Genomic DNA, 144179 nt, shown 5'->3' on the forward strand with positions numbered 1-144179 from the left:
AAAATCGGATCGGAACCCGAGTCAGCAGCGCTGATCACTGTTTTCTGTTTTGATCGTCATTTTTCTTGTCATTTGGTCTGGGTGGACGTCACAGGACACCCCTTCAAGTTCTTCGTTGAACACTTTACTCACTCTTTTTTTTTTTTTTTATAGAGTGAGGAGCCAGCCCTCTGACCGAATGCACCGAGGTACAGTGTCTGATTGCCAGTCACCTACCGAGGCTGACATCGCTTCGTTGACACTATCCTTAAAGATGTAATCGGTTTGGGTGGCTGCGGACATTAACCACCCATTATATAAACAGGTACTACGACATCCTGCTTTTTAGTGTAGGACTTGTCTTCCATTTATCCGTCTAAGTCGTTGCCCTTATATCTCAGTCGCAGAAACATTTATTTGACTTTTATTCCTGCGTAATGAATCGTTTATATACAGGGTGATTACAGTTAAACTTTCAAAACGCTGTAGAAATAACACCGCTGGTCAGAATGATGTCAAATTGTTACGGGATATTTTCGGAAAAGGGAGAAAACGTGTGGCAGAAGAAAAAAAAATAGTGTGAAAGTTGATCAATAGATGGCGCTTTGTGTGTCAGATTACGTAAATGATAACACCTGTCATGCGCACGACCCATTGAAGTTGGTATAAACACGCCGGGTACACGGCTTTTCCTCCTTCCGCGTCTGCGACGTTCGCCATGACTGTCTCAATGCAGGATCGCGCTCTGCTTGTAAAGCCGTATTACAAGAATGATGACTGTGCACACGTCGCTCTGCAGAAGTTCCGGATACTGAAGGGTTTGAAAAAAGGCTTTGATCCAAACGTGTAGTGCACCGAAAATTGTCCGAACATTGGACATACCCGTGAGCGCGGTGCGTAAAATCCTACGAAACATCCTTCTTTGCTACCCATTCAAAATTACCCATGTGCACGAGTTGCTTCCTGTTGACCTGTCAGTAAGAGAGACCTTTGCCTTAGAATTTCTTGCTCGCATGGAAGTGGACAATGATTGGCCGTGGAAGATTTTGAGGACAGACGAAGCCCACTTCCATCTAACAGGATACGTCAGTACACAAAATTGTCGAATACGGGCAATGGAAAATCAACAAGGAAATCAACCAGTACCACTTCATTCTGAAAAGCGGTGCGCAAGTAGCAGCATTACTGCATTTACTAGGCAATCTTGTATTTTAATAACCGTTTAAATTTTATGGATTTGTTTGCGCTCTCTGTAGATTAGTTCAGACGTTCTTTGCAAAACAGTTTTCAGCATGGATAGGGACTGCAACTGCTGTGTTCGGATGCAGGCTGAGTTGGCATCCCTTCGCTCCCAGCTTCAGGCAGTGTTGGCTTCGGTCACACAGCTTGAGGCTGTTGCCAATGGGCATCACTGTGGGGGTCCGGATGGGGGTTTGTCGGGGACGGCCAGCTCGTCCCACGCATCCCCTGATCGGACTACGACTGTGGTTGCCCGGGATACTGCCCGCATTGAGGCTGATCCCTCACCTGTGGTAGAGTGGGAGGTCGTTTCAAAGTGTGGCAGGGGGCGAAAGACATTCCGGAGGGCTGAACGGAAAGCCTCTCCAGTTTGTCTGACGAACCGGTTTCAGGCTCTGTCTCAGGCTGACACTGATCTTCGGCCTGACATGGCTGCTTGTCCTGTTCCAGAGGTTGCCCCTCAGTCTGCAAGATCCGGGCAGTTGCAGAGGGTGGGCTTACTGGTAGTTGGGAGCTCCAACGTCAGGCGCGTAATGGGGCCCCTTAGGGAAATGGCAGCAAGAGAGGGGAAGAAAACCAATGTGCACTCCGTGTTCATACCGGGGGGAGTCATTCCAGATGTGGAAAGGGTCCTTCCGGATGCCATGAAGGGTACAGGGTGCACCCATCTGCAGGTGGTCGCTCATGTCGGCACCAATGATGTGTGTCGCTATGGATCAGAGGAAATCCTCTCTGGCTTCCGGCGGCTATCTGATTTGGTGAAGACTGCCAGTCTCACTAGCGGGATGAAAGCAGAGCTCACCATCTGCAGCATCGTCGACAGGACTGACTGCGGACCTTTGGTACAGAGCCGAGTGGAGGGTCTGAATCAGAGGCTGAGACGGTTCTGCGACCGTGTGGGCTGCAGATTCCTCGACTTGCGCCATAGGGTGGTGGGGTTTCGGGTTCCGCTGGATAGTTCAGGAGTCCACTACACGCAACATGCGGCTACACGGGTAGCAGGGGTTGTGTGGCGTGGGCTGGGCGGTTTTTTAGGTTAGATGGCCTTGGGCAAGTACAGAAAGGGCAACAGCCTCAACGGGTGCGGGGCAAAGTCAGGACATGCGGGGACCAAGCAGCAATCGGTATTGTAATTGTCAACTGTTGAAGCTGCATTGGTAAAGTACCGGAACTTCAAGCGCTGATAGAAAGCACCGAAGCTGAAATCGTTATAGGTACAGAAAGCTGGCTTAAGCCAGAGATAAATTCTGCCGAAATTTTTACAAAGGTACAGACGGTGTTTAGAAAGGATAGATTGCATGCAACCGGTGGTGGAGTGTTCGTCGCTGTTAGTAGTAGTTTATCCTGTAGTGAAGTAGAAGTGGATAGTTCCTGTGAATTATTATGGGTGGAGGTTACACTAAACAACCGAACTAGGTTAATAATTGGCTCCTTTTACCGACCTCCCGACTCAGCAGCATTAGTGGCAGAACAACTGAGAGAAAATTTGGAATACATTTCACATAAATTTTCTCAGCATGTTATAGTCTTAGGTGGAGATTTCAATTTACCAGATATAGACTGGGACACTCAGATGTTTAGGACGGGTGGTAGGGACAGAGCATCGAGTGACATTATACTGAGTGCACTATCCGAAAATTACCTCGAGCAATTAAACAGAGAACCGACTCGTGGAGATAACATCTTGGACCTACTGATAACAAACAGACCCGAACTTTTCGACTCTGTATGTACAGAACAGGGAATCAGTGATCATAAGGCCGTTGCAGCATCCCTGAATATGGAAGTTAATAGGAATATAAAAAAAGGGAGGAAGGTTTATCTGTTTAGCAAGAGTAATAGAAGGCAGATTTCAAACTACCTAACAGATCAAAACGAAAATTTCTGTTCCGACACTGACAATGTTGAGTGTTTATGGAAAAAGTTCAAGGCAATCGTAAAATGCGTTTTAGACAGGTACGTGCCGAGTAAAACTGTGAGGGACGCGAAAAACCCACCGTGGTACAACAACAAAGTTAGGAAACTACTGCGAAAGCAAAGAGAGCTTCACTCTAAGTTTAAACGCAGCCAAAACCTCTCAGACAAACAGAAGCTAAACGATGTCAAAGTTAGCGTAAGGAGGGCTATGCGTGAAGCGTTCAGTGAATTCGAAAGTAAAATTCTATGTACCGACTTGACAGAAAATCCTAGGAAGTTCTGGTCTTACGTTAAATCAGTAAGTGGCTCGAAACAGCATATCCAGACACTACGGGATGATGATGGCATTGAAACAGAGGATGACACGCGTAAAGCTGAAATACTAAACACCTTTTTCCAAAGCTGTTTCACAGAGGAAGACCGCACTGCAGTTCCTTCTCTAAATCCTCGCACAAACGAAAAAATGGCTGACATCGAAATAAGTGTCCAAGGAACAGAAAAGCAACTGGAATCACTCAATAGAGGAAAGTCCACTGGACCTGACGGGATACCAATTCGATTCTACACAGAGTACGCGAAAGAACTTGCCCCCCTTCTAACAGCCATGTGCCGCAAGTCTCTAGAGGAACGGAGGGTTCCAAATGATTGGAAAAGAGCACAGATAGTCCCAGTCTTCAAGAAGGGTCGTCGAGCAGATGCGCAAAACTATAGACCTATATCTCTTACGTCGATCTCTTGTAGAATTTTAGAACATGTTTTTTGCTCGCGTATCATGTCATTTCTGGAAACCCAGAATCTACTTTGTAGGAATCAACATGGATTCCGGAAACAGCGATCGTGTGAGACCCAACTCGCCTTATTTGTTCATGAGGCCTAGAAAATATTAGATACAGGCTCCCAGGTAGATGCTATTTTTCTTGACTTCCGGAAGGCGTTCGATACAGTTCCGCACTGTCACCTGATAAACAAAGTAAGAGCCTACGGAATATCAGACCAGCTGTGTGGCTGGATTGAAGAGTTTTTAGCAAACAGAACACAGCATGTTGTCACCAATGGAGAGACGTCTACAGACGTTAAAGTAACCTCTGGCGTGCCACAGGGGAGTGTTATGGGACCATTGCTTTTCACAATATATATAAATGACTTAGTAGATAGTGTCGGAAGTTCCATGCGGCTTTTCGCGGATGATGCTGTAGTATACAGAGAAGTTGCAGCATTAGAAAATTGTAGCGAAATGCAGGAAGATCTGCAGCAGATAGGCACTTGGTGCAGGGAGTGGCAACTGACCCTTAACATAGACAAATGTAATGTATTGCGAATACATAGAAAGAAGGATCCTTTATTGTATGATTATATGATAGCGGAACAAACACTGGTAGCAGTTACTTCTGTAAAATATCTGGGAGTATGCGTGCGGAACGATTTGAAGTGGAATGATCATATAAAATTAATTGTTGGTAAGGCGGGTACCAGGTTGAGATTCATTGGGAGAGTGCTTAGAAAATGTAGTCCATCAACAAAGGAGGTGGCTTACAAAACACTCGTTCGACCTATACTTGAGTATTGCTCATCAGTGTGGGATCCATACCAGATCGGTCTGACGGAGGAGATAGAGAAGATCCAAAGAAGAGCGGCGCGTTTCGTCACAGGGTTATTTGGTAACCGTGATAGCGTTACGGAGATGTTTAATAAACTCAAGTGGCAGACTCTGCAAGAGAGGCGCTCTGCATCGCGGTGTAGCTTGCTCGCCAGGTTTCGAGAGGGTGCGTTTCTGGATGAGGTATCGAATATATTGCTTCCCCCTACTTATACCTCCCGAGGAGATCACGAATGTAAAATTAGAGAGATTAGAGCGCGCACGGAGGCTTTCAGACAGTCGTTCTTCCCGCGAACCATACGCGACTGGAACAGGAAAGGGAGGTAATGACAGTGGCACGTAAAATGCCCTCCGCCACACACCGTTGGGTGGCTTGCGGAGTATCAATGTAGATGTAGATGTAGAAAAGGTCACCGTATTGTGTGGATTTACGGCATAATTTATCAAAGGGCCATATTTTTTCGAAGAGATAGGTGCTTCCTGTCCTGTTACCTGTACCGTCACTGGTAAGCGCTATGAGTGTCTTTTGTGCAACCACGTCATTCCAGCTCTCCAACAGCATGGGTGTGTGGATGGGATCATATTTATGCAAGATGGCGCACCTCTGCACATTAGTTAAGCAGCTGGTGAAGCGCCATTTCGGAAATGCTAGAATTATCAGCCGCCATTTCCCTACAGCCTGGCCGTCCCGATCATCTGATCTTAATCCGTGTGACTTCTGGCTGTGGTACTTTCTGAAAGACGTTGTGTTCAGTGTTCCGATTGCAAACTTAGCTGCGCTGAAGGCGCGCATTGCGCAACACATTCTGAACATGACCCCAGAAACACTTCGATCAGTTGCGGAACATGCTGTTTCTCGATTTCAACTTGTCGCAGAAAGCCCTTTGGAAAGACACGAATCCCACGCTAATTGTTGCCTACATTTCGGTGCTTATATTCCCGCCTCAGAGCTGCTCTACCTTGCATATAGCTCCTGATAAAACAGACCTCTCTACTCGTTGGAGTGAAGAATTAAAAGTGAAAAAAAGAAAAAAACTACACACAACTTCCTTCCCATTTATTCTAGGATGGAATCCTCACTGTATCATTACAATCTCGTCTGGTGCTTGCCTGGAGCGTACCAGGACCCTGTAAAGGACCAGATGTCCAAAAGCCCGCTCTAGCCCTTGCCGTAGAAAATAATTTAAGAAACCGTATTTACGAAACCAAACGTAACTGGAGGTAGTTTAGGACCTACATCGAGCATTCCATTGTGAAATAATTGAAACTCAGGCCGCCTACTCGGCATAGTTCCTCTCAAAGTGGCTAGTCCAATGGCACTGAAAACAAAATCCATCCATTCGTACGTCTGCAGGGGATTATACTTGGAATTTCACATATATATATATATATATATATATATATATATATATATATATATATATATATATATGCTGGGCACAGTTAGTTTTTAAGGTCAGTGTTAAGCATTTGTAACAAATGAAGACATGCATAATTCATCAAAATGCCTGTATATATATATATATATATATAAAATACTGAAGACAGGCATTTTGATGAATTATGCATGTCTTCATTTGTTACAAATGCTTAACACTGACCTTAAAAACTAACTGTGCCCAGCATATAACAAAGCTTCCAATCAAATGATTCCATGGGTACATAGAAAACGAAAGTGGGGTCCTGTCCAAATGGCTCGGAGCTCAAATGGCTCTGAGCACTATGGGACGTAACTTCTGAGGTCATCAGTCCCCTAGAATTTAGGACTGCTTAAACCTAACTAACCTAAGGACATCAGACACATCCATGACCGAGGCAGGATTCGAACCTGCGTCCGTAGCGGTCGCGCGGTTCCAGACTGAAGCGCCTAGAACCGCTCGGCCACCTGTCCAAATGATTATCGTTTTATATTAATTTTGTGATCTGATACGAGTATTTAACGTTATAGTAAATCATAATCAAATTTAATAATCTATGACTCTTAACGCAAAATATCGTCTCAACCCTATTCCTCTACCTTTGTTTTCTCTATCTCCACACTGACAAAATAATATTTAGAAGAATTTTGCAATACCGCGTTACAAACGCTTCCACTTTCTTCTCTCCTGCATTCTGTTACTCAACGATAACATTATACGCTCAGCGTTCTGGCCCTGGGAAACCAATCGGGGCCGACCGACCGCCCTGTCATCCTCTGCCAATGACTGGGTGTTGTGTGTTCTTCATCATCATTTCATCGTCATTGACGCGCAAAGTCGCCAAAGTTGCCTCAACTACAAAGGACTTGCAATACGGCGACCGAACTTCCCCGCATGGGGCCTCCCGGCCGGCCAACAATGCCATACGATCATTTCGTTTCAGTGACGTCATTGGATGCGGTATGGAGGATCGTGGCTTCAGTACACCGCTCTCCCAGCCGTTGTCGGTTTCTTGATCTAGCAGCCCCTTCTTCTCATTCAAGTACCGCTAGCTCTTCAACTTACGTCACGAGGCTTAGTGCATCTGGTACCAATGCTCACACCAAGGTAAATTCCCTGGTTGTACCGGAAATAGAGCCTGGGTCTTGTACATGGCAGCAAAACCCGCTGACCTCTGAGTTGCGGAGCTATACGACATTATATGAGGCAGTATAATTTCAATGTGGTACTTGCTACATCTGCAATACAAACACGAGTAACATTAGGAAGAGGTTAGAACTACGTGTCGCAACATTGTTGTTCTAAGGTATTTTACATTATGGAAATTACATCACGAAATGGCGATTTTACTTCGCAATTTCATTAACGCGCCACGAAACTACGACATAACGTGGAAAATTGTTCTGCAGCAGGAAATCTTCAGACTTCGTTACGCTTACGTCATAATTATTTTTCTTTTTGTTCAGTACAATTATTATGACTCAGTCTTCCATTTAGCTTGTTATACTAAAAGTACAGTAAACATGAAGATTGCATGTGGATATCTTTTATTTCAGGAACTGTCTTCCAGATAGGATGGATCTCATAAGGAAACTGATCTTGCTGTTGCTGGTATTGTCCATTGCGAGCGCTTATGAAGAGGAAGAAGAAGAGAAGGTAATAATGAAATATACGTTTGCAAAAACCTAGTTACAATGAGTCATGCCTAAGAACGTCTTGACTGCTATTGATTTCATTACATATTCATAGCAAGCTTAAAAAATGTTGTCTTCAGATCTGTAGTATAAAAGTACATAAATGAGCCATGCATCAAACACAAAGTGAAAATCAAGCAATATATTGCAAAACACAATAAAAAACTAACCCAGAAAATCGTGCAAAGCGATTTATAGCTTCTCAACACATTCACCATTAAAATTTATACTCGCCTTGCTTGATATTTTTTTTTTTTCATTGTGCAGTTGGGTCTTTTGGAATGATGTCGCCGAGGTGATCAGAAACATTACACATGCATTTGTCGTTTGGCGCATGGGAACAAAATGGAAGTCGTTAGGCAATAAACCAGATGAATATGAGCGATGTTTTTCTGCGTCAAATCATCAGTTCTTTGAAATTCTGTGTGACAGCTAGCATTGTCATGATGAATAATTATGCGACATGTTCCGTTGCCCTTCCTGAATTCCTTGACGATTTCTCGCAAAGAAATTGCTGTAAACCATTCAGCGAAACTGTTCTTCGAACGTCTAAAGAGGGGTTCCTAAACTTTTTGTCACTACATACCACGTGACATTTTTTTGAAATTTGGGATTATAAATTGTTCACTTTTTAATGAATTCGATGGAGGGGGGGGGAGGGGAAGGGCATCGAGAGGGGGGGGGGAGTGTTTAAAGTTGAACGATACCTGCCGCAGGGTTGAAGAATGCTGTAGGGGGGATAACTTTCTCGCGCGCCGCTGTGGCCGAGCGGTTCTAGGCGCTTCAGCCCGGAACCGCACTGCTGCTACGGTCGCAGGTTCGGGTATGGATGTGTGTGATGTCCTTAGGTTAGTTAGGTTTCGTAGTTCTAAGTCTAGGGGACTGACGACCTCAGATGTTAGGTCCCCTAGTGCTTAGAGTCATTTGAACCATTTTTGATAACTTTCGCTATCGTGCTCACTGTTGACAAGACACATTCAGTTTTTGTGCTGCGTCGATCAGCTGCTATGTGACACAACCAAGTAATCATGTTTCATGGAAGCCTTTTTTACATAGTCGTTCATGTTCGCGTGTACTTATCTGAAGAGAAAAGTAAGTGCAGTCTTCTATATTTGAAGACATGTCTTCAGTTCCCCTTTTTATCGTATTGTTGGATAACGAAACTTTCTGTATTTCTTTCGCCGTTTTACCCGCCAAAACTGCTTACCCTCTATCAGTAGCAGGGTGCAGGAAGATTCACCAGCTGTGTGATGTTTCCCTTTTTTTGCAGTTCCAAAACTATATAGCCAGATTTTATCAAGTTAGTATCAGTGTTAATAAAATTCGCCGCAGATTTGGATTATTTTTTATAAAACCAAGATTCCTTTTGATAAAAGTCAGTAGGTTTACCAACTAACTCAGAATGCTAGAAAATTGTTAACGTTTTATTAAAGAAGGCTTCATGTTTAATTTGAAAGCGTATCTAAGTCTATAACGCATTGGTGAATTGGATTATCACTGGTTTCTGTACCGCCCTTTCCTGCAATGGGAAATTGTAAGTAGCTTTCATCATACTTGTGGTTAGTTGTCGGTTCAGGTTTTTTAACTTCATCCTTGGAGATAGAAAGAGCTTATTGGCTTATAAATCGCTTCATGGGTAACTTAAAAAAACGTACAAACAACACAATCAAATTAAACTTCACGTTGCTGACGTGCCTTTACGAAAATCGTAAAAACATTGTCCAACGAAAACTTTCATGTGATGCATTCATTTCTTTTACAACCTGGTTTCTTTGAACGCTCACTGTAAACGAACTACTCACGGTATTTCTGAGCTGCTATTGTTTTAACAAAAATAAATGAATTTCCTTACACTCAGTACAATAGTAGTATCACATATCAGTATAGCCACGTATGAATAGTTCATTTACGACGTGCTCTGACAGTAAATTTTTGAGAGCATAGTACACTTGTGAATGTTGCAGAGTCGATATCGTTTGCTTACGAGGTAGAGTTTTAAAAGGGCTTTTCCCTGCAATAAAGTGGAAAAAGCTCTTTCATACAAAATCTGCAACGCTGGGTTATCTAAGGCTCAAGTTCACATTCACATTTCGGAATTATTTCTGACGCTGTAAACACGTTTGCACTGTGCAGAGTCCAGTCGTAACGTTGTTTGAATGACGTCGCAGAAGACGACTTACTTATCCGTAGTACCGCAGTTACAAGTCTTGTTAATTTCTGTCCCACAAAGAAAGTGCTTCTTTGAAACTTTATTGCTAGTATTGAATTGCTTGTAAATTAACTTTTTTTGGCATCTATAAATAATGGTTCTGACAAAAGTATGAATTTGTTAAAGATTTGAGAAAAGGATGTACAGTGTAGAATAACTTCCAGAGAAACATTGTAGGCTCATAGCTAAAATATCTATGGGATATAATTTACTACGAAGATGAAAAAGTGTTGTGAAAGAGGGGTCACTAAGTATGTACGACCTTACAACAGTTATTGATCCTCATTATACGTTATCAGAAGCGAGGTATCTATGCTTAGTACAAAATTAATATATCTCTGAAGCTCGACCGTCCTCAAACACGAGATGTGTGACCTTGCATGTCAGTTCAGCACATTTAAACAAACTATAACTGTTGTTAAAACCAGAATTGACATAAGAAAGCAAATAACAAAAAAATTATATTTTGGTTTTTCCCTTTTTGCATACAACTCCAGAAAAGAAGCCGAATTTATAGTTTCCATTTCACTTTCTGCTAATGTTAACGTTTTACAATCAAAACTGAGTGCAATGTAACATATACGGTTTACAACAGCCGAGCCGTAATTCTATCATCGAAAACCCTTTAACACGTCAAATGATTCGTGTCCTGATGTGTTTAAATTCTAAAGGAAGTGACTGTAATTACATCCGCGAGCTTGCCAAGTACTTTCTGATGCTATGCGCCGATTGCAGTTCCTTTCGCAAGTTTCGTTACGGATTTCAGAGTTACTTTAATACATTCAAATCTAAGAATGAATTTTTACGTTCTTTGACATCAGTCAATATTTATTCTTATAAAAGACATTTTGGCTTTGTCCTTAGTTCTACGTCATGCGTTTACCTAACATGTTTATCTGTTATGCTTCTTAGGTATCAAAATGTACATTCCACTTCCAGATTCTCTTCCCAGGCTTTAACATTATTCCTCCAGCACGTTCACATGCAAAGCTTTTCTTCTCACTCATGTGCTTCTCTTAACCTACAGTTAGCACCTGTTTGATCATCTTTAGCACAAAACTCAGTTCCTGTTCACTTTCGGCTATCTCTGCTGCATCATTAATGAATCTCATTGAGCTAATTTTCTGTCCTTGACGAACAACACCAGTCTTTTAATTCCCTCACTCTCCTTTCGATGAAAACATTAACATCAGTGGTGACAGTGAGCTTGCCTTAAATCTTTCTGTTCCGTTATTGCTATTTAATCCCCTGTAGTCCCATGTGGGCTGGTGGTGGGCTGGCAGCGGTACAGTCAACCCGCTCTTGAGCCAGTAGACATTATTCTTTAACTTAAACAGCCAGTAGACATTATTCTCTGACTTAGAGACATACTTATCACAAATTTAAAATTATTTCAAATGGTGATGTTAGTGGGAGAATGTAAGAAATAATGCTGTCTTCATTAGTAGTTTAAAAACAGTTATAAAAATTTGAACAGATAGCGCAGTTATAAACACTAGAAAAACACTTGAGAACACTAAATACTCGGAAAAACACTGTACACGACAGAAGAGGCACTGACCATTAAAAACAGAGCACTATACTTTTACTAAAACTGCAAAAAAGACCTCACTTGGGAAGGTAGATCGTTAATGAAAAGAGATGTTGGTATGGATGGTGATAGGACAGTTGTGATGATGAAGACTAAGGATGATGATAGCTGGTGATGAGACAGTGGCTGTGGGGGACAACTGGAGAAGAATAGCTGGTATTTGGATCTACAAATCCCAAAGGAAAAGGGTGTAGGGGACTACAGAGAAGAAATAAAGGAGGAGGTGTGGAATGGGCAGAGGGAACCCTTGGCGGGGTGGATAGGGTGCAGCGGATTCAGAGCTGGTAGGATGGGTATGTCTCAGGGCGGTGATCGTCGTGAGAGAGAAACAGTAGAAATTTCTTTGGAAAATGACGTGGAGTGTGCGCAGATGAAGGGTTGATGGGATGTGTAGGTAGAGATGCGGCATCACACTAGGATTGGCATTGAGAGGGGACGCGATAGGACTGTTGGAATCGAGTTTGCAGGTGGTGGAGGTTGTTTGGAAGTGTTCAGTGTGAGTGAGGAGAGGTGGGAATTTGATAGGGAAGGTAAGCAGATGCGGAAAGCGAGTGGGGAGGCATGGTGTTCGAGGATCTGGAAGGATATTTGGAACTTTGGGGGGGGGGGGGGTTGGATATCCATCCAACATTTGCATAGCAAAGGATGGGGCTGATCAGGGATTTGTATGTGTGAACAACAGTGGAGCAACCTAGTTCCCATGTTCAGTCAGTTGGTAGTTCTAGCAGTTTTATTCTATTATTGGCTTTCTGTTGGATAGTTAATAGATGACGTTTCCATGTTAGCCGCTGGTCGAAGCTTAGTCCAAAGTATTTTAGTGTGTTAATTAGCTGGATGGGACAGTCGTAAATGGCGAGGTAGAAGTCATGGGGCGGAAGGTGTGGGTGGTGTGTCCCATAATTCTTGCCTGGGTTTAGGAGGGGTTAATCTTAAGGAGCCTTTGGTTACACCAGGAGGTAAGCTGATTGAGGTAGATTTGGAGAGATCGTTGGGATTTCTTGAGCGCAGGAGAGATGGTGCAGGAAGTGATGTAATCAGCATACTGAAGGAGGACAGGAGGAGGTGGTTTGGGCTTATCATCAGCGTATATGACGTAACGGAGAGGGGAGAGAATGGAACCTTGGGGCAATACTACACAATAGTAGGAGGTACAGGAATTGGTGTTGTTAAGAATGACATAGGATGGGCGACTAGAGAGGAAGAATGCAATAAGGCGGACACAGTTGACTGGAAGTGCATTAAGTCTGGAGTTTGAAAATTAGATCAGAATGCCATATGCTGTTGCATGCTTTCTCTAGGTCAAGGGGGACAAAGGATTTTTGGTTGTCGAGCTGTTGGGTTAGGAGAACGGGGAGGTTCAGGAGTTGATCATCAGCATAGAAGGAGGGTCAGTTCCATGTGGCCCAAACTGTTCATATGTCCCGTCTTATTATCGGGATGGTTGTAACATGTGAAAGTCTCAATAGAATACTTTTCCAGCTTTTGTGTTCTTGACACGGCAACTGGCCGTAGTTGACTCTGCTATCCAGCCAGTAGTTGAGCCACACTTTGTGGGCTTCCCCGTGTGCGCCGACAACCCCTGCTACCCTGGGGAGGAGTGCTTCCCGACCACGATCTGGTGCTTCACCACGCCCTGCTGCCCCGTCGCCTCCTGCAGGAACGTCACAGAGCCGAACCTGAAGCCGGCGGCAGACTGAGTTATTGCAAAACTACTGTGTACCGAATTCATTAAAAGCGGAACGATGAAGCTTTGTTTTATCTCACCCTTCCTGTTTCCTTCACGTTTTCCTCCCGTTTCTCTACAAGTAGAATCAGTTCACTTGCAGACATTATAATCTAGACCAGCTGTCGCCAAACTGCGGCCCTGAGCTCCATGCGGCTCGAATCAAGCATTCGTGCAGCCGTGGCTCTCAGCCGCATTTTATTGTAACAAGCGTCCAGCATCTAACAGCCGAATCCAAAAACATTAACTAACGTTAAGAGCTTCTTAAGTGTCTAGTTTCCCTTATCAGTAACAAACAGAAATCTCCTACAGCAACCTACATCCTTCTGAATCTGCTTAGTGTATTCATCTCCCTCTACGATTTTTACCCTCCACGCTGCCCTCCAATACTAAATTGGTGATCCCTTGATGCCTCAGAACAAGTCCTACCAACCGGTCCCTTCTTCTTGTCAAGATGTGCCACAAACTCCTCCCCAATTCTATTCAATACCTTCTCATTAGTTATGTGATCTACCCATCTAAACTTCAGCATTCTTCTGTAGCACCACATTAACAAAGTATGCAAGCAGTGGGTAGTAATAGAATGAACATTATGCATTCTCACTTACTTGACCTTCATAATCCATTACATATGGAAACATTTCGTTAGTCTTATTGCAATCACAGAGCCAGATTTGAACCTGGTGGTCCAAAGGCGCTGCTGGAATCTTATTTCTAGCGAAGCAGTATTCAAATCCCCACCCACTTAAGAAGATTTATATCACTTAAAGTGAATGCTGCAAAGACTCCTTTGAAAAAGATACAGCTTTTTACTCTCGAAGCCTTCTTCGACCGTAAGTGTCAATCGTAAATATAATTTTAGTACGTACCTAGCTGTACCTGGTCACACTTTGTTGTGGCTCAGTCTGCTTAAATGGTTAAGAAACAAAAGAGAAAGCAAATGTTCGTAATATGTATGTTAACTGGATATGCATTCCAATCTCCTTCTCTCCCATGTCTCTGTCCATCTACCGCTCCCCCTTTCTTCGTGCATCTCTTCCTCCCTCCACCTCTCTCTGTCCATCACCTCCTCCCCCTCTCGATGTCCATCTTCCCCTCCCCCTCTTGATGTCCATCTTCCCCTCCCCCTCTCTATCTCCTCCTGCCCCCTCTCTCTCCAGCTCCCTCAGTCTATCACCTCCTCCTCCCTTTCTCTGTGCATCTTCTCCTCTCCCCTCTCTCCACCTCCCCGTTTTTTATGTCCATTTCCTTCCATCCCTCTGTCCATCTCGTCTTCTCCCCTCTCCATGACCTTGAGCCTTGTTTATCGTTATTGCAACGTCTGTAATAATAATCAAAAACCAGTATGCCATAAAAACAACTCCTGTTTGTCAATAATATTTCAATATTGTATATTTTATTATACTGTATATACTAATATATTAAAATGTGTAGCTTATAGCCTATGTGTGTCTAAGCGCATATTATACAAAAAACAGAACTGTATTAGAATGCATCGTTGTGTAAAAATTTGAAATAAATCAGAAAGACAAATTTTCAGAATTTTGGTAAATTATGTTTCCCCTTTACAAGTTACATGTATTAAAATATACATACATTAAAGAATTATGTACTTAAAACTCGCCCATATTATAATTCAAAATTGTACCAAAATGTCAAAGCAATCGGCCAAGAACTTTTGGAAATTAACGATTCTGAACAAACTAGCATTTACATTTTTACAACATTCCCCTTTCTATTACATATGTATACATAAATATCATTCGGTATTCCAGTAGGTACATAAAACATATGAGTATTCGAATGCAACGTTTTGTCTAAATTTCAAAGCAATCCATCAAGAACTTCCAAAGATTTGAGATTTTGAAGAAACGAAAGTCTTTCTTTGTTCCTATACAGAAACTGTAGAGATTCATAATCACAAATATCTAAATGTTTTTTTGCCAAATGCTTTGATATTTTGACACAATGTTGCATTGGAATATACATGTGTTTTTATATACATATTCTTTCAATAAATCAGAAATCCACAATGGAATAATCACAATAATATGAGAAGGATAGATTGCTACTAACCATACAGTGGAAATGTTGAGCCACAGACAGCTACAACAAAAAGACTACTAGCCACGTACGCTTTCAACCAGAAGGCCTCCTTCTGGAATAGACAACATACAAACACACACACACACACACACACACACACACACACACACACACACACACACTCAAGCATATGCATACATATGACCAATGTCTCTGGCCGGCCGTTGCATACGGAAGAAGTGTTGAACGGCTTGTGTGACGTAAACATTGCTGCCAAAGCGCCTTCCGCCGAGAGTCTTCTTCAAAGCAGGAAACAGACGGCAGTCACTTGGTGCGAGATCCGGACTGCAAGGCGGATGGTGTGGGCGCTCCCAACCAATTGTTGCAATATGGTTATGCGTTGCCGTCGCCGTGTGTGGTCTCGCATTTTCATCCAACAGTAGAACGCCAGATCTGAGAAGGCCAGGCCCCTTTTTCCGAATCACCTCTTTCAATTTCGACAGAGTGGCACAGTACCGTGCAGCATTGATGGTTGCATCCTCCAGAAAGTCCAGCAGCAAAATTCCTTTGGCGTCCCAGAAAACGGTGAGTAGCACTTTACCTGCAGAGGGCGTGCTTTTGAACTTCTTCCGGACAGGTGGTGACGGATGTTTCCACTCCATGGATGCGGCCTTCGATTCGGGCGTGTAATGGTGGAGCCACGTTTCATCCCTCCTCGCAATTCGAAACAGAAGGTCACTGCCAGATTCGTGGTAACGCGCGAGCTGTTCCAGGCTGAACCCCATGCGTTGTTCCATGTGTGTCGGGGTCAGTTGGCGGGGCACCCACCGTGCTGACACCTTCCTCTATCGAAGAATGTCGTGGCTGATCTTGTGAGCTCGCTCATGTCCAAGTTATGCCGCTACTCCATTGATGGTGATACGCCGGTTCGCTTTAATCATGTCATCCACCTTCCTCGCATTTGCATCTGTAGTGGTCGTGCGCGTCCGTCCAGGTCTCGGTATGTCCTGCACTTGCTGACGTCCATCACTGAATTGCTGGCACCATCTCCGCACCATGTGCCTCGACATCACACCTGACCCACACATCTCAACAATGAATTTCTGTGCCTGATACTCGACGTGCCCATTCATAGCGGATAACAGCTCTCACTTCCGCCTTTGACCACGGCTCCAAAACGCACCTTCTCTTCATAGCTCCGGGAAAAGACTGAGCGGCTGGCCTCCACTTTGCGCAGGCACTGCGACAGCGCCCTCTGCTTGGTCGCGGTCGACCTCCACCCAATGGTGTATCGGTGTCACGTGCGCGTTCACCTACCATGTCGTCTTTCGCCAATATCACACAACTCTGCCCACAGTCGACGGGGCATATTTAACAAACGAGAAAACGTAATTGCTAATGTCGAAAAGGGAAATAATCTCAGTTGCATATTATTATTTTCAGCTCTCAGTTGCTCATTACATTATCGAACAAAATGAACACTACACTACATTGCCAGAAATTCATGTACAACTACGAAAAAAGAAAGAAAGCAAGAAAGAAAACAGAAAAAAACCTCTTATATAGGTCGCAACTAGCGATGTCTTCACACACTTTAGGTGCAACCACATGGAGGAGTATCTCTGGAGAGGCAGGACGAACCTTTGGTTTTTGAAGAGGGACAGCAGCCTTTCAAGTAGTTGCAGGGGCAACTGAATGATTGACTGATTTGGCCTTGTAAGTTTAGCGAACGTGGGCTATCTACGTTAGTACTGCTATCGACTGAAAGCCAGGGAAACTACAGCTGCTTTCTTTACAAAGAGCATGCACCTCTACTGTATGGCTCGGTGATGATAGCATCCTCCTGGCTAAGATATTTCGTAGGTAAAACAGTCCCCCATTCAGATCTCCGAGAGGGGGGAGGGGGGGGCACTGTTCAGGGGGGTGTCATCATCAGGGAAAACAAAACTGGCAATCCACGGATTTGAGTGCAGAATGTTAGATCCCTTAATTGGGTAACTAAGTTAGGAAATTAAAAAAGAGAAATGGACTGTCTGAAATTACATATTGTGGGGTTAGTGAAGTTCGGTGGCAGGATTAGCAGTACTTCTGGTCAGGTGAGAAAGGGATTATAAACAGAAAATAAATTAGAGATAATGCAGCTGTAGATCTAATAATAAATGAGAAAATAGGAATTTGGGCAAGTTACTAGGAACAGCGTAGTGAAAGCATCATCGTAGCCAAGATGGACACAAAGCAACATCCACCACACTCGTACAAGTTACAAAGTTTATATGCCACCTAGCTACGCACATGATGAAGAAATTGAAAGAATGTATGATGAAACAAAAGAAATTATTCAGATAGTTAACGGACAGGAAAATTTAATTGGGTTGGGTGACTAGAATTCGGTAGAAGGAAGAGAAAGAGAAGGAAAAATAGTAACATAAAATGAAAGAGGAAGCTGCTTGGCAGAATTTTGCACAGAGTGTAATTTAATCAACGGGAACACTTGGTTTAAAATGATATATACATGAAAAGACTTGGAGACATCAGAAGGTTCCAGATTGTTTATATAATGGTAAGACAGAGATTTCGGAACCAGATTATAAACTGTAAGACGCTTCTAGGGGCAGATGTGGACTCTGACCATAATTCATTGGATAAGAAGTGTAGATGATGAAATTTGAAGAAATCAGAGGTTCTTGAGAGTTTCAAAGGGATCATTACGCTAGGGCTGACTGTATCGTGGAAAGGAATACAGTAGGAGATGAAGAGATAAAATACTGAAGGCAGCAGAGGATCGAATTGGTAAAAAGAAAAGACCTAGGAGAATTACTCAGACATCACAAAAGACTCTGAATTTAATTGGTTGAAAGAAGTAAACATAAAAATGACGAAAATGAAGCCAGCAAAATGGTACAGAGATGGCTAAACCATGTGAGTGACTAATGTTCAAAATGGCTAAATGTAAGCAGGAGTGGCTAGAGGGCAATTGTAAGACTATAGAAGCATATTTGACCAGGGAGAAGACCGATACCGCCTATAGCAAAATTAAAGAGAGAAGAGAAGCTGCTGTGTGATTCTGAAGTGCTCAGATGGGAAACCCGAACGAAGCAAACAAGGGAAAGTTGAAAGGCGGAAGGAGCCTATAGAGGAGCTATGCAATATAGATGAACTTGAAGGCAATATTACAGAAAAGAAAGAGAAATTAGATGAAGATGAGATGGGAGATACGATACTGCGAGAAGTATATGACAGAGAACTGAAAGACCTAAATCGAAACAAGGCCACAGGAGTACACGACATTCCATCAGAACTACTGATATCATTGAGAGAGCCAACGATGGGCAAATAAAGTTTAAATTTCTTGGCTCTCTCCATATGTAGGTCTAACAACAGACATAAATTTCAAGTATACAGGAAATCAACGTATATAGATGCCGCAATCAATACAACTGCATGTCACCCACATAAGCACGAAGTGGGTTCATACACAGCAATGCTCAACAGAATCCACAAAATCCTATTACAGACAGCTGACGATATTGATCAACTGAACACTATTAAAGCTATTTCGTACAATGATGGATACATTTCAAAATTAATCTATGAGCTAGTTAGTAAGATAAATTTCCACACAACCAACCATTAAGACAAACCATCCCTAAATAACACATCACAGCTAACAGAAAAAATCTTAGTTTCCCAGCTTTAGAAAAACTGTCATATAGAGTAACAAAAATTTTCCGAGAAACAAATGTCAGAATCAGTTTTTTCACAAATAGCAAAACAAAGGACAAATTTATCCTTAGTATAAAAAATAGCTAAACAAAATTCTCAGCTATGCACAGGCCAGCTGCAGCATCCAAACTGCTGTCGGTGTTTTAACGAGGTACTTGTTGAAGATTAGAATATGTACTATACCAAATGAAGACGAGTGAAAGCCCAAAACACGCATTAGCAAAAATAAAAATACACATAAAAATTTGTTGTTGATGTTGTGTTTCTTAAAATAACGTCACCAAACTATTCTACGTGAAACTTGTATGAGACTGGAGAAATACCCTCAGACTTGAAAGAGAATGTAATAACCAGAATTCTAAAGAAATCAAGTCCTGACTGGTGTGAATATTACCGAACCATCAGTTTGGTAAGTCATGGTCTGGCCTCGGGGAACATCAGTTTGGGTTATTGAGAAATGAAAAATGCAGCGTAAGTCTCACTCTACGACTTATCTCAGAGGATAGGTTAAAGAAATGTAGTCTTTCGTTTATAGCATCTCTAAATCTATAGAAAGATTTTGACAAAATTGATGGGCATACACTCTTCGAGATTATGTAGGTAACAGGCGTAAAATACAGGGAGTGAAAGGTTATTTTCAACTTGTACAAACACTAGGTGGCAGTTATCAGAATCGAAGGTGGGAAATGGAATCAGTGGTTGAGATGGGAGTAAGACAGGGTTATAGCCAGTCCCCGACGTTACTTAATCTACGTATATATTGAGCAAGCAGTAAAGGAAACCAAAGAAATGTGGAGCGGGAATTCAAATGGTTCAAATGGCTCTGAGCACTATGGGACTTAACATCTATGGTCATCAGTCCCCTAGAACTTAGAACTACTTAAACCTAACTAACCTAAGGACAGCACACAACACCCAGCCATCACGAGGCAGAGAAAATCCCTGACCCCGCCGGGAATCGAACCCGGGAACCCGGGCGTGGGAAACGAGAACGCTACCGCACGACCACGAGATGCGGGCAGGTAGCGGGAATTAAAGTTCACGGAGAAGAAATAAAGACTTTGATGTTTGCTCACGCCGGCCGCAGTGGCCGAAAGGTTCTAGACGCTTCAGACCGGACCCGCGCGACTGATACGGTCGCAGGTTTGAATACATCCTCGGGCATGGAAGTGTGTAATGTCCTTAGGATATGGCTCTGAGCACTATGGGACTTATCTTCTGAGATGATCAGTCCCCTAGAATTTAGAACTACTTAAACCTAACTAACCTAAGGACATCACACACATCCATGCCCGAGGCATGATTCGAACCTGCGACCGTAGCGGTCGCGCGGTTCCAGACTGTAGCGCATAGAACCGCTCAGCCACTCCGGCCGGCTGTCCTTAGGATAGTTAGGTTTAAGTAGTTCTAAGTTCTAGGGGACTGTTGACCTCAGTCTCAAAGTACTCAAAGCCATTTTTTGTTTGCTGACGACATTGTAAATCTTTCTTCTCTTTGTTTACTAATGTTGCGAAAATACACTGACGGAAAAAATCGCATCACAAAGAAGGAGTTATGCGACATAAAGTAAAGTTGGTAGGCGTGCTTTCTACCTCTGGAAGATGATGTTTGTTCATATTTCAGGCCAGTCACAAAAACGTGGCGCTAGTAGCACCACTATGAGCATGGAAGTCAGGTTTTGCTTTAAATACACGCTGTAATGGTCGTGAGCATTAGTTGCCTTTGAGATTGTACGTGGTGAGTTGAGGTTAGTGAAGAATGACTTTAAGGTGACAAAGAAGACGTAATCAGCACGTCACTGAGTTTGACGAGGTCGTTTGATAGGGTTACGAGAAGCTGGATGTTCCATCTGCGACACTGCAGAAAAAAATTGGCAAAAATGTAGCCTTTGTACGTGACTGCTGGCAGCGTTGAACATAAGAATGTACTGTCAGAAGGAGGTCGTGCTCCGGATAGCCACGTGGCATTACCGAGAGGGAAGACCATCGTGTTCGGCGTGTGACTGTGGCGTATCGAACTGGATCTGCAACAGCAATATGAGCAACATTTTGGACCACAGTAATACAACGAACTGTTAAAATTCGGTTACTTCTAGGACAGCTCCGAACTAGACGCGCTGTAGCACGCATTCCACTGAACCCAAACCACCGCCATCTGCGACTTGAGTGGTGTCAAGCGAGAGTTCATTGGGGGGGGCAGGATGGAGGTCTGTTGTTTTTCATGAAAGATGGTTTTGCCTCGCTGCCAGTAATGGCCAGTTGAGGACCCACAGTCAACCTGTCTGCATGCTAGGTGCACTACACCTACGCTTGGAGTTAAGGTCTGGGATGTGACTTCATATGACAGCAGGAGCACTCTCGTGGGTATCCCACGCATCCTGACTACAAATTTGCTCTACCTGTTGTGCCGCCATTCATTAATAGCATTCCAGGGGGACTTTTCCAACAGGATAACGGTCGCCCACCTACGGCTGTTGTAGCCCGACATTGTCTACAGTGTTTCGACATGCCGATTTGGCCCGCTCGATCACAAGACCTGTCTCCAGTCGGGCATACATCGGACATCATCTGACGGTACTTCAGCGACATCCACTACAAGCATTAGACGTCTTTGTATTGAGCGACCAAGTACTACAGGCACGGAACTCTATCCCATAAACCGACATCAGGTACAACATAATGCATGCACGTTTGCACGCTTGCTTTCAGCATTATGACGGCTACACCCGTTGTTAATGAACCAGCGTTTCACATTTCCAATGGCTACCTCGCACTTACATTAACCTGTGATCTTGCAGTGTTATCACTTAAGTATGTTACCTAGACAAATGTATTCGCGAAATTTCATTGCTCTGTGCTGATTATTTTTTGATGCTGTCGTTTCTTCCGTTAGTATAGTCACGTCGCCGAATTTTTATCGTCGAGGACTGCAGTCCGAAAAAAATAGTTTTAACTTATAAGAGGAAGACGAAAACCCTTTCCCTTTCTTTAATGACGTTGCGAAAAATATATGGGTCGCTCTTTTCAGTCTTTTTGGCTATTGATCAACATGAAAAGAAATGCTCCAAAAGTTTATCGTGGACTACGTTAAGAGATGTGAAGTAGTAAGGTGATGGTGTGCAAATTACTGAAAGAGGGACACGACACTGGGCAGAATGGGATTGAGGTAGCTGCCACAAAGAAGAAGAAGCTACACGCTCGCAATAAATTTTTCGCTGATGATATGAATTAATATGTTCTAGGCAGCAGTTCGCGCAATATTATGAAAAATACACGGGGAACATTAATAAAATCGACAAACTGCAGAGACGGATTCCTGACTGGAAACACAGGAAAAAAGATCCCATGACATGTGTCCGGAAATGGTGTGCAATGACAACAAATCGTCGCGGAACACAGTACAGAGAAGCATCGCACCCACGTCACAACAGACGGTCAAAGTGACCTCCATGGAATTCAATGCGCGCGTTCACTCTTCGTATCATGGATTGCCGCACTCTTTCGCACGTTCCGACGTCTCTCCGAATAGCGTCATAGGTGTCGTGATCACGCTGTTGAAGGGCCTGCACTTCAGGAATCGGTTCAGCATAAACAACACTTTACATTTCAGGTGCCTCCAGAGGTAAAAATTGAGAGGTTTTAGGTTCGGTGACCTAGCAGGCCATGTTACAGGGTCTCCGCGTCCCATCCAAAGTCCGGGAAAGATGTTGTTGAGATCTCAGCTAACTAAAATACGGAATTGGTTTGGTTCTCCGTCACGACATAACTTGTCGTATTGTCAAAGGCACATTCTCAAGCAGTCCAGTCAGACTATTCTGCAGGAAATCTAGTTACGTTCCCCTGTTGAGACGTTGTGGAATAATAACCGGTCCAAAAATGTGGTCGGCAAGAATCCCTGCCTACGCATTGATGCTGAACCGATGCTGACGAGAGGCTTCAACCACTGCCCGACGACTGTCTGTAGCCCACACATGACGATTATGCAGATTGATGATGCCAGTTCTCATAAAGGTTGCTTTGTCAGTAAAGAGGACTGATGACAGAATTCCCATAATTCTCATGTAAAAACCATGGACAAAATCCTTCCCGTAGAGAGAAATCCACTGCTGATCTTCCTTGCACTCATTGCAGGTGATAGGGGTAGTGGCGGTTATTATGCATGATACACTTAATCGTATTCTGGCTTACGCCATGTTGGCGGGGTACTTGCCTGGAGCTTGTACTAGGGTTCGACTCAATGCCCTGTAGAACCCAGTCCTCCAGATCTTGTGTACGCACAATCCGTCAGCTCCTTGCATGTTCATCCGTCTGAAAGGACCCGTGATTACACAAATGCCCAAAAAGGGCTTGAAATACTGAGTAATGTGCTTGATATTTATGTGGGTACTTGTTTTGGTATAGCCGTCTGCCTCTCGACTGTTTCCATCTGCTTGGCCTTACGCAAACACCATCTCGGCTGCGCCACGGAACGTGCTCAAAGGAACTTTCATTCGTTAGTGCCATCTACGTGGCAATGATTCATTTCCGGACACATGTTCATAGGAACTTTTTTCCTCCATTTCCTGCCTGAAATACATCAGTGCAGTTCGTCGGTTTTATTAATGTTCACACTGAATAGGGCGATACCATCTCTCCACAGAACTGGACTTCCAGATTAGCAAAGAAACTCTGAGAACTCCACTTTCATAAGAGGAAACGAGTCACCATTTGCTAGTGAAAGCACATATTAGGTGGTGGTGGTGGTTAGTGTTTAACGTCCCGTCGACAACGAGGTCATTAGAGACAGAGCACAAGCTCGGGTTAGGGAAGGATTGGGAAGGAAATCGGCCGTGCCCTTTCAAAGGAACCATCCCGGTATTTGCCTGAAACGATTAAGAGAAATCACGGAAAACCTAAATCAGGATGGCCGGAGACGGGATGAACCGTCGTCCTCCCGAATGCGAGTCCAGTGTGCTAACCACTGCGCCACCTCGCTCGGTCACATATTAGGAAAAAGGGCTTAGTAAATCAGGTTTTTAAGAAAAAATGAAACATCAAAATTAAACCGATCAGATGTTTGTTGAGACGAACTGGGGATTCGTACACATTACGCTGTGAACACTTGTCGGCAAAGTGATATTATGTGAGTAATATTGTCAAACACAGGTGCAGGTCAACGTCTCATTATTGTGCATGCTGACTGTGACATGACTTTCATTTCGCCTTTATTTTTGCTATGACTGAGTACAACAGCAAAACTTAGGACTATCATACAAAAATGGACAGAACTCTTTTAACTACGTAGAGACGAGGAAATCCAGTATTTTATCATTTAACTAGGAAGTACGATCCATCTTCTCCGTCATGTTAGCTTCTCCTAAAACCTATAGAACTGCTCTGAGATATTGAAAAGAGTAATATCTTTAGTTGTAACGCGTCAAGCATCGCTCTCTCGAAGCTGGAAAAAATGCCGGCTGAAGCTTTTGCTGCTAATATATAAATTTCATGTCTGAGCCCAACTTCGTGCTAGTCTTTTCATGTGACGACACTCCGGCGATTTGCAGATCATTTTCACAGAGTTCATCGTTGTGTCATTAGCTTTTGCTGCCGTAACACTAGAAAAGCTGTACGTCAACTCAAAAAAGAGGAGTGATACTTTCGTAAACGAGGAAACTGAGCAGATATGAATGGAATCTGTCAGCATGGATTCGAACAAAGAAGTGTCGGCAGCATCGCCTACGACTGCAACAGCAGAGACAACGTACAGACAGAATCAGATGAAGAACACACAGAGTAGAAATATCTCTGAAGTGAACATTCAGATGCCCGAAATTGATGTCGTGTTACAAATACACGCTGCCACCGTGGTCAGTTGATCTCTGGACGGTATAGTTTAGTCCATGCGCCCCAGAAATTTTGAATTTCATTATATCACTAGTACAGACAGATTCCCTTCGCACGTGCTGTGGATTTGATATAGTCGTTTTGTAGAAACCATAACAATTTGCATTTGAAGCCTGAACTAAACTGGCCTCTTAGCTTTGAAGAGCAATGTGAGCGGGCATCGCATCACGGCACCGTCACGTCAACGGGTATTTACACTGTGCGTCACGTCACGTCAATTCGCTTAGCCCAGTATCGAATGAAGAAAGTTAGTTTATGAGTCACCACCGCTGATAGAAAAGTCATAGTATCTGAACTGAGGAACTAACAACAACAAAGTTTATTAATAGCCAAAGCGAACTTAGGAACGTACGTTCTTGATCAGTTTTGTTTGGTAATGTGCCGAGGAGTGGAACAACATTTCAAAACATCGACGTTTATATGCTAGAGAAAACGTATACACACAAACACATCAAAGAATAGTTATAAATAGATAAATGCAGCCTGTTTACCTTATCAGTTACGTCGGTTTTTTTCTCCTTGCGTAACTATTAACGTCACAAACAACTCTAATTTTCGTCTTCACTAAAATTGACCTTTTCATTTAAAATTTTGTTCTTGTTGTTGTGGCCTTCAGTCCGAAGACGTTTCATGCAGCTCTCCATGCTACTCTATCCTGTTCGAGCCTCTTCATCTCCCAGTACCTACTGCAGCCTACATCCTTCTGAATCTGCTTACTGCATTCATCTCTTGGTCTCCCTCTACGATTTGTACACCCCCCCCCCCCCCCCGCCCCACCCACACCCACACAAACACTTCCCTCCAGTACGAAATTAGCTATCTCTTCATGTCTCAGAATGTGTCCTGTCAAACTATCCTTTTTCTGGTCAAGTTGTGCCACAAATTTCTTGAAACTTCCGGACCGAGACTCGAAGTCGGGAACTTTGCCTTTCGCCGGCAAGTGCTCTACCATCTGAGCTACCCAAGAACGACTCAGGCCGCGTCCTCACAGCTTTACTTCCGCCAGTACTTCGTCTCCTACCTTCCAAACTTCACAGAAGCTCTCCTGCGAACCTTGCAGAACTAGCACCCCTGCAATAAAGGATATCGCGGAAACATGGCTTTGCCACAGCTTGGGAGATGTTTCCAGATTGAAAATTTCATTTTGGCACAAATTTCTTGTCTCCCCGCACCTGTTCAGTACCTCCTCGTTAGTTACATGATCTACCCATTCAATGTTCAACATTCTTCTGTAGAACCACATTTCGAAAGCTTCTATTCTCTTTTTGTCTAAACTGTTTACCGCTCATGTTTCACTTCCATATGTGGCTGCAATACAGATATAAACTTCCAGAAAAGACTTCGTAGCATGTAAAACTATATGCGGTGTTAACGAATTTCTCTTCTTCAGAAACGCTTCTCTTGCGATTGCCAGTCTACACTTTACATCCTCACTATCTCGGCCATCATCAGTTATTTTACTGCCCAAATAGCAAAACTCTCTTCTCCTTTAAGTGTCTCGTTTCCTAATCTAATTCTCCCTCAGCATTGCCTCATTTGATTTGACTATGTTCTATTATCCTTGTTTTGCTTTTGCTGATATTCATCTTATGTCCGTCTTTCAAGACAATGTCCATTACGTTCAACTGCTCTTCCAAGTCCTTTGCTGTCTAACAGAATTACAATGCCATCGGCAAATTTCAAATTTTTTATTTCTCTACTCTGAACTTTAATTCCTACCCCAAATTTTTCCTTGGTTTCCTTTACTGCTTGCTGAATAACATCGGGGGTAGACTACATACAACCCTGTCTCACTCCCTTCCCAACCACTGTCTCCCTTTCACATCCCCTGACTCATAACTGCTGTCTGGTTTCTGCCAAGTTGTAAATAGCCTTTCGCTCTCTGTATTTTACCCCTGCTACTTTCAGAATTTCAAAGCGAGTATTCCAGTCAACCTTGTCAAAACTTTCTCTAAGTCTGCAAATGCTATAAACGTAGGTTTGCCTTTCCTTAATCCATCTTTTATGAGAAGTCGTAGGGTCAGTATTGCCTCATGTGTTCCTACATTTCTCAGGAATCCAAAGTGATCCTTCCCGAGGTCTGCTGGTAGCAGTTTTTCCATTCTTCTGTACAGAATGGACGTTAACATTCTGCAACCCTGACTTATTAAATTGATAGTTCCGTAACTTTTATACCTGTCAGCAATTGCTTTCTTTGGAACTGGAATTATTACAGTGTTCCTAAAGCCTGAAGGTATTTCGCTTGTCTCATACATGTTGTAGACCAGATGGAATAGTTTTGTTATGGCTGGCTCTCCCAAGGGTAACAGTAGTTCTGACGGAATATCGACTGCTTCCGGGGCGTTGTTTCGACTTAGATCCTTCAGAGCTCTGTCAAATTCTTCTCGATCATATCTCCCATCTCATCTTCATCTACGTCCGTTTCCTTTTCTATAATATTGACTTCAAGTTTATCTCCCTTGTATAGACCTATTTACTACTTTCACTTTTCCACTTTCCCTTCTTTTGTCAGTACTGGTTTACCATCTGAGCTCTTCATTTTCGTACAGCTGTTTCCCTTTTCCCCAAAGGCCTCTTTAACCTTCCTGTAGCCGGTATCTATGTTTTCCCTACTGCTTGTAAATCCTTATATTTTTCCTCTAGCGATTCCTGCTTAGCCTTTTTGCACTTCCTGTCAGTCTCATTTTTTACGCGTTTGTATTCCCTTGGTGGATTGGATTGGATTGGTTGGGGGAAGAGACCAAACAGCGAGGTCATCGGTCTCATCGGATTAGGGAAGGACGGGGAAGGAAGTCGGCCGTGCCCTTTCAAAGGAACCATCCCGGCATTTGCCTGGAGCGATTGAAGGAAATCACGGAAAACCTAAATCAGGATGGCCGGACGCGGGATTGAACCGTCGTCCTCTCGAATGCGAGTCCAGTGTGTTAACGACTGGGCCACCTCGCTCGGTCTCCCTTGGTGGCTGCACCTATGGTACGGCTATCTATATGGCTATGTAAGGGAAATTGCTTCGTCAGATCTGTTATGTTATTGTAAAACCTAAATAATTTTTCGCTTTCAGACATTACCCTCGCTTATGTAAGAATACTCAGCGGAAAAAAACATCCATGTCGACACGGAACATTTGCAGTTTACCACCAAAATAAAGCATAATAATAAAATAAACATTTCGAAGAAACAGAAGCACGAAAACGCTACTATAAAACGAGTAAGTGCAGCCAAAATAGGATAAGTTATAATGTTAGAAGACGGCGATAACATTAAAACATTCTGTTGAAAAAACTTGACGTGCCGTGACATGACTTCATGGTCCGTTTTACAACCTGTGCGAATGAGCCATTTCAAATGCGCTGTGGTATGTTTTGATGTGACGTGCTGTGTTGGCGAATGAGAACTGGCCTTAAGCAAACAGCGTCGTCTCTAGATCACGTGACAGTTTCAGTTTAATGTTGACAACATGCACAGAACATAATGTTCGCTCCAGAGATACTTCTGCTCTGTGGAAAAAGATAACGAGATCATAGAAGAAGATAATTTTACGCACACTACTAGCGAAGCGTCGTGAGTAGGTAAGGTAAGATATAGTGTAAGTGCTGTTTATGTTACTGTTCTAAGTTAAATGAGTAGTTTATTCAGTGGCGCGTAAACACCAGCTGTCTATCTCAGCGCTCGTAACAATACTTTCACTTCTCTCCTCTCCCCTTCCTGCTTCTCAAGTGTAAATAAGATCGTGCTGCCACATTGTCCTTCAGAGCATTGCAGGTTGCCGGTTAATATCTCAGTGTGCAAATATCTCGTCAAAAACTCCTCCCTGAGATTGTCTGCTGACGTTGCTGCTGCGGACAGAGAAGCAGCGTCGTTGAGTAACCTCAGCGAAAGGTTTTTCACCGTTGGCCCGCGGCCCGTCGTCACTCACAAGACGAAAGAGATAAGGAAGCAGTAACGTAAACACCTTCTAGGAGCTCGTGTTTCAGTTGGTTCTTCTGGAGTGCAGCCCTATATCTTAACGACCTCCAACCATTTGGACAACAAGCTGTTCCTCGAAGCATAGAGGTTATCGTGCGGCCGTGAATGCGGTAGTTCCCCTGCAGCTGGAAGCGAGCCAGGAGGTCAGCTGTGTGCCTATAAGAAGTCGGCAGGTTCCTCCGAAACGGAGACTGGAACTAGCGCAGCTGCTCACATCTCTGCCTGAGTAAGTTGAGCTACACGCTATTAATTTTATAGCCGTTGTGCTAAATATCTTTAAGCCTAACACGGGACTCTCAGCACTGCTGTTTCGCTTGTCATAGTGACACTGAGCTATACGTGCGTTATCTGCTTTTCTATCAGCGTCTGGAATGCGAACTGTTTGCTCTCTTGAGTCTAGTATCTTCCTGCGTATGCACAGGAGACTTTTTCTATCACTTTACTTCAGTTTTCCCCGTATCTTATTTTTTTTCTGTAGTTAAAAAACTGAAGGATTGTTGAACACATTGAGCTTGCCCATTTTTCCACGTATTTCGTTTTCACTTCCTGTTTCTTGCTGATTTTTTCAACATGCGTAACTGTTTATTTTTTAATTTCTTTTGTGTTTGTTCGTTTTCCTCTGTGGTGTTGAGTGAGTGAGATCGACAACGATTTAAATTCTCATCTGGCCCTGCAGATTTAGTTTATTCCTGGTTTCCCTAAATCGCGTAAGGCAAATTCCGGGATTGCCTCTTCCAAAAAGACCTACATATCTTTTATTCCCCTTTTTCCGCAATCAGAGTTTGTGTTCCATCTCTAATGACCTCGTCTTCAGTCAGACAAAAAGTAATCTCCCTTTTCTTCTTCTGCGCATTTCTGAGATGCTACTCAAATTTTGTTACTATTTGTAACTTGCACATGGTAGTGCCCTTTCCCGTCCTTGACAGTAAGCATTTGAACATTCAAAGAAACAGTATTTCCGTTATCACACCTGAACATTTCGACCAGTTTCGCCGTTGTCGAGATACTCGTTCAAGGGCTCTGAGTAGTAGTAACCTGCCCTTCGTCAGAGTCGCTTATCTCGATGGGTTTCCCCATTTGCAGCCCATGTCTTCGGTAGGGTGGTCCGCCACCGCCACCGCCTGCTCCGCTTACATACTTCTGTTACCGCGTCATGTGCGTCCACATATAGTCACCCACACCGTTTACACTGCTCAGAATATCCATTTAGAGGCATGAAGCATCTGTAAACAGTTATGATCACGTCCTGTCGGATTTCCATAAATTGCGTCCACTTAAAGATAGTTTAAGAGACCTTCTATTCACCTTCTATGAAGAGCTGAACGAAGCGGTGCTGCTCAATTGAAAAACTATTTTTGTTTGTTTACGAGTATTGGAAAACTTGTGCAACAATTAACCAAATGAACTGAAAAGCAGGGTGACTCTGATGAAGATTTATTTCACTGCAAATTTTGTACTGTTGTAAAAAAATAATGTGCATATCGTGTTTGGCTTACCCTCGCAGTTGCTCATTTTCTCATATAAAGCACTAACTTTACCTTCACTCAGACGCTCTTAGGCAGGTAGCATTAAAGTAACAAATATGTATTTTCTTTTACAGCGGACATTTACTGCACATCATGGCAGTCCTTATGAAAATCTTCTTCATTTCTCTGGTGCTATCAATTGTTGCTACAGCTGAACTAGAAAAGGTAATAAAATACTTGTAGTAAGATGTATTTGCTGTACGGAACGTATGTACCGATCTGAGAGAAACTCCCTGTGGGACCGACACCGCTAATCATCAATCGATCCGATTTTTATGAGATTTCGTATTACTAACCTTGTTAGTTAAACGAAAACATGTCTACTGTTGATAACTGCCCCGAAGGTCAACTGTAACTTAATGATGTCGTAATTGTTGCTAGTTTAAAAGGACCTGGACGTCATGGCCTTTAGTTTTTACTAGCATTTTTAAATTTAATCACTCAAACACTATAATAGATATTGGAATGAAACTTTAACCAAAAATTAGTATAATGTGACCTCTTTGTGACAAAATATAGAAACAGTCGAATACGTGTCGTGAATATCGAGTTTTTTCTTACGTACTGAATTATGTGTAATTTTTATTTTAGTACACTGAACTTCCACATTTGAACTTCCACATTATTCAGAATGAATGGTCAAAACTAATTTTATTCTTCTAATTATTAAGTTGTTGAAACAGTAAACCAGGAATTTTTACCAATTTGTTGTTTTGTGTATTTTTTCTCGTAATAATTTAAGAACATGTGACATGCTCCACCTTAAAATATTTAATACATTATTGATTAGAGTGGTTCACTGTATGTGCACTAAATTACTATTCATGCAAAATTTTGTTTTCGTAACTTTGATAATGGATGAGATAATTATACTTAACCATGCAATAACGTTGATTACAAGAAACTGAAACTAAGGATTTCTATCAATTTAATGGAATAAACCTCGGGTCCTTGGTGAAACAATGTAAATTTACTAAACAAACGCTGTTTTTTGTCTTGTTTCATAAATTTTGTTACGGTAACTGCACAGCTTAGTGGTTATAACCCGAAACCCTGGTTGTGCAGTAGGTTATAATAATATTTGTGGAACAAGACAAAGAACAGTGTTTGTTTAGTTAAAGCTTTGTATGTCATTTTCTTCTCAATGATAACATTACAGATCCATAATCTTGTTGATTCTGAGTGTCCTTTTCATCTTCTTTACCTTTCTTTCTTTTCTTTGGTATTCTGGCCTCATTTTTATGCTTTCAGCACCTTTTTTCAGCTTCAGCAACATATTGTCAGTCCACTCGTTGCAGCCCACTTTTCATGTTGTCCTCAGTTTTGATGCCTAGCCTGCGCATGGTTTTTAATCTGCTCGTTACTCCATCATTAAAACATGTTATGGCGTCCATCACAACAGTCTAAAAAGTTGACATGCCAACAAAAACAGTTTTAGGCAAATGCTCCCAAATGTAACTACTGAAACTTTCATTCGGATTTTGTATTTTTCCATGTACACATATTTCCAGGAGTTGAGTATCTGAAAGATCTCTATAAATTGTCTTTACTTCTACGATAACAGTTTGTGACATGGAGTGTGCATTTGTATCTTTTTGTACATTTGCTTCACACCTGTTATACTTGCACCATGAAGTGTTTCCTTCTGGGCAGAGGCCATGCTATGGATGCTCATCAGTGGATATTATATGAAACCGATTTTCCCAGATTGCTTTCCTCATCTCACAGACTTTTTCACCGTCTCTCGTGATAGCTAGACCGTAATATTATGTGAAGTTTTGTACTTCTGATTTGGAGAGTTTGCTTTGTCACGCAATGGCTTTGTCGTCAGAGAGTTTTTTTACTGTCATGTCCTTGCAGAGTTTCTTACGTCTTGCCCCCATTCTCTTCTGCACACGTTACGCACATTCCATTTTTTTTAAATTTAAGTTTTAACCATATGGTTTAGAAGCCACAGCACTATTGAAGCGTTTAGAGTCATCATCACAAAGGTAGTGAGTAAATCGCACATCAGGTCCAGCAATTGATGTACTAAAAATAGAGACTGCCCTCTTGCTTTACACACCAATACTGAAACCTTCAAAGCTTTTTTCATTTGCCTCACACTAACACAGCACTGGCAGTGTTTTGTCAGGAATCGACAGTCCGGTAGCTTGCCTGTGTCTATAGAGGTAACTGTGACAATTATATTGAGCGATGTATGGCCTCTCTTCTGCCAGGAAGTGTCCAACGCAGTGTATTGATAAACATCTGCAGTTTCTTTCGCTGATCACTGCACAGATACTTCTTTCACTTCTGTTAGGGCATTACGCATTCGTTTATAATATCTCTCAAACTTGACAGGTGACAGTGGGAGATCCGTCATAGCAGAGTATATCTGGGCTGCTTTCCTTCCCTTCCCAGTACACCTCATGGCATAAGCACATTTTGTGTATGTTACAGGGACACGTCATTGTACAAATGGTTCAAATGGCTCTGAACACTATGGGACTTAACTTCTGAGGTCATCAGTCCCCTAGAACTTAGAACTAGTTAAACCTAACTAACCTAAGGAATCACACACATCCATACCCGAGGCAGGATTCGAACCTGCGACCGTAGTGGTCGAGCGGTTCCAGACTGTAGCGCCTAGAACCGCTCGGCCACCCCGGCCGGCTGTCATTGTACATTTCTTTACTTTACATACTTGATATTACAATAAAATTTTGATGGGTAGGACTCTTTTATGTCCTCACTAAACATAAGGGATTTTTCACTGTTACAGTATTTACACTTAGCAACGGACAAAAGCTGCTCTGAAAGCTTGCACTTCCAAATTCAAATATAACCTTTATTTACAACACAAACATCTTGTTCTTTTTTGGTAAAATGTTTCAATTTGCGCTTTTGTCAATCATTTGCGGGCCACTATCGTCCGATTCTTATTTTGACGTTGGCTCACCAATGATTTGAGCTTATTTCGCTTCTGAAGATGACAGTATAAACTGTCGAAACTAGTAAAATGAACCAAATAAAGGTTCTCTTGTATAGCTGACGACTAACTTTTTAACTTCGTTGAAATACAGGGTGATTCAAAAAGAATACCACAACTTTAGGAATTTAAAACTCTGCAACGACAAAAGGCAGAGCTAAGCACTATCTGTCGGCAAATTAAGGGAGCTATAAAGTTTCATTTAGTTGTACATTTGTTCGCTTGAGGCGCTGTTGACTAGGCGTCAGCGTCAGTTGATGCTAAGATGGCGACCGCTCAACAGAAAGCTTTTTGTGTTATTGAGTACGGCAGAAGTGAATCGACGACAGTTGTTCAGCGTGCATTTCGAACGAAGTATGGTGTTAAACCTCCTGATAGGTGGTGTATTAAACGTTGGTATAAACAGTTTACAGAGAATGGGTGTTTGTGCAAAGGGAAAAGTTCTGGACGGCCGAGAACGACTGATGAAAATGTAGCACGCATCCAGCAAGCATTTGTTCGCAGCCCAGGAAAATCGACTGGCAGAGCTAGCAGAGAGCTGCAAATTCCACAATTTCAGCAGGATGGAGCGCCACCACATTGGCACTTATCTGTCCGTAACTACCTGAACGTCAACTACCCGAGGCGATGGATCGGCCGCCAGGCAGCCCGTGACAGAGCACTTCATCACTGGCCTCTAAGAAGCCCTGATCTTACCCCCTGCGATTTTTTCTTATGGGGGGTATGTTAAGGATATGGTGTTTCGGCCACCTCTCCCAGCCACCATTGATGATTTGAAACGAGAAATAACAGCAGCTATCCTAACTGTTACGCCTGATATGCTACAGAGAGTGTGGAACGAGTTGGAGTATTGGGTTGATATTGCTCGTGTGTCTGGAGGGGGCCATATTGAACATCTCTGAACTTGTTTTTGAGTGAAAAAAAACCTTTTTAAATACTCTTTGTAATGATGTATAACAGAAGGTTATATTATGTTTCTTTCATTAAATACACATTTTTAAAGTTGTGGTATTCTTTTTGAATCACCCTGTATTCTACAGCTGCTGAACTATATCTATGAAGAAAATCCTATCTTCAAGATGATTCATTTCCTTTCTCTTGCTGACAGTGTGTAATTATCTGCAGGCTGTCTGAACATTGAAGCAAGCCCGTAATCAGCTGTGCATTAAAAAAAACACCTTATTTAAGTGCTTGGCAGAGGGTTCATCGAACCACATTCATACTATCTCCGTACCATTCCACTCCCGAACAGCGCGCGGGAAAAACGAACACCTAAACCTTTCTATTCGAGCTCTGATTTCTCTTATTTTATTTTGATATTCATTCCTACCTATGTAGGTTGGGCTCAACAAAATATTTTCGCATTCCATGAAGCAACAGTCATAGTGTTTGACTGCGTCCGTTATGGATGAAATTCACTTATTTTCTTTCTACTCTCACAAGGGTCATCCCTTGATTCGTGCCGGCCGTTGTGGTGGAGCGGTTCAGTCCGGGACCGAGCGACCGCTACGGTCGCAGGTTCGAATCTTGCCTCGGGCACGGATGTGTGTGATGTCCATAAGTTAGCTGGGATTAAGTCTTGGGGACTGATGACCTCAAATGTCAAGTCGCATAGTGGCCAGAGCCATTTGAACCTAGACTCGTGCCCCCCTTTCAGTCTCGTCCTCAGGTACGCAGCAGGTGGCTGTCAGCGCTACTGAGGCTCACGGCTCTGTGTGTGAGTGTGTGTGTGTGGTGTTGCAGTGTGGGGACCCGTGCGTCAGCCACCAGTGCGGGCCGGGACAGCGGTGCGTGCCGCGGCGGGTGCAGTGCGTGAGGGCGCCCTGCTGTAGCCTGCCGCATTGCGCCGACGCAGGCAGCAGTGAAGGCTGACGCTGGCCGCGTATCGCCTACGCACGCCTGCACGCAATAAACAGTCATTTTACAAAGTGTGAAGACGTTTACTTTTCTCTACAACCCTCTGCCTGGCTAAATGTACACCTACATACATACTCTGCAGGCTACCACACTGAGCGTGGTCGATGGTACCTGGTTCCATTGCTAATCATTCCCTTTTCATGTTCCACTCGCAGATGGAGCTTCCGCATGAGGCATAGTTCCTCCTATCCTGTCTTTGGGGTCCCTACGTGGTAAGTATGTTCATCACAGTAGCATCGTTCCATCAGTCTGCAACCTGTCGCAAATGCTGGTTTTCTAAGCATTCCCAATAGTGATGCAAGCTGAAGAAATGTATTTAAATTTAAGCTGTGGCTGGGACATGAATCTGGGTATCCTGGCTTCCAAGGGAGATGTGTTAGCCACTACACCAGCACAGCATTACAAGTCGCAACTCGCCACAGACTATCCTAGTCCAACGCCCTCCCTAACAGAAACTTCAGTCGTGTTAGGGAGGGCATTGGACTGGGATAGTCTGTGCAGGCCTGTTAGCTATGCTCCTGTGTTGTTGGTGCAGTGGTTACCATGCCCGCCCACTAAACATGGAGACATTGGTTCACGTCCCAGCCCCACCACACGTTTTGATTCATTTCTTCACCTTCGATCATGATCGTAGATAAAGATGAAACTAAAATATCTTGAGGAAAATTTAATTATATCAGTTCTGAATAGCATTTCGCGAAAAGAACATTCGAGGATTATCATGTAAGTTCCCGTAGTATGTGTATAATACTCGCATGTTGATCGAACCTACCGATAGCAAATCTAGCAGCGCGTGTCTGAATTGCTTCACTGTCTTCATTTAAACCCACGTCCGACCCCGGTAGCTGAGTGGTCAGCGCGACGGAATGTCATTCCTTAGGGCCCGTGTTCGATTCCCAGCTGGGTCGGAGATTTTCTCCGCTCAGGGACTGGGTGTTGTGTTGTCCTAATCATCATCATCATTTCATCCCCATCGACGCGCAAGTCGCCGAAGTGGCGTCAAATCGAAATATTTGCACCTGGCGAACGGTCTACTCGACTTGAGGCCCTAGTCACACGACATTTATATTTAAACCGACCTGGTGGGGATCTGAAACACTCGAACAGTACTCAGGAATGGGTCGAACAAGTGTTCTGCATGCTGCCTTCCTCATTGGATGAGCTAACTGTGGTCGACCACGTGCCATCCCTCGAACCGACGTTACGTGCTCACTACATTTCGTAGCACTATAAACGCTATGCCTGGATATTTAACTGATGAGACAGTGTCTAGCTTCAAACCACTACCACTCTATTCGAACATTATAGGATAATTTTTCCTTCTCATCTGCATTAATTTTTATTTATCCACATTTAGAAAAACCTGCTGTTTATCACACAAAATAGAAATTCTGCCCAAGCCATCCTGTATCCTCCTAAATGTCAGACTTCCCTGAACACGACAGCGTAATCAACAAAGAGCCACATATTGCTGCTCGTGGTGTCCTTCAGTTCATTAGTGTATATAGAGAACAAGATTGGTCCTATCACACTTCCCTACGACACTGCTGATGATACCCTTGTATCCGATGAACACTCGCCATCCACTACGACGTACAGTCTTTTCAACATAGTATCCTGAAAAATTGCGTGAAACGCCTTTTATGTACTAGCCTATTTAAAGGGTGGTCAGAAGCAGTCTGAAAAGCTTGTAAGGGTTTTGCAGGGTAGGTTGCGCTGAGAAATAATGGTTAAGAAAAAACCTGCTACCTTGCACCGTTTCTAAGTTATTTAGAATTGAAGTTAGCCAATCAGGCCATGGCGCGCACAAATTCAACCAGCCCACCAGAGACGGTGTAGCCGAAAGTGTTCTTCGTTTGGTTACCTAAAACCGGACAAGGGAGCGATGTAAAAATTGGCCATATTAAGGACTGACCTCGACTCAAAGGCCGAGCAGTCTCGTGCGCCGTCGTCTACGCTGTGAGAAACACTACCTGCATGTGGCAGGCGGCTTGAATTTTCGCACGATGCGACCTGATTGGCTAACTTCAAAGCTAAATAACAATGAAACGGCGTAACGTATCGAATTTTTTTCTTGACAGTTACTTCTCAGCATAACCTCCCCAGCAATGCCCTTACAAGCATTTCAGATCGTTTCAGACCACCCTGTGTAGCGTCTTACTGATCAAAGCCTTATCTCGGGCAGATAACTATTGCATAAGTAGGAGCATATTTCGCTGCTTTAATGGACATCCATCCATGCGACAATGGATAAAATCCGGTTTTTTTCCCCCTCAATTCCCTCTTTGATATGCTCGTAGGGAAACTGCGGTTCGGGTATTTCACCGGGCGGAGTGATGCAGTGATTAGCACTCTGGACTCGCATTCGGGAGGACGGCGGTTCAAACCCGCGTCCAGCCAACCAGATTTATGTCTTCCGTGATTTCCCTAAATCGCTAGAGGCAAATGCCGAGATGGTTCCTTTGAAAAGGCACGGCCGATTTTCTTCCCCATCCTTGACACAATCCGAGCTTGTGCTCTGTCTCTAATGACAATTATGTCGACGGGGCGTTAAAGCCAAACTCCCTTCTTCCCTTCGGAAATCTCCTTAGATATTAGAACAGTTTTGAACCATACTACTCAAAACCAAGTTTTCACGATCCTAAAATGCAGCAGTCTGAAGACAGGATCAGAAAGTCGCCACTTAAAGCGTAGAGGTCATGGGAGACATGCCACGTGGTGATGGCAGTTAGTTCCCACTGGAAACAATAGAAACCCTGTCCAGTGGGCGCGATGGTAGTTAGTTCAGAAAGCAAATACCCTGCCCAGTAGGTGGGGTGGCAGTCACCTCTCTACTGGAAACAAAAACCCTACCTAGTGGATGGAATGGTAGTCACCTCCTTATAGGAAACCATCACCCCGTCCAGCATATGGGTCGGTACTATTCTCAGTCGCATCGTCTGCTGTCGGCAGGGGCTTGGGATCACTCAACAAGGTGAACTGTAGACTCGGCCTTTGTGGGTGCTAACTTAATGTGGCTAGGTACACGCTCATTCCAGATCGAAGAAGTGTGCGTTGTTACCTCGCTGTGCGAGCACAGAAAGCAACTGAAGAATATGGCCTCGTTGGCAACAGCAGCGGATTGCTGTTAATGTAATTCAAATTGCTGACGATGCGAAGGAGTGACAATGCTAGCAGAAAATTTGACCGAAGAGGCAAAGGAAATGTTGATGTCGGAGAAGCTGATGGTGTGCCAGAGAACCATCATCCTGAGCAGAGTAGGTTTCAAGTATGTGTCCCAAAGAAATACTCGTAGATATAAAGGGCATACAACAAATCATCGATTTTACTATGTGGGCACCTGGACTGCAAACGTACAACCGCTGCATTTGTGTCGATTCTGTCTCGAAGTTTAAGGATAATTAATCCCTGAAGACTGCCTATTATTATGTTTGAGCAGTTACGCTAGCCGCTATATAGTTATGGCCTTTGGCACTTTCCCTAGAGAAGTGGTAGTCAAACTAGTCCCTACCGTCCATTAGTGGAACATCCAGCTTTAACAGTGGGTGATGGGTGGTAGGGGTTTTGAAAACATTTTCATCAGGTTTTCTTAAAATTCCCCATGACAATTTAAATTTCAGTAAAAAGGTACTGTTTGCATAATCCGCGTATAAGTTTACCTCACGCTACCTAAGCGAAACTAAATTTCGATTTAGTGTAGCTACAAACAATAGCTTGTACAATTTCCCCACACCACCCAGCTGTATGACATAAGCAAAGCTAGTAGCTGGCACAGATCCTCCCCACAAAATCCAATCCACAATGAACAAGAGGCACGTGCAGACGACGATATACAGACAGGTTCTTTTATTTGGAGTTGCACTGGTCAGTACAAAATTAGATCTCTGAGAGTGAGTACATGACTACAGAGTGAAACAAAAAAAAAACAAAAAAATGTGCAATAGCCCATGTCTCCAGAAAAGAAATGTGTTGATGGCTGTTTGGCAGCGTACCTGAAGAAGGATTTCATAGGATCTGTTGTAAATAAACAACATCCAGTGTGTTTATTTTGTCATACAACATTATCCAATGGGGCAATGAAGCCAAGTCGATGGCGGTAACATCTTTCTACAAAGCATCCAAATGGTAATGACAAGTCTATGGAACATTTTCAGGAAATGTGTAGAAAATTTCATAATCATTCAAGAATCATTGCATTATTTATGAAATAACTTGCAGAAAACGAAGATGTATTAATTACAGATTGCTGCATTCTACAATTAATTGTAGAAAGTGGTAAAAACTAAAATAAAATGGGGAAACTGTAATAATACCCTCGATAAAATAATTCATCTCATCAATAACGCATGAGGATACACCTGGAATTTTAAAAACGTTGCTCCTAACCGACAGCACAGTAAAGCGATGAAGTGAAGCATGGCAGTTCATGTTGAAAACAACCTGAGTGTTCTTCAAAACTCTTCATTTTCCATGGGTCTGCAGATAATAATGCTATATTGATGGCGTGTGTACATCATTTTGGTGAAAACGGTACATTACAAGAAGAAACGCAATTCCTTACAGATGCAACAGAAATACCTACGTTTAATATTGTGAAATCATAGTTTACAAAGAATAATATTTCTTTGAATAATATTGTTGAGTACCCTGATGGAGCAGCATCAGTGGTATGTCATTGTCATGGAATTTTTTTCTTATTTGAAGGAAGAAGTGACAAATGTCTTATGTATTCATTATGTTATGCACAGTTTTCTTGCGGGAAAGTATCTAAGTTTCTCTGTTCACCATTAACTATAACATATTCCATGCGGTTCTGCTCACTCGCCTTGCATAGGGTGCCTAAGAGATGGTGCGTTCTCGGAATGCTATACAACAGTTCAAGCAAATAACATTAGTAGTTTTTAGTACAAATAAGAAGACTGACAATACTCAACTTGGAATTTACAATGGAGTCGCAAGCGATGGGCGACATGCAACTTAAATCCGAGTCCTTTTCTATATACGAGGTGCATTCAAGTTCTAAGGCCTCCGATTTTTTTTCTCCGGACTGGAAAGAGATAGAAACATGCGCATTGTTTTAAAATGAGGCTGCGTTCATTGTCAATACGTCCCAGAGATGGCAGCACCGTACGGCAGATGGAATTTTACCGCCAGCAGCGAGAATGAGAACTGTTTTAAATACTTAAAATGGCGACGTTTTCCTTACTTGAACAGCGTGCAATCATTCGTTTTCTGAATTTTCGTGGTGTGAAACCAATTGAAATTCATCGACAGTTGAAGGAGACATGTGGTGATGGAATTATGGCTGTGTCGAAAGTGCGTTCGTGGGTGCGACAGTTTAATGAAGGCAGAACATCATGTGACAACAAACCAAAACAACCTCGGGCTCGCACAAGTCGGTCTGACGACATGATCGAGAAAGTGGAGAGAATTGTTTTGGGGGATCGCCGAATGACTGTTGAACAGATCGCCTCCAGAGTTGGCATTTCTGTGGGTTCCGTGCACACAATCCTGCATGACGACCTGAAAATGCGAAAAGTGTCATCCAGGTGGGTGCCACGAATGCTGACGGACGACCACATGGCTGCCCGTGTGGCATGTTGCCAAGCAATGTTGACGCATAATGACAGCATGAATGGGACTTTGTTTTCGTCTGTTGTGACAATGGATGAGACGTGGATGCCATTTTTCAATCCAGAAATAAAGCGCCAGTCAGCTCAATGGAAGCACACAGATTCACCGCCACCAAAAAAATTTCGGGTAACCGCGTGTGCTGAAAAAATGATGGTGTCCATGTTCTGGGACAGCGAGGGCGGAATCCTTACCCATTGCGTTCCAAAGGGCACTACGGTAACAGGTGCATCCTACGAAAATGTTTTGAAGAATAGATTCCTTCCTGCACTGCAACAATAACGTCGGGGAAGGGCTCGCGTGTGCTGTTTCACCAAGACAACGCACCCGCACATCGAGCTAACGTTACGCAACAGTTTCTTCGTGATAACAACTTTGAAGTGATTCCTCATGCTCCCTACTCACCTGACCTGGCTCCTAGTGACTTTTGGCTTTTTCCAACAATGAAAGACACTTTCCGTGGCCGCACATTCACCAGCCATGCTGCTATTGCCTCAGCGATTTTCCAGTGGTCAAAACAGACTCCTAAAGAAGCCTTCGCCGTTGCCATGGAATCATGACGTCAGCGTTGTGAAAAATGTGTACGCCTGCAGGGCGATTACGTCGAGAAGTAACGCCAGTTTCATCGATTTCGGGTGAGCAGTTAATTAGAAAAAAAATCGGAGGCCTTAGAACTTGAATTCACCTGGTACAATGTTTGCTTAACCGCTTGCAAGCCCGATATCTTTTTCTTTTCCCAACTTGTGCAATGATTTTTCTGGGCTCTGCTGCATGGTCTCAAATATCCAAAATCTCCTGTTGGTTTAGTTTAAGCGGTCTTCCAATTCGCTCGGCATCTAACACTGATCCTGTCTCTCGAAATTTCTCAATAAGTCGACAAACCACATTAGGCTGAGGTGGAGCTCTTTCCGCTAAATTTTGAGCAAATGCCTCCTATACTTATTCCGCATATTTATCGCCTTGTCGAAGCACATGTTCAACAAGAAAAGCACGTTTTTGAGTTGAAAGAACCATAATTAAAAAGCAACATGTAAAAATGGTTCAAATGGCTCTGAGCACTATGCGACTTAACTTCTGAGGTTATCAGTCCCCTAGAACTTAGAACTACTTAAACCTAACTAACCTAAGGACATCACACACATCCATGCCCGAGGCAGGATTCGAACCTGCGACCGTAGCGGTCGCTCGATTCCAGACTGTAGCGCCTAGAACCGCACGGCCACTCCGGCCGGCCTTCAACATGTAAACACTACACATCGCATTCAATATCTTGCATATACTGAACCAAACTGTTAACGGTTACGCAACAGCAGAACGAAGTAAAAAACAATCGCGTGTTTATGCAAAAACAGTTCCGCAAACTTCGTTTCTAACTTCCAACATAATCTACGCCCGTAAACCAGTGCACAGCGATTTTCCGAACGCACTGTACCTCTTCAAGCTATTTGTCTAGTATTAATTTCATTTTATCTTGACTCGAGTGTAATTGTTCGCTAACAATGTAATTTTCCCTTCCACCTCATCTTTGCGCACACATCGCGCGCATGGACACATACAGACATGCACAAACACAGACACACATACACACGCAGAGACACACACACACGCACACACACACACACACACACACACACACACAGTTTTAGGCCGGCCGGAGTGGCCAAGCGGTTAAAGGCGCTACAGTCTGGAACCGCACGACCGGTACGGTCGCAGGTTCGAATCCTGCCTCGGGCATGGATGTGTGTGATGTCCTTAGGTTAGTTAGGTTTAAGTAGTTCTAAGTTCTAGGGGACTGATGACCTTAGAAGTTAAGTCCCATAGCGCTCAGAGCCATTTTTGAACACAGTTTTAGACGTTCAGTTTCAATGTTTTTTCTGGTTTCTCCCCTTTATATTTATTTGCGATTCAACTTGAACATTTTCAATCATGTTCTCATTGCACTGTCAAAAATGACATTTGCTTCGTCTTTGTACGTCACTCTTGAAGTGTAATACTTTTTCAGTGTTGTTCACTAATACTATATCATCTCTGACGACAATGGGCATTTAAGGTCTGATGGTGACGCTGTTAGCCAAACACCGTTTAACGAAATAAATTAATACTGTGAAATATCTACAATACTGTGCTTTCCATTCATAGGTAGAAGGAAATATTTCGTTGCAGATCAGTTGAGTGTGGCCTGTCCTTTGTTAACCATTGCGCCAGCTCGTTCACTCACTGTTGAATGAGGTCATGCGCAGTCGACGGTGGCAGTGAGAATATGAAAGGAACATAATTTTGACATTAGTAGCCGTTCAATACGCCATTTCTGGCCCACTACCTAATTAACAAAGACTGGATTAATGAAGGTCTGACGGCAGAGGTCACTGGCTTTCCTCAGTGGTAGTTGCAGGAGTACTAAAGCACCAAGCTGCCTGATACCGGAGGACAGTGAGCTGCTAAGCCCTCGTGGCACACACGTCATCCAACTGACGGTCCACCTCTACACACAAACCAGTATGGCGCTATGGATCACGACCTACGCCGGTTGCTGCTGTAGGTGGAATTTGGGTCCAGTACGAACAAGCATGCTTGCAGCTCGGTTTTCAAACGGTCCAATAGTTTTACCCTTTTCCAGATAGTCGATGCGGATTATCCCTTGCGAATCCCAAAAGACAGTCGCCATAACCTTTCCGGATGAAGGAATGGTCTTTGCCTCTTTTGGTGAAGATTCTCCCTTGGTAACCCATTCTTTAGATTGTTGTTTGGTCTCAGGAGTATAGTAATGTATCCATGTTTCATCCACAGTGACGAAACGACGCTTAAAGTCCTGAATAGCTGCAAACCATCCTTGCAACACTTCACACGAGTCCGTTTTTGATCAAGAGTAAGCAATCGTGGAACCCATCTTGCGCATAGCTTTCTCATGTCCAAATGTTTATGCAAAATATTATGTACCCATTCATTCGAGATGCCCACAGCACTAGCAATCTCACGCATTTTAACTCTTCTGTCATCCATCACCATATCATGGATTTTATCAATGACTCCTGGAGTCGTAACCTCCACAGGGCGTCCACAACGTTGATCATCACTTGTGCCCATATGGCCACTCCCAAAATTTTGAAACCACTTATAAACTGTTCTAATCGAAGGTACAGAGTCACCGTAATGTTTATCAAGCTTCTCTTTAGTCTCCTGAGGCGTTTTGCCCTTCATAAAGTAATGTTTAATCCCCACACGAAATTCTTTTTCGTCCATTTTTTGACAATCACTCGACTTCCTTGATTCACACAAATGCCAAACACAAAGGAATAGACCAATATGGCTGAAACTTGGTGTGCGTTCTTGCCAAAGATGCTCGTAACTAAACATGACCGCGATACGCGCCGGTGTTGCTATCTCTCGGAATTTGCACGGACTTTTCATACGCCCTTTGCTGAGAGGTCCCATCTGGGGAAGTTCGGCCACCAAGAGCAAATCTTATTTCAATCGACACCACAATGGGTGACTTTGCGCGCCGGTGATGACCATGAAATGACACCTAGTCCCCAATTGGAGAAAATCTCCAACCCAGACGGGAATCGAACCTGGGCCCGCTTGCCTGAGAGGCGAGTGCTTTACCACCCAGCTAAGCAGGCGGAGGTGAGAGCATGTGACACTGTCGATTGTAATCTCTCCACTGGATGGGGATGTAAGCTTGGCAGCCGCCTTGGTGCTATTCGAAAGGAGTGGGCTTTGTGCTGGCAGCGGATTTCACTGTCTCCCCTTCCTGCATCCATAACAGCGCACAAAACCCACAGCGCACTGCACAAGCACTCTTTACAGTGATCCACATGGCACAGATACACACTTGACATTTCATAACAGCCCGAAGAAAAGCAACGGCAAACCACCTCCACTAGGACCTTGCCCACGACAAAGGTGCGCTATTTCCGCATCTGCTCCCCTACACTCATTCTGAGAATCCGGAACACTATGTTATATATGTTATACAAAGGAAACCCGAACTACAACGAACAATGTTTTGTAGGTTGTTTAGCGATTTTTTCTGAGAATTTTTGTACAAGGGACCTGTGGTTTCCGAGAGCTTGTTACTGAGTACTTACATTTCGTTTGATTTCTTGCAGTGACTTTCATCTTCATATCTTTTAGGGTGGTGCGTAATTTCGTAGCGTTTTTGTTACGCAAGTTGGTATTCCTAGTGCTATGGGTGTATTCATCGATTGTCAGTTTTTATTTGTAGTTCACTGTTGATATTTGAGTTTACATATTGTCGTTTGGGGATAGTGAGTGGAGCTATAGACGCCGCTACAAAATATAGGCCCAAGTGAGATAATCTGAACATATCCAACATCTTCTTCTCTTTCAAATCAATAAAGGAGTGACAGCAGTGGAGGCAGAATTATTTCCGCCGTATGTGGGGATACTAGATGAAGAGATAGAGAAAGTGTATGAGGATATTGAAAGGGTAATTCAGTATGTCAAGGGAGATGAAAATCTAATAGTCATGGGGAAAGGGAATGCAGTTGTAGCGGAAGGAGTAGAAGAAATGGTTTGCAGTGGGGCGCGGTCGGCCGTCTGTGTTTTGTTAACTCTATCGTTCAGTCCACCTTCCTCGATAGGACCCTTGCCGATGCCCATTCACTTTGTGGTAGCAGATACGTCCTAGGCAGTGTGAAGCAGCGTTGATGAAACCACTGCCTAGTACCTACCACACACAGGCCGCGTAACTCTAGTTGAAAGTCAGTTCCTGAAAGTTAATGATTAAAAAATCGGGCGTTTCGGATATTCAATCTACTTGCAGAAAATCGTTTCAAATTAGATTAACTCTGATTTTATTTATATTGAAATACATGAAATGGCTATCAAGTCCGTATTTAATATGATGAAACGTTATCACTGAAAGTTCACTGTCTGTATAACAAATATTCTCTCGAAAAGCAGCCATAATTTTAGCAAGCCTGAGTCGACTTATTTTCATGTTCTACCAGTCACTATTCGCGAGTTAAACATTCGGTCGTTTCAGTGGTCTCATTGGTAAGAAGTGCTCGCCAAAATATTCCGTACAGAGAACAAAACACGCCACGCGGAGTTGTTACTACGACCAGAAATTTCACACGCTCATATCTCTCAAACTATTTAACTTAGAAACACCAAACTTTGATTAAAATCTTCGTAACTCCAGTCGCTTCAGTCACGATATGTTCGAACCGAAATTAGCTCACTATCTCCTCATCTTACAGAGTGTTTTTAAGGAGAGAAATGACATAGTGTTATCCGTAGGCTGGCTAGCAAGCGACTCCCTCCTCTGCACGCTCCTCTATTCGTGCGGGAACGGCTTAATTCTGGTTGGCTGCTGATTTAAACGACCAATCAGAACGTTCCCTCCTGATCATTCCCGCGGCAAATCTTGCCTTATCCAGTCACTAATTTGATAGTAATTAATGTCAGCAAAACTTCAGTTCCTTGTATTATGTTTAATCAAAATAAGCAAAGAGCGAAATATTCTTCAAATTAATAAATAAACTTATTCCGCCTCTAATTTCCATTTTGGCTGCTTTTATACAAAAACATGTTCACACAGACATACGTCACCTGAATCGTGGTTGCAACATAAATTTCCCACGGTTCGTCTGTACGAGGTTTTAAATAAAATGACATATTAAATTTTAACGTATGTCCTACATACCCTCTCTCAATCATTCTCACGCAGTCACACAACAAAATATAATCAAATAATAATTTTGACCGATTTTTGTATTACGTGGTGCAAAGTGACTAAATTTTTAAAAAGAAAATTGTAATTAATTGATTTTTATGCACTGACAACTTTTCAATGGCTTCAAATGATAATGAAAGTCAATCTGTTATTGTTCCTAACTTGGTTTTAAAAAACAAGCGTAGGTTTTAAGATTTTTTACGTAATTCTCTTTACCTCTGGAACTACAATAAATAAAAATCTGAAATTTTGACTGCATCATTCCATTAATAACAAAAAGCTGTGTACCAAATTTGAACGAAATCGGATAATAACTAATATGGATTATTTAGATAGGTAGAAGGTATGAGTCTTTGTATCGAGTGAATGTTACGCCATGCAGTTCTCGCAGTAGGTAGCGTCAGCTGTGCTGTGAGCAGAGCGAAAAAAAAAAAAAGCATAGCCACCCTGCTGCCACCTTATTAAACGGTACAGAAGAAATACTTCAGTTGATTGGTGAAAGGAGGAAGTACAAAAATGTTCCGGGAAACTCAAGAATACAGAAATACAAGTCGCTGATGGATGAAATAAATAGGAAGTCCAGGGAAGCTAAGACGAAATGGTTGCAGGAAAAATGTGAAGACATCGAAAAAGAAATGATCGTCGGAAGGACAGGCTCGGCATACAGGAAAATCAGAACAACCTTCTGTGACATTAAAAGCAAGGGTGGTAACATAAAGAGTGCAACGGGAATTCCACTGTTAAATGCAAAGGAGAGAGCGGATAGGCGGGAAGAATACATTGAAAGCCTCTATGAGGGGGAAGCTTTGTCTGATGTGATAGAAGGAGAAACAGGAGTCGATTTAGAAAATACGGGGGATCCAGTATTGGAATCAGAATTTAAAACAGCTTTGGAGGACTTACGGTCAAATAAGGCAGAAGGGATAGATAACATTCCATCAGAATTTCTAAAATCATTGGGGGAAGTGGCAACAAAACGACTATTCACGTTGGTGTGTAGAATATATGAGTCTGGCGATATACCATCTGACTTTCGGAAAAGCATCATCCACACAATTCCGAAGACGGCAAGAGCTAACAATTGCGAGAATTATAGCACAATCAGCTTAACAGCTAATGCATCGAAGCTGCTTACAAAAATAATATACAGAAGAATGGAAAAGAAAATTGATAATGCGCTAGGTGACGATCAGTTTGGCTTTAGGAAAAGTAAAGGGACGAGAGAGGCGATTCTGACGATACGGCTAATAATGGAAGCAAGGCTAAAGAAAAATCAAGACACTTTCATAGGATTTGTCGACCTGGAAAAAGCGTTCGACAATATAAAATGGTGCAAGCTGTTCGAGATTCTGAAAAAAGTAGGGGTAAGCTATAGGGAGAGACGGGTCATACACAATATGTACAACAACCAAGAGGGAATAATAAGAGTGGACGATCAAGAACGAAGTGCTCGTATTAAGAAGGGTGTAAGACAAAGCTGTAGCCTTTCGCCCCTACTCTTCAATCTGTACATCGAGGCAGCAATGATGGAAATAAAAGAAAGCTTCAGGAGTGGAATTAAAATACAGGGTGAAAGGATATCAATGATACAATTCGCTGATGACATTGCTATCCTCAGTGAAAGTGAAGAAGAATTAAATGACCTGCTGAACGGAATGAACAGTCTAATGAGTACACAGTATGGTTTGAGAGTAAATCGGAGAAAGACGAAGGTAATGAGAAGTAGTAGAAATGAGAACAGCGAGAAACTTGACATCAGGATTGATGGTCACGAAGTCAATGAAGTTAAGGAATTCTGCTACCTAGGCAGTAAAATTACCAATGACGGACGGAGCAAGGAGGACATCAAAAGCAGACTCGCTATGGCAAAAAGGGCATTCCTGGCCAAGAGAAGTCTACTAATATCAAATATCGGCCTTAATTTGAGGAAGAAATTTTTGAGAATGTACGTCTAGAGTACAGCATTGTATGGTGGTGAACCGAAACAGAAGAGAATCGGAGCATTTGAGACGAATGTTGAAAATTAGGTGGACTGATAAAGTAAGGAATAAGGAGGTTCTACGCAAAATCGGAGAGGAAAGGAATATATGTAAAACACTAATAAGGAGAAGGGACAGGATGATAGGACATCTGCTAAGACATGAGGGAATGACTTCCATGGTACTAGAGGGCACGGTTGAGGGCGAAAACTGTATAGGAAGACAGAGATTGGAATACATCCAGCAAATAATTGAGTACGTAGGTTGCAAGTGCTACTCTGAGATGAAGCGGTTAGCGCAGGAGAGGAGTTCGTGGCGGGCCGCATCAAACCAGTCAGAAGTCGACGACAAAAAAAAAAGTGTGGATAATGCCACTGGACAGAGCACGGCAAGAATATTGTTTTCTTGTATTAAGTAGGGACGTTTTGACATTAGTGACTCTTCACGTCCAGGAAGACCCTCGGGGGTCGATGAAGATTGGTTGAAAGCATTAATCCACAATCCACATCAGTTTGCTCGAGAACTCGGAAACGTAATGAACTGTAATCATTTCACCACCGTGTGACATTTGCAATCAGTGGGGAAAGTTCACAAAATTCGGGTGTATGGGTACCGCATGCTCGAAGCCAAAATCACAAAAAGCAGGGGGTGGCCATACGTGCATGTCTGCTTGCTCGTCATCACCTGTTTTTCTTTTTTTTTTTCCCTCCGGGATGCCACTAGATAGGCTACGTGCAACAGGTATTGGGGTTCTGGGATACCCACTACAGGATGGTTACAATTAAATTTTCGTTACCGAGTGGGCACCCGACTTTATAGGAATGAGGTTCAGACTATGCGCTGCAGGATTTGCGTTGTTAGAAGTTTTATTGTCATCGGTTTCAGTTAGATGTCGATACTGGAAGGGTGGCGCAGTCTTGAAACGCAAGCATCAGTTGGCATTACAGTTCTAGAAAGTCAACACGGGTCTGGACAACTCGAACAGGGCTTTACTCGTAAAGCTGTTATGTCTTAACAACAGCAACAGAGTAGCTACTCTTCCCCAATATCGACGAATTAAAGGAGTACGGAGAGCTTCTCTCTCCGCACCAGTGTTGAAGTACATGATTGGGGAAGGCGATTTGGGAACTACTCCTGGGAGAGGTCGACCGCCAATTGTGCCACAAATTGTTGAAAAACTTACTTTCTCCAGGGCTGAGAATGCTGGACGCAATGTACGATCTTCAAACAGTGCAAGAGTTGTGTCACGACAGCTGAACATTCCACGGTCCACCGCTCGATAAGTGCTGCGAACAATTGTGCAATGGTAGCCTTACAAACTTTCTGGTTGTCGTGGATGCAGGTGATCGTCACGGTGAGCAAAATTCATGACTTGGAACGCCAATGTGGTACGCACCTGACAAATGTTACCCTCTCATGCGGAAATTAAAATGTCTTTCTTTCGATGGTTTATTCGTTATTTCTCTTCCGCATGTCCATACGAGTTTTTGCACAAAATTTCATTATTCTACGATCACACATCTCAATTATCGAAAGTTTAATTATAATCACGGTGTAGATAACGGGGCTACAAAGTGCAGTCCCCTCGTCAGGAGAAAAGGACTTACAGAAATCTGCCCTACTGTACCAGACGCAAACAAACACGTAACTCAGACAGGCTTCGTATGATTAGCAGCACGCTTGAAGTCGTTCAGTCTGTTTCTGCTGTTGTAGCGATCACATAACTTGCTCGTAGAACTACTCAGACTCACACAACGTTAACAGTCGAAAACGTGGTTATCGCATATGATGAATGTTACTAACTATCAGAACAGCTGTGACGTTTCCAGAATGAGATTTTCACTCTGCAGCGGAGTGTGCGCTGATATGAAACTTCCTGGCAGATTAAAACTGTGTGCCCGACCGAGACTCGAACTCGGGACCTTTGCCTTTCGCGGGCAAGTGCTCTACCATCTGAGCTACTTGCCCGCGAAAGGCAAAGGTCCCGAGTTCGAGTCTCGGTCGGGCACACAGTTTTAATCTGCCAGGAAGTTTCATATCAGCGCACACTCCGCTGCAGAGTGAAAATCTCATTCTGGAAACGTCCCTCAGGCTGTGGCTAAGCCATGTCTCCGCAATATCCTTTCTTTCACGAGTGCTAGTTCTGCAAGGTTCGCAGGAGAGCTTCTGTAAAGTTTGGAAGGTAGGAGACGAGGTACTGGCAGAAGTAAAGCTGTGAGTACCGGCCCTGAGTCGTGCTTCGGTAGCTCAGATGGTAGAGCACTTGCCCGCGAAAGGCAAAGGTCCCGAGTTCGAGTCTCGGTCGGGCACACAGTTTTAATCTGCCAGGAAGTTTCAGCTGTGACGTTGTTTGCTGGAAGGTACGCTAATTGCGCAGTATCATCTCTGTTTCTATTTGCAAAGTTTATTTTCAAAATTCAAGCAAGCGGGCGTGTAATGAATAATCATCTGATTAGAGAAATGTAACTAGCATTTTAGCAGTGGGGACAAAAAATCGACATATCAATATGAGCGGCAGCATATATGCCAAGGATTTCAGCCAATGGATTGGTGTCTACAAGAAATGCTACCTGTTGGGAATTATATTACAGCTTTTAGATGCATTATGGACGCAGTTAATTTGCGAAAGAAATCTAAGATGTGGCAACACGCCAGAAAAACCAATCCGCCGCTTTAACAGCCGAGAGCAATGGGTGAAACCAAGACATCAACGCACCATACTGGACAGTAAAAGCAGCTACGTACGTACCACAATAACTTGAAGAGCACATCATTCACAGCGTATAGCGAAACGGGTTCCCACATACAGCGATCCTCTTTACATCTTTGTCCACTGCTGTGCTTTATCGAAGGATCTAAGGAGGCGGGTTCAGAACAGACTACAGCGACAACATAAACATTGTTGAGCAACCAGCAGTCTGAGTACGTGTTGTCAGCTGTAGCAAGCACCTGTGTATCAAGCTGTTCCGCAAAACAGACAAGTGGAACGTGGACGTCGTCTCGCCGAATAGGCGCTATCAGCCGAGCGCCTGGCTTTAAGACCTCAAGCGCATCCTACACAATGTGTGTTTTCCTGCTCCAACTACAGGTGATAGCCTCGTCACACGCTTTGGGTGAGTAGCAGACCTCCCATGTACTCCAGTGCTCAAACGGGCAAATCTTTTATTGAGAAGTTCGACACAAGAGGTCCTGCCAAAAAGTCATGTCTCTGGACTTTTTACCTGAAAAGTGTTAAAGTTTCTAAACAAAGCGAACGTTGTTAACATTCTACAACTTTATTCTTCACGTACACATATTTGTTGCTCTCTGGCGCTAGACGGCTGCGAATTGTAGCGAGCAAGACGGCGGTGTGTGACGTAACTACGTCGCTGCGTGAGAAACGGGGTGCTGTAATCGAGTTTCGCGCGACCGCTACGGTCGCAGGTTGGAATCCTGCCTCGGGCATGGATGTGTGTGATGTCCTTAGGTTAGTTAGGTTTAAGTAGTTCTAAGTTCTAGGGGACTGATGACCTCAGAAGTGGAGTCTCATAGTGCTAAGAGGCATTTGTAATCGAGTTTCGAAGTCGAAGGGTTCGTCCACACATGGAGCACCGCGTCCTTCAGTATGACAATACCAGACCCCACACAAGTGCTGCGACATCTGCGACAAACCGACGCCTTGGGTTCACTGTCATCCGTCATCCTCCATACAGTCCCAACTTGGCCCTATTCGATTTTCATTTGTTTCGAAAAAACACATTCGAGGACTCCACTTTGAGAGTAATAATGCGGTGCAAGCAGACTGGAGTTTGTGGCTCCGCCAACGGAGTCAAACATTCTACAGCGACGGTATCAACAAACTGGTCTCTCACTGGGAGAAATGTGTTTGTTGCTAGGGTGACTATTGTGGTGTCACCGCCAGACACCACACTTGCTAGGTGGTAGCTTAAATCGGCCGCGGTCCATTTAGTACATGTCGGACCCGCGTGTCGCCGCTGTGTGATCGCAGACCGAGCGCCACCACGGGGCGGGTCTCGAGATACGGAAGAGCACTCGCCCAGTTGTACGACGACTTTGCTAGCGACTACACTGACGAAGCCTTTCTCTCATTTGCCGAGAGACAGTTAGAATAGCCTTCAGCTAAGTCCATGGCTACGACCTAGCAAGGCGCCATTAGCCTTACATAGTTTGATAGTTATCGTATGAAATGTCTCAACAAGAAGAACGATGTATACAACAAAGAATAAAAGTTAAGTATTCGAGGAGCTGCATACTTTTCTTATTAGCATTTACTACTTATCCTGTTCCAGAATTCACGCCCGTCTGCGTTAGATAGCGTGCATTTCGGCCTCCTATATCTACAAGGTGTTGGCACATTTACCAACACATCAACTATGTTGAGAAATAAATACATAGACATGAACAATAAAGATATAGAATATTAATAACGTTTATTTTGTTTAAAAAACTTAAGGAGTTTTCACATAAAAGATTCGGAGGCGTTACGTTTCAGCACGCCCTCTCGAATTGATACTGAAGTAATCCGGACAGGAGTTCGAGGAAATAACACTAATGCTGTAGTATGTATATGTCATTTCTGGATTCCTGCTTTGACTTATCTGTAAACTACTGAAGTTGTCCTTTGCTTTCCCTTTTGTACTACATTGTACCAGAAAATATTTTGATCCACCATAATGTCCTTGATCTTTGTGGTATTGTGCAGATCTACGATAATGTCAATCCTTAGGGACTTTCAGCTAAGGCAAATGGCAGGTTCCAGCTTAGTTGTTATGTCCCAACAGCAGTAGCAAATGCGTTAGGGATGGCCGTACCTCCTGTACAGCTGCACACTGAGTTCATGGAAACACAACGTCTGCTAACCATCGCTAGAACTTCTCTTAATACAGGAGTAGGAAGACCAAACCCATTATGGTGTATGCTGATGGTTCAAAAGGCTCTAAGCAATATGAGACTTAACATCTGAGGTCAACAGTCCCCTAGACTTAGAAGTACTTGAACCTAACTAACCTAAGGACATCACATACATCCATGATGCGTGACCGAGGCAGGATTCGAACCTGCGACCGTAGCAGCAGCCCGGTTCCGGACTGAAGCGCCTAGAACCGTTCGGTCACATCGGCCGGCTGGTGTATGCTGAGTTCGATATGAGTGTAATTAGAATTATTTTTTTCGTTCTTTCGACTTTAGCAGGTGTTAGTTATTTACTCACTTGTAACGTTTGTGTAAACCCGCCTCCTTACCCGGGGTCGCTAATGCACGCGTGTGCCGTGCCGCTCGATTCAGAGGTAAGTCGGTTCGAACCCCGGTCGTAGAGAACTTTTACTGCCAGTATTTGGCCGGCAAGAGGAGGAGAGGTGAGGGCGTAGAGTTCCTTACCATGAATCTCAGCTTCAAAGCCCTGGATTAAATTCCAAACCTCTCCGCAGTGTCTCACGAAGTGTTTACGTGTGTCGCTGCTGATGGTGAACCATCCGTCGGATGGGGACGTCAGGTTGGGGGCCCCCTTGGTGCTGCTCCAGAGGAAGAGGCCATGTTCCCTCATCGTGTTTCACCTCTGCCTTCTGTTTATCCATAACTACACAAACGCAACACTAAGCTGAACAAGCACTCAGCGTCGTCATCCACTTGACACTTCCTGACGGGTCGAAGGAAGGCAACGAAACCACCTCCACTATGACCTTGGCATGAGCGGCAGTGCAGAATTCCTGCATCTGCTCATCTGCGCTCATTCCCTGAGTACGGGACCACTTTGACTTTTCAGTGTGCGTGAATTGACTGAGAGAATATGGAGAACACAAGGATTTAAAGAAATAACAAAAGTGTCATATCGCCAGCTTTATATAGGTAAAGTGTTTTTCATGCTTTGAAAAGAGTAAATTAAATGACACAGTATAAAAACTACAAAATTACTAACATTTCCTCAAATACAGTACCACCATGATAAATTTACTGTAGGGTAATTTGGTGAGGTGTTTATTTTAAATTGAGACAACCAAATATCTGGAAAGCCACGCATCGTACGAAAAAATGTTCTAGATTAAAAAGTTAATGTTAGTAAAATGGTTCAAATGGCTCTGAGCACTATGGGACTCAACTGCTGAGGTTATTAGTCCCCTAGAACTTAGAACTAGTTAAACCTAACTAACCTAAGGACATCACACACATCCATGCCCGAGGCAGGATTCGAACCTGCGACCGTAGCGGTCTCGCGGTTCCAGACTGCAGCGCCAGAACCGCGCGGCCACTTCGGCCGGCAATGTTAGTAAAGAAGACGTCTGTTTGTGCTACAACTTGTCGCCTCCGAACCACCCGTTCTCCCTAGACGGAGTCAGATTCGTATTCTGAAATGGTAATCCCCCGTTTTTATTGCGTAATCGTATTCTACTCCAAAAAATTTAAATCTTTCTGTTCGAACGGTTGATATTTGTGTTAGAAATTTACTTTAGTGTTGCAAATGTACTTGTACAATACAAATAATGTGGTTAGACATTGACATCAGTGGCAAATAAGCTACATTTATGGTAACTTAGTTTTCTGTTCCATACCGTTAGATTGCGGTTAGTCCCCAGACCTTCGGAATGCTTGATTTCGTTGGCCGCCCTCGAACCTTGCCATCAGGGTGACTGATTTCGGTGTCTGTCTCCATCCAACCGCCGGAACTCTCGCTGTGGCCGCTACGCGGCTACCGGCGGTATCCAAACAACAGCCATAGTAATAACGTAAAATGTCCATTAAGGGATAGTGATAGGCGGAGCTACCGTGGATACTCACCGAAATAAGCACCCCAATGGTGACAGACATGGGGATTCACCGATATCAAACGCATTGATGGGAACAGAAATCTATTACACTCGTCTCGTTCTTCCTGGATCACGCGAAATTTCGTTTCTAACCAGATTTGGAAACGGCTGACCATATAGTACGGTACAATCAAATTTGCTACACTAAAATAAATTTCGAACATAAACATCAACAGTTAGCACACAAAGGTTTCTATTTACACCGTAAACGATATGTAGAATCAGATGCGACGGTTCTTAGTTGCAAAAACAGGTACACCTGATATTTGTCGACTACAGAGTCATCTACCACAAATGTAAAATGGTGGTTCGAGTAAAGTGTACGGATTTTTGGGGGAAAACCCGATGTCCAATAAAACAGGGGGTTCCCATTTGAAAATGCAATGTTGGCCGCGCCTATGCAGCAGGGGTGGTTAGGTGGTTGCCAGTCGCCTTTACTAATATTAACTTTTCACCCAGAACATATTTTTCGTGCAATGCGGGGTTTTTGAGATATTTAGTTGTCTCAAGTTAAAACAAACACGCTGTAGGTTGCAGTACTGCTGCAGAGATGAAGAGGATTGTACAGGATAGAATAGCGTGGACAGCTGTTTGGGATTAGCTTTAAGACGGAAGACCACAACAACAACAACAACAACCCTGGCGTGCCTACACCAAGGGTCACAAAAAATGTTGTTCAAATGTGTGTGAAATCGTATGGGACTTAAATGCTAAGGTCATCAGTCCCTAAGCTCACACACTACTTAACCTAAATTAATACTAAGGACGAACACACACACCCATGCCCGAGGGAGGACTCGAAACTCCGCCGGGACCAGACCAAGGGTCTGCTTTAACTGAAGAATTCGCTTTATTGCATTAAACCAACTGGTCAGTTTTAGAAGCTATTTCAAAAGCCGGCCGTAGTGGCCGAGCGATTCTAGCGTTTCAATCCGGCACCACGTGACTGCTACGGTTGCAGGTTCGAATCCTGCCTCGGGCATGGCTGCGTGTGATGTCCTTAAGTTAGTTAGGTTTAAGTAATTCTAACTTCTATGGGACTGATGACCTCAGATGTTAAGTCCCACAGTGCTCAGAACCATTTGAACAATTTGAACCATTTCAAAGCTTTGAGTTTGTAGACTCGCACGATCGTGAATATCCAGCGCGCTTATTAACCTGTTACTACCACGTCTGCCGACAGTTACTACGCGTGCGTGCTATGTCAGCCTCACTATATCCACTCACCGCTTTGACTTACGAGAGCAAAAATTTGGTAAGTATTTTGACCATCATATTCAGAAATATTACTGTTAGCACTTGAACCATGAACGATGAACCATGAACCATGAACCACGGATCTTGCCGTCGGTGAGGTGGCTTGCGTGCCTCAGCGATACAGATAGCCGTGCAGTACGTATATCCACAGCGGAGGGGTATCTATTGAGAGTCCAGACGAACGTGTGGTTCTGAATAGGAGCAGGAGCCTTTTCTGTAGTTATAGGGCAGGGGAACGGTCTGAGTGATTGACTGAACTGGCCTTGTAACATCAACCAAAACGGCCTTGCTGTGCAGGAACGGCGAAGGGCTAAAAGCAAGAGAAAACTACAGCCGTAATTTTTGCCGAGGACATGTAGCTCTACTGTAGGGTTAAATGATGATACCATCCTCTCGGGTAAAATATTCCGGAGGTATAGTAGTCTCCCATTCGGATCTCCGGGCGGCGACTACTCCGCAGGATGTCGTCATCAGGAGAAAAAAAATGACATTCTACGGAGCGGAGCATGGAATATTAGATCCCATTACCAGATACGTAGGTTAGAAAATTTAAAAAGGGAAATGGATAAGTTGTAGCTAGATACAGTGAAAATTAGTGAAGTTTGGTGGCAGGAGGAACAGGATTTCTGGTCAGGTGAAAACAGTGTTATAAATTCAAAGTCAAGTAGGCATAATGCAGGAGTGGCTTTAATAATTAATAAGAAAATAGAAATGCGGGTAACCTACTAAGAATAGCATAGTGAACGCATTATCGTAGCCAAGATAGACCCGAAGCCTACGCCTACCACAGTAGTACAAGTGGTGGTGGTGGTTAGTGTTTAACGTCCCGTCGACAACGAGGTCATTAGAGACGGAGCGCAAGTTCGGGTTAGGGAAGGATTGGGAAGGAAATCGGCCGTGCTCTTTCAAAGGAACCATCCCGGCATTTGCCTGAAACGATTTAAGGAAATCACGGAAAACCTAAATCAGGATGGTCGGAGACGGAATTGAACCGTCGTCCTCCCGAATGCGAGTCCAGTGTGCTAACTACTGCGCCACCTCGCTCGGTAGTAGTACAAGTTTGTACACCAACTAGCTCCGCCGCTGATGAACAGATTGAAGAAATGTATGATGAGGTAGAATAAATTATTCATATACTTAAAGGAGGCAAAAATTTAATTGTCGTGGGAGACTGGAATTCGATAGTATGAAAACATAGAGAAGGAAAAATAATAGGTGAAGGTGGGGGAAAGGTATGAAAGAGGAGGCCGCCTGGTAGAATTTTGCAAGGAACGTAATATAATCATGGCTAACGCACAGTTTAAGAATCATAAAGGAAGGTTGTATACGTGGAAGAGACTTGGAGAAACCGGAAGGTTTCAGATTCATTATATAATGGTGAGACAGGAATTTAGGAAACAGATTTAAAATTGTAAGACGTTGCATGGGGGCTTAATTATTTATTTATGAAATGCAAATACTTTTAAAAGTTTTTGTAGCTGTATGTCCGATTACGAAGTCTCGTAAACGGTTGGCCCTGACTAGTTTTAGTACGCAATCTGACTGCATAGAACAACAACAAAGAATGAAATGAAAATTTCCGTTAATACAATCAATTAATTAAGTCCCCAGCAACTATAAAACCTACGAACCCAACAAAGCACAAGTATAACTGTTCTGTGTGTGGAAGTGTGATTCAACGTACGCATCTGGCACGGTTCTTCTTCAATAAGACAAGAAATTTTAAATATCATTTATACTGAAGTAATTAAAAAATAGAAATACTATAATTGCGCAAGAAAACCAGAATTACACTCTAATACAAGAACACAAGCCAGATGCTTTGTTGACTGAACCTGTAATGACACATTATTCAAGACATTGAAATAATGAGAAAAAAAAACGAGTTTTGTTACCTTTATATATATTGACGAAAAGCACTCTAATCATTACAACTTCTCCATTAGAACAACATCTGCTATCTAGCCCATCAAATAACTGCATAAAACATGGAACAAGCACTCACTACTACGACATCTCGACAAGAACTTTTCACTACCACATCTCAGCAAGCACTGCCTACTACGAGTTCACGACAAGCACTGCCCTCCGCTACTTCTCAATAATCACTGCCAGTGGAGGCGGCCGAACAAAACTCTCTGGCGCGATCTCTGGCGCTGTGGCTCAGTGTAGCCACCTTTCATATGCCCTTCCTCCACGGGCTAGTATTTGATGGTATTTTTGCCAGCATTGGTGGTGAAAATACCACCAAATTCGTCCACAAAAATACAGACAAAAATAAAAGATAATATTAATACGTAAATACCACATAATTAGATAAAATTTTGGCTTTGCACTGACCTTTCAATAACCTAATATTTAAAATACAGTAAGCAATACAAATTCATTCATACATGTGACTTTACATAATAGTTTACTCAATACACAAAAAATCAGTTTATACAAATGTTCACATAACATGCTTTCCATGATTCAAAAAAAACAAGTAATTGATAGTTCCAGCAGTGGCACCCAGCAATGGTCAACAGGTGCAGACACCAACAAGTGACATCATTCAGCAAAAGCAGTTCCATTAGTGGCACCCAGCAATGCTGAACAGGTGCAGGCACCAACCAGTGACATCATTTCAGTAGAAGCAGTCCATCAGTGGCACCCAGCAATGTTGAACAGGTGCAGACACCAACAACTGACATTAATTCAGTAGAAGCAGTCCATCAGTGGCTCCCAGCATTGTTGAGCAGGTGCAGACACCAACAAGTGACATTATTTCAGTAGAATCAGTTCCATCAGTGGCACCCAGTAATGTTGAGTAGGTGCAGACAGCAACAAGTGACCTCATTTCAGTATAAGCAGTTCATCAGTGGCACCCAGCAATGTTGAGCAGATGCAGACAGCAACAAGTGACATCATTTCAGTAGAATCAGTCCATTAGTGGCACCCAGCAATGTTGAACAGGTACACACAGCAACAAGTCACATTTCTCAGCAGAAGCAGTTCCATTAGTGACACCCAGCATTGTTGAACAGGTGCAGACACCAACAAGTGACATCATTTCAATAAAAACAGTTCCATCAGTGGCACCCAGCAATGTTGAGCAGGTCCAGAGAGCAGTCCATAATATTCACTATCACTAATCACACTGTTCATCAGAGTTTATAAGCAGAAATTAAACATGTCCTAGTGGCACCAATCATGTAGAAAAAGTGCAAGTAACAGTCCATAATATTCACTATTACTAATCACACAGTTCGTCAGCAGAAATTAAACATTTCTAAGTGGCACCCATTATGTTGAACAAGTGCAGGTAACAGTCCATAATATTCACCATCACTAATCAGACAGTTCAGGCATGAACAATAGTTTGAATGCACACACAATTGCTTTTACAAAATTATTATCAATGCTCTTACACTAAACATACAAATCATAATAAACACACAAATGATATCAGATAATTGTCATATTAACTATTACAAATACACAAATATCAGTAAACCTATAATATTTATGGGTGTCAGTGCAAGCCACAACAAACAAGCAAAATAATATTTAGGAGATAAGTCGGTACCACTTCGGATTGAGAAAGGAAAACGCACAAAACACACTCACTCATCTTTCATCCACATTAAGTACTACTGTGTAATTGAATAGTGTTAACTGTGTAAATGTAACTCTGTCCAAGATTTGATGTTCGACATGTGTATCAAGTAGTAGTGGCAAAAATGTATAACAGTCAATAATAGTTAGTCAACGTCATAGTCATCATGTCAAGGCCAATGTTTGCCAAGCCAGATCAAAATGTACAGTTGCTGAACAACTGTCAGTGAGCCAAGATATGCAATTACTTCCTCTCTCCAAAAAAAAGTATGTACCGCTTATTGATTTAACAAAGTGTGTGTGTAGACAATCTTCCTTCTACTTGAGTGTTCTAGTCTGCCATCTTCATCCTCCTTGTTCCGTATAAACCAACAAAAAAAAAATATGCTCCTCACTCACTTTACCTCTTATCCACCAAAACTCCAATAATCATTAGCATCACATAATCTTAATACTTCAATAATACCTCTTACGTCGTTACATATAGACCTTATCATCAATATCATTTACCTTACCTCTTGTCCACCAAAACTCCAATAATTATCAACTTCACACAATCTCAATACCTCAATAATACCTCTTCAATACGTCGATACATATAAACCTTAGCACCAATATCATTTCGCTTCCATAACAACTCTTTCCTCTAGTCAATCTCCTCGAACAAGTACAGATAAAATCCTAAGCAAACCTCATCATCCCATACAATCCGAAGACACACTGTCAACACAACCTCTGTGTAATCCATCTGACCCAAATCTTCTACTCATTATAAATTATAAGATACATTTTGGTTACGTTGTCCATCATTAAATAAAAGAGATGCCTACATGACCTCTAACAGCCTTTAGTTTGAATAACTTTCAGTAAGTAAGTACGAGTACGGAGTGTAAATGATCATAATATTTCACAGTGTGTACACCACTTCAAGAAACATGGCAAAACAGAAGCAAACATGTGGAGTATTTTTTGTGTCAAGTGTCACTTCCTATTTCAATTGCTCACGAAAAATGCAGTGTAATGACTGTCAATGGTCTAAACCTAGTGTTGGTATGTCATGTCGTTAGCTTCCTTCCTATTAGCATACATTTATACAGCTTTCATAAAACCTCCAGCTCATGTGGCTTCTATGAAGTTTCTTGTACTAATGTCGCTCGTCGAATTATAGCAGTTCATTTTCCTATCTTAAAAATATAAGGCACTGAGCGTAAGCAAAACATGCAATAGCGAGTAAATATACCAGTAGAGAACAGAATGTCAACACGTGGATGCAGCACAATTCCTACAACGAGGCTCTGCCAAGCGAACAATCTATAATCAATACCATAATGTGACCTAAACTCTATGTTCATACACAGTATATCAGCAATTCTATATACCAAATTAAAGAGTAGCTGTGACGACAAAACAGAAATGTGTAAATATACAATCCATAAGCAAGGCAGCGAATATGTTATCTTACATAATAAACAGGTCATTAGCATCATATCAGCATAAGCAAATAAATGTTCATATGTAATCTTAATAAGTAAACATGAAGGCGCAAGCAGATAAATCACAAAGTATAACTTACATACATAATTATATCAGCACAATTAATCATGTGACAATTATAATTTAAATAAATAAGCACAGCTGGCACATAATAGAAAAATATGACATTAGTGAAAAAGCAGTGCAGCCAAGCGATGCATAATATACACAAGTTACAACCCTGTTCATTAATAATCATTGTCAAAATCAGTTAACGCACGCAAGCACGTCGCTTCACAAGTAATTTCATAGAACATGAAATTTAGCACAAAGTATGAATCACGTAATCGCGAGCAGCAAATTACGTGTAAAGTACGTACCTAAGTGGAAATATGTTACCTGAAAAATAAACTCAATTAATAGTTACCTTTTTAGTTTATTAGTTTCTTCTTCGAAATTACATTCATCCTGAAATTTTCTCGATAGCAAGTCGTCTTAACGTCGGACACACACAGAATTTACCTGAAGCTCTTAAATATTTTATACAACCGTATCCTGAAAAATACTGAACGTTAATAACATAATTCATCAAGTCACTCTAGCTTTATACTGAATTTAATCGGAGAAATTAGATTGTGTATTTGTTTACGGCTGTCAGTGCATTCGCACTGAGCACTCGATCAGCTGTAGGCGCGTGACGTAGGAAGTAATTGTTTGCGGTCAACGACTGCCTTGTGCGGCGCGCAGACTTGACTATTGCTTTGAGTATGTGCGGCCGCCAAAACACAGCGCGGTATCCTTGTACTCTCTGCGTGTTTACATGTAGCTGTTAGTTTCTCACAAGTATGTCATTCCACAAAAATTTTAACGTTCGATATATGATGTATTCCCTTGGAGCGTCGAGATTTAAGAGTTTCTACTTCAACAGTGTTATCATGAATAATTTTGCGAACTCTATATGGACCGTTATAAAGCAGAAAAAATTTGCGACACAAGCCTTTTCCTTTGTGAGACAAACGATGAGACTTAATTAACACCTTTTGACCAACTGACAAGATTTTTAAACGACCAGGACGCTTCGCTCATTTCTCTCTTCTAGCAGCCGCAGATGCAATATTTTGCAGAGCCAGGTTCACAACTTCAGAATGCCGCAGTTTCCGTGTAGGCGGAAAAGGAACGATTTCAGAAATGCGATTTGTCGGTGCTTAGTTTTTTAATATCAGTATAGGCAGTAAAGAAGTTGAGTCATTAGGAAGTTCATTCAGAATGTTTTGAAAAATATGAAGATACTGATCCCAAGTTCTGTTATTCTGATGACAATAAAGACGACACAATTTATTGACTTCCTTCATCCATCTCTCTGAAGCGTTAGATTGAGGGTGAAAAAGTGAAATGAAGATTGGTTTAATCTTACGACGCCGTAGAGTACGAAGCCAAATTTTAGAGCGAAACTGTGATCCATTATCTGATATAACCTTATCAACATGACCTACTTCTTTAAGAAAATGTTTGATGAAAGCATTAGATACTGAACGAGCTGTTGCTTTGCGTAAAGGTGTAAAACACACATATTTTGATGTCAATTCCACTGCTACTAAAATGTACGCAAAACCATTAGTAGAACGAACCACTGCACCGAACAAATCGACTGCAGCCATGTCCCTTAATTTCGCTAGAATGATAGGAAACAACGGTGCTCTGTGAGAAATAGTTGGCGGCTTAGCTTTTTGACATAATTTGCATTTGGCAAGAACAGTTCGAATACATTTTTCCATATTACTGAAGTAGCAATTTTCTCGTAATTTATGAAAGCATTTTCTGGGACCAAAGTGTGCATAACTGAAATGTGTGTACCAAATCAATTTATTGACCCACTCATCAGGAATACAAACTAACCAAACAGAGTTGTCGCCCGATTTTCATTTAAAAAGAACTTTCCAGATAGTTCGCAAAAACGAGGTGTGGCCAAATTGTCCAATCTAACAAAGCGTCTAAGAAAATTACAGACACCAAGGAAACTACGAACATCACGTTTTGTGGTAGGAACAGCATAATTACGAATAGCGTCTAGTTTCTCTGGATCAGGAAGAATACCTTCTGTAGAAATAATGTGACCGAGAAATTTCACCTGAGAACGACCAAATTCAGATTTTTCTAAGTTCACTGTAATGCCAACTCTTGCAAAGATACGTAATAACGAATCCAAAATTTTGTTATGCTCCCTCCAAGAACGTTTAGCAATAAGAATATCGTCAACATATGAACTAATATTGTCACGAAGATAAACAGGTAAAATTTCGTTTAAACTACGAATGAATGCTGATGAAGATACAGTAAGTCCAAATGGTAATTTCCAAAGTCACTTTTGGGTAAAATAGTCATATCCGGTTATTCTTTAACGACTCTATAGATAGATTGATAGTCGAATAGTTGTTTTGACAGACGCAAAGAATAGTAAAAGAGTAGGCAGCGGTGCAGAAAACTAAAAGGGAAATAGCACCACTACAGCTCGGGGCCCTATGCACGCTACGGCACATATTCACTTAGAGTAGTGAATCCCCTGAGGACATTAATAGCCGCACATAATTTCCAGTTTGCGACTTAGTGGCCAGTTTGGTGGAAGTGCGTACATAAATTGCTCTAGCCATGAACATGGATGTATGTCATTCTTAGAATTGCGAAAGATCTTAAATTTCCGAACAGTTAAGAAGTGTTTATAGTCAAAGTTTTCTCCTCGTGGCGACAAAGACCTACCGCGTCTGTCCCAGTCCGAATGTCGATTATTGTCAAGTTCGCGCGCCTGGCGCTCTCTTGTTGCATCCCGTAAATGAAACTGATTATTTTCTTCAAACCCTTCTGCTAAACTAACACTTGTCAATTTGTCTGAGATCTCCTCAACTCTTTCCGATGAGTCACTTAATTGTTCTTTCTGTTTATTTACGTCTTCCGTAAGTGTCGCGACTCGGGTTTCAGTATTGACACATTTGGTAGTTAATTGTTCATATTGCTGTGTTAGGTTATTTAATCTGTCATTTGGTACGGATTCCTCGATTCTTTCAAGTATGCCTTCCTTATCGTGTGCACGTTGTAAATTTAACTCTGAAATTTTTTGTAATATCACGCGATCTTTCTCTTCCTGTTCTCTGTCCTGTTCCTCTTGTCTAGTGTCTGTTGAAATTAAACTATTATTGTGAGCATTCAGAATCGGTTGTACTTCTTCTCTAATTTCTTTCTTTGATTCATCTTTCATATTTTTGAAACACGTCCCTGTTCGTGAGCCTAACTGTGTTTCCATTGTTTCCATCTCGGTTTTACGTGTTCCTATTTGTGAGCATAACCGTGTTGCCATTGCTTTCATCTCAGTTCTAATTGTTCCTAACTCTGTTTTAATTTCAGATTACAAAGTTCCCATCTGTGTTTTTAATTCAGATCCCAAATTTAATATAGCACCCATCAACTGCTCCATTTCTTCTGTCGTTAACCACGTAATCTGTGAATTTTCTAATTGAGAAAAATTTTGAAATGGTTCCGGACTATTTTCCCGACTTATTAAATTGTTTTCCACTTCATTATTCATCATACTGTTCTCCTGTGTTGGCGAGTTCGCCATGTCAACAATTTCGTTATTCTGACTATTCATCATTTTTGCCTGTTTCATTGACCGCGTAATCATTTACAAAACATAAAAAATTCGTCACTGTACGAAAATTACACGCAATGACTCCTCATCTTCAACAATACCATTCACACGAAATGTTTCCCTCAAACACGATTAACGAACAATTGAAATAATTGCACTAAATTGTCAAACCCGTAGACAAGGCAACAAAAATTAAATTTTGAAAAATACCATTAGAAGAATGCCAATTACCAAATCTACACATGCAATATAGACTACAATTACTAAACTACAAATTACTACAACAATACTACTGTCTACTATTTTTACAATCAGAAGATTCCAAGGGACGATCCGAAGCAGCGGTCGCCACGTGCATGGGGGCTTAATTATTTATTTATGAAATGCAAATACTTTTAAAAATTTTTGTAGCTGTATGTCCGATTACGAAGTCTCGTAAACGGTTGGCCCTGACTAGTTTTAGTGCGCAGTCTGACTGCATAGAACAACAACAAAGAATGAAATGAAAATTTCCGTTAATACAATCAATTAATTAAGTCCCCAGCAACTATAAAACCTACGAACCCAACAAAGCACAAGTATAACTGTTCTGTGTGTGGAAGTGTGATTCAACGTACGCATCTGGCACGGTTCTTCTTCAATAAGACAAGAAATTTTAAGTATCATTTATACTGAAGTAATTAAAAAATAGAAATACTATAATTGCGCAAGAAAACCAGAATTACACTCTAATACAAGAACACAAGCCAGATGCTTTGTTGACTGAACCTGTAATGACACATTATTCAAGACATTGAAATAATGAGAAAAAAAACGAGTTTTGTTACCTTCATATATATTGACGAAAAGCACTCTAATCATTACAACATCTCCATTAGAACAACATCTGCTATCTAGCCCATCAAATAACTGCATAAAACATGGAACAAGCACTCACTACTACGACATCTCGACAAGAACTTTTCACTACCACATCTCAGCAAGCACTGCCTACTACGAGTTCACGACAAGCACTGCCCTCCGCTACTTCTCAATAATCACTGCCAGTGGAGGCGGCCGAACCAAACTCTCTGGCGCGATCTCTGGCGCTGTGGCTCAGTGTAGCCACCTTTCAACGTTTCCAGGGGCAGACGTGGACTCCGACCACAATTTATTTGTAATGAATTGTAGATTAAAACGGAACAGGTAAAAAGTAGGAAATTAAGGAGATGGGACCTACATAACTTGAAAGAACCAGTGGTTTTTGATAGCTTCAGAGGAAGCATTAGTTAACGATTAACTATAACAGGAGAAAGGAACACAGTAGAAGACGAATGGGTAGCTTTAAGAGATGAAATAGTGAAGGCAGCAGAGGATCAAATAGATACGCCTAGTACAAAAACTTCGATAAGACAAGAGACATTGAATTTAACTGACGAAAGGCGAAAATATTAAAAATGCAGCATATGAAGCAGGTGAAAGAGAATACAAACGTTTAAAAAATGAGATTGACAGGAAGCACAAAATTGCTAAGCTGGAATGGGTAGAGGAGAAATGTAAAGATTTAGAAGAATATTTCTCTAGGGGAAATAGAGATGCTGCCTGCAGGAATATTAAGGAGGCCTTTGGGGTAAAAAGCAGTAGATGTATGAATATCAAGAACTCAGCTGATAAACCAGTTTTAAGCAAAGAATGGAAAGCTGAAAAGCAAAAGGAGTATATAGAGGGTCCACACAAGGGATATGAACTTGAAAGCAATATTATGTAAAGGGAAGTGGACGTAGATGTAGGTGAGATGGGGATACGGCATTGCGAGAGGAATTTGAAAAGTCTCTGAAAGATCTAAGTCTAAAAAAGGCTCCGGGAGTGGATGACATTCTATCTGAACTACTAATAGCCTTGGGTGAGCCAGCCATGACCAACCTGTTCCGTCTGGTGTGCAGGATGTGTGAGGCAGGCGAAATATCCTCAGACTTCAAGAAGAATGTAATAATTCCAATTCAAAAGAAAGCAGTTACTGACAGCTATGAAAATTACAGAACTATCAGTTTAATAAGTCATGGTTGCAAAATACTAACACGAATTCTTTGCAGAAGAATGGAAAAACTGGTTGAAGCAGACCTCGGGGAAGATCAATTTGGATTCCGGAGAAGTGTAGGGTCACACGAGGCAATAATAACCCTACGAATTATCTCAGAAGGTAGGTTAAGGAAAGGCACTCCTAAATTTATAGCATTTGTAGACTCAGAGAAAGCTTTGAAATTGCTGTCTGGAATACTGTCTTTGAAATTCTGAAGGTAGCAGCGGTAAATTACAAGGAACAAAGGGCTATTTACTTGCACAGGAACCAGATGGCAATTATATGAGTCGAGGGGCATGAAAAGGAAGCACTGGTTTAAAAGGGAGGAGATGTTGTTCAATATGTACACTGAACAACCAGTAAAGGGAGGCAAAGAAACATCTGGAGAAGAAATTATTCAGGGAGTAGAAGTAAAAACTTTGAGGTTTGCCGATGACATTGTAATTCTGTCAGAGACTTGGAAGAGCAGTTGAAAGAAATGGGAAGTGTCTTGAAAGTAGGTTATAAGATGAATTTCAAAAAATGTAAAACAGGAATAAATGAATGTAGTTGAATTAAATTAGCTGATGCTAAGGAAATCAGATTAGGAAACAAGACACTTACAGTAGTAGATTATTTTTGCTATTTGGGCAGCAAAATAACTGATGATGGATGAAGTAGAGAGGGTATAAAATGTAGACCAGCTATGGCAAGGAAAGCATTTCTGAAGAAGAGAAATTTGTTAAAATCGAATATAGATTTAAGTGTTAGGAAGTCTTTTCTGAAGGTATTTTTCTGGAGTGTAGGGATGTATGAAAGTGAAACATGGACGATAAACAGTTTAGAGAAAAAGAGGATAGCAGCTTTCGAAATGTGGTTGTACAGAAAAATGCTGAAGACTAGATAGGTCGATCACGTAGCTAACGAGGAAGTACTGAATAGAATTCTGGAGGCAAGAAATATGTGGTACAACTTGACCAAAAGAAGGAATCGGTTGCTAGGCCCCATTCCGAGACAACAAGGGATCACAATAATAATAATAATGGCGTGTGACGAGGGCCTCCCGTCGGGTAGACCGCTCGCCTGGTGCAAGTCTTTCGATTTGACGCCACTTCGGCGAATTGCGCGTCGATGGGGATGAAATGATGATGATTAGGACAACACAACACCCAGTCCCTGAGCGGAGAAAATCTCCGACCCAGCCGGGAATCGAACCCGGACCCTTAAGATTGGTAGTCTGTCTCGCTGACCACTATTTTTTTTTTTTTTTTTTTTTTTTTTTTTTTTTTTTTTTTTTTTTTTTGCAATCTCATTTTGTTCGTTTCAATTGTTCGTGGCGGACGTCACCCGACGCCCGTTGAAGTTCGTTATTGATCCAGTCACTCAGTTTTTTTTATTACAGGGGCAGCTAACCCTCTGACGGAACACGCTGAGCTACCGTGCCGGCGTCCACTCAGCTACTGGGGCGTGATCACAAATCTAGTATTGAAGGGAACTGTTGGAGGGTAAAAATCGTAGAGGGGGGCCACGAGATGAATATACTAAGCAGATTCAGAAATATGTAGGTTGCGGTTGTTATCTTGAGATGAAGAGGCTCGGACAGGATAGAGTAGCATGGAGAACTGCATCAAAACGGTCTTCGAACTGGCGAACACAACAACATCAATAAACAACTTGACAATTGCCTGCTAGGCCTAGACGAGCCAATCGTGTTGAGGAAATAAGCAGAATTTTGATACTACAACAGCCTTGGAGAAAACAAAACAGCCAACTTTCAAACAAAATTACAAAATGAATGGCCAGTTGGCAACCTACAGGTATACAGGGTGTTTCAGGTAAAGTGTGTACCTCAGCAACTTACAAAAACAACAGGGATCAGGTATATTTATGGAGATAGGTCTACATAAGAAAAGTTACACTTTCTGCAGGAATATGAAAGTAGTTTATTTAGTTATTTTCCAGGGAGTTACAGCAACAAGATACAGTGTTTTAAATAGAACTTTAGTTTTTTCCTGTCATGTAGCTGATTGATTTTAACCAACTGTGTGCGTTATTTAAATCACACTCCTACCACATTTAGTTTGGGAGCTAGACACCTATAGAGCGTTAGGAGTGGATGCAACGTGCTGTAAATAACGCTTGGCTGTATGCAGTTGGATGTTCTGTTGGCGGATTGTTGATGAGAGGTGCTCAGATGTCAGCCCATGTTCCTGAATGCACAACGCAATGCGCCTCCTAAATAACTTGCGGACGGGATGTAATAGCGGTGCCTCGGAGCGAAACGCTTCCTCGATGAGATGTTAGATGCCTTGTTCCGTTGGATCTCCAACTGTCGCCTTATACCACCGTACACACGGCAGGGAGGACCACCGAAGAAGCGGAATTCATTGCTGACGCTCGGAGATTGCTGATACGATTTCAATAAAGAAACCACGGGATATGCCATGAAGTATCCTGGACGAAGAGCTCCGGCAGCCATTACGCGTCCTTGCTGTATTTTATCATATCTTAGCCTATGCTGAGTGTACGTAGCAAGAATCGAAGAACTGTAACTCATTTGTAAGTTCTGCAATGCACTACATTAACGAAATACGGAATCCTTCCAAACTATGCCAGCAGTTTGTCAGACGTCAATGAGATGGTGTGAGGAAGGGCTCAGGGAGGAGGAAGGGGGATTGGTGGTAATATTGTATTGATCTGCACATACACTGCGCGAATGTCTGTGAAGTCCTGGGCGGAGCGCTTTTTTCATTGTATTTTACGAGACTTATCGAAGTCCCTGCCCGCTTTACACAGGAGTGTAGCACCAGAGAATGTATCCATTCTGTTACTGCGAACAAGAATGACTGTCGTTTTCAAGCAAAAAAGTTGTTGCCTTCTGAGATAGTGGTGTTTCACATGGACAGTCTGTCACCATCTTACCAGGGAAGTACTTGGGCTCGAACAAACAGATCTGTATGAACGTTTGGTTGCAGGACCATTATGTACCTCTGAATGTGCTGTTGGGTGTCGTTTTTCTGCAAAACTCTGCAGTCATGCACTAGATATCACTGTAGATGTAATTGTAGACGCCATACGCAATGCAGCAATCTTAACTATAAATGTAAATGCGCAATGTCAATAAAATGCTCCGAGCAATACGAATGACTGCAAAACGCACAGTGAACAAATGCAAGTTGATCGCATGGCGTATTTGGACATTCTATAATATCAGTGTTGAACGCCACGTCAATGACACTTTTGAAGTTGTTCACTGGTTCACCAATATCGTTCTGCCACGCGTAACGAAGCATTGGTCTGTATACTCCCGCAGATAACTCATTGAAATGACAGAATGCATATTCATGATAAAGAATCTTTCATGGATAGTGTTCTGTCACAAGAAAGTTCATAGTTGAACTGACTCTGATCACAGTGCCATACTGAACTAATATCGATGTTTTCTCTCGTGATATGCTCATTGACGTCAGCAACAAACGTTTAAGCTCTTTCAATCAGCTCTTCTTCGTCATCCTTATCTTTTCGTGCTTGGGGCATAGTGATATGGCGTGATGTTATCCTTAACTCCTTTTTTAAATTAGTAATAAATCGTAGTGAAGCTGTAAAGTTTGTACACCCGAGATTTCTGGCTACGTCCAATGCCCAATGTTGTAAATGCCAATAATGAACGGCGGAACCGCATTCTCGCCCTTCATCGAATTTCGCCATTACACGCTCCTTGATAGTCTTGAACAGTGCTGAATAACGACTGCGGGAAACAATTAGTTTAAAAATAATAACAGACGAAGACCAGCAAAAAGTGGAGAGATGGAGGTGTCTGTTTCAGTTGCAGTACACCACTATCCTCATGCCAGCTTACGAGAGGTTGGTGCAGCCACTGGTGTCAACCTTACATCTGTGCGGCGTATGGTACGGATCACAGGTTTCACCCGCACCCCCTGTCGTTGACACAGGGGCTGCATTGGAACGATTACAATCATCGAGTTACTCTCTGCGAATGGGTAGAGCGTAATTTCACTCTGGATGATTCTCCGACGAATCCATGTTCACAAATGATAGTGCAGTGAACCGCCACAATTTCATTACTGGACCACAGGAGATCCTAGCTGGGTTCGTCCTGTCGATCATCTATGGAGGTGTTCCATTAATGTGTGGTGTGAAATGCTTAGCGATAAAATCCTACTCCTCATTACTTCGCAGGTACTCCGACAGGTGATTTTTTATCATAGATAATTTGGGTGGTCTCCTTGAAAATGACCATGTGGACATTAGAGGCCACATGTGGATGCAGCACGGCGGTCACCCAGACCATTTTGATCGTGATGTTGTGCAAGATCTGAGCAACAGATTCTCTGGAAGATCGGTGGGGGGCCGTGGTCTTCAAGATTGGCCCTCACGGTCGCCCCATTTAACACCAGTATATTTCTTTTTTCAGGCTATCTAAAGAATCGTCTTCATGTCACTGAACCCACATGACGTCAACATGAGGAAGCTTGTCGCTCCGTGACATCGGCGACGTTACATGTCGTCCGCCGGTCGTTTAGAAAGCGCACAGCATTGTGCATGGGCAAACATTTCAACGCCTCACATACACTGTGTGAACAAAAGTATCTGGACACCTGGCTGAAAATGACTTACAAGTTCGTGGCGCCCTCGATCGATAATGCTGGAATTCAGTATGGTGTTGGCGCACCCTTAGCCTTGATGACAGCTTCCACTCTCGCAGGCATACGTTCAGTCAGGTGCTGGAAGGTTTCATCGGTAATGGCAGCCCATTCTTCACGGAGTGCTGCACTGAGGAGAGGTATCAACGTCGGTCGGTGACGCCTGGTACGAAGTTAGCGTTCCAGAACAACCCAAGGTGTTATATAGGATTCAAGTCAGGACTGTGTGCAGGGCAGTCCGTTACAGACATGTTATTATCGTGTAACCACTCCACCACAGGCCGTGCATTATGAACAGGCGCTCGATCGCGTTCAAAGATGCAATCGCCATCCCCGAATTGCTCTTCAACACTGGGGAGCAAGAAGGTGCTTAAAACATCAGTGCAGGCCTGTGCTGTGATAGTGACATGCAAAATAACAAAGGGTGCAAGTCCCCTCCATGAAAAACACGACCACACCATAATACCACCACCTCTGAATTTTACTGTTGGCACTACACACGCTGCCAGATGACGTTCACCGGGCATTCGCCATACCGACACCCTACCATCGGATCGCCACATTGTGTACCGTGATTCGTCACTCCACGCAACGTTTTTCCACTGTTCAATCGTCCAATATTTACGCTCCTTACACCAAGCGAGGCGTCGTTTGGCATTTACAGGCTTGGTGCGTGGCTTATGAGCAGCCGCTCGACCATGAAATCCAAGTTTTCTCACCTCCCGCCTAACTGTCACAGTACTTGCAGTGGATCATGATGCAGTTTGGAATTCCTATGTGATGGTCTGGATAGATGTCTGCCTATTACACATTACGACCCTCTGTCTGTCAACCGACGAGGTCGGCCGGTACGCTTTTGTGCTGTACCTGTCCCTTCACATTTCCACTTCATTATCACATCGGAAACAGTAGACCTAGGGATGTTTAGAAGTGTGGAAATCTCACGTACAGACGTATGGCAGAAGTGACACCCCATCACCTGACCACGTGCGGAGTCCGTGAGTTCCGTGGAGCGTTCCATCCTGCTCTCTCACGATGTCTAACGACTACTGAGGTCGTTGATATGGAGTACCTGGCAGTAGGTGGCAGCACAGAGAACCTAATATGAAAAACGTATGTTTTTGGAGGTGTCCGGATACTTTTGATCACATAGTGTACATCAACATTTCAATATCAGAACATCCATCTCCACATTGCCAAGTATTATGTGCAACATGTTACATCCACCCCCAACGCCCTGAAGGTTTCCAACTCCCAAACTAAAAGTGACAAAAACGGTATTTAAATCACGCACATAGCTGGTTTAAATACGTCAGCTGCACGATATAAAAAACTAATGTTCTATTTAAAAAATTGCACCTCTTGCTGTAACTCTCTGGAACGTAACACAATAAACAATGTTCATAAACCTGCAGAAAGTGTAACTCTTCTTATGTGGACCTATCGCAACATTATTTTATAAGTTACAGAGGCATACAAAAAGTTACTGACATTATATGTAAAATTTAGAAGTACACGTAGCTGTAGTGAAGTAAATGTCTTACTCTAGCTAAGGTACGTTCACAACCTAATCACGCATGTGTGTTACACATCTGCTGTTATAGATCCCACTGCTGCGATATAGCTACAGAAATACCTCGGTAGCTTTAAATAATTTGAAAAAAGCGTTTATTAACAGGGGGAGTCGTCAGAAATAACAGAATGCTAACAAGAGAACTCTATTTATGGGTGACATGGCAGTTGCAAAAACGTGATGGATGACGGCTGCTGTGAAGGCGGTGTAGTCGCGGTACAGCGTTGGAGAGATTGCCCAGAAAATCTACCGGGAATATTCCAAAATCAAATATCCATATGTCATAAAGAAACCCTGAAATATGTTAACAAAATGATTATTATCTCATTGCAGATAATCTAATGCCCCTAGTAGGGAACACACCTCTGCAGAATGTAATGGGACCAAAAATGGTGTGCATGTTTTAAATTTAAACGCAAAATAGCTGATGGACTTTTTAGTATCAGTGACTTGACGATTACCAATACATACTTTACTCGCAGAGATGTATAAATGCTTATATAGAGTCACCATAGTTCTAGACCTCTCACTGACTGAACAGTAACAAAAACAAAATTAGTCAAACTAGCACATGTTACAAGAGTGTGCATTGGAAATATTTGTAAGAGGTCCGAGCAGATGTAATTTTATGTAAGAGGTCCGAGCAGATGTAATGCAGATGTAATTTTATGTAAGGGGTCCGAGCAGATGCAATTTCGATGTATTGCTCATGCGCTGCCTGCGATATGCAAGGTATAAGAGAATCGTTGACCAGAGAGCAGTGTTGACTGTAGGAACTGTGTAGCTGTAGCAGTAACTTGTGGCTAGTCTGCGCTTGTCTGCGCTAGTCTGGTCTGGAGTCTGCTCTGGTCTGGTATAGTGTTGGCTGGTCCGGTCGCGGTGCAGCGATGCCGAAGCCTGAGCATTATTGTATAAGGTAAAAAGCAGCCTCGCGCATATCTAGTAATGTTATGTGAACTCCCATGTAAATCTTTTAAAAATGTCCCTATAATAATTTTTGTCGTATAAAGTAGTTTCCAACAAGCATTCATTTCAATTTAAAGAATTTACTAATTTCTCCAATCCATGATCATTCCGATTGTTGCAAAAGAAAAATCAGTTGCTTCCTTTCATAAATGACAAATCTATCGGCCAGCATTGCACAGAGCTGTGCCGGAAAAAGTTATTGTAAGAGCAGATAGTTGGCGACTTTATTGAGGTAAGAATTTTTGCTTTTTTATTCAGAATGATTCTACAGGGCCATGACGCAGCACTGCTGTCGTCCAAAATGTACCAGGTTACTAAATTTATTTTTTATTACGAGGTTTAGGAATTTTTCTGTTTCGAGCTTACATTAAATGAGAAAAGAATTTTGTGGGTACATTAAATGGGAAACAAATTTTGTGTGGAAGTTAAATGTGAATGAATTTCTGTAGGGAGGTTATAAATGGGAACCAATTTTGTTCTGAGGTTACACTAAAAATAGAATCACATTATTATTATCATTATTATTATTATTATTATTATTATTATTATTATTATTTATTAAATTTTGTGGGGAGGTTACACTATTATTATTTAATACAATTTTGTGGGGTTACATATTTACACAGACTACTTTCCACTAATTATGAAAATAGTAAGGCATGGGAAACTAAGAAATCTAGTAATGGTGAAGAATAGGTTAAAGAGACCACTGAGGGAGAATCAGCGTCCAGAGAACTGGAATACGAAAATACTAAGGAATGAAGAGATACGCTTGAAGTTCTCTTAGGCTATAGATACTGTGATAACGAAGAGCTCAGTAGCCAGTTCAGCTGAAGAGGAATAGACGCATATAAAAAGAGCGATCACAAAAGAAAAACGTAGGTAGAAGGTAGGCAACTGCAAGGAAGCCATGGGTAACGGAAGAAATACTTCAGTCGATCGTCGAAAGAAGGAATAACAAAAATGTTTCGAGAAATTCAGGAATAAAGAAATACAAGTCACCCAGGAATGTAATAAATAGGAGGTGGAGGGAAGCTGAGGTGAAATAGCTGCGTGAAAAATGTGAAGAAAGTGAAAAAGAAATGATTGTTGGAATGACTGGCGCTCAGCATGTAGAACAGTCAAAACAACCTTCAGTGAAATTCAAATCAGGCAAGGTAGCATTAAAAGTGCAGTGAGAATTCCACTGTTATTGCAGAGGAGAAAACAGATACGTGGAAGAAGTACACTGAAGATCTCTATGAGGAAGAGGTCTTGTCTCATGACGTGATAGAAGAAGAAACAGGAGTCGATTTGGAAGAGATAGAGAACCCAGTATTAGCATCAGAATTTAAAAGAGCTTTGCAAGAGGTAAGATCAAATAAGGCAGAAGGGATAGATAACATTCCTTCGGAATTTCTAATATCACTGGACAAAGTGGGAACAAAATGGCTGTTCGCGTTGGTGTGCAGAGTGTATGAGACTGGCGATATACCATGAGACTTTCGGGAAAACGTCATCCACACAATTCCGAAGATTGCAAGAGCCGACAATTCGAGAATTATTTCACTATCAGCTTAACAGCACATGTGCCTAAGTTGCAGACAAGAATAATATACAAAAGAATGTAAAGGAAAATTAAGGATGTGTTCGATGTCGATCGCTTTGGTTTTAGAAAAGGTAAAGACACCAGAGAGGCATTGTGACGTTGCGACTGATAATGATAAGATTGAAAAAAAAATTAAAAACACGTTCATAGGATCTGTCGACATGAGAAAAGCATTCGACGACGTAAAATGGTGCAAGATGTTCGAAATTCTACACGGTAAGCTATACGAGTAAGCTATAGGGGAAAACTGATGGCGTAGGATATGTACAAGAACCAAGATGGAACAATAATAACAGTAGAACACCAATAATGAAGTGCTCGGATTACAGAGGGTGTAAGGTAGGAATGTAGTCTTTCGCCCCTGCAGTTGATTCTATGTATCGAAGACGCAATGACGAAAATAAAAGGAAGTTTCAGGAGTGAGATTAAAATTCGAAGTCAAAGGACATCAATGTTAAGATTCGCTGACGAGATTGCTATCCTCAGTGGAAGTGAAGAGAAATTGCAGGATCTGCTGAATGGAATGACAAGTCTAATAAGTACCGAAACTGGATTGATATAAAAATCGAAGAAAGACGAAAGTAATGAGAAGCAGTAGAAATGAGAACAGCGAGAAAGTTAACATCAAAATTCGTGTTCACGAAGTAGATGAAGTTAAGGAATACTGCTACCTAGGCACCAAAATAATCTATAACAGACGGAGCAAGCAAGACATAAAAAGCAGAGTAGCACTGGCAAAAGGGGCGTTCCTGTCGCCAAATGTTCATTTGGAGCACAGCATTACACGGTAGTGCGACATGGTCTGTGGGAGAAGCAGAACAGAAGAGCATTGAAGCATTCAAGATGTGCTGCAGAAGAATGTTAAAATTAGGTTGACTGATAAGGTAAGGAATGAGAAAGTTCTTCGCACAATCGACGAGGAAAGCAATATGTGGAAAATACTGACAAGAAGAAGGGATAGGATGATAGGATATCTGCTAAGATATCAGGGAACGACTTCCATAGTACTGGAGGGAGTTGTAGAGGGTGAAAACTACAGAGGAAGACAGAGACTGAAATACGTCCAGAAAATAATTGAAGTCATAGGTTACAAGTGCTACTCCGAAACGAAAAGGTTGGCACAGGAGATGAATAAAACACGCATTAAAAGTAAATTTGTTGAAGGAGTATATTACGGTAAACCAGATCAGCACTGCACTCACAGTGAATTAGAAACTTTCTCAACAGATGACAAAATTAATGAGGCTTGGCAAAATAATAAAAACAGTATATCAAGTGTAACTATAGAAAAAATGAAGATAGTAATCAACAAAAAGTAGGTGGCTCGGGACTGTGACTGGACTAAGAGCTTACTGCAGTTAAAGTGCAGCATTTCTATTCACCACAGCACCAGGAGGGAGTGGGATGGTGGACACCTCACTTCGGCCGCCCTTTACCCAATAGAAATAACCCTGGTAGTCATTTTGACAGCAGACTGAGTGGACCTTGGGCCCATCTAGAGGGACTGAAAGAGAGAGAAACCCAACCCCAATCTAAGAATGAACCCGCGACCGTCAAACGAGAAGTTCAGTGTTCTATCCGCTATTTTTTCTTGATAACGTTAGCAGTCGCCCGAAATGCGGTTTAATGATATACGTAATAGAGGGGACTCCAACTCGAGGCTTTGTATCTACATTGCGCGACGCTTATCACCTTACTTTTTTTTCTTCTTTACCCGGGTCCTCCGGATGGCAATCAGACACGCAGACCCCCTCCACCCCCCACCCCCCCGCCACCCAACCCCCTCCCAATCTTTTTTATACAACAGCATTATGCAAGTACAGAATCTAATCAAATGTTGAATCCATACGCGAGAGAAAGAAAATTCTTTTGCCCCTCGATTTACGAGGAGGACGAACGATAAAGGTAAAAAAGCGCTGTCAGCGAGACTCGATCCAGGGAACCTGCGCCCACGAAACCAGGCGCTTAATCGCATTTTTAAAAATTTATATATTCAAACAAGACCAAAAGGGCCACAGCTATGAAATAAACTGTCTAAACGTTCACCTGATAAGGGACTATGACGAGAATACCAAAGGACTGCTTAACTCAACCGATACCTTGACAAACGATACCTTGGCGAGAAAGTCGCGATACCGTGGCAGGCGCACTCACAGTACACAGTGGCCATACATTGGCTGAAGGAGAGTTGGCCCGTATCGCCCCCTCTATCTACAATTCAACGAACATAGTGGGCCAGAAGTCATGCAATTGTATTTGACTTTGGCCTCGGAAAGTAGGAGTCTGGACGCAATAGGATATCAGCGAAAAAGGCAGTCTGAGCTGATCGAGTAAGGAACGCTAGTTGTCTTTTAATCGAGTTGCAGTTCGCATCGTGGCCATGACAGGTAAGTCTATGTTGCAACGGATGTAGAACGGGTCAGCGAAGGCACTGATTCGTAACATTTTCAATACGAAACAGGCACTCACTGATGGATAGCAGGTTCTGTACCAATTATTACCACGAGGACGCCACCGCCGTTGGTAAACAACTAGACCGCCACGGCCATCGACGCACAAAAAGAATACGTGAAACATGCAATAACAATATTACAGATATTATCAAAGAAAATAAGTCTGTAAAAACTATTAGAAAATCCGAAATATGTACTCGTCTATAAATAACAAAGATCGATAGCAAGAAGAAAAGTTAAGAAAATAAAGAGAAAACGCTAGTATAATTGATAGAAATTACCTAGACCATGATTTTCATTTCAAACAGGAAAAAAAGGTCATGTATTAAGAGACATGAATGAGGCGAAAATTCCTACAGCATTTCAAACACCGCACACGAGTGAAGATCTAATAAAAATAGGTACAACAGCAGACATGTATAGTTTTGTGCATCGAATAAGAGCTAAGAAACAAATGATCGTCAGGTTGTAATTACATATTCTGAGCGGTTTCAGTTTGCTTCTGAAAATTCAAAAGTTTTTTTTTAAACATATGCCAAGATAAACACAGTAATATTAGGCGTGACAGGAGAAGCATCCCTAAATTTCACTCAGAATGACTTCCCACACATAGATGGTGAATGGACAGCCAAAAGAAGAATTCAGAGACTAATAATTACTAACTCACATTGTTTTTAGTGATTACGAAGAGCCGGCCGCGGTAGTCTAGCGGTTCTAGGCGCGCAGTCCGGAACCGCGCGACTGCTACGGTCACAGGTTCGAATCCTGCCTCGGGCATGGATGTGTGTGATATCCTTAGGTTAGTTAGGTTTAAGTAGTTCTAAGTTCTAGGGGACTGATGACCACAGATGTTAAGTCCCATAGTGCTCAGAGCCATTTTGATTACGAAGAAGTTCTAGACACAATAATCAGGGTAAAACTATTCCAAGTCTTATTGAATGAGTAATTTAGTACCGAAAAAAGTTGCGCAGTGGTACGGCAACGCACTCGCATTCGTATGGATGACGATTCAAATGCCTGTCCTGTCATCCAGGTCGTGGTGGTATAAGGAAAACACCAGGGTAGTTAGCTTGCAAAGACATCGCCAAGTTTCCCCAATCTGAGCTAGTTTTCCGTTCCTATTAACGTCGTTGTTAACGAGACATTAAAACGCGAAACTCTCTTCCTCTTGTTTCTAACATTTAGTGTGTGAAGGTGATTAAAATACAATGACGAGCCAAAACATTATGATCGCCTGCTTAATAACTTATTGGTCCATCTTTTGAACACAATACGTCACCGATTCTGCGTATCATGGATTCGACAGTTTATTGGTAGGTGTGTGGAGGTATGTCGCACCAGATCTCCACAGACGAGGTGTCTCTGAGCACTATGGGACTTAACATCTGAGGTCGTCAGTCCCCTAGAACTTAGAACTAGTTAAACCTAGCTAACCTAAGGACATCACACACATCCATACCCGAGGCAGGATTCGAACCTGCGACTGTAGCAGTCGCGTGCTTCCAGACTGAAGCGCCTAGAACCGCTCGGTCACCGCTGTCGGCTCCACACACAAGTCTTAGGAATAGAGATCAACTTACTTTCATTTATTCCACTTCTGTCAAGAAATAAAAATATTATAATAATTTCCTTAGATAGGGGGGGGGGGGGGGGGGGCACTGATCTGTGTACGCCGTGATGGCGCCTGGTAGCGATTCACATAAAGACATCTAGCGAGTCTCATGGCCAAGACATTAACTCGAGTACACTGTCACGTTCCTGAAACCAATGCAGCTCGGTTCTGGCTTTGAGACACGGACAATTATCCTGCTGGAAGATGACATCCCCGGGAAAGACATCAAGCATGAAGGGTTGCAGGTGATCCGTGCAGTCGGAGAGTCCTCGTTTACTACCACAGGTCCCGTGAGAGGGCAGCAGAATGTCTCCCGCAGCATAATACTGCTGCCACCAGCCTGCGTCCTTGACACGGTGCACATTTCCAAGCGCTGTTCGCGTGGATGACGGCGTTTGTCGAGACGACCATCGACCTGGTGTAGCGAAAACGTGGTTTATTCCACGAGGCAATACTTTTCCATTGATCCACGGTCCAATCGCGACGATCTCGTGGCCACTGTAGTCCCAGTTGCCGCTGTCGGGCCGACATGTGAACACGTCTGCTGCGGAGATCCATGTTCAGCAATGTACGAGAAACAGTGTGCTCCGAAACACTTGTGGGTGCACCAGCGTTGTGGTCTTTCGGCAGAGACACCACAGAGCAGGCACGTTCTGTGAAGAGTCGTGGAAATCCGACCACTTGTCGCCCATTGGTAGTTTCACTGTCGTTCTGATACTCTCCATAATTGGTCACTACAGTAGCACGTCAACGTTCGACCTGCTACACCGTTTTAGAGATTCTGGTTCACAGGCTTTGAGTAATCGTAAAATCATCTTTGTCAAAGTCACTGATGTCAGTGGATTTCCCCATTTGCGGCCCATATCGTCTACAATGATTCTCCATCCGCCTTTGATCCACACATACATACTTTCCTTACCGTGTCACGTTCCCGCAGCGCTGCCATGCGACATCAAGCCTCGCGGTGGGCAATGATCATAATGAAACTTCCTGGAAGATTAAAACTGTGTGCCCGACCGAGACTCGAACTCGGGACCTTTGCCTTTCACGGGCAAGTGCTCTACCAACTGAACTACCGAAGCACGACTCACGACCAGTACTCACAGCTTTACTTCTGCCAGTACCTCGTCTCCTACCTTCCAAACTTTACAGAAGCTCTCCTGCGAACCTTGCAGAACTAGCACTCCTGAAAGAAAGGATACTGCGGAGAAACGGCTTAACCACAGCCTGGGGGATGTTTCCAGAATGAGATTTTCACTCTGCAGCAGAGTGTGCTTTAATATGAAACTTCCTGGAAGATTAAAACTGTGTGCCCGACCGAGACTCGAACTCGGGACCTTTGTCTTTCACGGGCAAGTGCTCTACCAACTGAGCTACCGAAGCACGACTCACGGCCGGTACTCACAGCTTTACTTCTGCTAGTACCTCGTCTCCTACCTTCCTAACTTTGCACAAGCTCTCCTGCGAACCTTGCAGAACTAGCACTCCTGAAAGAAAGGATACTGCGGAGACACAGCTTAGCCACAGCCTGGGGGATGTTTCCAGAATGAGATTTTCACTCTGCAGCGGAGTGTGCGCTGATATGAAACTTCCTGGCAGGAGAGCTTCTGTAAAGTTTGGAAGGTAGGAGACGAGGTACTGGCAGAAGTAAAGCTGTGAGTACTGGGCGTGAGTCGTGTTTCGGTAGCTCAGTTGGTAGAGCACTTGCCCGTGAAAGGCAAAGGTCCCGAGTTCGAGTCTCGGTCGGCCACACAGTTTTAATCTGCCAGGAAGTTTCATATCAGCGCACACTCCGCTGCAGAGTGAAAATCTCATTCTGGAATGATCATAATGTTTCGGATTATCAGTGTGAATGTTATTTAAATATATCTGCAACAAATTCCACCCTGGTGGTATTCGAAGGAACTGATTCTATCTGGGCCAAGATGATTCTTAACAACAAAACAAGAGAACACGTTCTTATATCTAGGTTATGACATTATCTATGAATCGCATTGTAATGTCGTTATAAAGCAGCAACAATTTCTGTGTCTGTGGGGCACGATCAAGATGAACTTTTGAAACAGCAAACGGCAGACACTTCGAAAAATCTACAAAGTAATGAGAGTAACAAAATGCTTTATAGAAGTAAATGTTTGAACCTAAAGAAAAAATTGACCAGAAGAGCTCCGGCCTATACCTTTCTGGAGAAAAAGAGAAGTGAATAAGTCAGACGACAACTAAAGATACTCTTGCTTAACGAAGAAGAACTTTTCCTACCGTGTATTGCAGCCGTGTTGACGATGCGCTCGTTATTTTCGTAAAATCTGTCGTGTCCTGACATAGGCTAGAGAAATCGTATGACGACTTAATGGGTTCAAATCAGCGTGCAATTTCCGGTCAGAAAGAAATGCAGAAAGACAAACTTCCGGTGACGGCATGTGTCTCCTCGGATCGGCGCCAAACACTGTCACAGAGCACCTACAAGAGTAGCAGATTTTAGGAATCGTTAAGCATACTTGTAGGGGCTCAGGGAACGCAAAATGTCTGAACAGCACTTTTTTATTATGTTCAAATTACTACACTAAAGGCTATTTCTAGACTTTAGAAAAAGCAAAGGTTAGACTATCGATACAGCAAAAGTCAGTATCTGAATCCAGAGAGCCATCATAAGTAGCAATCAATAGCAGCATCTTACAATGCAAATATTTGAGAGGAGCACTCCAAAGTGAGAAAACAGACTTAAGTCGGAGGTTACCTGAGGCCCTCCAGCCCTACAAGTACTTTAGTCAACGGCCAGCCTGACGTGAGTCTTGGCGCCACCACACTGTGTCTCCGGCCAACTACATTTGGGTGTTTCCCTTTCTCCTACTCTGTCGGTGGGGTGTTTCGATCCTACACACTAACAAACTCCTTCTTCATCAGCAACAGTTCAGATGTAAGCTAATCATCACTGCCCTTCTTTGTAAGGCTAGCAAAAATATTGCTTAACATGATTCTGCTTCTCCCTGAGGATGGAAACTTCCTTCTCGGGGATAGGATCGCTGCCTTAGCAGTTTTGCCCATTTCCCACCTCACTCTAGCCCTTGTCAAGCCACTGATGTTGGGGTTGTCATTAATAAAATCGGTGTCGCTGCATATGTTGAGATATGCTTCCATGCTGCCACTATCTACTGTGGCACCTTACAACAGTTTCCAGAGGCCTATGAAGGTACCAGCAAATTCTCTTAACTGAAATATCAGCTCTGAGATAGCTGCGGGGAGCATCTGCAGTTTACAAGCTTCTTCCGTTATTGTTTTCCTTCTGCAACCCAAATTCCACCAACTGCGCCTGCCAGTTGCCTTATATCTCTGGTAACCTATCTTTGGAGTGCTCTCGCTGGTTTCCAACAGCCTCAAGATAAAAAGGAATTGCTCAGTAAGTCGTCAATGCATGACAAGCCGACGGGACGGGTTCCCGAGACTGATGTAATACTTTCACATTGAAAAAAGTGTGTGTGTGTGTGTGTGTGTGTGTGTGTGTGTGTGTGTGTGTGCGTGTGTGTGTGTGTGGTTAGGATAGATGAGTTTATGCTTTCTGTATTTGGAGGAGGAGAGGCGGAAGATACCTACCATAAGTTTCAATTATAGCCATATTTTTTTACATGAAGGACATGTGACAAGTATGTACTTCTTGCTATGCGATACGATTTTCACGAATATCTTCACATACATAAAATTAATATCATCTGGAATATCTTTACCTTAGGGTGTCCTGCTATGACGATATCTTATTTTTATATAGTGTTAATATTCTTCATATTAAATGCTAACTATTCGACATAAACAAAGAAAACTATATCATCTTTTGCAGTTCCGGCCTTCCTTCCAACATGAACATCTTCGGGAAATTTACTCTCTTTTTGCTGGTGGTTTGCATTGTCACGTCAGATGATTCATATGAATCATCATCATCATCATCAAAGGAGAAGATAGTAGCACAGCAGAAGGGAACAGTGCGGGATGTAACACAGCAAAAGGTAATAGAAACTGAGGCAGAATATTATTTAATATGTACTCTAGTTATAACGTTTGATAACGTTTGTGAAAACTGCATGACCAAAAAAGATTCGTGTGACTAAAAGTAATTTTATAATTCAGACGAGATGCATGTCAATAAAAAGGTCCCTAGGATTAAAGAACAGTACATAATATCACACTTAACTCCATGCTGTCTGAATTGAGAGTGTTTGAACGCAATGGCATAGCTTCAAACATAACTTGTACTTATGCTGCCAACGATTCTTCAAAGAAAGCTTGCGTATTCCTCGTCACAAGAAACTGTGCATTGCCCTGTTCACATTTGGCACCAGGAGAAGCCTGGAGGAAAGGCAGAAGTTTGAGCAGTAAAGCCACTCTGATGTGGTGATTGCTGGCCAGATGTCCCTCGACCTGTAGGAGTTGAGACTCCATGTGAACTGTTCAAAGAACGTTTCTCAATGCCTGTATACGAGGGGGACCCAAAAATAACCGGAATTTCTTTCTAGAAAGCATATACTTTATTGTTTTCAAATACAACCTTAATCTCCTTCGAAGTACTCTCCATTAGCATTAATACACTTGTCCGAACGTTCATTCCAGTGTTAGAAGCACCTTTTAAATTCGTCCTCTTTGATACCTGCTAGCACTTTCATGACATTGCGTTTTACGTCTTCCACGTGCGCAAAACGCTTCCCTCTCAAGTCTCTTTTCATCCTCGGGAATAGGAAGAAGTCGGAGGGCGCGTGGGTCAAGGTAGTCGTCTTCGTTGGGGCCAAACACTGGCGAACGCTTGCGCGGGAGCGTTGTCGTGATGCAGCAACCACACGCCACAATCCCACAAAGCCAGACGTTTTCGCGACAAACTTCTGCGAAGCCGTTTCATAACCTCCAAATAGAACTGTTGGTTTACTGTCTGGTTTTGAGGGACAAATTCAGAGTGTACGATCCCTTTGATGTCAAAAAAAGAAAAAAAAAGATCAACATCGTTTCCACATTCGATTTCACTTGTCGAGCTTTTATTTGGTCGAGGTGAGGCGATGACTGTTGTTTACTTTCTGGATCGTACCCATAGCACCATGACTCATCACCTGTAATGATTTTGTTGAAAAAATGTGGATCATCTTTGAACGTGTCCTTCATTTCGAGACAGGCTTGAACGCGACGATCCCTTTGATCTCCGGTAAGGAGCTTCGGCACGAATTTTGCTGCCACTCTTCGCAATCTCAAATCGATGGTCAAGATGCGCTGAATTGAGCTCCAGGACAACCCGGACAAGTTCTCGAGTTGGTCGATTGTCCTGTGTCGATCTTCACTGATGAGATCACGGATTTTGTCGATGTTGTCTTCGCTTCGAGCAGTTGAAGGTCGACCGGAATGGGGTGGTCTTCAATCACCATTTCTCCCTTTTTAAACCGAGAAAACCATTCGTACACTTGCGTTTTACTAACAGCATGGTCTTTGTAGGCTGTCTGAATCATCGCAACAGTTTCTGCTGCGTTCTTGCCGAGCAAGAAACAAAACTTCGCTGCCGCACGTTGTTCGTAATAACTAACCATTTCCTCGTGTCACGTCTGCACTGTACGCACACTCAAAGAACTGCCTATGAAACCACACTCCTCACTGTTGGGTGACGCTGCGTGGTGGCAGAATGACTCAGCGGACCTCCCACTACAACCCTCTTGCGGCTCATCCTGCTACTACAAGTACACGATGTGCAGCATTACGATTCCGGTTTCTTTTGGGTCCCCCCTCGTATCTAAGAACCCGTGTGGGTTTAGGGGCTAGGGCAGTAGTTAATAACGAGTAATCCCTATTACTTTAAATAACAGAAACGTGAAATAAAAATAAAACGATAACCGAAATACAGGCAGTCTGTTATGAAATGCAAACCTATAAAATCAAAATCTGCCACTGGTTAACAATCGATACCATGCTGCCGCACAGAATTCATCATGTACATGGTGTCGGTTCTCCTATTTAATGGCCTGAACGATTAGATTTAACTTATGGGTGGCTCACTTCCTATACACTATCAGTCCTGTTTTATGAATCGGGTGGACCGTCCAAAGAAAGGGGCCTAACGAAAAAATCCTAAATTATGCTGCAACAGATCCAGGACTGAAAGTCTTACTGGGGTCCTAATTTTGCATCTCATTGCCTAAACACCTGTAATTCTCACAATATACAAAATTCTTCTGCTCCGAGCGATTAACAATTCCAAGGCGTAAACCACCACAAGTAAGTAACAATTAACAATTACCCCTCCTTACACACAAATATTCATTAAATGAAAGGTAAACTGGACTGTATTGTAACAAATGGATAATAGGTCAACACACAGTTACTCGAATACTCTCATCATGCAAAAATGAAACAGAGAATTGTTGAACAAATAACTGTTGAGTACATTCTGAAAAATACATTTACATTCACCGCACGTCGAGATACCTAACTACCCTTCACGTAGATGAAACAATGTTTATTTTCCATTATTGTGGTCTGGTGCACCAAAAAGTATTATGTCAATTAGGCATCAACACGATGCCAAAACTAGCTCTTACACATTCATACTTTGTTCATTCTCAAGAAAACATCGGCGGGCGGGTTGTCTAGCGTTTACTGTTCCTTGATGATTCTTCCTCTCCCACACTACCTCCATGTTGGTCAGTCAGGTGCTACAGTCCCCAGCACGTCGTGCTCTGCGGCGTCTTGCACGCTTTACGATGATGACACAAATAAATTTTTATAAATAATGATGAAAGGTTTTTTTCCCACTTACCAGCCCTCTTCCATCACTCAGCAAACGTTTTCAGACTTGAAAGGGGGAAATAAAAAGCGTATTTGCGGCTGATGTAGGTGAACCATTGCAATGTCCATTACTCTTGTTTGGCAAGCTGCCCACGACAGGTGCTGCTGCTGAAGCCCATTCCAGTCTTTATAGTGGCCCTCCTGGGCACTTCCATTGGTTCCTATGATGGCTAGTTCCACGCATACCTTAGTTGAGCTCGTGTCAGCAAATAATATAGTTCGTTCAGCTTGCGTTATTCCCGCCTTCTGATGGAAGGTTTTCAATAGATAGGTCTTGTGTGGTGCTGCAAAATCATTTTGAACGATTAACTCGTGACCAACATGTAGGCTATGTGACTGGACAGTCTGTTGGTACATCTTGTTCAGATACTACATGGCCTTCAAACAGCAATGAAAGCCGATCCTCACCTTTACGTGATGTTGTTGTTGTTGTGGTCTTCAGTCCTGAGACTGGTTTGATGCAGCACTCCATGCTACTCTATCCTGTGCAAGCTTCTTCATCTCCCAGTACCTACTGCAACCTACATCCTTCTGAATCTGCTTAGTGTATTCATTTCTTGGTCTCCCTCTACGATTTTTACCCTCTACGCTGCCCTCCAATGCTAAATTTGTGATCCCTTGATGCCTCAAAACATGTCCTACCAACCGATCCCTTCTTCTAGTCAAGTTGTGCCACAAACTTCTCTTCTCCCCAATCCTATTCAATACCTCCTCATTAGTTACGTGATCTACCCACCTTATCTTCAGCATTCTTCTGTAGCACCACATTTCGAAAGCTTCTATTCTCTTCTTGTACAAACTATTCATCGTCCATGTTTCACTTCCATACATGGCTACACTCCATACAAATACTTTCAGAAACAACTTCCTGACGCTTAAATCTATACTCGATGTTAACAAATTTTTCTTCTTCAGAAACGCTTTCCTTGCCATTGCCAGTCTACATTTTATATCCTCTCTACTTCGACCATCATCAGTTATTTTACTCCCTAAATAGCAAAACTCCTTTACTGCTTTAAGTGTCTCATTTCCTAATCTAATCCCCTCAGCATCACCCGATTTAATTTGACTACATTCCATTATCCTCGTTTTGCTTTTGTTGATGTTCATCTTATATCCTCCTTTCAAGACACTTTACATGATACCAGTCCAAAATATGGCTGACCCAACTACACACTGAATGGTCACCACAGTTCATTAGTGTTGTTCGTTTTTAGTGTTATTATCAGGCCCAGTAGGTCATACAAGAAGTGTAAATAGTGACAGATTTAATCACTGTGAAGGATACAAGAATGCCACATATTGATGTGATATTGATAGAGCTAGGAGGGGGTTGCATTCCGGGTCTCCATTTGGCTGGCTATTGGAATCATGCAACATCTAAATGTGTGGGGAATTCAGATGTGACAGTGAACCAATGATGGAATGCATGGGAATATGAGGGTAGGCCCTTTGTCATCAAGGTTGCAGTAAAGCACAGCTGATCTCCAAATAGGAGTATCACCATATTGTGCACCAAACACATTATACCCCTTCACACCTGTGCCTACCATCGGAGAACAAGTAAAAGATACCATGCAATATTCTGTATCATAAGGCACCACTGGTCAGAGTTTACCAGTAGTTGTATTAGGGAATTACTGTCCCTTGTGTACATAGGCTGTCATTAACATCGCATCACAAATGGCTGTGTTAGGGTTTGTGCCACGAGTGTGAATAATGAGCTGCTAATGATTGGTGTGTCATTGCATTGAGTGATGAATCACAGTTCTTCTTTACCCTATATGATTGTCATCAGCGAGTATGGCGGAGACGTGGGGACCGGTCCCATTCTTCCAGTGTTTCAGAGAGGCCTAGAGCCGTCATTACTGGCGTCATGGTGTGGGTAGTCATTAGGTATGACTTTATGGCTGGTAGTGCTTTAGGGAACCATGATGGCTCAATACTATGTCATGGACATCCTGCGCCATCATGTGTTACCTCTCATGTGGCAGTATTGCGGTACCATTTTTCATCAGGACAGTGACCATCTACACATGGTATGCATCTCTATGAACTGTCTGGGTATGTTGAGGTTCTCCCGTGGCCAGCGGTATCATCAGACTTGTCCACCATAGAACATACGTGGGACTAGCTTGTGACACCATCCCAATGGCAGTATCCGTTATATCAAAGACTAGATACAACTGTTGTGCGCCAGCTTACCTCAGGAGAGGATAAAACAGCTTTATGACCCCCTCCCCGACCAAATCATTGCGGGAATCCAGGCCAGAGGTGGTAGAACGTCACATAGTAAGTGGACTCATAAGCTAGTTTCTTTGTCAATTTGATTAAGTTTTGTAATCACTACAATAACATACCCTCACAATTCGTGAAGTTTTATTTCAGTTCTTCCTCCCTTATTTTTGCATGTAGGACAGAAGCTCTTTGCTTGTGATCGGAGGTCTATGACTACAGTTGCGAGTTACGGTGAGCACGTTTCCACCCCATGGGAAATTCTCTACATGTATTACAAGCTGATAAGCAGTGTTATTGTGCTGAAATAGTCCCACTAACACATGCCACTTGTCTGATAATTTTATAAGTCCCCAACGTTTCGACAGTAAAATCTTTGTTAGAATGCCTAATGGGTTTTGTCGCAGAATACTATAACCTTTGTAAATTACAGCTGTGTCGCTGTATGTTGCCTGGAAACTGTATGGCAATGATAAAGGCATGATTTTTCTTAAAATATACATCAGTGTAGGCCCAAAATGGTGGAAGGTCAAATAGTTACCAAGATGTCAGTGTCAGCGTCATATAAGTCCTCACCTATGATGTTACAGCGGACACCAAGTAACAAAGACTGCGTATTGCATTATCTATTTATTTAGGAACTTTTGATTCCCTCCACGTGAAAAAAGCACACTACATCTCACACGAGGCATCACAGGTGCTCTGCTAAGTAGAAAAGGACATGAGATTAAAAACATGCAAGTTAGTTTGCTTGCTTAAAGAATTATTTTCAATGCGTTTTACGTAATTTTTGTCAGCTGTATTTTGCAAGGTAAGTGCCGCTGTAAGTCGCTTTAATGTAACGTTTTGCATATCAAGCTCTAGCCCTAGATTTGGCCTTTCATTTAATTGTAGCAGAGTTCTGCTTAGTTTAGTCACCGAACTCACTTTTGGGTATCGGCATGTGGCTGTTCAAGTACGTGGTATTTCCTCTTGATAATAAAAGTTGTAGGTTATGTTTTCAATTCCAACGAGTTCTTTTACTTCAGATGACTAAAGATTATAAAAGAAAAATCCAGGAAGCAAAATGGATCCAAGAGGAAGGAATAAAGCTTTTAATGCCGTAAAATCAAGAAGAAAAATATGAGAAGCATCCAGAACTTTTTGAGTTCATGAAGCTACTCTGTATACCAGAATGAGAGAGAAAAGTATCGAGAGTCCAAAACTTCGAAGAAAACCCACATTTAGATTGAACAGGAAAGTAAGATTAGGGATCATTACGATGACCAAGCTGTTCTGTGGCATTAGGTGCATCCAGCTGCGAAAGATTGCGTTTGATTAAGAGAGGCTAACAAGAACACTAACAATTTTGATAAGTCATCTAGGTTAGCTAGAAAGGACTATCTAGTTCCATTTTTAGAATGTTGCCCGAGTAATAGCCTGAGAAAACCTGAAGCAACTAAGATTAATAAAGCAGAGGCACTTAATGACGAGCAGGTTAAAGTATATTTTCAAAATGTTGAGTTTGTCTTTGAAAAATATAAATTTAGAGAGGGACAAGCGTTCATTATCGATGTGAAAGACATAATTACCGTGCAAAAGCCTGAGAGATTTTGGCTGCTAAAGATGTTAAACAAGTAGAGGGAGGTGAGTCTACCTCCTGGGAAAGGGGATAAAACGATACAGTGATATGTTCTTAAAGCGCTGCTTTATTCATCTTCCCCTGGAAAAGAATGTCAAATCACTTAAGTAAAGATGGAACATTTGGAGAGATATATGGTTGTTCCATGAGTGGCTGGTACAATGAGGCATTATTTTTCGAAATGGTCCAGCATTTCCAAAGAATGTAAAATTCATTGTTGATGATCCGGTGTTGCTGATTTTAGATAATTACAGCAGATACATTTCACATACTATTTTTGAATTTTGTAAAAATACTCTCTTATCATAATAACCATACACTACTGGCCATTAAAATTGCTACACCAAGAACAAATGCAAATGACAAACGGGTATTCATTGGACACATACATTATACTAGAACTGACATGTGATTACATTTTCACGCAATTTGGGTGCATAGATCCTGAGAAATCAGTACCCAGAACAACCACCTCTGGCCGTAATAACGGCCTTTATACACCTGGGCATTGAGTCAAACAGAGCTTGGAAGGCGTGTACAGGTACAGTTGCCCATGCAGCTTCAACACGATACCACAGTTCATCAAGAGTGGTGACTGGCGTATTGTGACGAGCCATTTGCGCGGTCACCATCGACCAGACGTTTTCAGTTGGTGAGAGATGTGGAGAATGTGCTGGCCAGGGCAGCAGTCGAACATTTTATGTATCCAGAAAGGCCCGTACAGGACTTGCAACATGCGGTCGTGCATTATCCAGCTGAAATGTAGGGTTTCGCAGGGATCGAATGAAGGGTAGAGCCACGGGTCGTAACACATCTGAAATGTAACGTCCACTGTTCAAAGTGCCGTCAATGCGAACAAGAGGCGACCGAGACGTGTAACCAATGGCACCCCATACCATCACGCCGGGTGATACGCCAGTATGGCGATGACGAATACACGCTTCCAATGTGCGTTCACCGCGATGTCTCCAAACACGGATGCGACCATCATGATGCTGTAAACAGAACCTGATTTCATCCGAAAAAATGACGTTTTGCCATTCGTGCACCCAGGTCCATCGTTGAGTACACTGTCTGTGATACAGCGTCAAGTGTAACCACAGCCATGGTCTCCGAGCTGGTAGTCCATTCTGCTGCAAACGTCGTCGAACTGTTCGTGCAGATGATTGTTGTCTTGCAAACATCCCCATCTGTTGACTCAGGGATCGAGACGTGGCTCCACGATCCGTTACAGCCATGCGGATAAGATGCCTGTCATCTCGACTGCTAGTGATACGACGCCGTTGGGATCCAGCACGGTTTTCCGTATTACCCTCCTGAACCCACCGGTTCCATATTCTGCTAACAGGCATTGGATCTCGACCAACGCGAGGAGCAATGTCGCGATACGATAAACCGCAATCGCGATAGGCTACAATCCGACCTATATCAAAGTCGGAAACGTGATGGTAGGCATTTCTCCTCCTTACACGAGGCATCACAACAACGTTTCACAAGGCAACGCCGGTCAACTGCTGTATGTGTGTGAGAAATCGGTTGGAAACTTTCCTCATGTCAGCAAGTTGTAGGTGTCACTACCGGCGCCACCCTTGTGTGAATGCTCTGAAAAGCTAATCATTTGCATATCACAGCATCTTCTTCCTGTCGTTTAAATTTCGCGTCTGTAGCACGTCATCTTCGTAGTGTAGCAATTTTAATGGCCAGTAGTGTACTTCCACACAGTTCTCACAAGCTTCAACTGCTTGACTTCATATTCTTCCCCTCTTTAAAATCAGCCTTCAGTCGAGAGTATGATCTGTACATGAAGTCAAGGGTGCGTGAAAAAATTACATCTTATGAGTTAGCTGTACTTTTTATAATACACATATTAAGGTTGCTACTATGGACAAAGGACAGTCGGGGTTTAAGGTACGAGGCATTTGTCCTTTCAATCCAGACGAATTTCAGCATATTGGCTTACAACAATGTGACACCTTCAGAAACGCTGTACTTGAAGATGAAGAGCTCCCGAATGCAAAAAATGGGAATGAGGTGGTTGTTTCCACAAAGGAACCAGATACCCCCGAAAAATTCAAGAATACTTTCCTAGAACATCGCGAGAAGATGTTACACCTTTGGTAGAAGAGGTCTCAAAGATTCAATTAAAAGTTCAGCTGTCAACCATTTTAGTGTATGTGAGATATCTTCTATTCCAAAACAAAAAAAGTTCTTCCTAAGACAAAACAAGCTTAATGGAAGTCTAAGGAAAAGTCAGTCATCCTTACAACAACCCCAGAACAGGAACTACTACAAACGGAGTTATCAATAAAGAAAGAAAAAGAAGCTATGAAAAAGACATCTGAAGAAAACATACAAAGAAAACTTAAAGATAAAGATGATACTAGGCGTCTGAGAAAAGTAATGACACTGAAAACAGTGCGAGCTGTCTGGCAGTGGTGTGTTGTCCTGCCTGTGTGGAGCAGTGTGTTCATCCCTTCCTGATGTTCAGTCTGACTTGTAGCTCCGTACAGCCACCACGTGATTTTTGAGAGAACCATCAGTGAAGTTTTCTTTTTGTTATGTGTTACGAAAATGGAACAGAGCAATTTAGAGCAACGTTGTGGAACCACGTTTTGTGTTAAACTTGGGGAATCTGAGAGTGCGGCCTTTAAAAAGTTGAAACGGGCCTATGGGGAACATACTTTATCTAGAGCACAAGTTTTTCGCTGGCATAAATGATTTCTGGAAGGCCGAGAACATATTGAAAATGAACCTCGCTCAGGGATACCTTCAACTTCAAAAACCGACGAAAGTGTCGAATCTGTGAGTGCTCTTGTGAGACCAGACGGACGTTTAACAGTAAGGATGCTCCCATTAAACTTAAAGACTTTCACCATACATCAAATTTTGACTGAAGGTTTGCACATGCGAAAAGTTTGTGCTAAAGTGGTGCCGAATAACCTTGAAACTGAGAAGGATGCCTGTGCTTTGGTCTTATTGAGAGGACTAATACAGATGATGAGTCCTGGATTTTTAGTACGATCCTAAAACAAAACGGCAATGTGAGGAGTGACACACTGATACATCTCCTCGACCGAGAAAAAGAAGATCAAAACAATGCTGATCTGTTTTTTTTTTTCACACTAGAGATATCGTGCATAAAGAATTCGTTCTTCCAGGACGAACTGTCAACCAAGTGTTTTACAAATATGTCCTTGAAAGGCTCAGGGAAGAAGTGAATCGACTGAGACCACACGTTGTAGACACCTGGATGGTGCCAGAATGAGATTTTCACTCTGGAGCGGAGTGTGCGCTGATATGAAACTTCCTGGCAGATTAAAACTGTGTGCCGGACCGAGACTCGAACTCGGGACCTTTGACTTTCGCGGGCAAGTGCTCTACCAACTCAGCTACCCAAGCACGACTCCCGCCCCCTCTTCACAGCCTTACTTCTGCCAGTATGTCTCCTACTTTCCACACTTTACAGAAGCTCTCCTGAAAAGGCAATCCCATCGTTCCACACTTGAAAAGTATCTTAAAAGGACGTCTTTTTGGGACTCTGGAGAACATACAGAAGAAAGTGACGGGCATGTTAGAGGCTCTACCAGTTGAAGCCTTTCAGCGCTGCCACCAAGACTGGAAACAACGACTCCTCCGACCCACAGCTGCCGTAGGGAACTAATATGAATGGGACAGTGTTGTTGCTCGAGAAAACAAACTTTCGTAGATAAAAAATCAGCCTCATTAATTCTCTCACACACTTCGTAAGTGCACACTTCTATGACTTATAAAAGGCTCATATAACAAGAAACACGAACTAGAAAGTTAAAGCAGCAGCGATGTCCTAAATCTCGACTTAAAGGACATTTGTGATGACGATCAAATGGATGAAATTGATCCTTTGGCTTTCTCAGAAAATGTCTGTTTAGTTTGTGAAAAGTCTGGGAAAGATGGAGAATTATTGTACCGATGTGTCTCGTGTAGTAGGTGTAGTCTCACAGAACGTAACAGCTCCAAAAGATTACACCTATGGTGTTTGCTATCCAAGAAGATGAACTCATTTAGCACCTATTAAAAAAAAATATATATATATATAAGAAATGTTTACAGAACTTCATTATTTTGTTCACTGATGTACAGTTTTGCCGGCCGTTGTGACCGAGCGGTTCTAGGCGCTTCAGTCTGGAGCCGCGCGACCGCTACGGTCGCAGGTTCGAATCCTGCCTCGGGCATGGATGTGGGTGATGTCCTTAGGTTAGTTAGGTTTAAGTAGTTCTAAGTTCTAGGGACCGATGACCTCAGATGTTAAGTCCCATAGTGCTCAGAGCCATTTGAACTATGTTTTTTAAGTACAGTTTAGTTCATGTAATTAATAAACTAAACTAATGAAAATAAAAATAATATATTGTTCATTTGCATGCACTGTTTGTTTAGCGTGTTATAACCCCATACCCTGCGTGTCATTACCCTGAGAGGTGAGGAATACCATGCATTCGCATTTTTCCTTATTTTAGTATTAAAAATTAAGGTCACGTTTATACCTACTTTCAATCAACTGGAATATTTCGAGAAATGTCAATAGTATGGTATGCACTCGTTCTATTAGGTGTTTAATAACATAATGAATAGCTCACATCGATTTTTCCTTAGGTCGTGAATTTCCCCTCCCCTCCCCTCTCCTACTTTATATTAATTAACTTATTTTTTGTTGTGTCTAGACAAGACAGCCTAGACACAATGAGAGGAAGCCGAAAGGCACGCGCTACTAAAGCAGGATGGCTTGAGATCTGAAACAGGATACGTAATGAATGCTATAAAGAAAAGTACGTAGCGGCTGGAATACTTAACTTTAATCCACAATTGGTGAACATTGGTCTTGTTACTGTACATGCTTCATTAGATACATAGCAAAGGATAAATGGCGCCTTGCTAGGTCGTAGCAATTGACTTAGCTGAAGGCTATGCTAACTATCGTCTCGGCAAATGAGAGCGTAATTCTCAGTGAACCTTTCCTAGCAAAGTCGTCCGTACAACTGGGGCGAGTGCTAGTCCGTATCTCGAGACCTGCCTTGTGGTGGCGCTCGGTCTGCGATCACACAGTGGCGACACGCGGGTCCGACATGTACTAATGGACCGCGGCCAATTTAAAACTACCACCTAGCAAGTGTGGTGTCTGGCGGTGACACCACATTTTTCTTCTCAGAACAATTGTTGTAATGTAACATGTAGTTCATTATTTAATGTGCCACATATTTTATCTAAACTAAATAGCGTTACATTACATTTTACTGAAATCTCCATCTCCTTTTAGTCCTAAATCGCACATTAAGAATTACCTTCCGTGGAAACAAGATGAGATGCACTGCAGACGCACTAGCTTAAAATCTTTGTTTCCACAAAAATTTTGGTAAGACGTTCTGCTTGACGATGGTGCAACAGCGGAAAAATGGTTTGTAAAACAATAAATACTGTACGATATTACAGCAGTGTCGCGTTTTCTTCTTTTTTCATTCATACTGAAGTCTAGAATACTGAAAATAGGTTGTGTATATCACGTATATAGAGATGAAAACTGTAGCATGGCGAAACTGAGCGCAGCGACAGAGCCATTCGAGCAACTGAAGATGTAAAAAAAAAAAATGTATTTATGCTAATTTAAAGGAATTATATCCACAAAAACCACAGTGATATGTTGACATACTTCTGTCAGTAAACTTTTATATATGCTTTTTATCTGTTTCAGTGCAAGGACCCATGTGCAAGCAATCCTTGCAGGCACGATCAGACGTGCTCTCCTTCAGACCCGGTGCAATGTTTTGCGCCACCATGCTGCCCCATAGCTAAATGCAAGCCAGCGTCTTGTGGTTATACGTGATAGCTTATCTTTGTGTAATGAATGCACTGATAAATTATTCATTAAAACGCAACGGTCTACAACCGCTTTATTTTTTTCTATTCTTTCCTCACTTCCATTAACAGAAATTTGTCATCAATACAAGACAACAATATGTGCACCCATGTTACTGGCATTATTGGGGGATTGTCTCAGATAGTAACGCAACTAATTTCAATGAAATGTCCTAAATGTATTTGAATATTTCTTTTGTCTTTCATGTCACAACAATCTGGACTGGTAATGCAGTTACTGTTGTGGACTGGCAAGACAGCCAATCCACAATGGACGGGGGACCGAAAGGCAGGCGTTTAAGCTCACGCAAGATGGCGTGAGGTCTGGAACAGGACAAGTAATGGATACTAGCAAATAAAGTACGCAGCTTCTGGAATACTTAACTTGAATCAATAATTGGTGAACATCAGTCTGATGGTACATGCATCACAAGATAAATAGCAAATGATAATGGCGCCTTGCTAGGTCGTAGCAAATGACGTAGCTGAAGGCTATGCTAACTATCGTCTCGGCAAATGAGAGCGTAATTTGTCAGTGAACCACCGCTAGCAAAGTCGGCTGTACAACTGGGGCGAGTGCTAGGAAGTCTCTCTAGACCTGCCGTGTGGCGGCGCTCGGTCTGCAATCACAGACAGTGGCGACACGCGGGTCCGACGTATACTACCGGACCGCGGCCGATTTAAAGGCTACCACCTAGCAAGTGTGGTGTCTGGCTGTGACACCACAGTTACCGTATCGACCAGAAAATAAGCAGCACTTTTTATTCAGATTTCACTCTCGAAAATTTAGGGTGCAGCTAATATCCACTAACTTGACTTTTTACTTACCCCTGCTGCAAAAAAATTATTCTCATTTGCAACCGTCGATAATAATACTCTGCTATGCTATTCTATTCCGCGTGCAGTATTACCTTTGATCTGATACACTGGCCAAACCGAGAGCAGTTTTAAGATCACTTCCTGCATCCGTCTGATGAAATGTGAGGCTGGTTTCTCACCTAGTCTGGAGCAAAACAAGCAAGCGGTTTGACGACAAAGTCATGAAGAAAAACGTTTATCCTGTTTACGCCCCGCCCGACGCTGTAAATATTTCTGCAGCTCTTTGGTGACAAGTCGGATGGCATCTCAGTAGCTTCATAATATTTCTTGATGATGGGGTCCCATACTCTGGGGAGCGCAGGGGACGATGCGGGAGACCCGCACCACCGTATTAGGCAAGGTGGTTTGCCATTGCCTTCCGTAATGGGGCTGAATGATGATGATGAAGAAGACGACACAACAACACCCAGTCATTTCGAGGCAGAAAAATCCCTGCCCCCGACTGGAATCGAACCCTGGGTCCCGCTCGAGAAGCGAGAACGCTACCGCAAGACCACAAGCTGCAGACTACTATGTCTTACTTCTAGGTGAATATACCGACTGGAAGTTCCAAAGCATGAAGGATAGCTTCTATGAAATTTGGAAAATAGGAAATGAAACAATCTATCACCGTGATACGCCAACTTTTTTTTGTTGTTTCAATGTGTTACTCGTCTTATAGCAAATTATCATCAGCACAAATTAAGTTTCGAGTTTGGTTTTACTAATCAGGTCACGAATTAATAATCGCTGGTGAAACCAAGTTTTGCCTTTTAATAGTGAACTCACAGTTTTTCGTGTACTTAGGAACTTCCTGCTGTGACTTACAGAACTTATAACCAGGTTGATTCAGCTAAGCAGTACACATCACAAATGTCCTGGAAAGCTTTAGGCATCTTACTTCTGTTTTCACCAAAATGAATTGTGAAAAACTGCCCACTAAATGACGTGCAGCATCTTTCGTGGCCACATTAATTACAGATTATTCCGGTATCAACTGTGCTTTGTAATTGAGCCACGCCTGACGAAAATGAACCTGAATGTTGCTGCACAGTCATACATCCAGTTTGTGCCCTGAAATATACCCAAGATACTGAACACGTGCCATTAATAACGCAATCTGTGTTATCAAACTTCGGAAATGACAGAACTTAAGCAAAGCACAATGAAAGGGGAGTTACTTGAAAGTAACGTTTTCGTGAGACCACTGACAGCCAACTTCATACTACTCTGCTTCAAAGTGTAACAAATTGCATCTTATAGGCTCTGTTTGTGGAACACAAATGTGTTTTCCATTTGAGAACAACGCTGCCTAACAATCTGACAAACTAAGAGCCTGTGTGGTGGAAGCAATAATTTTCGATGACGCCTTCTCTGCCCCCGTGTGCTTTGTTTTTTCTTTATTGTAATTTTAATCACCTCATACAAGGCGGGCTGTCAGCAGCATATTACGCTGCTCTTCAGCCTTGAGTGGTACAATAATATGACATATAGGTGGCACAGATGATACAATAAAAACGGCGGGCAAAAAATGTAGATACGAAAAACAATAAACATGAAGCCGTTCACGGTGGACGAGAAAAAACACTTAACACTTGTTGACACGGCGCACATAACACGGATGACTGCGACGACACACGTGAACAGTGGTGGCGTGACGGCGAAAGAACACTAAACACACACGAGACACTGAGGGCGATGATCTCCGGCCCGCGAAAGTCCACTGAGCGTGTACGAGTCCGGTGACCTGCCAAGAGAGGAGGAGGGGGGGGGGGAGAGGGAGAGGGGAGAGCAGAGATGCCACGGGCAGGGGAGATAGGGGGAAGGGAGGAAGGGGGAGGGGAAGCCTGGGGGAAGAGGGGTGGAGGAAGGGGGATGGTGGGAAAAGGAGAGAGAAGGGAGGAAGGGTGCCAAAAGGAAAGGACACAGGAAGTGGGGGGTGAGGATCAATGTTGATAGGAGGGGTAGATGGAGGGGAGGAGGACATCATCAGGGAGGCGGAGCTGGCGGAAGCCACCTTGGGAGAGGGTAAGGAGGGTGGAGAGATGGAGACCGAGTGAGACGTGGGAATATAGGCGCAGCAGCGGGCGGGGGATGGAAGAGGATGGGCAATACAAGCAGGTGAGGAGGATCGAGTTTGCGGGAGGTGTACAGGATCCATATCCATTCAAGGAAAAAGAGGAGGTGGGGGAACGGAATGAGATCGTACAGGATACACATGGGGGACAGGGGAGACAGATGCAATAGGCGAAGCGGAGAGCATGGCGTTCAAGGATTTGAAGGGATTTATAAAAGGTAGGAGGGGTGGAGATCCAAGCCGGATGGGCGTAACAAAGGATAGGGCGGATGAGTGATTTATAGGTGTGGAGGATGGTGGAGGGGTCCAGACCCCACGTACGGCCGGAAAGGAGCTTGAGGAGACGGAGATGGGGGGGCCAGGAGAGGCGACGGTAGAGGGTGACACCAAGGTACTTAAGGGTGGGGGTGATGGTGATAGAACGGCCATAGACGGTGAGATAGAAATCAAAGAGGCGGAAGGAAGGGGTGGTTTTGCCTACAATGATCGCCTGGGTTTTGGAGGGATTGACCTTGAGCAGCCACTGGTTGCACCAGGCAGTGAACCAGTCAAGATGGGGTTGGAGAAGGTTTTGGGAGCGCTGCAGGGTGGGGGCAAGGGCAAGGAAGGCGGTGTCATCGGCTAACTGGAGAAGGTGGACGGGTGGTGACGGCGGCAGCGTGTCCGCCGTATACAAAAGGTACAGAAGGGAGGAGAGGACGGAGCCTTGGGGCACACCGGCGGAGGAAAAAAAGGTGTAGGAATCCGTGTTATGGATGGTGACTTAGGAAGGACGGTGGGAGAGAAAGGAGCCGATGGACATAGTTAATGGGAAGGGCGAAGGTTTGGAGCTTGAAGAGGAGACTGGAATGCCATACGCAGTCATAAGCACGTTCGAGGTCCAGGGAAAAGAAGATTGCGGAGGGATGGGAATTAAGCTGGTCGGAAAGGAGATGAGTGAGGTGAAGGAGAAGGTCGTCGGAAGAGAAGGACGGCCAAAAGCCACACTGGGTAACGGGAAGGAGGCGGTACTGGCGGAGATGCTGGTGGATGCGTCAGGTAAGGATAGATTCCAGGACCTTGCTGAAGACCGAGGTAAGGTTGATGGGATGGTAGGAGGAGACAGTGAACAGCGGTTTGCCAGGTTTAAAGAACATCAGGATACGGGAGGTTTTCCACAGGTCAGGATAGTAACCGGTGGACAGGACTACATTGTAGAGCCTGGCCAGGATGGAGAGGAAAGAGACAGGAGCTTCACAAAGGTGACGGTAGGTGACACGATCGTGACCAGGAGCGGTGTTGTGTTTTGTGTGGAGTGTAGTAATGAGATCCTGTGTAGTGATAGGGGCATTGAGTTCCGTGTGTCCAAGTACTGGAAACCAGGTGCGAGGGGAGGGACAGAGGTGTCAGTTCGATCGCGGACATCTGGGAAGAGGGAGTAATCGAACTGGGGATCATCGGGGATGGAAAAGACATCGGAGAGGTAGGAGGCAAAGTGATAGGCCTTACTAAGGGTGTCAGGGAAGGGGTGATCATCATGGAGAAGAGGATAGTAGGGGGATGGTTTAATTCCGATAAGGCGACTGAAGACTGAAGGCTGACCAGAACTTGGACGAGTTTACAGGTAGGGTAGCATTTAAATGGATGCATGTCTGTTGCCAGTCCCGGCGTTTCTTAGCCATGAGCAAATTACGAATGTGTCGCTGGAGTTGCCGGTGGTGTCATAGTGTGTCCGGGTCACGCATGTGGAGAAAGGCACTGTAGAGGCGATGGGATTCTCAGAGGAGGAGGACAGCCTGTGGGGGTAAGGTAGGATGGTGGGGCTGGATGGCGACAGTAGGGACGTGGGCCTCGACGGCCTCAGACAGGGTCTGCTGGAGAAAGGAGGCGGCATGGGTTACATCGTCAGGGTGGTGACGACCTGGGTGGAGAGGGTATCCCAGTAGGCATTCCAGTTGGCACGGGAATAGACATGGACGTACTTTGGAGGAGGGTCATTACGAGGGTCGGGGCGGGGGCGACGACCGTTTGAAACGGTGAGGAGGACAGGGAGATGGTCGCTACCAATAGGCTCCAGAACATCCACCGTTACGCAGCCAAGGAGGTTAGGTGAGGAAAGGATAACATCGGGAGTGGAGTTGGATTCAGGACAGGTGTGCTGGGGGATGGGGATGAGTTCACCTTGAAGGGAGGAGAGGAACCGATGCCACCGCCGTAACTGAGCGGCGGAACGACTATGGATGCTGAGGTCGGCGGCGATCACGTAGGAGGAGAAGGTACGGTCAATGTGAGAGAGGAAGTCGAAGGGAATAGGGGCGTTAGGGCGGACATAGATGGGGGCGCAGGTGACGGTAAGGCCGGGGAAGAAGAGACTAAAGATCAGGTGTTCGGTGGGGTCAGGAAGGAGAGGTTGGAGCCAAACTGGGATCTGGCGGTGGTGACCACTGGCAACTCCGCCACGCGCAATCGGGAGGGGATTATCGGAGCGGTGAAGGAGGTAGGGCAAAGTGTGTACAGTGTGGTTTGGTTGGAGAAAGTTTCATTGAGGAGGAAGGCATCCATGAGGTGGGTGGCAAGGGTGTGCAGGAAGAGGTTCTTCTTGGCGGGAAGGGAGCGGATGTTGCTGAAAAGGATATGGTGCTGTCATGCCATGACAGGGATTTAGACAAGGGTGTGAAGACGGGAGAAGGTGAAATGGGCCTGGTTGTTGGAGTAGGTGGCGTACATTTTTAGGTGGAAAATGGAATGGGCGGCGAGGGATATCTGTTGGAGGGTGTGGGGGCGCTGAAAAGGATGAACATTCTGAAGGACGATGGTGAGGAATCTGATGATGTCCTCAGCGGTAGAGGGTGGGCGAAGGGAATTGCCGGGAGGGGTGGGGGCGTCCAGAGGGCAGACAGGAACGATGAGTTCAGGAGTGGTAGGAGGGGGTCAGGCCTTACATTTCTGGGAGTAAGTAGGATGAGGGAGTTTACAGGTATTACAGGAGGGGGGGGGGGAGACTGGAGATTGGGGCACTGCTGTAAGAAGTGAGCTTGTCTACAGTGCAGGCAGGTGGGGGCCTTACAGCACTCAGATGTTGTGTGTGCATTATACCGCAAGCACCTCTGACAGCGGAGGAATTGAGGAGGGGAACGAGAAGGGTCAACTTGGTAGTGTTGGTGAAAAAGAAGGGCATCCTCGTTCAGGAGACCTTCTATGGAGGGGGCATGTTCAAAAAAGACCCGCATAAGGCGGGTAGGGCCGGCTGAGTTGTGGATGTGGCAAACCGCACACACCTCCATATGGGGCTGCGCCTTGAGCTCCGCCAACACCTCCTCCTCTGTGATTGTCGGACAAAGCCAAGTGATCACGGTGGTGAGGGTCGGCAGGCGACGCACAGGTTGGGGTTGGCGGGAGGGAGGTGGGGAAGGGGCAGGGGTGAGGGAGGCATGAGAGCCAAAGCGGGTGACAGGCATGCGGGAAAGGAGATCTGTGTGAAAGGTAGGGCTGGTGGAGGAGATGAGGACCGAATCACGGCGAGGAGTGAGGAGGGAGATGGGGGCACCGGGAAAATGCTGGCGAAGGAACAGGGTGAGGTTCCAGGCCTCAAGTAAGGAAGGATCAGGATGGGAGAGGATGTAGTGGTAGGAGGAGGGGGACGAGGAGCAGGAGGAGGGGGCATGGACAGGCGGCGAGACAACCATGGCATCCTGGACAGGGGAAGGGGGATGAGGTGGAGCCTTTTTTGATGCAGAAGAGGCAGGGGTGGCTCAGAAGTGTTTGGTGGCGGCGGAGGAGGTGTGGGGGATGGAAGCAACTGGAAGGTGGCATGGAGGGGCAGGTCCCGGTGCTGGAGTCGGCGCCCGAGATGGTGAGGGCGATGGTGACGGTGACGATGAAGATGATGAAGGGGGCGAAGGGGAAAGTTAAGCATGGGCTGTGGCCCTCCGGGCCACCACCCTAGCGGGGGCCGCGAACACGGAGGAACAGAGAGGGGGAGTCGAGGGAAGGGATCATAGGAGGCGAGGCAGGGAGGAGCCGGGGATGGAGCAACAAAAGTGAGGGAGATGGGAGAGTGAGGAGTGGGGGGATGGATTGAGGGGGGGGGGGATTGGGCACAACACGTGATGGTGGTGGCGGCGGCGAATGGAGATGTGTATACTATGGCAGTGGTGGTGGCTGTACTGATTGTGGTGGGGGTTGACATGGTGACAAGGGGAAGAACACAGGACAGGACAAAGAAGCGAACGAGGGACGGACAAGGTGACGAGAGACACAGAGTACGAGGGATGGAGAAATGATGAAGGAGACTGGGGCCGAAGCCCCACTCTGCTGCTGCTGGCGGGGGAGGCAAGCTGGCTAGCCGGCAGTAGGGACGCTGCTGCTGCTGTTGCTGATGCTGCTGCTGCTGCTGCTGGAGGCTGGCTGGGACCACTGCTGGCAGGGACCGACGCTGGCTGGGACCGCTGCTGGACGCTGGCTGCTGGCTGCTGGCCGCTGGCAGGAACCACTGCTGGCTGCAGGCTGGGACCGCCGCTGGTTGGGACCGCTGCTGGACGCTGGCTGCTGGCCACTGGCAGGAACCGCTGCTGGCTGCAGGCCGGGACCGCCACTGGCTGGGACCGCTGCTGGACGCTGGTTGATGGCTGCTGGCCACTGGCAGGTACCACTGCTGGCTGCAGGCTGGGACCGCCACTGGCTGGGACCGCTGCTGGACACTGGCTGCTGGCTGATGGCCACTGTCAGGAACCGCTGCTGGCTGCTGGCTGGACCGCTTCAGGGTGGCTGGCACCTGCAATATACCTAGCGCTTCCATTAAAACCAAAAGGCCAATTGAAGGGCGGGTATCCTTCCGGATTACCGCCGGAGAACGCCGCCGTGTGCCTCGAAGTATTGCATTTATGTCGCCTTACCTGAATTGCTGTAAAGTTCTGATGAAACATAACTGCAGGTATTGCTCATTTATATATCTAAACTCCTGAACAGATGTTAGTATAAGTGAATGGAGCACTTTTTATGAAGCAAATATATTTACAGGGTGGTCCATTGATAGTGACCCGGCCAAATATCTCACGAAATAAGCATCAATCGGAATATCTTCAAAGAACGAAACTCGTCTAGCTTGAAGGGGAAACCAGATGGCGCTACGGTTGGATCGCTAGATGGCGCTGCCATAGGTCAAACGGATATCAACTGCGTTTTTTTTAGTAGGATCCCCCATTTTATATCACATATTCGTGTAGTACGTACAGTAATATGAATCGTTTAGTTGGACCACTTTTTTCGCTTTCTGATAGTTGGCGCTGTAATAGTCACAAACGTGTAAGTAACGTGGTATCACGTAACATTCCGCCAGTGCGGACGGTATTTGCCTCGTGATACATTACCCGGGCTAAAATGGACCCGTTTACCGATTGCGGAAAAAGGTCAATACCGTGTTGATGTATGGTTGCTGTGATCAAAATGCCCATCGGACGTGCGCTACGTATGCTGCTCGGCATCCTGGACGACATCATCCAAGTGTCAGGACAGTTCGCCGGGTAGTTACTTTATTTAAGGAAACAGGAAGTGTTCAGCCACATTTGACACGTCAACCACGACCTGCAACAAATTATGATGCCCAAGTGGGTGTTTTAGCTGCTGTAGCTGCTAATCCGCACATCAGTAGTACACAAATTGCGCGAGAATCGGGAATATCAAAAACGTCGATGTTGAGAATGCCACATAAACATCGATTGCACCCGTACCATATTTCTATGCACCAGGAATTACATGGCGACGACTTTGAACGTCCTGTACAGTTCTGCCACTCGACACAAGATAAATTACGGAACGATGACAGATTTTTTGCACGCGTTCTAATTAGCGACGAAGCGTCATTCACCAATAGCCGTAACGTAAACCGGCATAATATGCACTATTGGGCAACGGAAAATCCACGATGGCTGCTACAAATGGAACATCAGCGACCTTGGCGGGTTAATGTATGGTGCGGCATTATGGGAGGAAGGTTAATTGGCCCCAATTTTATCGATGGTAATATGAATGGTGCAATGTATGCTGATTTCCTACATAATGTTCTACCTATGTTACTACAAGATGTTTCACTGCATGACAGAATGGTGATGTACTTCCAACATGATGGATGTTGGGCACATAGCTCGCGTGCGGTTGAAGCGGTATTGAATAGCATATTTCATAACAGGTGGATTGGTCGTCGAAGCACCATACTATGGCCCGCAAGTTCACCGGATCTGACGTCCCCCGATTTATTTCTGTTGGGTATTTGCTATCGTGATCCACCGACAACGCCTGACAACATGCGTCAGCGCATTGTCAATGGATGTGCGAACATTACGGAAGGCGAACTACTCGCCGTTGAGAGGAATGTCGTTACACGTATTGCCAAATGCATTGAGGTTGACGGACATCATTTTGAGCATTTATTGCATCAATGTGCTATTTACAGGTAATCACGTTGTAACAGCATGCGTTCTCAGAAATGATAAGTTCACAAAGGTACATGTATCACATCGGGACAACCGAAATAACATGTTCAAACGTAGCTACGTTCTGTATTTTAGTTTAAAAAACCTACGTGTTACCAACTGTTCGTCTAAAATTGTGAGTCATATGTTTGTGACTATTACAGCACCATCTATCACAAAGCGAAAAAAGTGATCCAACTAAAACATTCATATTTCTTTACGTACTACACGAATATGTAATAAGAATGGGGGTTTCCATTTTAAAAAAACGCAGTTGATATCCGTTTGATCTATGGCAGCGCCATCTAGCGGACCAGCCATAGCGCCATCTAGTTTCTCCCTTCGAGCTAGACAAGTTTCGTTCTTTGTAGTTTTTTCGTTTGATGCTTATTTCGCGAGATATTTGGCCTGGTCACGATCAATGGACCACACAGACACACACACACACACACACACACACACACACACACACACACACACATATGTGTGTGTGTGTGTGTGTGTGTGTGTGTGTGTGTGTGTGTTAAGTTCCTACGGGACCAAACTGCTGAGATCATCGGTCCCTAGGCTTACACACTACTTAATCTAACTAACTTACGCTAAGAACAACACGCACACACACCCATGCCCGAGGGAGGAGTCGGATCTGCAATGGGGAGAGTCCCATGAACCGTGGCAAGGCGCCCATGACCGTGCGGCTACTTCGCGTGGCACAAATTCATGTATTCACTCATGAATATACGGTACAGGTGGTGGAATTCGTGAACAAAGGAAGAGATGCAACGTGATAATTTCGCGAAGACCAGTGTATCATAAATGCAGTATAATGTTTGAATAAACATTACTCACAAGATTACTAATCATGGATAGACGTATGTATTGGATTAAAACGTCTAACATCTCCTCAGAACATAATGCCGCAAAAATATTCCAAGAAAAAGTTAAACACTTTTGAAATATGATCTTGCGATACAGGGAAGCTGCTTGTAAGTCATCTGAATCTAAGGATGGTTAATTAAGAAACGGATACGGCGTACCATGTATTCTGATGAGAGCTAAAGCGAAAAGAAAGGTATAAAAGTTTTGACAAGTTGGAATGAAAACTGCAACGTGGAAAGTACGCGATTTATACATAACTCAATTGCAGTGTAGTTCCCAACCCGAATGCCTGACACTTGCTGTAATCTCACCATGTTGCTGGAAGTATGTGATCGAATGCACCCATCTCAAATATACAAGTGTCTGAATCATTTCTGCTCGATGTGCTGCCAGGGAAGAGCCAAGAGATTGTTGTGTGTTTAAACTGCCCAGGGCATCCAACTGAAAAATACGCACTCAGCGCTTTGATTGGCCAGCATTTGTCAAGACTTTTGTGTCTCCCTAATAAATACCTTCCCGTTCCTGTTACAAAGGTGCATCACTCCAGCAGAGTCGGAACGCCTTTGAGTTGACAAGTGACTTAGAGGGTGACAGTTATTGAACTATAAGAAAAAAACGTAAATTAGTTACAATCTACGCCGTGCACACACTTTAGTCAACATGTAAACGTCACTACAGATATTCGGATTTAGGTTACGACATGTTGGATATTCCTGACATCCTTGGCGATGATGTGGTGCAAACGAATAGCGAAATTCTGCGTGACCCGCTGAACCGTCGGAACATCGATGCTGTCGATGACCAGAATGGCTGTTTTCAGCTCAGTAATGGTGTCGGTGTTATTGCTGTATATATAACCCCGCAAAAATGAGTCGCATGTGTTCAGATCCGGAGTATATGGCGGTCAGTCGTGGCCTATGCCAGTGGCCTCTGGCTACCCATGAACCAGAATGCGTTCCCAAACTGCTCCTCCAGAACACACTTCTGTTTCGATGGGGTCGAGCTCCGTCTTGCATGAACCACATCTTGTCGAAATCAGGGTACTTTTGATAGTAGGGATTTAATCATCTTCCAAAACCTTCACATACTGTTCGAAAAGAATATAATAATTCCAATCCCAAAGAAAGCAGGTGTTGACGGATGTGAAAATCACCGAACTATCAGTTTAATAAGTCACAGCTGCCAAATACTAACGCGAATTCCTTATAGACGAACGGAAAAACTGATAGAAGCCGACCTCGGGGAAGGTCAGTTTGGATTCCGTAGAAATGTTGGAACACATGAGGCAATACTGCCCCTACGACTTATCTTAGAAGAAAGATTAAGGAAAGGCAAACCTACGTTTCTAGCATTTGTAGACTTAGAGAAAGCTTTTGACAACGTTAACTGGAATACTCTCTTTCAAATTCTGAAGATGGCAGGGGTAAAATACAGGGAGCGAAAGGCTATTTGCAATTTGTACAGAAACCAGATGGCAGTTATAAGAGTCGAGGGGCATGAAAGGGAAGCAGTGGATGGGAAGGGAGTGAGACAGGGTTGTAGCCTCTTCCCGATGCTATTCAATCTGTATATTGAGAAAGCAGTAAAGGAAGTAAAAGAAAAATTCGGAGTAGGTATTAAAATCTATGGAGAAGAAATAAAAACTTTGAGGTTCGCCGATGACATTGTAATTCTGTCAGAGACAGCAAAGGACTTGGAAGAGCAGTTGAACAGGATGGACAGTGTCTTGAAAGGAGGGTATAAGATGAACATCAACAAAAGCAAAACGAGGATAATGGAATGTAGTCGAATTAAGTCAGGTGATGCTGAAGGAATTAGATTAGGAAATGAGACGCTTAAAGTAGTAAAGGAGTTTTGCTATTTGGGGAGCAAAATAACTGATGATGGTCGAAGTAGAGAGGATATAAAATGTAGACTGGTAATGGCAAGAAAAGAGTTTCTGAAGAAGAGAAATTTGTTAACATCAAATATAGATTAAAATGTCAGGAAGTCGTTTCTGAAAGTATTTGTATGGAGTGTAGCCATGTATGGATAAATAGTTTAGACAAGAAGAGAATAGAAGCTTTCGAAATGTGGTGCTAGAGAATAATGCTGAAGATTAGATGGGTAGATCATATAACTAATCAGGAGGTATTGAATAGAATTGGAGAGAAGAGGAGCTTGTGGCACAACTTGACTAGAAGAAGGGATCGGTTGGTAGGACATGTTCTGAGACATCAAGGGATCACCAACTCAGTATTGGAGGGCAGCGTGGAGGGTAAAAATCGTAGAGGGAGACCAAGAGATGAATACACTAAGCAGATTCAGAAGGATGTAGGCTGCAGTAGGTACTGGGAGATGAAGAAGCTTGCACAGGATAGAGTAGCACGGAGAGCTGCATCAAACCAGTCTTAGGACTGAAGACCACAACAATAACAACATGGGAAGAGATGCAGGCCTTCAATAACAATAAGTCGCAGAGTCTCCCAGTAGATTCCAAGCTGTTGTGCAGCTCGTATGATCCGTTTCCTGTCACTGGTTTGAAACACAGCGCTTGTCATCTCGATGTTTTCAGGCGTTTTCACCGTTCTTGGACGACGACATTGCCAACACCCTCATCACTAACACTGCCCGTTCTCTCAAACTTGGGAATCAAATTCTTTATTGTTAACACACTTGGACCGGTTGTCTTCAGCTTTAACTTCCTTTAAGCCGCAGTTGAGCTATTACTGCTCGCATAGCACGCCTTCGCAAGTGCTTCACGCTCAGGAACGCTGTATCGTGACACTTTCTCGTGCAAATGGCCGACAACAACAAGGCGCGTGTGCATGCGCATAGTAATTCCCATCATGCCCAACTGCCAACGGTGCAATTTGAACGCCCTAACGCAAACCGTTCAGAAGTTATGACGATTTTATTTCATATTGTTCAATAATTATCAACCTGCACACGCCTTACAGGAGTGCACGATTATGAAAGACGTTCATGAAACAGTGGAATTCTCCCACTCATTTGTAAGAACTGCACAGAATGTTTTCCGTTGAGTACATGGTGGGAGATATTACTGTAATTGTTTGAAATTCCTACTCCCTAAGCAACATGAGCTAGATTCTTCACACAAAGTGAAACAGTCATAAAAAATGAGTTTTTGTCTACTGAGCAAGACACAAAGTAAAACGACGAAGACATTTCAAAGACCTAAAATAAAATGTCCCTGTGCTTAAAGCACACAGGGTAGTAATATAAATAGACAAGCAAAGAGAAATATACAAAACTGATTAGAACAAAATCGATAATCAAATGTTAAAATCTGTTGACCTAGCGAACTTGTTTCAGGTAATTTGGCAAAATATTTTTAAAATATACAAGTGTTGAACACTAACATGAAAGGACAGTGGAAAGAGAACTTTTAGGTAAAATTATTTTGTTAAATTTCCTTTTAGTCCCTAAGTTTTTGACACGAAAAGAGAAAGAGGAAGAGAAGAAATACGAGAGAAAGAAATTTATGAGCTAAGTTGTTATTAGTCCATGTAGTCCTAAATGATAAAAATTTGGTAAAAAGTTCATCAGAGAAAGAAGAAAAGAATAATCTTTAACTTTCATGGTCCAGTTGCAAAGCGTTGGTACTTGCAGTGGAGGGGGGGGGGGGGGCAGAAGAGGATTCTGCCACGTAGGGTTGTCTCCAAGCTCTAGAACTTGTTAGTACTACAGGGTACCGAAGGACAGTAGGTCGATGCTTCTTCGGCGGTGAAGAATCTGGGTGGCGACATATGCTTGCAGATTCATGATCGCTCATTATGAATGTAAACGGTATGCAGTAGGCAACATTTCAACTTAAGCAGCCGTGGGACTGCACTGAGATTTGCCTTGACTTTAGTTCTCAAATCGCACCTCCTGGTTGGACAACGTGGTCATTGTTCCGAGCCAGTGCAGAACCGTGCAAGTGTCAGCTGATCCTTTTGCAGGCCACCTGCATGTTTATCCTCCAGGAGCATCATGTCAGCTGACTTAATACGGTAGTAGGCCACTTGTTGCCCGGATTAGTTAGTTGTCCTTCCAGCATCCAGCAGACACGGTATCCCTTTCAACCCATGTGACCAATTGTCACACCCTCGCTCATCATGAGTGCAGTCAAGTTGCTGCCTCTCTCATGTTTCGCATAAACTAGTTCCCTCTCACTCTCTTTTTCTTTCTCTTTCCTAAAATGTACAAAAGAAGAAAATATAGGTAAAAAAGAATATTTTTTCTTAATTTGTAATCCTCAGATAATGGTCCATATGTTCGCCAACTTTTCTCCTCTGTCCATTTAGACTCTTATCCACTGACAAGATCAATGAAGGCGATTCACTGATTAATATTCTTCATACAAATGCAAAACCTTACGGAAAAATGTTGAGAAATCAGATAGTCGCCTTTTGTACGCAAATGACACCATAATACAGTACATTTAAATGTACCCACATGCAAAAATTAATAATTATTCATAAGTGGCGCACAATATCCGCGAATTTTACAACTCAAGAACCACGTTAACGTCGCGTTAGAAAAGTTTATTTTAAAAATTTATCACCAGCCTTCAAGCTACTTCACTTCTATCAACAAGTCTACTAATTGTTTGCTACTTCACTCGTTATTACACCATAATGTGAAACTCAAGATAACAATCCCAACTACCCAACTACTATCATGAGCCTGAGAGATACTACGGATGAACTGCTTGATTAACTATCGTGAGCATGGAAGATGTGCACATGTTCATTTAAACGACAAGCTCAAATGTTACCATCACAGAATATGCGCAGAAAACGAAGTACTCCTAATATTTAGTGCCTAACCAATTACGCGTCGATCTGTTGAGGAAAAATATTAGTGACAAAGTATTCAAAGACCATAGTGCTCCCGCAGATACATCATACCAAGTGGCGACTTGTAATAAACCCCTTCATCGATCATAAAAAACATGTCCCATCATAACACTTTGTAGTTCAAAATTTTATTCAGACTGACTGATTGACTCTCTCCTATAAAAGGAAATAAGACTATCATTCATGAGTTGATCTCTTACAACATTCACATTGTCGTTTCCAGTGTGTTTGTCCCAGCGGTGCCTACACAGAAAACACATGCAAAAAAATGTAAATAACATGATATTCAGGATCAAAACTATGCTCAAGCTTCACGATCACAGCACCGCCAGTCATCACGAAAGCACACTCTCAGAGTATCCCTAACGCTACAGTACCCTGGCACCTGTGGCGAAAACGACATGAGACACTCCCTGGAGTAACACGAAGAATATGACTTGAAAGACACAAGAAGAAATAAGGAAAGATATTAACAAGAGAAGTTAATATGAGTGTCGCGATGACAGTACTTGCAGCATCTAATAGCTTACCTTCTAGTGTGGTAGCAAAGCAATAAGTGTCAAAAATTTTGGATTCTGAGTTATTGTAATTTTTATGTTCAGCATTAAATTCTGAACAATTTGTAGAAAAAAAAAGTAGATTTACATCTCTAGGTTAGAGTAAGTTACGACAGATTGAAAATATGTGATGGAAAAGCCGTGTTTTGCGATAAAGTGTAAGTTTCACTTTGTTACCATTGTTCAGTTCCACATATTTAGGAAAGAAATTCTGTGCAAATATTACCCTTAAAATGTAGTTTGCCAAGTGCTAAAGAGATGTTTAAGTTGACACTACATATTATGTGGTTAACCCCTTCAGGCCGATAGCACACTGCAGTGTACATAAATTAAAAACAAAGTAAACTGGCCCCAAATTGAGAGAGATTAGTGAAGCCTTTGCTCTTCTCTACGGCAAAGCGTTGGTATTTTTGTCCTATGTTATGGCCAGCTGCAGACTGGCAACGTCTGTAGGCATTCATAACACTGATATAAAAATGGACCACTTCATGTGTTTGACGTTATTGTAATCAAAAGATGTTCATCTTTTATACAAAATTACTCTTAACTCCTTAAAATGACTCTAAAACTTATGAGTTGCTGTTTTGTGAGGCATTGCATACAAAGATAAGAGATTCTGAAAAGGGGCCTCTTGTCAGGCCTATGTTATTTCCCCATATCGAAAAGAGGTCTGCTTTCAAAGGATTGACATCGATTGCGTTTAGTGATATTATTGACTCTTGTTGGATTCTAGCAACTACTCAATAGATACAGGTATGAACAAAATCAAGTAAATTATTATATTACACAAAAAAACAAAATGGATATTTTAGACAGCAAACGTTTTTGATTGCACTGAAAAATTTACTTCTTCGACAAGAGGTCCATCTACTTTCCGTCTCGCATATTTAAGCTCATTGTTTTGTAGAACTGACATGATTCTCTTTACTCAACCCAGCTTTCATAATGTTGTCATACATAACTCCTTTTGAAACAACACTAGAAAATCCTCTACTCTTGCTCCACTCATCTTCACAAGAAAATCTTGCTTATGTCTACTGACACAAAAAATGAGAAGAATTCTGTTGCATTAGTTTATCTGAAATTAATGTTGCAGACTCATATCATACAATATAACTCTGACCATACGTATCCCATTTTTAAGACTGAAATTTGAAAATTTTGTCCCAATATGTAGCCAGTGAGCGTGTTCACAAAAAGACTTCACATTGGACATGAGGTTTCGATCTCATGACATCCTGTTTCTGAGCATCTCCACTTCCAGAGCATTCAGATGTGGCACACGGTTCATCTGCAACTGACCAACATAAACAGAAAATAATAAACATGTGTGCGAGTGTTGCTTATTCGAAAATCTGTGTGGGCTTACCAGCACGTTCTGTGCTATGGTCGCTATTGTCGTAACCTTGTCACTCTTCTTCCTACTCTGTATTCTGCTGAATATGCGCCAATGCCCAACTTACCACGTCAGTATACTGCAGCTTCGAAGAAGACGGTAAAGGTGCATGTTTCCGAATCTTATCCAAAGGATATTTATTCTTCAGTACAGTTACTGGCGGTAAAGGAGTAGAATAGCTTGTTAAGTCATTAACAATCTGCTGAAAATTGCTGATGTAGATCTCCCACAAATGATGATGAAAATTACAGTTAAAGATATCCAACTTCATAACTTCTTTCATTAAACTGTCTGATGGGTTTGAAGCAGGATTTTAGGTTGAAATAAAAACAGTTTTTATTTTCTTTTACTGATAAGCCTCTTACGGAAGAGCTGGGAGCAAGAAAGTCTCCCAGAAGATTTGAAAATGGCCATCATCTGTCCACTACTGAAAAAGAATGACCCCCCTGGTATCTGACAATTACAGGGGAATATCTCTGCTACATGTCAGCTATGAAGTACTATCTCTATGCCTCCTAAACAGGATATTACCACTTGCTGAAGAAGCTGTAGGAGACTACCAATATGGGTTTAGACGCATCAGATCAACAGTGGACCATCTATTTACCCTTCGTCAAACAAATGAAAAATGCTGGGAATATAATACAGACATGCACATGCTCTTCATTGACTTCAAAAAAGCCTGTGACAGCGTACACAGGGGGACTATAATCAGATTATCAAAGGAATTTCAGATTTCATCTAAAATAATCCGCTTGGTGGCAATGTGTCTAGAACAAACAGTCTGTAAAGTGCAGACAAGTACCGGTCTATAAGAACAGTTCGAAGTTCGAACCGGCCTCAGACAGGGAGACGCCCTCTCCCTGTATTATTCAACCTTGTGCTAGGAAAAATAGAGCTGGAATTTCTGAAAACTGACCCCGTTGGAATACCCCTGGACGACATGTCAATGAGAGAACACGTAAAAACACAACAGAATTCACACAATATGTCAAAAACATACAAGTACCTGATGGAGTCACACTTGCCTCATTTGACATACAAAACCTTTATTCCTCTGTGTCAATAGATTCCACACTACAGATAATCAATGCCAACTTACATAAACACAAAAATATCCCTTCAACTCACATTACTGAACTAATGGACCTGCTTGAATTCACACTTCCACACAACTATCTTAAATTTAACAATAAAACCTACAAACAAACAGATGGTCTGGCAATGGGCTCAAATCTTTCCGGATTGCTAGCAGAAATGCTTATTAGTAACCTAGAAGACAAAATCCTGAATGCCAATCACCACCTCCTCAAAAATATCATCTACTACTACAGATATGTCGATGATACCATCATTTTAATCAAAGGCACTAAAGATGACATCAGTGAGTTGATCCAGTTTTTCAACAACTACGATGAAAACATAAAGTTCACAGTTGAACACCAAAAATTTGGCAGTATAAATTTCCTATATCTTACCATTAGAATAAAGAATAACAGACATCAGTTTGAAATTTATCGGAAGCCTACCACAACACATACCACAATCCACAACTCCTCTTGTCACCCACAGCACACAAAATGGCAGCATTCCGGTACATGATTAATAGAGCTATCCAACTACCACTCTCTGAAGACAAATGTGATCAAGAAATTGAAATAATAAAACTAACAGCTTTTGAAAATGGTTATAACAGCTCCATAGTAGACACCCTAAAACACTCAATAATAGCAAAGCAATCACGACACAAAAAACAAAAAGAGAGTAACATCTTCCATACAGTCCCCTTTCTAGGTAACATTTCATACCAGATTGCCAATGTCTTCAAACGAAAAGGCATAAGCATATCCTTTACAACAGACAACAAGATTGGACAGAAGTTACCCCACAACATCGGCACATGAAACCCACTTCATCACAAAGGTGTGTACAAAATTGAATGTTTGGACTGTGACTGCTTCTACATACGCCAGACAGGCAGATCATTTGAGATTAGATTCAAGGAACACATGGCAGAACTAAAAAACAAAAAATACCACACATCAGCAATAGCTACCCACCTGCATGAAACAAAACACCACGTTAACAACACAAGTATTATCATCCTACACATCCAACCACAAGGCAGAAAACTAGACATCCTCGAAACACTCCAAATATACAAACACCAAACGAAACAACCGGAATCCATCTTAAATGACAAAAATGACAATATTTACAACAGTATCATCTCTGTTTTCAGCAACTGCCTACATTCTTAAACACACACACACACACACACACACACACACACACACACACACACACACACACACACACGTGCACACACCTTGATATTTACCATAAATAGTGACAGCCGCCAAGAGTACAAGAGGTTGACCACACCAATAGCTTGTAACCCTTGTCAGCTTGAAACTGTATGTACATCAATTCCTGGCACAAATTGTATATATATCTGCATATTTTATAGCACTAACCAATGTATTACCCCAACGTTTAGGCAGCTAATATATGTAACATGTAATCTTAAGACCCCTTGCCAAGTAAATGTTAGCTCTCATATAAACACTCGTTCCACCCTCTCTCTCTCTCTCTTTCTCTCTCTCTCTCACTTCCTCTCCTTCTGCCTCCAGCCTCTCACATCTGTCTATTAATCTCAATCAAATAGTGTCATCTACGTATGATTTTATTGCTGTAGCCAATATGATTATTGTACTTCAAGTCTGTAACATTTCACCTGATTGTTATTAACAAGTATGAAGTTTAACACATATTAACATTTTACCTGACTGTATAAACGAGTACGAATGTTAAGCTGTTTTAACTTGTCAAAATTGGATTTGTATGCCGCCCGAAGTACACACTCATACATTCGACACGTCAAAACAAAATATCTCCAAATCCTTTAAACAATTATTCTGTAATAATGTTGTTACGATGTATATTCTTTGCACTTTGCGATTATGTCTTCTCTTCTGCTATACGAACCTTGTACGCAGCAGATTCCAGACGCCATATTTGTTTACAAATGTGACATTATACATGTGATGTGTTACGGCAGCGAAAGGAACCTGTGACCACTGGAGGTACTCTAGTTTACTTATTTTATGTTTACCGTTAGATATCAGTTTAGTTTTCTGTCAGAGGAAATCCAAACCAATGTTCTGAAACAGTGTCCTGTTTCTCCACTAGGCAGTGCCACAAGTTCCTCCAAAAAATCGTAACACAACACACACACACAAATGTCATACTAACTAATGTAAATCCACCGATGATGGAGGTTTAAACCTTTGAAATGCGTCGTGGAAATAAATAAAACGGTGACTGGTAACAGTAAACTTGTTGCTTGGTTTAATGTCAATAACAGTCACGGTAAAGCCTAACCTAAAATGTTCGCATTTAAACATGTCAATGACTCGACTGGCACACGCGGATTATATAATCCTAATCAGCGGTAGTAGAGAAGAGCTCAGAAGAATGGCAGGCTCGTACTGCAAAACTGCCAGTAGGGCAGGCCTGCAACTCAGTGAAGATAAGACAGAATACATGGTCCTGAGCAAGTCAGCGAGAGATGGGGGCCCGCTCACGGTGGGCAGTCTCCGATTCAAAAGGTCAAATACTTTCAAATACCTTGGTAGTCTCTGCAGTGATCAGAACAACTGTGAAATTTAAATAAATGCAAGAATTGTCGGAAGCAACAGAGCATACTTTAGCCTTCAGGATGTGCTGAAGAAATTATCCCTATCAAGAAGTTTTAAGATCAGGCTGTAGCAAAGTATGATTATGCCAGTAGTTATGTACGGTTGTGAAAGCCTCACCTTTAGGAGTACAGATGAAGAGAAACTACTTGTTTTGGAACAAAAAATCCTCCGAAAAATATATGGTCCTGTCATAGATTCACAAACAGGTGACTGCAGAATTCGAAAAACACAAGAATTAAAAGAGCTTTACGCACAGCCTGACATTATAAAAAGAATAAGAAGAAGGTTGACCTGGGCTGGACACGTAGCAAGGATGAATGAGGGAAGGATACCCCATGATGTGTTTCTGGGAGCTGTAGCTGGAAGGAGGTACCGGGGACGACCGCGAACAAGATGGAAGGAAAATATTGACAAGGACACTGAGGACATGGGACTAGGACCGGGCGAATGCTGGCAGGAGGCTCGCAGCCGGGAACGATGGAGGAGGAGTGTGAAGTAGGCATATGCTCACTAAGCCCCAGGCCACGGATAAGAAAGTAAGTAGAGTTATCTCTTAAAATTGTGAGAAAAAAAGGGGGTCACTGTCAGAAGCGGCCTTTTCGACATGACCAACCAACTTAAGAAAATCCTTCACAGAAGCCGGTTACACATACCTGAGACGTGCCAATAACAGATTTCGAGGTAAGTTTCACAAATATGAAAATTTTTGGGATATCCTTGGAAGTTCGTGGCAGATGTCCAAATAGCAGCAAGTTCCTTTATCTTAGAAAAAAATCACAGGAAAAGATGGAACCTGATGAGCTACTAACAGCAGTATAGGCCTTTGACATGGTTTCCACGTAGCTGAAAGCCTACAAATCTTCTTTTCCATGTCAATGAAGTAGCCAGGATCACAAAATTTGTGATTGTACTTCTTTGGTCTAAAGTACCCATATCTGAGATGAGTGTACAAAATCAGTTTGTTGACTACATCACCTGGTATGCACATGATCCTTCGTAAACTATCTGGATTATTACATTTCAGCAAGATACTATTTCACATAATATTACGTAGCTGCAGAGTTAGATTGGACTCTCCATTTCAGTTTGACTTCCTTCAACGACGGATCTTTATCCTGCTCCTTAGCTATATCTAAGCTATGGCTAAGCCATTCGCAAACAGAACACTAAAATTATTCTCATTACACAACCCCAGAGGTGATGGCGAAAGTGCATCCACAATGACATTTTCTTTCCAGGAATGTGAATAGTAGTAAAATTTAATTCTTGCAAACACAATACCTACCTGAAACTTCCTGGCAGATTAAAACTGTGTGCCGGACTGAGACTCGAACTCGGGACCTTTGCCTTTCGTGGGCAAGTGCTCTATCATCTGAGCTACCCAAGCACGACTGACGCCCCGTTCTCACAGCTTCACTTCTGCCAGTATCTCTCCTACCTTCCAAACTTTACAGAAGCTCTCCTGCGAACCTTGCAGAACTAGCACTCCTGAAAGAAAGGATATTGCGGAGACATGGCTTAGCCACAGCCTGGGAGATGTTTCCACAATGAGATATTCACTCTGCAGCGGAGTGTGCGCTGATATGAAACTTCCTGGCAGATTAAAACTGTGTGCTGGACCGAGACTCGAAGTCGGGACCATTGCCTTTCGCGGGCAAGTGCTCATGGAAGGTAGGAGACGAGGTACTGGTTGAAATGAAGCTGTGAGGACGGGCCGTGAGTCGTGCTTGGGTAGCTCAGATGGTAGAGCACTTGTCCGCGAAAGGCAAAGGCCTCGAGTTCGAATACCGGTTCGGCACACAGTTTTAATCTGCCAGGAAGTTTCAGGTCAGCGCACACTCCGCTGCAGAGTGAATATCTCATTCTGGAAACAATACCTACCTGACAAAGCGTCCATGTGTTAGTGGTCATCAAGAATCGCTAAGCACTATCATCTGCATAAACTTAGGCCATCTGAATGGACAGATAACAATGAGGTTTTGTCAATTCCAGCACAGCAGCGAAACCTTCCAACTTAGTAACGGAATAGATACGTTTACATTTCGGGAGCACCTAACTTGCAAAAGTAATCGTTTTACGACACAGAATACCATCTTCCTCAAAATCCTGAAAGAGTTCAGCCTCAAGTCTAATCTCTGAGCGGAAAATTCCATGCAAATTTCTTGTTTATGGCAGGATGTGACAGGGTCGAAGCAGTAAGAAAAGCCTGTTTTACACCTTCAAAATAGGTCTGTGCTTGGTCGTCCCATTCCCACTGAACGTTTTTGCTCATCAGCACGTAGAGAGAGATGTGGCACAGCAATCGTGATGAGATTCACAAAATGTTTATAGAAATTCGAAAGGCCTAAGAATGAATGAACTTGTTTTTTGGTTGAAGGAATAGGAAAACCTCTAATTGCACAAATTTTATCTGAATCGCTTTGGATCCAGAGGCGTATTTAGGCCTAAGCAGACTAGGCAACTGCCTAGGACGATGGATTTTAAGGGGTGGCTGGTTTCAAAAATGCCTTATGAGCTGTTACTGTTTTTTAAACATTTTATTCGCAACTCTGGAAAAGAGACTGACAATGGAATGGATATGAGTGACGTTGGCAGTAACCAGCTCAGATTTCATGAACGGCCTGACCAGATTTTGTTTCAGCAATGACGTTACGCGACGAAAATGTGACCGTTATTCACTTCATTCAGTGTTGGGCCTTCTCATGTGGTATACATCACGGAGGCAAATCACGTTACTCGCAGTTAAGCTTTGAGATGGGAGACACCGCCAACACTCTCATAGGAGCAGCCGGTCTCAACAGTCAAAAATCCGCATTCAGATTTCAGATTCAAAGAAAATGTGATCAGTTATCGTAACAGCCGGCCGCTGGGCTGCTAGTGCAGTTTCATTTCAAACTGCTAAGAGTACCACTGCTTAGTGTTCAGTTTGTGATTCATATTTTAGTACTGATTAAAATGAGTGACAGTCGAAGAAAAATAAGATTTTTTTCGGTGACAGAAACTCACCATAGATGACGCAATGAAGACAGAGGAAATTGTGAGAAATAGTGCCAAAATCTATGTATTAGTTAAGAATCAAACACAGCCAGCTAGTTCCAGTTCGCGCTCGAGTCTGAAAGCATCAGAGTGTAATAATTTGCTGTTTAATAACGTGGTGAACAGTATCGAAAATAGTGCAGCGTGTAGTTTATCTGAGTCAGGCGTTTCAGAAATTGGAAATAATAATAAAGACACGGAAACAATCATTTCAGCTGACCCAGATGACACATATAAGGAAATGATTATAGTGATTCAGCTTTTGACAATCCTGCAAAATGGATAATCAATGAATTCCCTCTCGATTGTATCGCTAAAACAAGGCCATGAGGCACAGAATATGGATTGTGATTTCAGCAATTCATGTAAGCAATATACTGACTTTACGAGGTATTTAAATACACACATAAAAAAAGTATTACATCACCTCGGTGCTGAGAGTTCCGGAACCTGTACAGAAAACTGGAATAGACATCAACATAAACGTCATTTCCGTCCTTTCTATTGGTCATGGAAACCACACATTGCATGTTGTACCACCACACAGCGAGACCTTCAGAGGTGGTGGTCCAGATAGCTGTACACACCTGTACCTCTAACACCCAGTAGCATTTTCTCTTGGATTGATGCATGCCTGTATTGGTCGTGGCATACTATTCACAAGTTCAAGGCACTGTTGGTCCAGTTTGTCCCACACCTCCACGGCGATTCGGCGTAGATCTCTCAGAGTGGTTGGTGGGTCACGTCGTCCATAAACAGACCCTTTCAATCTATCCCAGGCATGTCCGGTAGGGTTCATGTCTGGAGAACATGCTGGCCACTCCAGGCGGGCGATATCGTTATCCTGAAGGGAGTCATTCACAAGATGTGCACGATGGGGGCGCGAATTGTCGTCCGTGAAGACGAATGCCTCACCAACATGCTGCCGATATGGTTGCACTATCGGTCGGAGGATGGCATTCACGTATCGTACAGCCGTACGGCGCCTTCCATGACCACCAGCGGCGTACGTAGGCCCCACATAATGCCACCCCAAAACATCAGGGAACCTCCACCTTGCTGCATTCCCTGGACAGTGTGTCTAAGGCGTTCGGGCTGGCCACATTGACTCGAAACACGTCTCCGACGATTGTCTGGTTCAAGACATATGCGACACCCATCGGTGAAGAGAATGTGATGCCAATCCTGAGCGGTCCATTCGGCATGTTGTTGGGCCCATCTGTAGCGCGCTGCGTGGTGTCGTGGTTGCGAAGGTGGACCTAGCCATGGACGTCGGGAGTGAAGTTGCGCATCATGCAGCCTATTGCGCACAGTTTGAGTCGTAACACGACGTCCTGTGGCTGCACGTAAAGCGCTATTCAACATAGTTTTTCCACCATGTGAAGTTGCGCATCATGCAGCCTATTGCGCACAGTTTGAGTCGTAACACGACGTCCTGTGGTCGCACGTAAAGCGTTATTCAACATAGTGGCGGTGCTGTCAGGTTCCTCCTCCAAGCCATAATCCGTAGGTAGATGTCATCCATTGCAGTAGCAGCCCTTGTGCGGCCTGAGCGAGGCATGCCATCGACAGTTCCTGCCTCTCTGTGTGGACGCGATCGAACGGCGGTACTGACCGTCTAGGCATGGCTGAACTACAGACGACGCGAGGCGTGTGCCTCCTTCCTGGTGGAATGACTGGAACTGATCGGCTGTCGGACCCTATCCGTCTAATAGGTGCTGCTCGTGCATGGTTGTTTACATCTTTGGGCGGATTTAGTGACATCTCTGAACAGTCAAAGTAACTGTGTCTGTGATACAATATCCACAGTCAACGTCTATCTTCAGGAGTTTTGGGTAACAGGGTGATGCAAAACTTTTTTTTGGTGAGTTATTGTTTGTTTTTGGGAACCATGGGGAGTAGTGGGGAACAAAATACTCTCAAAGAAAGGGCAGAGTAATTTGTATCAATGTTTATTGGTTAATGAAACATCATAGTTGGCAAAAAACTAATGAGCGACTGAAAGAATGGGGAAACGGTCAGGCGCGATGAACTACCCATGAAAATTCAGCTTCTCACGGGAAATGTGTGTTACATTTAAAAACTAGAATACCTGCCACACGGAGAATAGATAATAAACCAACATCTCAGCTTGAGACAAAAGTAAAATGTTGAAGGGATGCGTTAAAAAGAGTTTTTTCTGTAGTCAATAATTATTTCCTAGGCCTATGTTTCAGGAATCACAAGTGTAGGTTTGGGGCAACTCAATGGAGAAATTTCGATATGATAATACAGCTAATAGCGGAATTCTATACTTTTGTAGCTGAACATACAGAACTTTATTGGAACAAAAGAAAAGGAGCACATCATATCTTTCTTTTCAAACGTGTGAAGAGTATTTATCTGTTCTAGCTAAAAAGGTGGTGAAGTGCATTGTAGATGAAGTGAAGGAAACTAAATATTTTTCCACCGTGTTAGACTCCACCTCCGATATTACACATGTGGATTATCTGACTGTTGTTATAACCTATTTATGAAACGATGGATTTCCTTTGGAAGATTTAGATGTTTTGTCCCAAATTCAGGGCACAAATCAGAAGAATTAGTTGATTTATCAATAAATTTATTAAGTAAATATGATTTGGACATTCAATTGCGCAGGGGTCTGTCATATGACAGTACAAACGATACAGCTTTTAATTACTCTGGTCTCCAAGCCATAATTAAGCAAATCAATCCTCTTGCTGTGTGTATTCCTTGTGTAGCTCTCTGCATTAACTTAGTAGGATCGTTTGCAGCTGAGTTGTGAGTGTGGGGTGTGTTATTCTGCGCAACAGATTAATTTGAGATGCACCCTTTACTGTGTGCTATGTGTAAAGAATGCGTAGGCTGGCCACTCCCACACAATGTAGCGGAATTTGCTTTTAAGCCGAACACGGGATCGTTCTCCCTTTTCACTCGGGCCCACGCTGTCCACTCCACGGGCGGTCACCGGCCGACATAGCCAGGTTCGTCCTCTGTAGGGACCAGTGTCCCGTTGTGTAGTTTCTCTCCCAAACTAAAAGCTCCTGTGACCGTTGTGTCTGGAATGTATGTGTGTACGCCAGCCTTGAGTATTTCAACCACGTTGCGCTTACTTGTTATTTGCATATCGTTTACATGAATGCAAACAACATTGATTTTATCTTATCGTGTTTGGGTTTGAATGAAGTGTCTTGATGTGCGGAATATGATTTTGAGGGCGGAATATGATTTTGAGGGCGGAATATGTATGCAATGAAGGTCAGGAGACCACAACGTCTTACATACCTCCCTCCTTCTGATAAAATTTTTGTTTGGGGTTTGTCAATGCCGAGGAAAACATTGACAAAATCAGGCAAAACTTGTTCTTTTAGATTTTCCAATAAACTTTTCTCAGCCATTCTTAACACTTTTTTCTAATGATTTCTTTATAGCTATTGTTTCTATTTTTTAATTCTAAATTTATGTTCTGTTGTTAGGCAAATATAGGCTTTACAAAGGTTGTTATTCTTTGTCATTGCCAGTACGTGTCTCTGTTTTTCTTTTTCATTTACAAAAATTGTTTTTACAATATTAATTTTTCTAAACTCGTAAGTGTACAGTGTATTATGTCTTGGTGTGGTTATCTCTTTTCTTCAGTTAGGCTTTGCGTAAATGTTCGGAAAAGCTCTTTTGTGTTACCATTTATTTAAAATTATCTTTTTCTTTGTGTGTCACTTTTTTTTATTTTTTGTTTTTTTTTTGTTGTAAAAATGAAGAAGTGTTTCCTCTTAATTCTATCCTTGGTATTAATATTGTTACCCCAAAAAGGTGTTTTTGAATGTTACTTAAAGAAGAAAAATCCTGCACAAATCCTTTTCTAATTTTACATATAAAAGAAATAGACTTTCCATGAGTTTATGAGATTATATAACTATACTAACTAAGTTTCTTTGCAAAAGGTTTTAAGGTATCTATGAATTACGGACTTTACATACATAATAAAATAATTACTTTTACAAAAAAAGAAAAAAATATTTTTACAAATATCATTTTCTTAACTCTACATTTGTGTTATATCAGTCTTTTCCTTTTTTGCTGCGTCATTTTCTGTGCTCGACGATCCCCTCTGAAATACTGGAAGCTGTCGACTCATTTGTATGGGTGAAACTTCCTAGCAGATTAAAACTGTGTGCCGGACCGAGACTCGAACTCGGGACCTTTGCCTTTCGCGGACAAGTGCTCTACCAACTGAGCTACCCAAGCACGACTCACTGGCAGAAGTAAAGTTGTGAGGACGGGGCGTGAGTCGTTCTTGCGTAGCTCAGTTGGTAGAGCACTTGCCCGCGAAAGGCAAAGGTCCCGAGTTCGAGTTTCGATCCGGCACACAGCTTTAATCTGCCAGGAAGTTTCATATCAGCGCACACTCCGTTGCAGAGTGAATATCTCATTCCATTTGTATGGGTGTCACAAATCATGAGAGAAGCACTCTAGCATGCAATGCCGGGTCTTACTTGTTGACATTGTCATCATGGAGTGGTACTTTTAACTGATGATGGTGACTGTGGTTTACTGCATAAGCAGTGATGTCTTGGTACTCCTTTGCTGTCACACCTGGGATGGTATGGCAGTTCGATGACTGTAGTTGACTACCAATGATCGTCACCCAATATTGTGCTGTGACGTCTTGGTACTTCACTCGTGGTTCAGTATGCCAATTTGATGATGTGCTAGGGAGAATACTGTTCATTTTGCTGAATCTATTTCTAGATAATTTTAGTTGGTACTACTTAATATTCCGTTTGCCGTTCACTTGTATTTGTTTGACAATTCAAGGTTTATTTTTGGAGAGGTGGTTGTAGTAGTTGCCATGCTTCAAAGTTCATGGAATTACGTTTGTAGCAATTTGCTTTGTAGGATAGGAGAGAAAGGTATCTTGCTGTCGTCTGCTCTTCTTCATCTTGCATCTTCTGTTCTTCTCTTCTTTCTTGCATTCTTCTGTTCTTCTTGGGCTAGGGATATGTGAATTTTATTGTAGAAGTGATATAGGATTTGTAGGATCTGGCTGCCTTTCCAACTGTTACTTGATGAGTTTGTAGATCTCAGTAATTTTTTGTACCTTCATTGTCGTCTCGTCATATTATGATTCTCCCCACACTCTTCTGTTGTGTAGCAGTGTCGTGACATTCGAAATGTCTGTGCTGCACGTTGTCCTCCTGAAGTCCAACCTGGTTGCAACCTGCATTTCCAGAGTGGCGTTGGTCTTCATGTTGTTGTTGTTGTTGTTGCCCTAAGTGCTTTCTCAACATGTCTGTACCCTCTCCGTCGCTATCTTGAAGCATGTGGTGTTAAGGGAGCTGGTGATTGGTGTTGGTGGCGATGTCCCACTCATGCATAGAAATATTTAAATTTTTTTGCATATATTTGTTATTTACAAAAAAACTCTGATTTTATATAATGCAAAAATTTTCTGATAGTGACAAAAATTATTGTATATATATTATTTCTTTTCTTTATTCTAATTATGTCCTACCACTTCTTTATTCTTTTAATTGTTTTGTACCATTCATTGTTTATGTGCATATTGTAGTGTACTTGATACTACAAGAGATTGTTAGTGTGTATTGTGCCTCTTTTCCTTTCAATTAATGTGTTTTTGTTGATTCTTAATTTATTTTTTTATTTAGTGGTTAGTACACGATTTGCGAATGCCCCTCTGTCTGTTGCCCTTTCTTCTCTTTCACCATTTCTTTCATTCACTTTCTTTTAGGTGGCTAACATGGTAGATGCCAATACTTTTACCTGTTTTTGGGTTCCTTAGCTCTACGGCATTTTCGTGAGCTATCTTGGAAATTATCATTGGCCCTTTATAGATTGCAAAAAAATTTCTGCATTTATTTTGACTCTTATGTGAAAGGTAATGGGTTTTTACGAATACCTTTTGGCCCAGTGTGAAGGGTTTCTTTGTGGCAGATTTGTCTTGACTGATTTTACGTCTCATTGCTGCTGAGCGAATGTTTTGTAGGGCAGAAGCGACGATTTGTCTATGTTGCTTTCGGGGAATAACTGGAAATTTAATGATTTCTTTTATTTTTTCTGGTGGATCTATATTCTTTAATACTGTAATTGGTGGATAAGTCGTGGTACTATGTGGTGTCTCATTAATTACCTCTTGGAAGTCTCGTAGATATAGGTCCCAAGTACAATGGTTCTTTCTACAAAACAGTCTACAAAGTGTTCCCAAATCTTTCATGGTATGTTCGGCCAGATTTCCACTTGGTTTATATTTGAAAATAAATGTGGGTTTGATTTTTAATTTGTCTAATGTGTTTTTCCAATGCACTGATCTGTATTGAGGCCCATTATCTGAGATGATTCTTTTCACTCTCCCAACTTGTATAAAGTCCTTTTGAAGTGCTTTACTATTTGTAAATCCAGTGGCTTTCTTTAAGGGTGTAAGTGTAGTGTATTTTGATGCTAGTTCAATTACAACAAATATGTGGGTGAAGCCTTTCCTTGTTCGTGGAATTGGACCATAAATATCGGTTGCAGCTATCTGTCTTAATTTATCAGGGATAATTGGAAACATTGGGGGTCTGGTCTGATATGTCACATTTTTTGACTGTATGCATTTTATACAACTTTTAAGAACGCGTCGAATACGTCACTCCATGTTTTGGAAGTGTACTGTTTGTTTCATTTTTAGATAGCATTCTTGGGTCCAAAATGTCCACTGCTAAAGTGAGTGTACCAAATGTATTTATTAATAAGTTCGTCAGGGATCCATGCTAACCATTGTGAAGTATCATTATTACGTTTACGTAGGATATTATCCTTTACTATGTAATTTTTTCTAATTTCTGTGTTGGTTTTATCGGTAAGTTGGTGTTTGATCTTGAGGAGGGTCTGATCTTTGTTTTATTCGTCAGATAAATTTTTTAAAGCATTTGTGATAAAATTTTCGAATGGTACATTTTTTATATAATGGATAGTCCGTTCTTCAACTTCAATGTTGATTTTCTGGTCCTCTGCCATTCTCTGTGGTGAACGAGACAATTCATCGGCCAGAATATTTTCAGGTCCTGGTATGTATGTCATTGAAAAGTCATACTCCTGCAGTATTTGTATCCATCTTGCCAAACTCTGTGGGTTAATTTGGAGGAGATTAAAGTCTCTAATGCTTTATGGTCTGTGTATACTTGTGTTTTTCAGTCAAACAGAAAATGTCGAAATTTTTGAAATGCCCACACTATGGCTAGAGCTTCTAATTTTGTTATAGAATAATTCTTTTCTGCTTTCGATAGTACTCTACTTGCAAAGGCTATTGTTTTATGTATTTTCTTACCGTTTTCCTCAATTTGTTGAAATAGTCCCGCCCCTAGCCCGGTCTTTGCACTATCCCTTACTAGACAGAACTCCTGACTTAAATCTGGGTGTGATAAAATTGGAGCATTATTCAATGCCTCATTCAACTTATGAAATTCTTCATCTGCTTGTTTATACCATATCCAGGGTGTGTTTTTTCCTGTCAGTGCACACAGTCTAGATGCTGCAAGTGTGTCTACCCATATAATTTTTTTGTAAAAATTTATCAACCCCAAGAATCCCCTTAGACTTTTTTTGTTGTAGGGAGTAGGAATATTACTAATAGCGTCTATCTTCTTCTCGTCTGGCATTATACCTTTTGCAGATATGTTATGTCCTAAAAACTTAATTTCTGATTTTACGAAATGCGATTTAGTAATGTTGACGGTGACCCCATGTTTTTTCATAATTTGTAGGAAATTATCCAGTGTATAATTATGTTCTGCCCAAGTTGCCTCCGCCACAAGAACATCGTCCACATAGCAAGTAATTTTCTGAAGTTTGTCGAGATTTAGTATAGAATTCAGACCGCAGATAAAGGCAACTGGCGAAATTTTGAGGCCAAACGGTAAACGTTTGAATTGGTAGCAACGACCAAAGACAGTAAAGGCTGTGTATTTTCGGCATGAAGGCTCGAATTCTATTTGCCAAAAACTTGAACGCAAATCGATGGATGAAAAAATCTCTACTCCATGAAACTTCTGAATCAACTCTTCCAATTTCTCTGGTCTATCTGTTTCCGAAATTATAATTGTATTTATTTGTCTTGAATCGAGTACCAAACGTATGCTCCCATCCTTCTTACTTACATGTAAGGGTGAATTATATGGTGACTTGGCGGGTTCAATTATGTCATCATGCAACATTTTTCTGATTTCAAGAAATACTTGCTCTCGATAACTATATGGTATGGAATAAGGTGGAACACAAAAGGATTTTATGATCTTTGACCTGAAATTTGTATTGAAAATCTTTAACGCTACCTGTCTTTGGTGCAAATACCTCCGCATGTGATCTCAATATGTCTTCTAAATTTTTTTTGTCGTGGAGCGAAATATCATATATTTCCTCTATCTTCTTACTAATTTCTTGGTGAATTTCTTCTGTTATTTAGGGTGGGAGTGGGTCAAGGTTTTCCTCAAACTTATATCTAGGGTGTCTCTCCTCCTCTATTTCATTCCCTTCTTGACTTAAATGTAATTGCTTTACTTTTCCCTGTTCTTTTTCATCGTTCAAAGTTTGAATAAAATATAGCATTACATCATTTACTGTTACGAAGCCTTGTGGTATGCAAATGTGAACCTTGCGCTCATTAATGAAATCTACACCGATTATCATGTCAGCCGTAAGTTTTGGAACGATTATAAAATTGTTTTCAAATTCGTAACCTTGGAAATTGAATGAAAGACGTGTTTCGTATTTCATCTCTGTTGCATTGTTTCCCAAGGCTCCAAAAATTCTTATCCTTTTTGTCCTTAAAATCGGTAATTCTTCTCTCTATTGCACCTTTCAAATAGGCTTTCTGATATAGCCGTCACTTGACTCCCATTATCTATGATTGCTTGTGTCGTGATTTCACCAATGTTTATCTTTAATGTGGGTTGTATAATTGTGGATGTTACGACTTCCTTTTCTTGCATCAAATCCTCTGCTATAGATTCATAGCTTAACCTTTGCATAATTGTACCTTCCCATTGTGTTTGTGCTTGCTTTGGTGTTAACTCCGTGAGCAAAACGTTTGCTACCTATCTACCTCTTTTCGTCTGTTTTCGAGCTCCTGTCTCTCATTTTCCTTCATTTCCAAACATTCCCGAATGTACTCTCTCTCTATCTCCTAATAGCCGCCCATGTTGTATACATATACGTCTTTTGTGTTCGTGGCGTCTATGTTTTGTTTTTATCTAGGATACTCTGCTCTGTTTAATTTACTTGCTTCTCGTCAAATATATTGCTAAGTCCGGCTAACAATTCTTCATCGCTTGATTCTTTAATACACGGAAGTGGTGGCAGTTCACCCTCGCTTTCAGAATTTTCCCATTCTATGCGAGTTTCCCAGGCTATGTAGCGTAATTCAAGTGTATCTGGTGCTGACTCTTTATCGGAAATTTTCATAAGCCCTCGTTTGTCTGAATTTTGGCTATTTTCAGTTTTTTCTAATTTTGATCTAGCTACTTCCATACATGAATGTCCTTTTTTGATTGTCTTAATGAATGGACGTCAGTTTGCCTAATCTCTTCCGGATTTTCTCGTCAATATTTACTTTTTTCAGGATTTGGTGGCCTAATTTCTACCTATTGGTTTCCCTTTGCTGTGTTGTTCTTGTCTTTGTGGACCATAATTTCCTCGGTAGTTATTCGCGCCCTGGTCTCGCTAGTTGCTGTTTCTAACATCGTGACCTCTTTCAAAGTACCTTTGACCGTTGGCATTTTGATTCCTAAATCCGTATCTGCCACTGTATGAGTGTCCATTACCGTTCCTATTTCAGTAGCAATTATTCTGGTTATCGTTTCTGTGCCAATTGTCTCCATTGTGCCACTGTCCTTGTCTGTTAAATTGCCTGAAATTATTGGTATTAGGATTACGATTATTATTAGTGGAATATTCGTTCCTAGTCCTCTCCTTTTGCTGTTCCCTTTCCTTTCTTTTTTTCTTTCACCTCGTCTTCTTTAAGCAAAATTCAAGTTCCCTTAAAACCTCTTTGAATTCTTCAGTATTTTCATTTTTTCCTACTGTCGCCTGTTGATACTTTACCGGTAATTTCATTCTACACAGACGTATCAGCTCCCCGTTACTGTATGGTTTGTCTAGGCATTGATTCTTTTTGTCCATTCTATCAAAGACTTTTACCACGCTTTTCTCTCCTGAGTTTCCATATGGTGTCATCTGAAGTAACTCGTATTTAATTTTGTTTTGCGCCTCCTTGGACCAATATCTTTCGAGAAATGCTGTTCTGAACTGTATGTAAGACGTACAGGTAGGCGCGATCTTTTTCATCACCTCTGCTAATGTCCCTGACAAGTCAAGTTTGTGAGCTACGCTCCAGTGGTTTGGTAAGCCTACTTGAAACTGCTCGATGAATGTGCGTGCATGCAAGCTACCGCCTTCTTCTTTGAAATGTTGAAATTTTCTAACTGTAAGGAAGTGGTCTGTATCATACCTACTCATAAATCCGGTTTGTGGCTGATTCATGGACTCAAATAATCTGCCACTGCTTGTGTCGTCGTGTTTATTCTCTGGTAGTCTACTGCCTGTCCGCCTATTTTCAATTTCCTGACTCATATTGTATCATTGGTGAACAAACGTGTTGTTCGTGTGTTTCTACTCTCGTCGTTCGTGGTATAGTACCTGTGCTGCTATTATGTTGTGTCGTTGGATTTACTGGTCCAGTTGCCTGTCTTTCGATTGGTATCGGCTGAATGTATGTGTTCCGTTTTTCTAGGTACTGTGCCTGGTCCTGTGGCATGTCATGTATTACCTTTCTGTTTCGATTTCTGCCTGAGTGTTACGTCTAGCCTTGGTTCTACTTGAACTTTCTTAGACGGCGCGTCAGTTGTTTCGCTATAGGTGTAATCGGTCTCGATCTTTCCTTCGATAGTTTGTATCAACTCTGTTCGAAGCTTTTCAAACTGATCTTTGATTTTAAGTTGTATTTTATTGATCCGCTGGTCATATTTTTTCAGTGCAATCTTTGCGACCTTGCTTTGAATTGCTTGTTCTTCCGAAATTTGTATTGCTGCTCGATTGGATTTTTTCGTAAAACGTTCCACCTTTTTGTCAACGTTTACAATGTCCAATTGGACCTTGTCCGCGTCAGTGCGTAATTGCTGCTGACCTTGTGTTAGTACCTGAATTCTTTCTCTACATTCTTTCGCGTCTTTGTTTATCTGAGTGATCTCACTCTCAATTCTGGCGATCCCTTCTTCCATCTGGATTTTAACCTGTTGGATCTGTGTCTTAATAGCCTGATTATCCTGTTGGATCTGTGTCTTAATGGCCTGATTATCCTGTTTCAATTCCTGATACTGTTTTGTTATCTGTGTATTCTGTTTCGTCATACTAGCGTTCATTTTTTGTAACATCTCCATAACCACGTCCTGTCCTGTAAAACCTACCTTCTGCTGAACTATGTATTCTCGATCTATTGTTTTCCACTCGGTCAGTTACGTCGTTTACTGGGCTATGCTGTGGCGTTTCTAAGTTTGATAACTGCAATAACCCGTGCTGTCTGTGTTGAGGACTAGTTGCGTTTGTCATTGAATCATTACGTGGCGCAAACAACTCCGCATTCTGCCCTCTCTGTTGTGTATGTCTTGTGTTGGCAGGTACAGTTGCGTCTGTTACGGAACCTTTTCGTGGCGCTCGTAACTCCGCAAAATTCTGTCTCTACTGTTGGGGCATATTTAGAATGTGTACGATAGGTTCGACGTATTCTAAATGTTCCCCCTTTTCCTCACTGTCTACTTCTCTTTGAACGTTAGCTAACTGGCGGTTCATTGACTGTATTGGCGCGTATTCTGTCCCTGAATATGCGGCAATCAAACGCGTTTCCTGTGCTCGTTTCGCTTCTAATCTTCGCCATTTCCTACGTGGGCTGTCTATTTCTGGCTCAGAATGTGCCCTACCTGGAATTTCATATTCTGGAAATTCGATGTTCTCATCCCTTCGATTCCCATCTGTCTGATCTGTCACAATTTTATCCCAGTCTAACTGAGCCTGCTGATTCTGTAGCTCCGCAACTGCCCTATTCTCTGATTCACCGTCTGTCCTATTCTCAAGTTCACCTTCTGTCCTATTCTCAATAAGCTCGTTTACTTGCTGTCTATCTGGTTGATTCTCCCCCATCTTGTCTACTTGCTGTCTCTCACGTAAACGTTTGGCTTGTGCTCTTGTTAACATGGAAATTCTTTCAACACACCACAACCCTATCTACGACCACTTACCAGTTGGTTGAACCAACAACAACAACAACAACGTCGTGACTTCTCGGCTAATGTTCTGTCTGCTCTGCTACAGTCTCCAATCTCTTCGTGTGCGCTTGCAAAGGGAGAAAAATGTTATTTCTTAATTCTGACTTATATGATGCTGCGTCACACTGCGTCTCTGCATCAGTCTGCGTCTGTGTCTATCACCTGAAAATTCTATGCCCTAGCAGCTACACAAAAATAGTAAAAAATGCAAAATTTTCCAACACAATAACACACGCCCTTTTCCCTTCAATTCTGCTTTCTTCACTACCTGTATCTATTCTGATCCCAATCTTTGCAAATAGCTATTTAATACATGAAAGAAAGTTCTTCAAAGTGCTACTGCTGCGACCTGCCGTACCTAACTATCCTGACACTTTCCTATCCCGGTAGCTTACCTATTTTACTTATCCCGGCAGGGTCGCCATTTTCTGTGAGCGTGGGGTTGATCTGAGATTCTGTTATTCTGTGCAACACATTAATCTGAGATGTACCCTTTACCCCGTGGCTCCTGCAAGATGCAATTTCCACCCCCACACTACTACAGAAGTCAGACAGACGCTCCTAACGTTCTAAAGAGAAATGCCTGAAAAACTTTCAGCAATAAATATCTTCTGGAGTCGTCCGCTGTAAGAAAATAACACAAAAATTCACAAAATTTCTTACGTAAGTAGTGGGATACTGGGGCTCTGGAGTAGTGCTAGTTAGTGTAAGAAAAACATGAAACTAACAAAAGTTATTATTTATTTTGCAAAAATTCTGAGAAATCACAATGGCACTTTTAGTTGTGAATTGAACAAGTTATATCCTGGTTGTTTTCGGAATGTGAAGTTACCTCTCAAGGATAGGATTCACTAATGAAATTTCTATACAAAGTTTAAGATGGTTGTTGGCTTGGCAGAATGGCTGAGAGGCGCGCCTACTCAACTTTAATAATTATCCTTTAGAATGTTGCTAGGTACGGTCGAGGCTGTCACATGTGAAATTCAGTGAAGTATACTTTTGTGGAGGAAATATGGGGCTCGCAATAGCTGTAGCACACAATACCATAAGCTACAATGACTGTTGTCTGCACCGCTCGCTGCTGGCAAATAAGAAAACTCTCGTTCTATCTGGATTGAACTTCACCAATCAAACTCTCCCTACACCTTGATGAAGTCAAGGATTCCTATTCGCCCCTAGTCTAACTATTGGCATGGTACACTGGTCAGATAACCAGTCCACCGTGATGCCACTCAAAACTTCGCTCGCAGGCGTTTAACTATAACTTTGTCCGTTCACACTGCACAATAAGTGTGTCGGCCAACACAGTGAACAATGCTTAATCGCAAGGACTCAATATAGAGAGTCGCACCTCAGTTCGCTCTCGACAGAGGTGCTCTCCCAGTGAAGTACTGAGGAGAGACTTGTTCCTAGCTCCAAGAGCAACAACGGAACGGTGCCTCTCCATGCCAGACGTGAAGGGGTATATCTTTCGGTCTCTTCCATTACTCTTTCAGCTCAAGGCATCAGAAATATCGTCTGCCAATCAGCATTGCTCTTCTAAAACTGGAGAATGACGTTTCGTTTAAGGTGACCAATCCGGAAACCTGTAGCATTGGCGTTTGGCGTTTGCTGTCTCCCTGTGAAAATCTCTGAAACTGCGTGCTATGTGTAAAGAATGCGTACGCTGGCCGCTCCCACACAATGTAGCGGAATTTGCTTTTAAGCTGAACATGGGGTTGTTCCCCCTTTTCGCTCGGGCCCATGCTGTCCGCTCCACGGGTGGTCACCGGCCGACATAGGCTGGGTCGTCCTCTGAAGGGACCGGCGTCCTGTTGTGCGGTTTCTCTCCCAAACTAAAAGCTCCTGTGAGCGTTGTGTCTGGAATGTATGTGTGTACCCCAGCCTCGAGTGTTTCAACCACGGTGCGCTTGCTTGTTATTTGCATATCGTTTACATGAATTCATACAACATTGACTTTATCTTATCGTACTTGGGTTCGAATGAAGCGTCTTGATGTGCGGAATATGATTGTGAGGGTGGAATATGTAAACAGTGAAGGTCAGGAGACCACGACATCTTACAGAGTTCTGTCCTTAAACGGCTTTGTTTTCTTCAGTATGTTGCAACAAATTTGACTTTCTTCTCGGCTTCGACGAGCAACTGGAATATTTTGCATACAGAATTAAATAGTTCAGTCTCCATAAAACGACCTTCAGAAACACACTGTTCAGGCGTCACAATGCCTGTCACAGACTCAGTGTTAACTTAGTAAAAATGATACCAGCTTTGGAGATCATTCAGGATGATGAAACTCATAACGCTTCACTAAGATGCGAGACAACTGGAATGCTGAGCAGAGTCTGAAAACTGTAATAATGACAACTTTTTGGTCAACGATAGTGAAGAGATTTAATGCTAAAAATAAAGCGTTGCAAAGTGTTGATACCGATATTGGGCCTGTAATGAAGCTAAGTGATTATTTACTTGAATACATTCTTGAGAATCGTTCTATGTATGACACATATGAAAACGCTGGCGTCGATAGGTGTAAGGCAAATATGCACAAAACAGTCACAAACGAGATAAGTCAAGAAAACTGAAAGCATATGAAATAGCCAAGCTTTATACTACCGTTGAAGAAAAGGAAGATTTTCGGATGAATAAATTTCTGGCTATTGTAGACAGATTGAGATTTGAATTACAGAAAAGAAAAAAAAAAAGTTGTAAAACTTTTATAGGAATTTTGAGTTCGAAGTAATTTTCCTGGATGAGACACCACTAAACAATTGAAAAACGTTTGAAAACTGCAACAGAGTTACAAAGACGAGTTGGAAGAATTTTTGAGTGATGGTGTTATTCATTTTAAAGCATACGTGAAGAGCAACATATAGCAACGTCCTTCCTAAGCACGCTAAGTAGAATGTTGAGCGGAAATCGAAATTCAAGAGCTGTTTCCTAATTTGGAGACTGCACTATGAATATTTTTGTTAACCGCTGCAACCAACTGCTCGGCCGAGGGCTCTTTCTCATTCCTCAGAAGACTCAACAATTTTTTGTGGTATCTGTACAACAGCATTGCCATTTTCTCCCTAAATTCTGGCATAACACAGCACCTAAACTACGAAGATGTGATCGACGAATTTGCTACAAAGAAAGGACGCCGTAAACAGCTTTGCTTAACTTGAGGGCCAATTTTCCAAAGATTTCCCCTTTCAGTTTTGTTCATTCTAAAAGTAGAACTGGTCAAGAACCTACCCCCTACACATCGCTGAAATGCAGACCTATTCAATACAAGCACCTGCCATCCGGTGTCAAGAATGCACGAAAAAACAATATCGTTTACTTTAATTACTGACTTGGTAGCGTCTTTATTTTCCTCAACAATACTTTCCTCATATCTTGAGAATTTGACATATTCACGTGCGCAATTCCTTCCTCTTTCCCTCATGCAGCTACAGAATTGGCTGCCAACAGTACTCATCATTATCGTGGAGGCAGACCGTCAATAAATGGATTGTTCTAGGATCAGCTGATTGGACTTCCCAATTTCGATTATAATCCTCACAATTACCATAATTATGTCCAACCCCCCTTGGGTTCCAACTACCTCTATCCATTCTGAAACAGTCATGACTGCCGTTTCAGTGCTGCCAATTTCCATTTCTGTATGGGTGTATGTGTGGCTCGTGATGCCCTCCGTCATTAATATGACTCTGCTGTGAACTAGAATTTAGATACTTAAATTCATTCGTTTCTCTCTTCCTGTGGGGCTCTTCGCCATTTTTATAACTAATTTCTTGAAACATACTCTATAATGCTCCAGAATCACCGTTGCAGTGCCTGGCTTCAACAATTGCCTCAGACTTGAAGGTAATTTCAATAAATAGTTTTTATCTAATTCAGCTGGGCTTTATAGACTGTATAAGTATTGATTCTTCAATAACATGCCTTCAAAAAGTGTCCACAATTCGTAAAATTAGACCTACGAAAGATCTACATCATAAGTATGCCATGTTTCACCTGATCATATGTTGCATCAGACTAATATCCAGACAAGACGGAAATATTTTGAGCCAATATATCCTTCAGCATCGCAGTTCTGCCTTTAAGTGCCCGCAAACAAACTCATTTTTTTGGACAATTGTTCATTACTTCAAAAGATTTGAAATGTACGCACTGACAGGAAATAGTAGTTATCAAAATCTAGTGTGCCTTCCCGAAATATGGTTCCTCTATTATATTGTTCTCTACTGTGATGAGTCTGTCTCCTAGCTTCGCTATGTTCAGGTTCTGGTTCATCTTCATAACCTGAGCCATACTGTTCTTTAAGAATCTGACTTTTGATGTGACAGTTGTTGCTGAAACGCCTGTCACCCAAACTTTCCTCAATCTTAGATACTATTTTCTGCAATTCTTGGCCTAATTCTCTTTTCCTCTGGCTTATCTCCGCCTACCCTTCTTTAAAACGCAAAATTAACTCAACTTCTTCAGAATCGTTGACTCCTACTCATACAGTTTCCTTCGATCTCTGATCAACGTTTTCAGACAGCTGTGCTACAGCAGCAGTAAATTCATCAACCTTGGAAGCATTTTTGTGAACTTCTTTAGTCCCCAAAGTTTCCTTTTCTGTATTGAACTGTAATATTTCCATCCATTGCTCTAAATTCTTCAGAGCAGTAGCATGGCTAGCTGTTTGTTCCTTAATATGATTAACAACTTTCTGAGTTCTATTTGGAATTTCGACCATGTCCTTAGCCTGTTTCTCTTGTAAGGTACTTAAAGTCTCCTGCGACGATTTATTCTGATTCTGTACTACTTGCCTCCATTGACTTTCGCTCATTTCTACTACAGTAAGCCTATTCTCAGCTGTGGTAACTCCCCCATCATATTCAGATTGCAGCTTTCCACTTTTTTGCCTAGTGAGTTCGTTAAATCTATTTGAAATCCTTCCCAATAAATAAAAACTTCATCATCATCATCAGTGTTCTGCTAAAAGACAGGTTTTCACATGGTAGTTCCCCAGGCTGTCCGGTCTTCTGCCATCCTCTTCAGGTCTGCATAACTTCCTCTTCCCTTTTCGTCGTCTATCATCTTGCATCTCCTTCTTCCTCTCAGTTTTCTCCCACAAACCAATCCTTCCAAAGCATCTGCTAGCAAGCACTCCCTTCTCAATGAAGGTCCCAACCAGTTCTTTTTACTTTCACTTACAAACTTCAGCAGACATCTTCTCTCACCAACCCTTTCCAATACTCTTTCATTACTCACTCTTTCCATCCAGCTTATTATCTCCATTCTCCTCCACATCCACATCTCAAATGCTTCTAGCCTTTTTTCATCCTCTCGTATCCGCGTCCATGTTTCTGCCCCATATAGTGCCGCACTCCAGACAAAACATTTGCCAAACCTTTTCCTTAGACCTTTATCTAATTTGCCACACAAGAGTCTCCTCTTTCTGTTGAATGCCTCCTTCGCTATGGCAATACGAGTTTTCACCTCCCGGTCACATCTCACGTCTTCCGTTATTGTGGTTCCAAGATATTTAAATGAACTTATTTGGCTAATGGTAGATTGTCCTATTTTAACATTTGACGGTCTACGTCTTGTACTGAAGACCAGACTCATTGTTTTTGCTGTGTTTATTTGCATCTCATATTCCACACAAGCTTCATTCAGATCTTTCAGCATGTTATTCACTGTCCGCTCACTTTCTGCCACTAGTACCATGTCATCAGCAAACCTTATACATTCTATTTTCTTTCCACCAATACATATTCCTCTTTTGCCATCTAAGCCTTTCGCAACAATCTCTTCAAGGTATGGGTTAAACAACAGTGGGGAAAGGCAACAACTTTGTCTAACACCTCGTCCAATGCTGCTTCCTTCTGACATTTCATTTCCAATACTTATCCTTACTTTCTGGTGTAAATATAGATTCACTATCAGTCGTCTCTCTTTCCAATCTACTCCTTTCCTCTTCAAAATATCCATCAGCTTGTTCCATTGAACTCTGTTAAAAGCCTTTTCTAAATCTATAAAAACAGCAACGATTTCTCTACCGTTTTCCATATATCTTTCCCTTATAGTTCTTAACAGGCCAATAGCATATCTTGTTCCTTTTCCTCTTCTAAATCCAAACTGTTCCTCTGCAATCCCTCTATCCAGCTTGCCATATAGCCTTCTATTCAGCACTCTCAGAGAGACTTTAGTTGCATGAGAAATTAGAGTGATGGTCCGGTGCTCTTCACGTTTTTTAGTGTTTCTCTTTTTCTCTGTTGGTATCATAACTGTTGCAAGGAAGTCCTCAGGCCATTCCCCTTTACCACATATCTCGTTACAGAGGTAGGCTATTTCTTTTCTTGCCTTGTTTCCCACACTCTTCATCAGTTCTGCTCTACAAAATTCTGGATTTGTGCCTTTAACTCATTTCTAATAGCCCTCTTCTCCTCTTCCATTTTCCTGCAGTTGTTTCCGACAATTACTAATCGTTCCTTTAATTTATCAGTACTATCCGTGTGCTGTTTCTTTAATGCTTTTGCATGAGCCTCAAACTGCTCTCTTCTACTATCCTCCTGTTCTTGTGTGATAATCTCCAACAGTGATTGCTCCCAGAGATCTCATTAAAACATAAAACAAGCCGTGATCAACAGTTCCTTCAGGGGTTGAAAAGCATTTTTCTGTTCAGCTTTAACAGAGAACATAATTACGATCGGATAAAACTTCACAGTTACTAGTGCTGGTAAGCTGAGCAATCAATTCAGCTTCGTTCGAAGCTGGACCAACACTGACACAACTTGTCTCTTCAGATGTGATAACATCACCACTTACAGGGCCACTCTTCATCCCCCAGTGTCCATTACACCAACATGATTATCAGACAAGATGGTTTCTCTATGATTTGAAAATTTCTATACATATTTCAATAAATAATAAGAAGAAATTTCTGTATCGCTGTCGTACTGCGCTCCACAAGGCTTTCTGTATGTCTGCACAAAAGAAGAACATTAAAAATAACTGTACTAAATACGATATCGCAGAATATAGTACTATAATAAAAAATCTTTGATTAACTCAAGCAACGTTCACCACAAATTCGAGAAAAGTCGAGTCATCTCTACTACTCGTCAACTTCATGCTGAAGAGAAAGATTACCCAAGACTTCATCAGTCAAATCCAAGGAAAACCATACGCACTATCAGGCCCATCACGCCACAAAAAGATTTCATAGTGCAATGCAGTCTTCAAAGTCTCCATAAATGAAGCAAAATCACTAAAAGTCATTAATTTCATTGCTTTCAGTACCCATAAAATATGTGATACTGATTATACACTCTACCGCTGTAAAATACCACTCAAGATCGCAAGAAAAATGGCCATGGTGACTCCAGTACACTTTGTCTACATTTGTGTAATCACGTGTGACAGTGAGTGCCCTATCCGTCACGCTACAGGCCACTATCCCTTTTCAGGACGACAACATCTCGACGTCACAAGCCACACCCTTTTCTATTGACATCATAACAATGAGATCATGATGCCATGTCCCTTATGTTGCAAAGGAAGCAATGAGAGGGCTTTTAAGCCAACACATCCTATTTACATCTCTTCAATCAAAGCTCTAGTATTTATCAGCAATTAAAACGATACATGCCAATCAGTGTAGCGCCGCCATGCTGAAAACTATCTGAATGACCCATATCATCCATAAAAGTTTTGAAAAATGATTTATGTCAAATACTGTACCTATCATCTCAAAAGCGCACACACAGCATCAAAAGATACATAATAGGTGTAACATGCCGTATTCTATCGAAGGCCACTTTCTAGAAAGTTCTAAAAAGACGAGGAGGTGTGAAATGGGTCTGCAATTACAGGTGGGTTGCTTATCGACAGTTGTGATAGACGGCTACCACTATAACGCTTTCAGTATTACTATCTGTTCATCATGGTCTGACAGGCCATCACCAAATTTCCTCACACTGTTCCCATCGACCAGAGAACGATATACACTCCTGGAAATTGAAATAAGAACACCGTGAATTCATTGTCCCAGGAAGGGGAAACTTTATTGACACATTCCTGGGGTCAGATACATCACATGATCACACTGACAGAACCACAGGCACATAGACACAGGCAACAGAGCATGCACAATGTCGGCACTAGTACAGTGTATATCCACCTTTCGCAGCAATGCAGGCTGCTATTCTCCCATGGAGACGATCGTAGAGATGCTGGATGTAGTCCTGTGGAACGGCTTGCCATGCCATTTCCACCTGGCGCCTCAGTTGGACCAGCGTTCGTGCTGGACGTGCAGACCGCGTGAGACGACGCTTCATCCAGTCCCAAACATGCTCAATGGGGGACAGATCCGGAGATCTTGCTGGCCAGGGTAGTTGACTAACACCTTCTAGAGCACGTTGGGTGGCACGGGATACATGCGGACGTGCATTGTCCTGTTGGAACAGCAAGTTCCCTTCCCGGTCTAGGAATGGTAGAACGATGGGTTCGATGACGGTTTGGATGTACCGTGCACTATTCAGTGTCCCCTCGACGATCACCAGTGGTGTACGGCCAGTGTAGGAGATCGCTCCCCACACCATGATGCCGGATGTTGGCCCTGTGTGCCTCGGTCGTATGCAGTCCTGATTGTGGCGCTCACCTGCACGGCGCCAAACACGCATACGACCATCATTGGCACCAAGGCAGAAGCGACTCTCATCGCTGAAGACGACACGTCTCCATTCGTCCCTCCATTCACGCCTGTCGCGACACCACTGGAGGCGGGCTGCACGATGTTGGGGCGTGAGCGGAAGACGGCCTAACGGTGTGCGGGACCGTAGCCCAGCTTCATGGAGACGGTTGCGAATGGTCCTCGCCGATACCCCAGGAGCAACAGTGTCCCTAATTTGCTGGGAAGTGGCGGTGCGGTCCCCTACGGCACTGCGTAGGATCCTACGGTCTTGGCGTGCATCCGTGCGTCGCTGCGGTCCGGTCCCAGGTCGACGGGCACGTGCACCTTCCGCCGACCACTGGCGGCAACATCGATGTACTGTGGAGACCTCACGCCCCACGTGTTGAGCAATTCGGCGGTGCGTCCACCCGGCCTCCCGCATGCCCACTACACGCCCTCGCTCAAAGTCCGTCAACTACACATACGGTTCACGTCCACGCTGTCGCGGCATGCTACCAGTGTTAAAGACTGCGACGGAGCTCCGTATGCCACGGCAAACTGGCTGACACTGACGGCGGCGGTGCACAAATGCTGCGCAGCTAGCGCCATTCGACGGCCAACACCGCGGTTCCTGGTGTGTCCGCTGTGCCGTGCGTGTGATCATTGCTTGTACAGCCCACTCGCAGTGTCCGGAGCAAGTATGGTGGGTCTGACACACCGGTGTCAATGTGTTCTTTTTTCCATTTCCAGGAGTGTATGAAAATGTTGCCTATGGTCACGCTGATGTTCCCTGAACACTGCAAAGTGAACTTTCTGTATCATGTAAGATTCAAGTAGATCCATTCACATGCCGTTCTATGGAGTGTCAATCAGCACGTTTTTACTGAAATCCCCATGCAGAATCAACATGTGTGTTACAAGAAGGGGAGGCGAGTAAGACCTAAAATGAATCGATCGTTGTGTAAACCGGGGTAACGCGTGACGTAATATGGAGCATCATATTGTATAGTAGGGGGTATTGCATTGTACTATTCTGTGCATACAATGAAATGCAGGTTTCGCCATAGGAGCAGTACTTTCTAAGTTTATAACAAACAACCGTAAGTCACTATGTTAATTACGTTTTTGCTTTACACTTGATCTTACGCTCATGTTTAACGTGCGCGAATAAAGTAACTTTTTACCTCTGTATTTCGGAAACAGATAAAGATATCGAGAGAACTGTCAGGGTTATTCGAGGTCGGTATCTTGGGAATATATTGCAAAAATTTCAGACATTTTCTATGTGTAGCCATCGTATGGACTCTGATTTCTCTTATTTTCTCACGTGGCCATTTCGTGAGGCGAATTTGAGACGAAGCAATGTGTTGCTTGATCTTCGTGGAATAGTCGCTCTCGAAATTTCGACAGTAACTTTTCCCTGACGTACAACGCCTTTCCTCTAAATTTCCTTTCAAATCAACGAACACAACGATCAGTTATCCTTTCTTTCACGCATTATTATGCAAATGTAGAGTTCGGCTAGTGCCTAGCCATTATCAATGCACTATTTCATAGTGTCATTGCATGTCCTGGTACGTTAGTTCCCTGTTGTTCGGGCTTCTGTCACCTTCGTTCTAGACTATTCTTGTAAATGCGTCACTGGAGTTCGTTGGACTCAGACTCATGAAAAATGTTCAAGAAGATTCAGTCGAATGAGTGTTTTGTAATTGCATTACATTTCATTAAGATTATTCCTATTCGTCTCAGCCTGGCGTCTACTTGTCCAACAATTTATTATATGTGGTCATTTCACTTTAGGCTGCTCCAGACATTTACATCTACGTATTTTAAGAATTTTACTGTTTGTAATGATTTTTCGCCAGTGCCGTTATCGAACCGTAATAGATCTCTTCCTCTACTTATGTCTAAATGTTACATTTATTTACATTTAGACTAAACTGCCGGTCTGCACATCAGTCATGCACCATCCGCAGGTGTTTCTGCATGTTCCTATGCGCTACTTTTAGATGTGATACACGTTCCTGAAAACGAAAACTGAATTTCGGAAACAGTTTTTCGCTGTCGTGTTTGCATATTGAAGTCTGATTGTGAAGAAGATTCTCTAGCCCAGTTCAACATGGCGGTGGTAAACAGCTGATACAGTTTATGATTTAGTCCCCACATCGCTATTTCTCTTCAATAAGACAAGGTGTAAACAGCTTCAGTCTAAAATTTCTACTTATCCTTCACTGTACAAAGAGCAACTCGGTCCCTAACAGCCGAAAAGTTCTAAAAACAGCCCGCATCTCATGGTCGTGCGGTAGCGTTCTCGCTTCCCACGCCCGGGTTCCCGGGTTCGATTCCCGGCGGGGTCAGGGATTTTCTCTGCCTCGTGATGGCTGGGTGTTGTGTGCTGTCCTTAGGTTAGTTAGGTTTAAGTAGTTCTAAGTTCTAGGGGACTGATGACCATAGATGTTAAGTCCCATAGTGCTCAGAGCCATTTGAACCATTTGAATT

General features: G+C 42.7%; 1 protein-coding gene across 1 annotated transcript; it reads left to right on the forward strand.

Moving 5' to 3' along the window:
* Window positions 1-35557: 35557 nt before the first annotated feature.
* Window positions 35558-96887, forward strand: LOC126484668 (uncharacterized). The gene is made up of 3 exons (XM_050108261.1): window positions 35558-35610; window positions 84203-84368; window positions 96756-96887. Exons 1-3 carry the CDS (start codon window positions 35567-35569, stop codon window positions 96885-96887), a joined length of 342 nt encoding a protein of 113 aa, XP_049964218.1. The 5' UTR covers window positions 35558-35566.
* Window positions 96888-144179: the final 47292 nt, after the last annotated feature.

The sequence above is a fragment of the Schistocerca serialis genome, chromosome 6, assembly GCF_023864345.2.
Source record: "Schistocerca serialis cubense isolate TAMUIC-IGC-003099 chromosome 6, iqSchSeri2.2, whole genome shotgun sequence".
Taxonomy (NCBI): Eukaryota; Metazoa; Arthropoda; class Insecta; order Orthoptera; family Acrididae; genus Schistocerca; species Schistocerca serialis.

Excerpts from the sequence above, each read along its gene's own strand:
- LOC126484668 (XM_050108261.1), top strand. The coding sequence starts at position 35,567 with ATGAGGCATAGTTCCTCCTATCCTGTCTTTGGGGTCCCTACGTG. Across the intron at positions 35,611-84,202 it reads GTCTTTGGGGTCCCTACGTG|TTCCGGCCTTCCTTCCAACA; the intron begins GTAAGTATGTTC and ends CATCTTTTGCAG. Across the intron at positions 84,369-96,755 it reads GGGATGTAACACAGCAAAAG|TGCAAGGACCCATGTGCAAG; the intron begins GTAATAGAAACT and ends TATCTGTTTCAG.